General features: G+C 43.9%; 3 protein-coding genes across 5 annotated transcripts; 1 reads left to right on the top strand and 2 right to left on the bottom strand.

Annotated features, from left to right (window-relative positions):
* Positions 1-7,479: 7,479 nt before the first annotated feature.
* Positions 7,480-21,708, top strand: gpr26 (G protein-coupled receptor 26). Its single transcript, XM_066693268.1, has 3 exons — positions 7,480-8,150; positions 11,194-11,307; positions 15,030-21,708. The coding sequence occupies exons 1-3, from the start codon at positions 7,480-7,482 to the stop codon at positions 15,256-15,258; spliced, it is 1,014 nt and encodes a 337-aa protein (XP_066549365.1). The 3' UTR covers positions 15,259-21,708.
* A 2,948-nt stretch (positions 21,709-24,656) lies between these two features.
* On the bottom strand, positions 24,657-71,396 carry LOC136715871 (inactive carboxypeptidase-like protein X2). The gene is made up of 14 exons (XM_066693267.1): positions 70,764-71,396; positions 66,882-66,986; positions 57,672-57,781; positions 53,059-53,198; positions 47,078-47,162; positions 44,117-44,267; positions 39,664-39,752; positions 37,219-37,342; positions 36,792-36,988; positions 35,646-35,825; positions 33,795-34,092; positions 33,082-33,221; positions 31,457-31,556; positions 24,657-26,949 (listed from the first exon to the last, which is right to left on the bottom strand). Exons 1-14 carry the CDS (start codon positions 71,068-71,070, stop codon positions 26,696-26,698), a joined length of 2,280 nt encoding a protein of 759 aa, XP_066549364.1. The 5' UTR covers positions 71,071-71,396; the 3' UTR covers positions 24,657-26,695.
* A 24,450-nt stretch (positions 71,397-95,846) lies between these two features.
* On the bottom strand, positions 95,847-141,854 carry LOC136715864 (carbohydrate sulfotransferase 15). Of its 3 annotated transcripts, none has more exons than XM_066693252.1 (11): positions 141,147-141,854; positions 139,293-139,398; positions 115,320-115,391; positions 112,089-112,154; positions 110,335-110,947; positions 108,998-109,337; positions 105,448-105,591; positions 101,132-101,288; positions 100,463-100,619; positions 98,622-98,769; positions 95,847-97,944 (listed from the first exon to the last, which is right to left on the bottom strand). In XM_066693252.1, exons 5-11 carry the CDS (start codon positions 110,884-110,886, stop codon positions 97,742-97,744), a joined length of 1,701 nt encoding a protein of 566 aa, XP_066549349.1. In that variant the 5' UTR covers positions 110,887-110,947; positions 112,089-112,154; positions 115,320-115,391; positions 139,293-139,398; positions 141,147-141,854; the 3' UTR covers positions 95,847-97,741. The 3 variants fall into 3 exon arrangements, with proteins under 3 accessions (XP_066549349.1, XP_066549350.1, XP_066549351.1); XM_066693253.1 differs by having other exon boundaries at positions 110,335-111,001; XM_066693254.1 differs by having other exon boundaries at positions 115,320-115,435.
* Positions 141,855-144,179: the final 2,325 nt, after the last annotated feature.

Genomic DNA, 144,179 nt, shown 5'->3' on the forward strand with positions numbered 1-144,179 from the left:
TACCTTGTGCTTGAGCAGAATCTCGGATTAATAAATTACCTGGTGACCGAAACACTCGTTCATAAAGACACCATACTCATGACACCGACTCGCTGAGGGAGAGAAAGCGGTGCGGTCCACCTACACACTGGCAAAGTAATAACACTGCCTCTGCCCTGGTCACATCCATCTTCCCTGCCTAGCGAGGGGCAGCAATTACGGAGTGTGATTTTTTGCTGCAAGTTATAGCAACTCTTACTTTGGCAGTCACATGTATGCAACAGCTTCCACGAACCGGCCTAATGCATGCCTCCCGCTGGGGCCGGCCCTGGAAAATTGCAGATAGCGGCTAATTCCGTGCTACTGGCTGCCGAGAAAATGAAACGCTGTGAATAATAAGAAATTAGCCCACCCCGGCTCAATCATTTAAAAGGTTGTGTTCGTTTAACCGTAAGGGATGTCCATCACGTTGGGAACGGACTGTGGGTGGAAGCAGCGTGTGATTCTCCGGCGAAGGTGAAAATAAAGTGCCGCTGCTCCAGAGGTTGCTGGGAAAGGTTTTGACAGACAGGTTTGTGTTCTCTTTATACCAGTGTGTTATTTCCAGTAGATAAAGCACCTCTGCCTGGTGAGCATTTAGTCTGAAAACTGAGTCCATAGGTTGTGTATTCGTATTGACTGGCCTATGTTACGGTGCTCAGTGTTTACACAAACCTGTCACCATGACATTACTGCTGTAGACATTACTGCCCCGTGCCAGGGGGACTGAACTGGTGGCGTCGAGTGATGTAGTGTCAGCAGGTTTCTCTCACTGTGAGCTGCGTACCTCAAGTGTCAGGTAACTCATCCAAGGACAACCAACTGAGACCCTGCAAGACGACACTGCAAAACCTTTGGGGCAAATCAGGAAGCGGAAACTTCTCACCTGCCAGATTACAACTACAGTGAAAGATTGCCTTCTTATCAAACACTGACTGAGACACGAGGGAATAGCACGTTCAGAAACTACATTTCAATCACAAGAGAAAAATGAAACGTAGAGAGGGCAACGTAGTCTGGGAAATACAACGCATGCAGATTTACTCTTCTCTTCTCTACCAGCACCACGTGTAAAGGAACAAAGCAGCTGAAGATCCCGGCGTTTGTTACTATAGCTACCCTCAAAAATGACAAAACTTTGAAGTGCAAATTGGAAGAAGCAAGAAGAAAGGAGAGCCTCCCACACAAGGCACCAGCGCAATGCGCGCACGGCCACCGACAGTTCATTAAATGCCGGGACATTAGGCAGGCTGCATCACGCTCCGAAGGCCACCGAAGGATTTAGAAAGAAGGAAAAAAAAGGCAAACTGAAATGCAGGCTCTTAAAATCGTTGCCAATTAAAACCATAACCACAAAGGAATGAAATTCACGTTGGAATTCTGACAGGAAATCCATCTAGAGATACGTTCCCAGCGGCATTAACAAGCAAATGCACAAAGAACTCAGCCTTGACTGTCCAAGGGAAGACGGACAAATAAAATGGCGTCCATTTTAGAAGGAATGTCTTCAACTGCCCTATATAAAAACACAGCTGCATTATTCTGTAAGTCTTCTACCCACGTTTCACATCAAAGACTTTCAAAGAACCATGTCACATTCGAAAGAATACGCTGCTTTAAATGACGGATGTATATCTGACAGCTCTTCACTCCGATTCCTCGGGCCAGCCAGATCTCAAAGGCATCTCAGAGTAGACAGCCCCTGTTGTCTGTCAGGCAAAGACAGGCCTGGTTTTGTCCTCGAGTGTGACAGGGGTTTGAAATGTGTCTTGAAACAAAGAATATAGACAATTGCGGCACAGAGGTTCTCAGCTACTGGGACTTATAACTCCCTCCTTCGGACATTATTGCTAGAATCAGCTTCTACCTAACATAACTGAACCAATTACCAACCAATTTGGTAAGTAATTAAAGAGCTGGTTGTGCACAAATCCAGCAAAGGTTACGGACTGTAGGGAAACCAGACATTCGACACTACACCCAGAATTATAAGTCACAGGTGGCCAGTAGCCACATGAATATATTATAGTGTATGTCTTTGGTACAAGCAACTCCTTAATTAGATTAATACATTAAATACCAGTTATTCAGCAACCAGACTTATTCCAGGTCTGAAGAGAATGTCCTATTGGCAGCACTGTTGAGTACAGGTTAGGGCGCTATATTCATACCCGGAAGGTTGTGGGTTCAAATCTCAGGTGGGGCAGTGCTGTTGTACCCTTGAGTAAGGTACTTCACTTCACCAATAAAATACCTAGCTATATAAATGGATACAAATGTAATTCTGCTAAATGACAAGTAATGTACTGAGGAACTGAACCTTTTCACCCTGGAACTACGTGGGGACTTGATCCAAGTCTTCAAAATCATGAAAGGCATCGACCACATCAAACCAGAGGAGCTTTTCCAGATCAGCAGGGACACACGCACCCGGGACACAAAGGGAAATTGGGCTTCAAGGCATTCAAGACAGAAAACAGGAGACACTTCTTCACACAGAGAGGCGTCACAATCTGAACAAACTCCCCAGCGATGTGGCTGAAGAGACAATTTGGGATCATTCAAAAACAGACTGGATAGGATCCTTGATCACTTAGTTATTAATGGACACCAAATGAGCACGATGGGGCGAATGGCCTCCTCTCGTCTGGACACTGTCTTATGTTCTTATATTCAAATGGATAAAATAAGCTACATGTGCCACAGATATGCAGAAGACTGATCAGTGGAAGTGGGTGTGGACTGACCCCTCCAACGGCACAATTATTTCTCCTCCACAAACAAATCTGTACTAGTTAACACACGAGCCCCCCCCTCCCCAGACCTGACCAAAGCGTTTCCAGCCAGTGCAAGTTTCGCGGAAATCTGTTTTCCACGGAAAGCCCCCCCAGATTGCTTCCCCGCCGCCCCCCTGCAAGGTGTTGCTCATCAGCTGCCAGAAAATCGTAGTGGCATCTGAGGGAAGTATTTCAGTGGCAGCGTGAGCAGATAACAGGCTGAGCGATGACTCACGCACAAATTCTTTGCTAAGTCTGCTTAACAATGCCTTTCAGAGGAACCACCAGGAAATATTGGGAGAGTGAATCTCCCAAACCGACAAGTCTCAGAGGGATTAAAGGTGTTTTTATGGAAGACTGGTTTATTGATCAAGGTGGCCTTAATGACTTTCCAGGCTTCAGTAAAGTCCTCCGTACAATAAGCACTGGATCAAAAGCAGCCAGAATACTTGCCCCCTCCCCCCAAAAAAAAGATCCTCCATCTTCAATTCAAAGCAGTCAGATAACCAATTGTTCCAACTCGATACATTCCCTGAGAGTTTCTTGTCACTCACAACAAAGCCAGGATTAATGAAAGCATGAAGACATCAGAAAGCTTTCCTCTAATTATTAATTAGCCCGTCCATTTGCATTCTTCACATCGCTATCAATAATATTGGCAGCATCTTGACAAGAATAGCAATAACAGGCAATTGAGTTTTCCATTTGCTAAAGAGTGTCAGAAGGCTTTTTGTTTGCAAAATACAAAGATAAAGAAAAACAACCGAATGCAATGATAACAGAGAGGAGATTCTGCTGGAGTTGGTGGCATTTAATACTCATTTGCTTCTTCCAGTGCATTACAGCACAGCTTGAGTAGCCTTAGGTCTATATTATCTTGTCACACATGCTGCAGTCAGTGTGTGCGTGTGTGTGTCTGCATGTGTGTGTCTATGTGACAAAATGTATGTGTCTATGTGTTTCAAAGACGGGTGGACACAACAAGAAGAAAGAGAAAGTTAAGCAACAGAGCAGAAAGGAGCAGGGTTTACCCACGAGCACGATGCCAATATTTCCCATTGCAATGAGCTGTGGGGGGAAGCTTCTGTGGTGGACAAGAGCCTGTCTCTTTGGGAGAGATTGTGTGGTTTAAAAGGTCTTTAACCTCCATCTCTCACAGAGGAAATCCATTATAATCACTTAACTATAATATAGTACTCTGCGGTCATGGACGCAGGGGAGACTCGTTGCAAGAGGGTTCACAAGAGCGAAACCTATCCTGCAGTTTGCATCTCTTGTGGATCCTCGTTGATAGAAAGAGGATTGCGATTTTATGTGCAACCCACTTCTATACAATCTGGAAAAGCACCCTCCTTGCATTCGCTCACACAGACTCCCATAAAGCCCTCGAGGGTTGGGGAAGAGCTGCCCTGTGGGGGCAAACCACGGCGCTTCTGTCAGAGCCATCTGTCCTGCCTTTCGGCTCGCGCTGCCTCATCACTGCGGGACACCATGGGCCTTCAGCGCCACAACAATGGGGCAGAGAGAAAGACTCATGGCAAACCGTGAGGCAGTAACCGCAAGTGAAAAGGTTACCGAAAGACCCAGTTGTGACGTAATAGTTATTCGGTGCACATTAAAAGAAAATCAGTTGTGTTCACTTGTCTTGTGTTGGATGAGCTTGATGACGTCATACATGTCAGGGCCAAAGCTGGAAACACAAAACACATCTCATTGCATGTGTGTGTAATTTCATGCTTGGCTAAATTGAAGTGAAGGGGGGGGGAAAAGCAATATAGTTCTAAAACAAAACCTAAATAGATGAAAAAACGAAACCTGATCAGGCATACAACAAGGGAAAGATGTTATCGATCATGTACATGTTTGATTTGATGAAGCATGCGTTACGACCTGTGCACTGTCTTGCATGATCTCCAGTGCAGTCTTTCTAAACAGGTCCCAGCCAAAGGAATAAGCTTGACTTGTGAGCCGTGGGCACAGAAACAAAGTATAATCCTTCAAAGGCAACACAACCCATGCATCCTGCCAGCTCCTGCACCTGTGCCTCCGAGTCCTGACTTCATAAAACACTTTCTTCTCTGTGCCGCAGCCTCCTCAATCCGGATGAAAGTAACCTCCCTAACCCAGCTCAACAGTTATTTATATTTGTATGCATCTGCCCGGATTACTAACCCTTAAGACAGTCGAAGCAAATGAATAACACTCTCTCAGCCTCAGTCCGCACACCGTCATGCTTGTGTGTTGCCAACAACAACGGTTTCTTCCTCCCACACACAGACGCCCACATTGAATTCCTCCTGCCAGATCCTCACGTGCTCCTGGATCAATTCCCATGCTTTCAGGACACGTTGGCTAATAGAGCTGTCCTGCCACACATCTGCACAGCGGAAGCACTATGCGGGACGAGCCTCAGGACTTTCTGTGGCTTCGACTTGATGAAGCAAACTAACAGGCAGAGACAACCTGAGCATCGATAACTGAAGAGACATGCCTCGCGAAGAAAGGCGGTTTCAAGCATAAAAGCTAGCTTATCTATCTATCTGGGTCATTGCTGGGTGGACAGGAAGTCAAATTCCAGTCCTTGAGAGCTGCAGGGGATTTTGGTTTTCACTCCACCTCAGGTCTCACTTACTTAATCGAAGTAACCTATGTTTTGTATTAGCAGCCAAAATCCCTGTGCATTTTAACTCTTAATTGGTTGTTAACCTTTCAAATCTGCAGGAAAACCATCCCTGGAGGCTGAGAAATGTCACACCCCTGTACTATAGTTAGCCATTTAAATGAGTCATCATAGGATTGCAGTTGTTACCTATAACACTTATTGATCATGCCACTCAGTCCTGTGAAAGTCTGGCACATAACTTAAATACCCCCAAAAATCTTAAAAGCCTGTCCCCAATCCACAAATTACTGCACAGTATTACAACTAATAGGAATAAGAATTAATAATGATGTATCAGAACACAATTGGTGCACTCTAACTTGAATTGCTTGAATTGCTTTCATGATGTCAGAAGGGGTTTGTTCTGCAATCTCGTGTCTTGTGGCTGTAAATGCGGGGACAGTTCATCTGTATGGACTTTCTGTGCACACTTATTAAAGACAGGAGATTGGTCTGTACATGCACAAACTCGTCCTTCATTTGCAAGACTGACTTAAAGAGACCACTAGAGTGAAAACATGTCTCAATGACAATACAATAGCTAATTTACATGTCTGTATTATTATTAATCCTATGTAATAAATAAAAATAATAGTGAAGTTTTTTACTCCTATGGAGAAGCATGAGTCACAATTCATTGTTCAATGAACCTTGCAGTCCTGCGGATTGAACAATGACTGCCCGGGCCTTATCCGCTTATTCTGCTCTCTAACTTCTCCTGACAAAGACTGACTATTCTTTGCTCTCTAAAACTGAAATGCGGTTTTAAATGAGGTCAGGCCGTGAAGAATCCTATTCAAATGCCAGGGAATCATGCAGATCGTTTTACGAAGGTGCCAACTGCAACAATAGTGAAATCTATCAAATAAACTTCAATTAACGGGCGATATAAAGCAAAGACATGGGTATTAGTCATATCTGCACATCATGTGCATAATACAATATTGACTTGCCAACCTCTCTTGGGCAGTTGACACATTTGTGTTGAATATTAAAAGAGAAAAATAAAATAAGCTGCTCTTGATGTAATCATGTCTTGCTGTTTATTATATTTCTTTGGCTGGTGCAGTGGCAACCAATTCACAGACATCGACACGATACTGCAGTCCTGCCCGCTTGAGTTCATATCGGAAATCTGCGGCTCTGCCTCCCATAATGCCAACAGTAACTAATTGGCCATTAATAAACCAGAGGAGCGTCGACTGTAGAATTAAAACGTGTCAGTAAAAGAGTAAACACGCTGGGAGCTTATTTGCTTTTATATATCTGGTAGTAGTAGCATATGATACATATTCATATATTACATCTAATGCAAAACGCAGTTTCACAGGAATGAATCTTCGTTTCAAAGAAAAGCATGACAAGTATAAGGGGGTGGTTTGCGATTTCTTTACCCAGCATTCTTCCAGATAACAAGAAGTGTCTCTTTGAAGCGCACACCGCACAGTGCAGAGAGGGGGACGGCTGGCGAGGTGCACAAACTCCCCGTTTGACCGAGAAAGCGATTTCTGTGCTGCTGAGGGGGAGAGCGATCTGCAGACATGCGGTCTTATTGCAACGCTGCGCCCAGCTCCTCAAGAGTGAGTACTGGGGAGATCTAGAGGATTTTAGTTCTCGTATGGGTGCGATGGCTTTTAAAGGGGGACCGGTGAGGAGGCAGTGAGAGGAGAGGTGTATAAGATTAAAAGCAAGGGGGAATAGAAAACTTGACCAGTGCACTTTGTAGGTCTCGGGATGGGGCGCTAGTGTGCGGTACTGGCGCATCTCTGGAGACAGTGGTTCAGCCCTGCTGGTTAAAGCCTTGATGGACATCCCCGCCGCTTTGCGCACACGGCTGCCTGCGCTGACGTGGGAAGCCGCAACTCGCCGGCTCTCCTCGGGAAGCAGCGGGGTTACAGGGGCACCCGGTGGCATCGTCGTGTAGCTCAACACCATGCCAGTCTGGAGCTGCGGCTGGCGGCTGGATACAAGCACCGGGAGCCCGGACATCTGAGGGCAGGGCTGGGGGGGTGGGGGCGCGCCATGGACACGGCGGACGTGTCCGTGTCCTTCCTGGTGGCGCTCATCATGGTCGTGGCGCTGCTGTCCAACGTGCTGGTGCTGATCTGCTTCCTCTACAGCCCGGAGATCCGCAAACAGGTGCCGGGGCTGTTCATCCTGAACCTGACCTTCTGCAACCTGCTGATGACCGTGTCCAACATGCCCCTGACTCTGGTGGGGCTCATCAACAAGGGGCACCCCGGCGGCGAGGGCTTCTGTCACATCGTGGGGTTTTTGGACACCTTCCTGACGACCAACGCCATGCTGAGCATGGCAGCTCTGAGCATCGACAGGTGGATTGCCGTGGTTTTCCCCCTGAGCTACCATTCAAAGATGCGCCACCGGGACGCCGCGCTGGTGCTGGGCTACACGTGGGTGCACTCGCTGTCCTTCTCCACGGTGGCGGCGTGTCTCTCCTGGGTGGGCTACCATCACCTGTACGCCTCCTGTTCTCTGTGCAACGCCAGGGCCAGCGGGAGCCGGACCCAGTTCGTGATCTTTACCGTGCTTTTCCACTCCCTCACCTTCCTGTTGTCCTTGGTAGTGCTGTGCGTTACCTACCTGAAAGTGCTCAGAGTGGCGCGGTCCCACTGCAGGAGGATAGACATCATTACCATGCAGACCTTGGTGCTACTTGTGGACATTCACCCAAGGTAAGAGCCCTCGAGTGGGACCCGTGCAATCGCAACGTGTACATGGCTGTCATCAGAAAACGTGCAGTAAAGCTTACAGGGTATGGGTGTACAGTATGCAACACAGCGCGCTTTTGTTTCAAATAACAATGATCTGCATAAAAGATAAGCCATAAAGACTTATATTTTAGATCATGGCAGTGGCCTCCATAAGACCTTTCAAAGTGTTGCATATATGTACAATGTATGTATACATTACTTGAATACTACGAGGATAATACTGATTTAAATTCATATATGTAAATATCGATTAGTTAAGTTAAAATTAATAGATCTAATTAAAAAATGTGCCTTTATTCGTGAGCTGGAATAATTTGATTGCAATTAATTGTACAATTAAATGCGTTTTCTTAAGTGGTAAGGTTTCCTCACAGGACAAGAAGCATTTAAAACAATGTTCTTGCATCCTCTTTCCTATTGGGAGCAGCTCTGCGTGGAATCAATTGTACATGTCTCTATTATCAATAGTACATCTTTAATTTCATATCTTTAATGCAGTATTAATTATATGGTTGTTGCCGGAAATTGCATAGTTGTGCTGCGGGTCCCAGTGGTTTGGGAAACTGGAGTGGAAATCTAACGAGCTTGACTTTCAACAACAGTGCGTAAAAACGCAGTAATGTCAAGAGCCACGCAAACATTTAGGGTAATTTAGACATAGAACCCGTTAAATTCGTTTTCTTTCTTTTTTTTTTTTTTGGTCAAGTGAAATGTTAATACATTTACCAATGCATTTATTTAATACCGACAGCACTTGCTATTGAAGTATTGCCCCTGCAATGTATGTTTCTTCCGTTTCCAGACGGTGCACACATACAAGACACGACAGTGCCAGTTCAGAGGGGTTTGCACATTGCAGAATGCATGCACAACAAGAGCTTGTGTAAATCACTCAGTAATAAATCGTAACTCAACGAATGGTAGATGTGGATTTCGTTTTAAACATCTCCACACTGTCGATCAGTAGCCTGTACGTTAGGTCTTGCACAATGCACGTCATTCTCGTGTGAATCGCAGTTTTAAGTGATTATTTCCGCGGCGGTCGCTCGGGTGCACGTGCGTGTAATTAACGGAGTTAATTAATTAACGCGCTGCACTTTCAGGGCTAATTGTTCATCCGTGCGGGTCATTAGCCCTGAAAGTGCAGCGCGGAGACGCATGATGGGGCTCTTCTTTGGTTTTCCTTCAGTTCTCCAAGTCCCGTAACTTGATTTCACAATACACGCATGTAAAAAAACAACATCGAAAAAACATTGCATTTATTGTATTGGTTTGTTTATTCACTAATTAAATACGACTGAATATAAGCCTCGCAGTGTTTTCACTGTAACCTAATATTTGCAATACGCTTTGCCGTAGTTACATTTCATATGGATGAAACAGTGATTAAGTCTTCCACAACGCCGATGTCAGAGAATTAAACGCCAACACGACTTGACTTCACTGTACTGCCAGCTCCGACTGACACAGTTATTAAGGACACCGGAGTGTGAGCAGTGATCACGGATTTGCTCCAGTGTGCGCCAGGCAATCTCTCTAGCCTTACCTTTGTACTGTGTAGTACTGTAGCATGAACAATGTGTCAAATATCATGAAATAGACCGTTAACTTGCAATTATGTAAGTGTTATATTCTTTTTTTTTCCATTTGAAAAGGCACACACACAGGCTGTCATTTCAGCCACGTATTCAGTGTTGTACTATTGTACTCCTACAGCAAAACAAGAACAACATTAAATAAGAAGAAACACATCAAGTGAAAATGTGAAATAAGGGTTCTCAGGAAGTCACTGAGAAGAGGCATCAATAATGTTAATTCAATTAAATTGTAGCCTGTTTGTTTTGCCTGAAATTCTAGCTTTCATTTCAGAAAACACATCTGAATTTTGACTTCATGTGTGTTCACTGCACATTTAACTCTAGCTCTCCCCAGACAAACCCCATGGCAGGACGCAGCACAGGTCACAACACAAGGGTGCAGTGGATATTTAATGTGATTCATATGCAAGCTGTATACAGAGCTGTAGAGAGCAAATCATTCCAGGGCAACACTTGGGCTGGAAAAAACTACACAGGCAGTGATGCTCATACAGGAGAAACAAAAACACTACTTTCAATGCAAACCAGTTTAAAAAATACATACGAATAAAAAGGTGGATTTGAGGATTTTTGTCCTGTCCCTTAGGCTTTAATCCAGCTGTTAATACAAGATCAAGGATGCAGAACATGATCTGCAGTAGATGACAAATTATATTAAAGGATTCTTCTGCGAGCATCTGGGATTCACATGCAGCGGGACTCACACTGCACACTATCTACTCTCAAAAACTGAGTTTATCCATCTGAGGCACATTCTGAGTAGTGCATTCATATGTCCCTGCCTCTATACACACACGCACTCTTACACACACCTACACATACACACCTACAGCTGGGCAATCCCATGTGTGTTGAGCAGGACACCCACAAGGGATTTCCAACAGAATCACAGTAGCACCCCTGACTACTTTACATCTTTACATACTTTACTGAACATCTAACTTTACACACTAGGCAAGCAGCAATAATGGATTGTCTTGTCACCGAACATCGAGACAATTTGGCAGTGTCGTGTGGGACAGTCAAAAGACATCTTCTCACCGATATCAAAAACACCAACCACAATAACTGATAAGAGCTTCCCAACTGAGCTCAGAATCACACATTCCCAAGACTAATTAAACAGCTTTTAAACGATCGCTCATTGAACACCGAGATGCTTGCCAAATACAGAACAGGCAGCCCCACTTTCTCATGGGACAGTCTGTGTCTAGGTCCAAGTTTACATTAATATCTTCTATTGAGCCGGAGGAAAGTAAATAATAAAGATTGGGGTTTAATGTGTGTGAAGACCCCCCACCCTCCTGTGTGCTTTCATCAACCTGATGCCAATTAGTGCATTTCACAGAAACCTGGCCTTGTGTTTCCCCGTGTCTTGCTCTGATCGCTCCCTCTCTCCCTCGCAGTGTTCGACAGCGTTGCCTTGAGGAGCAGAAGAAACGGAGACAGAGAGCCACCAAAAAGATCAGCACCTTCATCGGCACGTTTGTGCTCTGCTTCGCACCGTATGTCATAACGAGGTGAGTCACGGAGAACAAGGTGCTGCTCGTTGACTCACCGCACAGATTGAAACGTAGTCTTTTATACCTGCGCCAGAAGCAGGTTGGCATCTATTATTCATATCAATAGCAAATTATTCAGAATTATGCTCTAATTTCAGGTTCAATCTTTTACATTGTATATTAAAGAATCATTTGTAGATGGGGAAGGGAATTACATATTTTAAAAGAATCTGCCATTTGAAGACTAGGTTAATCAATAGAACAGGAGAATATCAGCCCAGCGCTGGGGGTTTATCACTGGCTCCATATCTGTGCCAGGCTACGGGTTATTCTCACACCCCTCTGAAGGTTTAAATATTCACATCATATAGTAGATAAGCAAATTATATTGACATGATAAGATTACTCAGGTTTATAAGGGGAGACCATGAGGGAAATCTAGCACATAGCGATGAGATCAGACTGGCAGATCCATCCACTCGTTCGTTCGACTGAGGGCTGAGCCACTATAGCGCTGTGAATCGCTCTGTGGATTGTGAATCGAAGCCAGATGCCAGATATGTCTCTCTATCTGAAGAGCACGGATGTTCGGTTGTTTTTAGAGGAGTTGTGTTAATGAATGATTTGTAACACTGCACAGCTAGCCCTGGCGCTGAAGCGGGGGGGGGTTGCCTAGTTCAAATTACAGCCGCCCCGCTTAAGTGCTCGAAATAATATTAAATTCTGTGAAAATGCCCCTGCTTAGGATGCGTATAAGGTTGGACTGCAGAAAGAGAAAACATTTTCTGCACAGACATCATTAAAACACAAAGAGAAGGGGGTCAGTAAATGAGCACAACTCCACGTCTGTGCAGTCTTGAGTTGCGTCCCCTTGTGATTTTATATTATTAGACTGGGCCAAATTGCCCAAAGACATGTAGCTACTATACCGTCTCCCGGGCTTCACATTCCCAGCGAGGGAGACGGCGTGCCGTTGTGTGACATTGATGGAATCTCTTTAGTAAGTGCTGATGGTACTGGGTTGTGTGAGTGTGTGTATTTGGCAAGATGATAGTATACTATCATATACAGAGAGAGATTAATGTCTCAGACTGAATAAAAACATTACAGCACATTTGATACCAAAGACAGAAGGTCAGCACAGACATGAGTCCGTGTTTTATCCATGAAAGGAAATGCCAAGGCCCGGGCGATGCTGACTAAGGTTAACCTTAGTGGGAGTGGGAGGCTGAGGGCGAGAGGACTGATTCAGAAGGAAGACCTTTGCTCTGAAAAATATCACCACCAACAGCCAAGCGGAAAATTAAACTGATGTGTCACACTGGAACCGAGGGTCAGATCGCACAGCCTGCTTAAATCTTCCCCAAATGGATTCCCATTGATTTAAAACTACCGTGCAATTTAAAATAGGCTCATGCATATTTCAATGTAGTCATGAGGAGACTAGGCTTGTAGTGAGAGGATGAGAGGTGGGAACCAACAGGGAGAACAATATTTGCATTTGGTTTAGTCGGCCTTTAACGATGACACAAAAAGTCATTCCAGAGAAAGTCCAGATATGGTCTCCTCTGTTTAAATTATTTTAAAAACATGAGAAAGGTTTTCACACCATGAGTAGAGAGCAGCCTTATCTGGTAGAGCTGGAAAAGTTAAATAAAGATCGCATCCGAACATCAGCGCTCCCGTTCCACTTAACACAGAACCCGTCTCTCCTGGGAGGCCGGCGGATTTGCAGCTGCAACACAGTAGGAAGTGTTTTGAGCACAAACCAAGCTTGAGAGCTCACGACCTTTCACCAGCTGTCCACTCTCGTCCCGTTCTGTACCAAAAATGTATCATTTGAACGCTTCAGTTCATACATCCGACAGGACTTTCTCAAAGCACTTTCCACAGAATTGATTTATAATAGGTCACAGTAAAAATTACACAGAGATATAATGAAAGTTTTAAGAAAATAAAAAAGTACATGGAGATAAATCTCAGGCTTCAGATCTAGAGGTTGATCTTTTCATCATTTTGTTCCAGGATAGAAAAGATTGTTCTTTTCACCAGCCCTGTCTGTCACAAACCTGCCAGCTGGCTTGGTTCTTGTCTGAAGGACTCAGACTTCTTCCAAAGCAGCGTTTGTCCTTCTAGTGTGGAGAGCAAACCCAGCACAGCATCTTAAAAGGGGCCACATTCAGAAATCAAACATTTCTCGAATTCACTCCTTCAGGCAGAACTGAGAAGTATTCATTGTGATGCAGGCATGCAATTTCAACACTATACAACACACAGACACACAATGAGATGTTCACTCGTCTTTAAGGCATTGTGGTAGAACACTGAATTATAATTGTATTGTTGAATTGAAGTGTAAATGTGATGGAATTTTTAATGTTGAAACAGAGCAGTATTTTATGTGTCATATTAACGGGGATTTAAGTGACAGCGGTGCGAATGAAAAGCTGAGCGATGAGTGAGGTTTCCGTCAGTCATACAGGGTTTTGCAGACGCGGCATTTTACACTCCTTTTGTAGCTGAGAGGAAGGTAGGATTACATATAAATAGGGCAGCATTTCGAGGGAAATCTACAAGTAGAAATGCAAAATTTTAAAACACATTCATGAATGTTTTCAGGACACTACCCATTATGATAACCGAGCAGAGTTTTACGCCGTGTCTCTCGTTCAGGGCAGCACAGCCAGGCACTCGTGAAACACAGACAAGACCCGCTAGACTATGCAGACACAGCCAGGCACTCCCCACAGCACCAGACAGACAGGAGCGCCCCAGAAACACACAGCAGTCAATAAGGCTTAGTCACAGTGTTCAGGGACATGATCAATACACCTACCTGCTGTCAGCAGCAACATCGCTGTTACAAACACAAGACTCCCTCGGTCAACAGAAGGAGGACAGAACTTAATTTTAAGACACCCATTAGGACATTTAATGTGGACATAAACAGAAGCCCAGCTCTTAGCATGTCCCAATTAATTCAGGACTTCCCAGTCTGCTGAAGACTGTGGAAAGCTCTGATCTCGACAGCCAGGCAGATTCGAACAGTTTAAAACATTCAGAAACTTTTCATCTTCAGCAACGTGTATAATTCCTATCCTGCTAAGATTTTAAACATTTAAAAACAGCAGGGGCTGATAAAACACATGCCTAGCAGCAGGCCCGACAACAACATATTTCGGCTAGACAGCCATCATTGGCTTACTGATGAACAAAGAACTTAAATAGGGTAATAAAGACATAATAATGAATAATAACTTGTTGTGAAGGGCGTTATATAAAATACAACTGGAGGCATTGGTTGATTAATTGATTGATTGATTGATTTCAAATGTGAGCTGGATTTGAGACCAGCCATCTTTAATATCGAATAAGAACACAATTAATTGGATTAGATTAACAGCTGCTGATTTTCCCTGGGGTGTTTTTCATATTACTGACCGAAAAATGCATCAATCAACTGAGTTTATATAACAATAAAAACATAAACTAAAAAGAAATCTGCAAAAAGAATGTCCAGGGCAATTGAGTCACTATTTAATGAGCATCGAATAGAGATGTGCTTCAAAGCAAAAGCAAAAGCAAAACAAAAAGTTACTTCAGTGCGGTTTTACATTAGACAGCAGTTTTTATTATTGTCTTGTTGTTCTCGGTGTGTTGTGATGACTTGGGCAGGTCCTCGGAGGCCCGTGCTCTGTAAACGCTGTCTGATTGCTCTCTCTGTCTGTGTGTCTTGACAGGCTAGTGGAGCTGTTCCCTGCAGTGCCTATCAATCCTCACTGGGGAGTTGTATCCAAGTGCTTGGCTTACAGTAAAGCGGCCTGCGATCCCTTCGTGTACTCTCTGCTCCGACACCAGTACAGGAAGACGTGCAGTGATATCATCAACCGGGTCCTGAAGAGGAGCTCTCTGAACTCTGAACTGAGGGCAGAGAATGGGAGAAACAACATCATACAAACGGCGGAGTGAAAGCTTCACGGGGGGAACGACGGAGCAGTCCGCACCGTATGGCTCAAGAATACCAAAAAGCTACGAGACCTCATGAGCACGCTGGAGCAAGCTGGAGCAAACTGGAGCAAACTGGAGCAAACTGCAGCAAACCGGAGCAAACTGGAGGCAACTGGTGCAAATTGGAGCAAGCTGGAGCAAACTGGAGCAAGTTGCAGCAGACTGGAGCAAACTGGTGCAAACTGGAGCATGCTGGAGCAAACTGGTGCAAACTGGAGCATGCTGGAGCAAACTAGATCTTTCCTTCTGCATATTACCAAGGGAGATTTACTAATTCAACAAGGTGCAGCAGAACTGGGTGGAAGCAACCAGGTGATCCCCACCCCACCACCACCTTTTTTTGTGTTAATGTTTCTGGTTTTTGTCCAGTTCAGCTCCACTGCATTTATTGCAAAGATGTAACAGCACCTGTAAACTAAACCATAACTCAAAAAACATACACAAATATATATTTATTATTTAAAATCTATATAAACAAACCATGGAAGGTGAACCCTAGAGTAGATGCGGGTGGTGACAGAGGTCGAACAGGGGCTACCCTCCACACATTCCCCTCACCATCTCTCGGTGCCATCAGGCCTCATCCTGCCCAACTCAGCCAGCAGACAGGGGGTTCGGGTGGTCTCAGGACTGGGAGGACAGGCTGATGTGGCAGTGTGGGCGGATTCACATGAGTGACTTACTGTCACGAAAAAAAACACTGAAACAAAACACAAATCACACCCTTATCACCCATCGATCACTTTCCATTGCAAAACCGAGTGCATAGCTACTGTTCATTCTGGTCGTGATCTGTGTATTTATTTATTGAAATGAAATAAGATTTCAAGAGGGTCTGGTAGAAGAGATTGTTTTACATCCTTTCACGTTGTTTCCTATGGAAATTTGCATTTATCCGTGTGTAGAAGTTAATGCTGTACAAACGAAGGACAGCTCCGTCATCGAGACAGATTCGAGATGTGTTGGTTGACCCCGTTGGCCACAGACTGATTGACATTAAAACGCTGCTTCCATTTCACGATTGCTGGCAAAGCTGAGCGAACTTTCCCGACTTCCTTCGTTTACGATTTCACAAGGTGACAGATATTTACACACAGTAGCAGCTTAGTGGTTTTCTGTGCTTTCAGGAGCCAATTAACAGAGCAGCCCACCAGTTCAGTGAGTCTTAGTGCAGAAATAATAATGGGGAGAAACAAGAAACTCTCCGGCAATTGTGCTGTGGCTGCTGAAGCCCTTCATGTTGTCTGATCGAGTGTATCGTAATTGACAGAGCTCGCCTCGGCCTGTTTCCCAATCTGAGGAGCACTGAGCCCGTGCGTTTGAGTGCCTTTCTTCCTGAGACATGCCCTACATTATGGAAACATGCACCCACCCAGCTGACAATCAACAAATGCTTCGCTCATGTGCATGCGTGTGTTTAGCCTCTCTCGATACATGGGGTTGTTCTTGTAACGTCACACCATATTCTGTCGACCTCGAGGAAGACAACTAAACCACAACAGCTCTGCAGAAGAACGTACCAACTGTAGTTTGTAGTCATGCCGTTGAGTCCAAAGTCAATGAGGTCCCCTGCCTGGCAGATCCCTCCGGTGGACGGTTTCTGAGCCGTACATGTTCCCAGTTCTAACGTGTGAAGTGTACATGTAAATAATTTATTTTTCTATAGAAATGTTACAAATAATACAAATATAGACATATATATTACACAGAAAAGTAGTCTGTGAAAACCAGCACATACTGCATTAGTCTAGTGCCCAGACGAAGCCGTTAATGGTCGTTTCTACTTCGGAGAGGATTGTGCCGTCTCTCCGTGTGCGTTGGTCCCTCGGCAGGGCGTTAGGAACCCATGTCTTTTGTTTTTGTGGTGATTTCTGTATCAGAAGAGCGACATGAATCAGCCAAGAGTGGAGATGCTTGGTTTGCCTTCACACCTGCCCGTGGACAGAGTCTCTGCATCAGAAGTCTCTGATCTGGCCCTACAGGCTGCAGATTACAGATAAAGCTTCGATCACCTGCCCCCGAATCTCCTCCCGTCGTTTCGTCTGACACGTCTCAGTCTGTGTTGTGTGTTTTTCAACATGTTGCTCTGTTGTCGTTTTCAATTTTGCAAAGATGCATCCCTACATACTGACCTACAGCTTGAGAAACAGTGGGCTGTCAGCTACAGAGACTGTTTACGAAGGAACTCGAACGCATTAAGTGGATATGCAGGGAAGTGTTTCTGGAGTAGTGTTTAACGAGATCCACTTTAGAGCCGTTGCTGCAGTCAGTTGCTTCGGTCAATATATTTCAGCTGTTGATTTCTGTGAAGCCCAGTAGAAAGACTGGGCTTCTCACACAGCTGACCCTTCTTCGGTGTGACAGATAGGACCTGTGGCAGCCCTGAGCCCTAATTTAGCTAACAGGAAATACCCGACCTGACAAATACAATCTAACCATACTCACAACAATATTAATTATATAATTTAAAAGAAATAGATTAAATATACCCTTTTCCTTCACTATGAATTCCATCTGGTTTGGGTTCTGTCGTTTTCCAAAAGTAAAGCTAATTCTGAAGCTGTTCTTCTCTCTCGCATTTATCCGAGTTCGACCGGCGGCTTTCACAACTCCGCCAATCAGCCCAGACACAAAACTGTCACTCGCGGTGTCACTGTTTTCTTCCAAGGCTTTGTCGTGTCTTATTAAAATCATGACACACACACACACACTTCCTGCTCAGAGCCCCTAAGCCATTGCTTAATTCTGCTGATGCCTGGCCTACAAAGAGTAATTCTGGCCAGGCAGGTCAGCCAGGAGTTTGCCATGCTTGATTTACAGCGCTGAAATAAAGAATTGCCCTGATTCGCATATAACATTCATATGGCTTTCCCAGAGATTTTTTTATCTATATTTTTTCCACATTAGCACAACATTAGGCGGCCAAATCTGAGCTCTGCCTGGGGCTGGGGACTACGCGCTTGGCTCACCATTAGAGACACTGTATTAAAAAGGTATTTTCAGTAGTCAGTGATTTGTATGGGGTGAATGTAACATTTGTCCAATCTGATGGTCTTGTACGTGCTCTTTAACCTCATTAGACTGAACTAAAACAGCTAAATGCTTCTCCTGAATTCTACTCCACTTATTCTTGTCACTTATTTCACAGCCAGCAGGTGAGAATGATATGAAAATAACCTCCCTTTTGATGCTAATGCTACACAATGAACTGCCGGGACCTGCGTTTCCCCTGCCTTTACACATTTCATCTTGAATTGAGAATGCATCCAGCAACCCAATTATTGTCATGAGATCATTCTAATCTCACTGCGCTTTAAACTACAGCAAAACAAACGAGAACAAGCACGGTGTTATTTGAAACAAGATCAGCGATAGCTTACCAAAAAAAAATCCTAGAATGATGTACAGTGGCTTCTTACAGACGGGCTTTGTTCGTGTTGTAGTCTGACCCATAAATAACTCGAAACGCCTCGCTTACCCAGAGTAATATAAAACTGAAAGTTATGAAGAGAAATAACTGCGCATTAACTTCCTGTCAGAAGCGATTGTGTCGTACATTAAACATCTTTGTGGCTCAAACTCAACTGGATTCACTGGATTACTTGATATTTTCTTTATAGTCAAGAGTAGGCATCAAAGAGGTCACACTTTAGAATAATATGGTGTGATTCCTTATAAATTTATACATGAACAGCACAGCATTAACACATCACAAGAACCCTATCCCCGGTTAAACGTGATTAACATGAGAAATCAGTGCATATTCATGTGTTACTCCTGTGGCATTCATATATAATTTCCTGAGCAATCACCTCAACTTATTTTAAAGTGTGGCCAAGAAGAGGTTGTCTTTAAATGCAAGTTATAAGACTGGAAGTCATTTTGCAGATGTTCAGTTGCATGTAACTTGCATTATTCTCTTCCCACGTAAAAGATTGATACTTCAAAGTGGGATGTCTGAGTATTAATCATGAAAAGCTCTTCTTTTTAATGAGACACAGAAAACAGGACATTTGCAATGCTCTCTTGTACGTTAATGATGTTGAGACAGCATTTGTATTCAGCAAAAGAACAGTTATTTCATTCATATAATACTTACTGTCAGAACGCACAATCTAAATCACAGTCCTGCACATTTGGCTTGTCACAATGGTAAATGATTCCTATTTCTTCGAAATGACACACAATTCCTCGAGATCCCCACAGATTAGCGAGAGACCAGCATTATTTTTTTAACTGCCTAAATGATCGTGACTGACGCTATTAAAATATTTAAGCAGGCACGGATTTGGGTGTGTGTGTTTTATGAAGTGGTGAAGTTGTATTCAGTCACAAAGACAGCAACATCTTTAATATGGTATAAGTGTGTGATTTGTTCATTACCACTGATGACTGACTGAAGCTTTATCTAATACATTGTCTTTGTTTCTGTAAAGGCAGGTACTGTTCGGACTGCTTATGGACTTCACTGCAAAATCATCTTTCCTGCTCTCACCCATATTGTTGTCCCTGACTCTCTGAGAGGGAATTTGCCTTGAAAGCTCATATATCATGTTTTATTTTAGATGTCTAAGTCATTATGATACTGTAAAATCAACATTAATTATTACAATAACCAAAAACAAACAAATAAACAAACACATAATATGGTTAATGAACTAACAATAGTAGGAAATGAAAGCCTTTGTTACCTGGATTGTACTGTATACTTAGCTGTATGTGAACTTGTTTTTTATTTTATTTTTATTCTACGGTGTTTCCATACAGCAGAGATGTTCTGAATTGTGTTTTAGGAAAAGACTCTCTATAATAGTGCCAATTGAACCAGTGAACGCATCGATATGTAGTTAGGTTGGTGAAATAGATTTCTATTGTGTAAAAGCTGAAATAATATATAAGGTTAGTCCGATTAATCCTTTGTTGAGAAGAAAAACATCTTTATATATGCAGGAATGTATTTTTTTTTAAAGAAAATAATAATATATGCGTGTGATTTCTATGTGATTTTAATGAACAACATTGTGAATAGTCTAAAAGAAATGCGTGGTTTAGAATCTTGTCCAGATTAAATCAAAACCTTCTAATTAATGGCAAAATAACCAGGAGCGTTGTTGTTTGGACAGAGATTTCTCACTTCTACCCCTGAAGTGCTTAGCTTTGTAAATTTGTTATTTTGTGGGTGGGTCACAAAACAAGTATGGACTGTATAAAGTATTAGACTGATTTCATACGCCATCGCCGCTAAATTACGTATAACAAGAATGACTGGTTAAAACCAACATGATTTAGGAAAACATGGATCTTTCCCATTTAAGGTGTGGGAAATGTTATCTCAGTGCCACAACAAATACTTTTCTCAAAAACTGAAATATATATTTTAATAGCAAATCAAAAAAGTTAAGAACCTAAAATAACTCAACCAAAACTACGCAAATGTTGTGCCAAATCATTTTAATAAATTCTCTCTGTGAAAATAATTGCTCTCTTCCTTTTGGAGTAGATATGATGGTACGGTAAAAGGAAAAAAAAGTGTTGTTCTCTTGTATTGTTCATGACTAAGTTGCCAAATAAAATTAAATAAATAATACAAAAATACATAAATAAACATCAGAAACACATCCAGTTGAAATACAATCTGATATCCTACTCTTTTTCACTCAGTTAAACGCAGGGTCATTGGTAATGATTTGACACCATCTCAGGTGTGTGATTAAGTACACATCTTATGGCCTGAAATTCGTGTAGGTGTGTTTGTTGTTTCATATACATTGCCCTGTTTCTCCACTTGTGAGGGTAGTGCCTGTCCTGTAGAAACTGCACATGGTGTCCACCCAGGCCTTCAGTAACTAATACCTCAGACATAACAACACATTTTCTCCTCGTTGGCACAGAAAATAAGTGGCCCTCTCTCTCTCCTGCACGAGAGAAGCGTCCCGACCAAAAACAGTAGTGAAGATCACACCAATTCTTCACACCAAAAGCTCACGGCGCTTACGGCTGCGATGCACTTATTCAGAGATGAGATGTTAATGTATGTGCCTAAAGCATCTTCAAAACCCATTCAGTCCCAAGTGTTGGCAGCATGACATCATCCACAGCACATCTCTGACGGTATACATTATATGTACCACAGGTTGGCACCAAAACTGAAGGCATATTTCACCACTTTACAATTCTTATATATCTTTACAAGCTTTGGGGTTTGGGTAGCAAACAAATCAGACGTTTAAGATGATTCTGCTCAGATGTCTTAATATAAAAGCGTGATCTTGAAAGTGTCCCGGAGTCGAAAGGATCCTCTGGTCTTGAAAGTGCTTCAGTTTCTCTGAATAACTTCTCATTCAGTGATGTTTACAGTGTATTTTTATTTATTTATTTACTTATTTTTCTGTGAGTGTGAAGCCATATAAAATGTTGTTCTATATTTTTGTTATGATAGATTACGTGTTTAATTTTGCAAAATATATTTGTGATTTTATTAAAATAAATGATTTAATGTTTCAAGGAAAATTACTGTCTTTGTTCGTTTGTTCTTTGACAAATAATCTGTATGATAATCTCAATTATAATTCTAATCAAATATTTTTGCAGTTATTAACTATCAACCCCAAAACTGACACAATGAGCAACAAAATCTACTACAGAAACAGATCCAAAAAGTTATTTAATGTAGAATGTGCTAAAGACAAAACATTCAAACCCTTTGCTGATGTTAATGCATCAATTAGTTAGATTTGTATTCATGCCTAAACCTTTAACAGTTCTCTTGCACAAATAAAGACTCAAGAGGAAAGATCTTTGGCGCTTGTAGACTATTTCCCAGAGCTCCTCAGCTGAGCGCTGACAAAGCTTCCTCCCTATTGAATCGGCACCGTCTGCTTCCCAGTCAGACGTGTTGTTGGAGCCTTTCGGGTTGCCAATGTTCCCTGGGCTAAGTGACAGACAGGCCTATATATCACTGCAGCCATTAGTACTCCTGCAAGTCCAGAGAGCGCTGATTACAAAGACAGATGTCGAAATGTTCTGAGCATCGGCACGAAAGCAAAATTTGTGTTGAAAGCACAAGAACTAGAAAAGTAAGAGAAGGACGCACAAGTGCACGGGAGATTGTGAACGCAACACAAAATGTTTCTCTGGCACCCTCACACAATGCCTGCTGAGGATGTTCATTGCTGCCCGCCCGCGCCACACTGTTCCTGGTAATGACGCGCGAAGGCCGTAGCCGAGGACTGCTGGCTCGGAAATGGCAGTTATTCAGAACACAGAGCCTGAAAAACTCCCGAATGGCTTCATATGAGATCATGCGGGAGCTAATTACTGTCGGAGGGCAGTTGTGGCACAGGGAGCGTCTTCTCCTGCTGAGCTCAGCCACGCAATCTGTGAACAGTGCAGTGAATGAAGTGATGAGACTCACCTCCTTTCACCCGAAAAAGAGAACATAAAATGCTGATAGTTTTCACGTTGCCAACATCCTGTTCTGTAGAGGTTTGGGAAGCGCTGTTGTGTTACACAAGCCGTGCGGACACGTGTCTCGCATTCTTGTTCATGACATGCAGGACGTACAACTTCAGCTCAAACTTGTGTGAAGAACAATACAGTATTTTAGAAGGAATAAATCAATGCTTTGTGATTAATTTGTACCCCAAATAAATGTCAATAAATCTCTCTCTCTGCTCATATATCCATCTATCTATGAATCTGGGAATCACAGCAGTGTGGAAGCATAAGGAATGGTTTGCCAAGCTGCTGACCAGATAAATAAATTATGCCGCTCTCTTGTGCAACATGCAGCCAGACACGCGTTCACTTCAAAGGCTGGCTCAGAGCAAACCTTTGAGCCATGATTGCGCCCATATGGCGGCTCTGTCAACCCCCACACACCTGCAGGGCGTTACAGGCCGAGGCGTGAACGTGGCGGCCTGCGCTGGAACGTGCTGAAGACGAGGCGATCGGCCCCAGATGGTTAGAAGAGCGATACTCTCCTCTTCATTCGATGTACTGAAGTCTCACAGGAGACGGCAGTTTGAAGGGAAACGGCTGTGATTCAGGGCTGTCTGGTCTGCAGTTGAACTTCAAAGTGATATAGCGGGCGATTCCACAACGGCCACTCGATCCAGGCAAGAGCGGCAAAACTCTGCAAGGCTCTTCAGATCAGATCGGCCATCACTCTGAAGACTATAGTTTTGTAGGTCATAGAGTAGGACACCACAGACCAAAGCACTTGCAGAGTAAAGCCCGAGGTCCGGACACTCGGCACACGACGCAGGACATCAGTGAAGGAAGAGTCAAGGGAAACAAGGAACATTTTCCGTCTCAATCTGAAAGAATCGGGGGAGTGAGGGTGAAAAAAACAGGTGGCTATTAATCCAGATGCCTTGAGTGGAGCCCAAGCTGATTGTCTTCGTAGGAAACTCATCGGAGGAGTCCGCTCCAACGTCCAGCGTCTCTGCAACCAGAGAGACAGACACCGTTATATCTGTTCATTTAACTCTGAGTAAGGGCATTTGACAGAGAGCTGTCTTGGGGATTGACCTAGATCCATTATTATTATTATTATTATTATTATTAATATTATATTATTTCACGTGGGCAACAGAACAAACTGTGCTGTAATGTGTAGCGCGCACACACACACACACAAGAGAAAAAACACTTCAAGGGAAATAAAACTGTGAGACAAGAGATAATTAGACCGGGTTCCTTAATTTAACACATAATCCACCCCCAGTTTTATCTCGCACAGCTCTGACATGAGCGTGGTTTGCTCCCGATAACCCAGGGACGGCTACAATGAGGAAGCGGCTCTGATTAGACGTTTCCCTCTAATTGCGGGGTTTTCCGGACCGCGGAGTGCAGAGGCGGCCTCCTCACCGGGCCGGTGGGCAGGCAGGCGTGACAGGAGAGGGCAGACGGGGTAGCAATTAGGGGCTCTTGTTCGAGGCAGTGCTGAATGCCTGGCACAGAGCAAAATAAAGAAAAAACGGTCAATGGACTCAAACAGGACAGCGCTGCGGGTGGATCTCTGTTAAAGTGATTTCAGGTTCTGTTCCTCGGGGACCAGGGGCTCATTCTGTGTAAATGGAGATAAGTTCCACAGACTTCTGCAGTGTATATAATCTGACAGGCGCTTTTATCTGTAAATCTGTCTATTTAAAGGGTAGAAGATTAATATATTAACATAACTAAGTCCTGTCCTGCCCGTTTATGCAGGACTGAGACAATATCTGAGAGGGAAACGATACAGGTGTTGATTCTAAGGGGAAAGCATGATTATATTGGAAAACTTCCAATTAGTGTCCCTGCATATAAATGACCTATAGCGTCACAATCCCCCAAACACAAGCAGTTTACAGCAGAGGTGCTCTGATGCTTTTCTTTAATTAAAGTGCAAGACAACTGGATAGGATATAATTTACTGTAAAAAAAAAAAGACATAGCAGTTTGCGGTTTAAACACTGAATAAATATGACATGCATGCATGCACATACAGTGTCCGTTCATTTCACAAAATCAATAACAGCCGTGTGTCATCCTGAACATAAATACAGTTCTCTTCAGAGTACATATAGGAAACATGGTTAATTATGCAATTAAGAAACAGTGAAACAATCTCATTGATAGGACAGGAAACTGACCAGATATTGTATTTCTGCAATGAATTTCCAATTAAGCCTCCACAAATTTAACACAAACACAAACCAAATCAAACTTACTCAATTTGGAAGATTATTACAGAGAAAGGATCCTAAATGTTTGGAATACCGTAGACAATGGCATGACAGAATAATCTGCATGAGAATGGAATGTGTATCTGTATGTGGTGTGGTCTTTTTATTTCACAGGGAGTAATTATCTCAGTAAAATGATTCACTATATGCTGCTTATCTTTACGGTAAAGCACTGAATGCATTTTCTTCGTCAGCTGAAAAAGATATTTCCACACACGTTAGTTACATGGCTAATATAAATACTGGCTCTTGAACAGGCTGTCTGATTGCCTCACCTTTTTGCCTCATGCAGTTTCTCTGACTAGTAACGTGACTATGCAGATACTCTGTGTAAAACCTCGACAAATGCTGCAAATCAGACAAAGTCCTTTCATTCAGACGCCGAACAATAACACTCTGCACTTCTCATACAACCACCAGAAAGCAGACAGAGTGGACAGAGACCGTGCACTATACTTAATTTTAGGGAATAGAGATGTGGTTGTCTCATTCAGTCGATATATTGATCATCACCTTAGGAACTCGTTAAGACCTTACAAACAGTTTTAAAAATGAACTAGATAATGCAATGGGATATTTTTGGGAAGTGCTGATCGACTTCGACCAGGTCATATTGGAATATGAAATGTGCAGGCAGCTTCAAATTGATTTTATATTGGATACATAGATTGATTGATTGGTTGGTTGGTTGATTTTATACATTTTATTTTGATTTCTGTATTTTTGTCTTTATATCTGTAGCAGTTTAACTCTTGTAATGAAAGTCATGCTGAGGAAGATGTGATTTGATTTAATCTGCTCTCACTTAATCACTTCAAGTGGAAGATACTTAGGGTCCTACAGCACCAATTCAGTCCTGTATAAACTGTTTAAACCCTCAACAGATCTGGAATAAAGCCCTTTGCAAAGCCATCAAATCATCAACAGCTTATTGCCCGTTAACTTCAATCACACAAACGATTAATCTGTAGCCGACTGAACAGAAGACTAGATTTAAAAGAATACACATTAGCAAATTACACGTTTCAAACCCAACACTTGATTTGCCTTTTTCGAACGGAGGGCCGGTGTATGTTTTGAACTGAAGTTTTGAACTGACAGTTGGGTACTTTGCCATCCTATCAATCATCATCATCATAATCAAATCAGGACACAATCACACTTCTACATTCTGACACTTGTTCCCCTTCCAAGACAAAGGAAAGGAATACTTTGAGCTGATGCTTAATAGTTGAGCACTGAGATTCACTGAACGCCCGACAATGACAGCAGAAAAAAATGGAAATTGTTGTTAAAGTAGTTGTTTTGTTTCAACATACTGTTTTAAGGAGCAGATTAAGAAATAAAAACATAATCCATGGACCAGAATTGAAGCCGTTTTCAGGATTCGATGTTTAACAGTGACGTCACACTGAGGATCTCTCTGGTGGCTGTCAACTCTCAACAGGAAAGAACGAGTTTTTATTATCTTAAACCATTAGATTAAACCACAACCTCTACCAAGCGCCATAAACAATCCCCAAAGCAGATTTCTTCTCAAACTGAACATGGCACACAGGCTGAAGTCCTGACGTGAATCGGGCCCTTATTTATTTACTGCGGTATTCGTTTGTGCATGGATCTATTCATCTCAGTCTTTCGTTGTCAATAACTCATTTCAGAGTCTGTCCCTATGTGTGCCGGCGTCTCTGGCGGCTCCTCTGCCGCAGCTGCCGGACGGGCAGGTTGATGGGCTGCTTGCCGAACTTCTCCATGATCTCCTTGATGCGCGACAGGTTGGTGCGACTGATGATGAAGTCGCAACGCGTGGCGCCCATGTCGTAGCCCACCTCGCACACCTTGCTGGCTGGCGTGTAGCCCTCTGCCCGGGCGATCACCTTGTACTCCCCCGGGTTCAGCAGCCGCCAGTAGTCCCCGTCCGACGCTGGGGGGACAGAGAGGGACAGGAGACTGAGAATCACCCTGGATGAAGGTGGCAGCTCAATGAAGGAGCAGAAGGAGAAGGAAACGCCACCAAAGCCTGGAGAGAATGGACGTGCTCCTCACAGTTTCAGACCCTGTCCATTTCCCTTTCATATACCTTTGTCCTTCAGGTCCCCACCACAGAAATGTGTCAAACAGGCCTTACTCTTGATAAAAAGCTGGCCACTACTTCACAGACAAGCACTGCCAATACCTGTAATTGGGCCCCAGCTGAACTGAGGCTAAAGAAAGTAAAATAAGATGATTAAACTGAGCCCTTTTCGCTGTCGTATCTGCAGGCAAGGTTTGAGGAAAAGAGTTCTTCTAAACTCTGGTAGACGTCTACAAGATATGCCTTTAAACCATCCTAAATACTCCTGTTTGTCTCAAGGTCTTCTTCATTTACATTCACATAAACTTGAATGTATAGATCTATACAGTGAGGGAAAAAAGTATTTGATCCTCTGCTGATTTTGTACGTTTTCCCACTGACAAAGAAATGTCTATAATTTTAATGGTAGGTGTATTTTAACAGTGAGAGACAGAATAACAGCAAAAAAATCCAGAAAAACGCATTTCAAAAAAGTTATAAATTGATTTGCATGTTAATGAGGGAAATAAGTATTTGATCCCCTATCAATCAGCAAGATTTCTGGCTCCCAGGTGTCTTTTATACAGTTAACGAGCTGAGATTAGGAGCACTCTCTTAAAGGGAGTGCTCCTAATCTCAGCTCGTTACCTGTATAAAAGACACCTGTCCACAGAAGCAATCAATCAATCAGATTCCAAACTCTCCACCATGGCCAAGACCAAAGAGCTGTCCAAGGATGTCAGGGACAAGACTGTAGACCTACACAAGGCTGGAATGGGCTACAAGACCATCGCCAAGCAGCTTGGTGAGAAGGTGACAACAGTTGGTGCGATTATTCGCAAATGGAAGAAACACAAAATAACTGTCAGTCTCCCTCGGTCTGGGGCTCCATGCAAGATCTCACCTCGTGGAGTTCCAATGATCATGAGAACGGTGAGGAATCAGCCCAGAACTACACGGGAGGATCTTGTTAATGATCTCAAGGCAGCTGGGACCATAGTCACCAAGAAAACAATTGGTAACACACTACGCCGTGAAGGACTGAAATCGAGTTGCCAAACGTCAGCCTCGAAACCTTAATGACTTGGAGAGGATCTGCAAAGAGGAGTGGGACAAAATCCCTCCTGAGATGTGTGCAAACCTGGGGGCCAACTACAAGAAACGTCTGACCTCTGTGATTGCCAACAAGGGTTTTGCCACCAAGTACTAAGTCGAAGGGGTCAAATACTTATTTCCCTCATTGACATGCAAATCAATGTATAACTTTTTTGAAATGCGTTTTTCTGGATTGTTTTGTTGTTATTCTGTCTCTCACTGTTAAAATACACCTACCATTAAAATGATAGACTGATCATTTCTTTGTCAGTGGGCAAACGTACAAAATCAGCAGGGGATCAAATACTTTTTTCCCTCACTGTACATAATTTGTTTACAAAACCTGTGTTTTTAGTTACATATGATCCACAAATCTGCAGATATAACATGGGATCAGTTTCAGTTCAAATATCTTGAGGCTTTAAACTACTTAGGTCTCATCATCTCACACAAACGCCATGACAATCATTATTAAATAATACAGGTTTACTCCAAATGCCATCGATGTATTGAAAGTCAACAAGCGAACACATAAACAGCTGGTTTAAAGTGAATAAAAACATCTTGGGATGAAAAAAATAAAGAAAAGGGAAGAGTAAAGAGGAAAGAAGAGAGAAATGAGAAATGAGAAAAGTGATCCAGAACTGTGTCTTTTCAATAAGATAAATGTACTTTATATATATAGAGAGAGGGGAGTTTTAAAAATAACACAGAACAGTGCCACGCTGAGATGTACCTGCCTCAGTCAGTGTAAGAAAAGCGCAGTGTGGGCAGAGATTGGAGGATAAAACCTGCGGATAACCGTCCTCCAAGCCGCGGTGACGCCAGGCGTAGGTTGGCTCCGAGTTCAGAGTCCCATCTGGGAACCTGCGATCGCTTATTTTAGTCATCGATGGATTGTATTTATTCATGCCTCTTGTCAGTTTGATGACGGTTAAAACAAAGTCATAGGGTAAAGCCTCCCAGAAGACAGGAGGGAAACCCAGCAATAGGAGAGAGGATTGATTTATCTCTCCGTGGCACAGCATTTATTTCAGAGATCAAAGGAAGTATAGATTCACAAACAGGGCAGAGAGCAGTTTGCTTTTCAATATCCCTTCTTGTCCCGTTTGGCTTGTCAATCTCTGCCATTCGCTCGTTGGATCTATCTAGTGATGAGAGCATTTATAGTGTTATGTTTAGGCATCTGAAGGCTAGCTTGAAACTATCGGCATGAATCAGAGTCACAGGAGGCTGACTGAATGGGTTCTTCCTCTATAGTCACACTTAAAACCGAATCACAGATGTATATTTAATAGTAGTAGGAGTTCAGGAGCGTTTATGCAGATTATTTGCACTGAGCTGTACACAGAAATGAGAGTTTGGTTCCTCTATACTCTGACAACATCTCCTCTCTTCAGCACCAGCATTTCATATCACGGCACGTCATTCTCAGGTGGCTAATTGAATGTGGGGCTTAAACATAATTAGAGTGGTTTTCAATTAGAGATAAAACCACAGCGGACGGAGGCACCGAAAAAACAAAGAGAGAGAAGAAAGAAAAGCAATTCACTGCTATATTGATAAATAAAATTGACTCTGGTGAACAAACCTCCTGACACATTTCAAATGGAGACAATTAAGCGGCACGGAACGCGCTTTTGTTTAGTGGCCGTTTAATCTCGTTATTTACGCTGCTGACGCCAAAGGTCAAACTCATTAAAATAAGCCCACTCCATCGGCCCCGGGGTTCAATTAAAAAAAAACAAGTGCGGGATCCGTCTCTGAACCGGCTTTATGAGTCACTGTTCAGGAGGAAATCCAATCAAGTTCGCGAAATTGCAAAAAGATACAGCTGCGCGACACGGACGTCCTCCATTTGCAAATGTAATTGAAGCCTTCGACAGCGATCGCAGGCCATTTACTCGGGGCGGCTGAGCGCTCATTGTTTCACACCGGGAGAGCGTCGCCTCGCCCTGAGACACGTGTGTGACTCATCCGCTGGGGATTAAGATTAAATGACACTTCACCGTTTTCTAGGCCCGAAGCAGGACAGGTTATTACTGCAAATATACAGTTTTCTTGTGAGATCCGACCCTCTGCGCTTATCTGTGACTTGCCAGGGGGAAATAAATGAGAAGCACCTGCATCAGACCTATTGGCAGAGGGTTTATCTCTGGCAGCACGTCGGGAATGTTTTGGGCATGTCGGAGTGTGAGTCTTATAAACGGGTGTGTGTTGACTAAATGCGTCCTGGAGAGACGGGGTGAGGGAGCGAAGCAGAGAGGGAAGTATGAGGACCAGCTGATGGGCTGGACGATTCATACTGTCCAGGTCAACAAGAAGGATGTGCTGCACAGTGGAGCTCTTTTTTGTCTAGGTTTACAGCTTGTCTGGTGCTAGTTACAGCACGGCACATTCCCCTGGGCTACAGCACGTATTTTAAATGGATTTCGAACAGTAACGGCACATCCAGGAGCAGTTAAACAGGGACATGTGGTTTGACGAGCTGAAGGGCAGCTCTTCCAGTAATCAAGGTAACAGCGACTCCAAAACCACACTGCAGAAGAATTAACACCCTCTCCTGTCTCTCGGGTTTGTTATCCTCAGTATTTTCTTCAGGTAAGGGAGCCAATGAACTGATTGACAAACCAGTCAGAGTCTGCAGCCCTTAAAGTCTCATTCTGTACACTTAACCCACAGCCTCCAGTGAGAGCTGGTTCATTTCTACAGGATGAGAGGCTATCTGCACTCCCTGAAATCCACAGGAAGCGGGCTCAGAGGGATAAACAAGGGATCAAACAGATTATCTTGGAGAAGAAGATGTAGGTAGGTACATGGTAGGGCTGGCTTTTGCAGCCCCTTCAAAGCACTGTACCTGCCCCAGTACAAACCCAGCTGTGTAAAAGTGTCATTGTATGTAATAACAATGGGACATATTGTAACAGTTGCCCTGGATAAGGGTGTCTGTGAAGAAATATATAATAGTGATACAAATAATGTAGCAGGTTGTCCTTCACCTGTGAACAGCTGTTTGCAAAACTGTCTACTTCAGCAATTCTTCTAAATTACTGCCATTAAAATATCCTTAATGTATTCCCTTTGTAGAAAAGTTATTTATTGATCAAGGACACATTTTCTGGTTTCATTTGAAAAGAGAATCACAGTTTCTTAGGTTTAAAAAGTAGACGCTATACTAACAGCTGATTTCAATATCCACTGTCAGAATTGCTAAGTATCTCCAGCACGGCCACACAGAAGGCAAAAGCACGTTCGCAACGAGGGCTGCGGTCTCTGGCCTGACCTGTCTGGATGTCGTGGTTGATTCCCTCCACCGATATGAGGGCGTTGGCGATGCCTCTGCCTTGCATGTCTCGCACCACGCCCTTGATCCCTCGGTGGACCTGCAGAATAAAGACGTCGGTCAACAGCAGGGAGGAGACGCGCCGGATCAGACCAGTCATCTGTGAGGCCGATGAAGGAGGGGTGAAGTCATGTCAAGCAGGACTGTGCTGGTACACTGCCGACCGATCAATACTTTCATTCTCCTCCGGTCAAATCAATACAATTTAACGCCTCAAATGATCACCTGCTGGCCGTTAAAGCCTCAGCTTGATGAGTGTAACTGGTGATTTCTCCTCATTCCTGTTGCGCATGTTTGTTTGTTTTTTATTATTAGAAGCACTTGTCATATAGCTCCTTAGTAAATCTTTAGCACCTTAATTAACATGTACTGATATAAAATTAGGTTTAATCTATGCATATGTATATATACAAATATAATTTCCACATTGTAATCACAATCTGTAGTCTATAACAACCAGCCCCTAGATTTGAGTCTCCCCGGGTGAGCTCGAGTGACAGCAGTTCTCTCTCTCTGTCAGCTGCGATGACACGATCGATCCTCTGATTCGGTCGTAGAGATTATTTGCCGCATCGGCAGCACTGGCGTCGATAATCGTGCGTTCTAGAATGAGGCAGAATGGTGTGATCACAGATAAACGCTGTGGAGGAACAAAGCCACAAAGCAGTGCAGAGCTGAGATGGAAGTGTGTTATTTCTTTTATAGTTTATTTCTTTTTAGCTGCTCGCCTGAACTGAACCCAATTCCCCAGAGTCCGGGGCGGTGGCAACATCTTCCATGAGACGGCTGTCAGGCTTTCGAGTCTCAGAAAGAGCCTCTGATCGAGAGAGCTGGTCACACGCGATTCTGATTAACCATTTCTATGGATCTTTAATAATGCATTTCGAGTGCCAGCAGCCAATACATTTGTTAAACAGCACAATTTGGAAACGTGCCTTTCATCGTTGTATTCGTCGGGATTGTCAGGGACACAGTCGGAGTCACCTGGCCTTTTTGAAGACTTCCGCTTCTCTCTGGGCCGTTTCCGTCTCCCCAATTAAGACACCCCCCCCATCTCCTGGAGAGGCTGCTCTTTGCCTATAACACATTCTGTGCTCCATTTCTGCCTTGAATCTCTAATTGTTCCTGACTGTTTGTGCATTTGTTGTTCAGATAAGATATACATTCGTCTGTTTAGGGCCAGTGAAGCCAGTTTCTCTCTCCTCATTCTTCACTGTGAAACAAAGTCCAATGAGCCTCGAGGCCGAAAACTCAAGTTATGCATGAATTCAAGAAAGGTGGACGTGGGGTGACTGGTGTCTGTGGCTACATTAACTGAAGAGGAAAAATAAATAAATTAATCAATATCAACATAATGTCTCTATTACTGGTTTGTTAGCTTTCTTACGGAGTACAGCAATAGTCTCCTTCACAGAGGACAACAACAGAGAGTGAATTCAGTTTTTCCTTTCGGACTATAATATGCTCTTGGCCTGTATGTTTTCAGACTCCGTGTATGTATTTATTGTGCATTTGAGCAGATTTCTGCCCCTGCCGCCCGAGGATCGGCCCATTTCGGTGTCTACCTGCTCCATGAACACGAGCAGAGACTCGCGGTTGTTCTCCCACTCCTCCGGCAGCTCACTCTCGTGGGGGAACTTGTCGCAGCCCACGTACATCGACAGCTCGAAGCAGTTGCTGTGCAGGTAGCTGAAATCGTTCATACCTGTGAAAACAGAAGTGTCGGTCCATTGGCCAGGTTTCCAACATTAAATACACAAGCGCAGGAGGCCTCTTCTGAGAGAAGAAGAACTGGAAGTAACACATGAGAAGGATGTGGGAGTCTATGTGGACTCCTCACTTTCTCCATCCAAACAATGTGGGGAAGCAATAAAAAAGGCAAACAGAGTGTTAGGGTATATTGTCAAAAGTGTAGAATTGAGAACAAGGGCAGTGATGTTCAGACTGTACAATGCACTAGTTAGAGCTCATCTGGATACTGTGGACAGTTCTGGGCTCCACACTTCAAGAAAGATATCGCTGCTCTAGAGGCAGTTCAGAGGAGAGCAACCAGACTTATTCCAGGTCTGAAGGGAATGTCCTACTGAGAGACTGAGGACCTGAACCTTTTCACCCTGGAACAGAGGAGACTACGTGGGGACTTGATCCAAGTCTTCAAAATCATGAAAGGCATCGACCAGAAGAACTATGCAAGATATTCATGGGTTTTGACCACAATACGTGATCACAATAACAATAAAAACAAACAACAACAACAGCGCAGAGAGGGGGCACTCACTCCCGGCAGCCGTGTGCCAGGACGCCCCGTTAATGGTGCCGTCCTCCTTGGCGAAGTCCTGTGTGTGGCAGACGCGCCGGCTGGCGTCAGTCATCAGGCGGTGCGTGGAGGCGTAGGAGAAGGCCAGCCAGCGGAAGACGTGGTCGTCCGGCGTGGGCGTCTGCTCCTGCATCTTCCACTGCGAGCGTGTCATGTCGTAGGGGAAGGTCACCACCAGCTCCCCGCCCTGCAGGTTCCCGCCCAGCACAAAGGGGATCTTCTCCATCCAGGAGATCACTGCGCGGGTCTCCATCGCCACCTGCAGGGCGGGAGAGAGGGTACAGGCTCAGTCAGACTTCACAACAGCTGACATGGACATGGCTAAGCCCTGACATCTACACAGAAACCATGCTGAAATCTCCTCAGGTTTTGTAAGGGTAGTTGGCACAGTGGAATCAGACACAAATGGAAAACTTGTTTCAGAGGGGAAACTGTGACATTGCCTATTGCTGAAAAGACTCTCCCGAGAGGAATGGCGTAACTGTATGAATTAAATGTAATCTACAGTAACTAATGGTCACTTGCATGTGTTTCCAGACTGAAGAGTCGGTGGAGATAACAATTAAAAAAGCTCCTTCCTGTAGATAGACAACACAATAGCAGAAGATGCTGCGCTGAAGTCGGTGTGACGGCCCCATGTTTTTTAACAAGACGCCTCTCCAGAAGGACATTAATCAACTCTCAGCCCTGGCATCTGAGGTGACAGGACCCAGCCACCGAGAAGCGTGCCACTGGAAAAACAGCAGAGCACATGAAAGTGTGCCTGATCTCACCCGGCTGCCTCAGAGACAACCCAGGCACTGATTAAAAACAAAACAAGGAAGGATATGAAAAGACCACGACGGCTTTGATTAGAGGAAACAAAACCCAGAACAGCAGCCTGCGACGCTTTGAGCCTGATTCACGAAAACTGGGTTAAAAAAATCAAACGTTACAGAGAAGAAAACAAGCACTGAAGCTACAGATAAAATAACTCCTTGATACTACTTTTGATTTCCTAGCTCCCTGTGTTTGTTGCCAGAAATGTGACTTGACGTTGCACTTTACCCGAGGCCGCAATGTTAAAAAGCTTTTAATGCTTCAATAAAGGCCCTTGTTATTGTAGTAACCAATATTGAAGACAATTAATATAATTTTCACGTCTTATTGAGCATATTTGGTGATCAAAACACTGCCAGGGGAAAATGACCCAATAAAGAGGGGAAAAATTTATTTAAATGCCTTTTTTTTTTCAGCTGCAGCTGTGTTGCTATTTTAGAAAGGGTTGAGTCACTACCTGCTCTCAGTAAAGCACACAGAAATACGCTCCAGAGAAAAGGGTTGTTTCTAACAGAACGATTTTAGGAAAATAGTAATCATTTGCACTATATATAGATAGAGCTGGAAACAAGTCCTCGAATCTATAATTAGTCTACAAGCAAGAACATGCAGTCTTGTTCTTCTGCAAGATCATTATTATTATGATTATGATTATGATTATTATTATTATTATTATTATTATTATTATTATTATAGAGTTTGGACAGTCACTATTTCCTCCCACAGCTCTTGCTGTAACATTGATTTTTACTCAGGGCTGCTCAGAAAAAAGTGTATTTCCTTTTAAAAGCACACTTATGAGAGCACGTCTGACTCTAATTGAGACACACCGCACAAGTGCCACTTGTTTAATCTCTCAGCTCTCGAGAGTGACTTTAACAGAGTAAATTAATGAGATAGTGCTTATCCATGAGAGGTTATGCCCTACAATCTCTTTTCTGACTCTACAACGAATTGGTGACCATTCAATTAGCGAATCCATCTCCGACTCACGGTGGCGTTGTCCGACAGGTACCACTCTGGGATGGGCACGTGGTGGTTGGGCACTTTCCTTGGGACCCACTTCCGGTTTTCCGCCTCCCACAGGATGGAGTTGAGGTCTGGGAAGTTGTGATGGATGTCCAGGCCGTCCAGACTCCACCGACCCACCGACCATCCCCCCAGCTCCGAGCCCTGAGGGAGAGCCCGTCACAGACACTCTTTATTATTATTGTACATCGTCCGCTCAAAGAGAAGTCATTCTGCAATTTTTCGTTGCAGTTATCAGGCAAGCCTTTCCCCACAAATCCCCATCTCTCTGGTCTTCAGTGTCAAGATGCTGGACACAAAGTCTTTTTAAAGAGTTATAAAAATGTAGAAGTAGAAGTTTTTCCACTCAATGTCTGCCTAATTAGCAGGTCCTCTGCGGGGGGCAGAGAGACCAGGGCGAGGTGCAATGCTGTACTGGAGATAATTAGCCAGGCCTGTTTCCACAAACACAAGACAGGATTCTGTGAAAGGTGTCCCAGCAGCCCCGTGCTGTAGTAAATGAAATTCCTGCTCGTTTATCTCAGCTGCTATAGAGCTGTGTTGTCAGCCCCCTGCTGTGGCAGATATTGTTCAATAATGTGCAGAATAGGGAGAGGAGAGCATCTTTCACTTCACACAGCCATTACCAATATTACTATATTAATATTCACTATTTTCTCTGTTACTGCACTGAGGAAACAAACATAATTAACAACAAATTCATATGCAGCATTTGCTTTATATATTATATATATATATATATATATATATATATATATATATATATATATATATATATATATATATATATATATAGAATGAGGCAAGGAAATGATAAACATCTTGATCTCATGAAAGCTACAGACAACTTCTGAAGACACACAAACTTCCTGTTCATAAATCTCTAGTAAGTCACAACAAAGTTCCTTTATTCACAAAAAATAATACCTTGTTTCCCATTGCAAGTATCTTATTAACAGTGTATTGAATGTCTTTCCCTCTCCATTGACACAGGGCATAATGCACAGCTGCCCGTTTCCCAGGAGTTTATTCTCCAACGATGTTTCAGGAGCAGAAATCTCTGCTCCTGAAACATCGTTGGAGAATAAACTCATGTCGGGTCAGACCCACCACTTCGAAGGCCTTCTCATAGCCGTCCGGGTTGACCGAGGGCAGCAGGTGAATGCGCGTCTCCTCCACCAGGCGTGTGACCCGCGGGTTGCCGGACAGGTACTCCTGGCACATGAACTGCATCAGCAGCAGCAGCAGCTCCCGGCCCAGGACTTCGTTTCCATGGGAGCCCGCCGTGTAGCGGAACTCCGGCTCGCCTGGGGACACGGACCGGACCCGTTACACGAGCACGGCTACAGGTACAGCTACACAACTCACAGCTACTGCAGCCACACACAGCACTCAACTACTGCAGCCATATACTGCAGAATATATGAGGATGTTTACAAGGTTTATGTCCTATTTGGCCCTGAAGTCTATCGACATGTGACACACAGCTGCGTAACACTCATTGTGACTCATTCCGGTTGTGACTGGTTTCTCTCACCCAGCTCGTGCTCCCCGGGGCGGTCCGAGATCTCGATGGCGTACAGCTTCAGCCCGTTGTGGCTTTTGCCGATGTTGTAAATTCTTGTGATGTTGGGACACATTTCGTTTACCACTTTCATCAGCTGTGGGGGGACAGGAACAAAAAGCAATCCACATCAGGTGGGACAGTTTATTTAGTGGTTAAATGATATTACATCATCAGCAGTGGATGATGGACCCAATAGGAGTTCATTAGATGTGTGGTTTTAAGGTATCACAGACACATCATTTAAAGATACCTTTTATGCTTCACATTGTCCTGATACAGAAGAACCTGTATGTATCCAAATCTGCCCATTCTACTGTCCTCTTCTGTAAGAAGTTTTAATAAGTTTACGTGTTTTGTCTTCAGTCTCTCTTTTGTGCTGTCTGCATTATGGTTTTAATGATGCGGATGTCTACTCTGATGATACAGGCTGTTAAAACAGTGGCGTTGGATGGTGTGTATACAGGGAGAACTGACCGATATCCAAAGTCAAGGGCTTTAAACAAAAACATACAGATATGGTCCAGATAAACATCGTCCCCAGTCTCGAATTCCAGACATGATACTCGATGGCCACTTCCTGTTTGTCGGAGGCCGGCGGAGTCATTCCAATGGAAATATGTTATCAATTACTGGGTGCAAGTAGCAGCCAGAATCAGAGTTTCCACAGTATCATTAATTATTTAATTTTCTTATTCATTTTGACCCTTGGGGTGACAGAAGCCCAGTCTCACAGTTTATGTCAACAGGAAGTATGAATACGATTTAAGAACAATGGGGAAATACAAGATTTTCATCCTTAATCATAACATATATATGGGATTTTAATTAATTCATTTTGGAATTTTAATTATATTCACTTTCACACAACACATCTGGTTTTGTTAATGAAACTCAGAATTCATAGTAAAACGTACAATCTATCGCTTCTAACTGGCCAGGAAAAATCACAAAAGTCTATTTTTCCCCAGAAGTGTGTGGTTAATACATGGTATGAAATATAAAAATAAAACAATAATATTTTTATAAAATATACATATATCCAAAGCCAAATCCTGTTCCTGAATGCCAAAGCCCGGATCTCCGACGCCACATGTGATAGATTATCGAAATCGCATTTGAGCCCGCGGTGAGAGTCTGTTCTGTGGGAGGATTGTCGAAGCAACAGCAACGCTACACAACCCAACGCAGGGACAGGAGGGCGACTGTTGTTGGTCTAACGCAGTTATATATTCTTTGGGCATCAGCCTGCGGTGGATAAATGGCCAACACTCTTGTTTTTTATTTGTTTTCATTTAGACTTTCCAAGTGCTGCCAAAAACAATGTCAGCCTCAAATTAAAACCGACAGAGACATTGGTAACGACCCAGGAAGGATCCAGAAGTCTCCTGGAAATTAAAACACAGAGCGGTTTGTTTAGGGAAAAGTCCAAAGCTACAAGTTATGCACATAAGCATTTTCAGGGAGGATAATTATTTTCAGATCGGGGTCCGTCTCTGTGGAGTTTGCGAGTGGGTAGGTGGTGCACGCTGTGAGTACAGAGATAGATATATATACATATGAAAAAGGGAAGATTCACTTATCCAAACAGAAGAGCATCGAGTGGCGTGGGCGCAAGTGTGAGAGGAACAGCGCCACAGACTGGGAAACGACAACAATAGGAAGGTAGAACACGTGTCGGGCTGTGGAGAGCAAGTGCAGCTTCTCAGGGAAGTGGGGGGCTACAGACACTTTAATAGGGACACAGACTGACTTCCCCTCAACCTGTGTAAGCAATCGCGACTCGTTTGGACATTTGGAGAACCTCCAAACAACATGGCCGCCTGGCGAGAGGTCTCTCTCTACTGAGATACAGAAGTGTCTGCTAAGAACTGTCCGTGGTGCTGAAGTGTCGACACCCACGATTCAAGGCCATGGCAGATTTTAGGATTCCACCAGTACAATAAAATAATAATAATAACGCAAACACACACACAAATACCTGGTGTGGCTAATTCCTCAAACTAGAAATTTGCAAGAAATGTGTACATACAGGTCTGCCAGGTCTGTCTGAGTGAGAAAATCTATTAATCATTTAACACCTTAAGTTTTTTTAGGTGCTCACTACTTCATCCTCTGTTATGAAATGGGGCCAGGTGCACCATTTATATTATTGACCTCACCGTCTTTCTGTTTTATTTAACTGTCCTTCAACAAAGCAGAAGACTGAAGAGGTTGTGCCAGTGGAGGTCCGAGACACAATGCAATAAGGCCTGAGAAGAGAACAGTTACACAACAGTGACAGCCCTCTCCCACACACTCTACCATGTCTTGGACAAATGCTTGTCTTACATCAACGCCCCCGTGTCGTTACTCTTTAAGGTCACGTGTGTCCGGGCGTGCTTCCGGCCAGGTGTGGCTCAGCAGCCACGCACATACCTGTCTCATCTCTTTGTAGCTGTGGTGTTTGAAGTCCAGGTTGTCTGTGGTCGTGATCTCATTCCTCCTGTGGTAGTAATTATTGGGGTCTACGGAAACATCAAATTGAAACAGGGTTTTGCTCAGTTGTTTTTCTCTTCAGATCTTGCAAAGAACAAAGACACGAAGTTTAAAAAGAAACACATGATAAAATAGTTCTATTTTCAGTTTTTAGATGTTTCCGACGGAGCGGTCATGTTGTGTTGATTGTATTTATACGGCAGATTCACTGCTTTCTTGGGGAAAATGGAGGTAACTAGACTGGAAGTTAAAGGGATTTTACAAAGCTGATGTGGAAGTTGTGGAAGTTGGTCCCATTCAGGCATAAGGACCTCCTGCAGCCCCCTTTCCACAACGAAGGGGTTACCAACAATTGATCTGGATTCAAAGAACAGAAGAAGACACACAAGTAAAGATTCCAGGTATTATGTGAAACAACGTTCCTGTGGCCTAAGGAGGAGACCTAACAATCGGAGTACACAAAAACTGGCAGGTTTGCTCATGCAAAAATAGCTTTAAGCACAAAATGTCCTTGTCATTCACTTCAAGAGGGCTTTGTGTTTATTTTGCTCCCTCTCCCTTTATTAAAGCTGACTAAACCTCACAGACGCCTCACACCGGCTTTGCACCAAGTGCGAACATGAAGCTCCAATTAATCATCCCACTCTGAATACGGCACTCAGGGTAATTGTGACAGAAATGTTAAATTGTGACATTTAGGTAAGACTAGAGAATTGCTGAAGGAAAAGTAATCTTCGTTCGAATTGCATCGGTACAAATCCAGTTCAATCAAGAGGTTGGCGTACATGAATTGGGTTGACCAACATGAATTTCAGTGTGTAACACCACATTTCTGCTTATCCTTACAAGTGAAGCAAATAAGTGGTTATTATTGAGGGTTAATAGTGATGTGAAATGCAACAGAAAGCTTCACATACATGTTCGCATTGAATTTTCCCTGAATAATCAATGAAAGCTTTAAAGAGCTCATATAACTATCAATAGACTATGGAAGAGCTTTATGTACTCCTCAGGATTCCCAGACGATTAAGCACGGCTCAATCATTTCCTGTTAATGTGCGTTGAACAAGTGCCTGTCATTTCAGAGGCTCCAACGACAACAAAACGGGCTGAAACAGCGACATTAATTGAGACCGATTCACAGATGCACACGGGAGCAAACTGCATCGCATTAACCATATAACCCTGGGAAGAACCAGCGGTCAGATTCACATCCTGTGCATTTGTTCATAGTTAAGAATCGTTTACATTGGACAAGCTTATCGATACATCCATTTTCTTCTTCCTCCCCTCGGGAACAGCTAAACGCAGATCAAAGTTGCATTCTCTACCCGGCACAATAGGAAGGATCACATGAGTAAAAACACCAGCCTGGGCCAAAGACATCTGAGAAAATCATTCAGACGATGAGCTTTGTGAACACCCTCCCCCGAAAACAATGACGCATAAAGTACAGTGCTATAATGTAAGCCAGACAATTGCTAGTACTGTACATAAGGGCAGTTGTTTTGCTATCTCTGCATGATGCTGTATGTGTAGGACTTCTTTGATAGTTTGATTACATAACATGGTTTGTTTGTTGTGATGCATTACCAAACAAAATGTTTAAAAGGAAACACAACAGCCAAACAAAACGCATTTCATATTCTTGTATAAATCTGTGGAACCCCCCCCCGCCCCGCCCCTTCAGACAGCTGTATTTAATTTCCCGGCCTTCAGAGGAAGAGACGATGGAAAGAAGCTATGTGATTTAAACAGCAGCACCCGGCGAGGTCTGTCCCGGCCGGAGAGGCCCTCGGAAAGCTATTACAGTGTAATTGTGATCTCTCAGAAGCCTGTCAGGACGGATTGGATGACTTATCACCCATCCTCTCCCAGAAGTGACTTGTTTGGATTCAAGGGTCTAAGAGTTTATCTACCTTGATGCCACTATAATAGCAGAGTCACACACCGAAAAACATTACAATAAATCACTCTCAGAAAATAATAACAGTTCTCGGGTTGAGAGGAGCTCAGGAGCAGAGCTTGGCTAATAATTTGCCGGGGCTCGGAAGACACCTTTGGCCAAAAATCCCCCTTTGGATTACATAATCACTCAAAGGCATAAAAAACTGCCCTCTGCGATTCTTCTCCACGTGCTGAAGAGGATGTGAACCTCTACAAGATACAGAATTAGTTCTCTAATGCGCCGTCAGACCATCAGCGCTACACAATGCAGAGCCCACTTCTGAAGTCCCTATCTGCTTCACACACACGCACCACAGTTGTCAAATATCCAAGCCTGTGATGTAAAGAGCAGTTTAAAACAGGCAGCATCCAGACATGCTTTTTCCTTGTACATGTTTTTTTTTTACTCTATAATTGGTTTATCCTCTCGGCACAGGTATTAGGCATGCGCTGTCTCCATCACCAACTGAATTACAAACTGAACAGAAGCCATCACCACTGCACAGCTAAACTGAGATTTAAAATCATCACCACAATGAAATAAAGGTCATGCTGTCATTACCCAGTCTTTCCAGCCCTTGCAATTTAACGTTGACTAATATTTCTGCTCATATTAGATGCAACATACACAATTTGTAGTTTGCTGTAGAAAGAGAAAATACCACCTATATTGAGGTTTTTACTGTGTTAACTGGTAAGATAAGCTAATAAATGGTGTGTATGTTCATTAAAAGGCAAAGGACTTAGGTCACATGGTTCAGCATCTGACCAATCAAATAAAGTGTTGAGATCATTGGGAGAAACAACATCTAAACACCATACTTATCACACTTTGAAAAAGGGACTTGCTTACTGAATCGATAACTAATGTCCCCAACCAATACAGACTGGTGATTTAGGGGTGGTCTATAAAACAAGGTGGATTGGGGCTCTCCGGGAGCAGCGCAGGGGGCTGCTATCCTACACCGAACACAGATGAAGGCGATCACTTAGTTGCCTGAATGTGTGAGGCGTCGTTTGATGTGGGGGTCCTCGTCTCTCTGGTAGCTCAAAATCCATCTGATTTATTTTATTTGTATGGGGCCAGTATCCTTCAAAGGACCAATGCCAAATGTGCGCTTGGATTTGGAGAGGTGAGACAGAAAACACGTTTCTCATTTGGCTCAGTCTAGTAAATGTGAGGACAGAGGAAAACTGATGTCAGCGTTCGTACTCAGGTGAGTTTTCACCTACTGCCTTTTAAAGAAAAAGAAAGCAGAACTGAGCTTTCAGTCAGTGGGAAGGTAGTCTCACACATCTTTAAAACCAAGACAGGCTTCTTTCACACCATGTGAAAGTCGATCACAGGCTGATTATTGTTGAATTAACAGACTCCTGTTTTATCACTGTTTTAATATTGCAGCCCTGGATGAGACAACAACACTTTGAAGAGGTTTCTATAAATCCTGTGTGTCAGTGTGATGCGGAGTCTCAGCTCCAGTGAGAGAAAAATAATACTAAAAACCAAACAAAACTGTAAAGCAACACCTTTGTAATGACACCAACACTCACCTGGATGCCTGACTCACATCAAAGGCGTTGTGTTGGTGTGCGAACAGTAAACCAGTTTAATGCAGTGCATGGAAGCGGTTTCAAAGGAGCTTTCAAACATGATTTCACACATTTGCATTTGAATTGGACCAGCAAATAATCATAGTTTCACAGGAAAAGCATGGAGTCTTCTTAGAATGTGCTCTGGAAGGACCATTTTAAATCGATCACAATCACACGGTCTCATATATCGTATATCACAAGCCACTGTGATGTTGGTAAGCATCCCAAACCTCATATAAAAGTGATGATTTGTTTAAATAAAACACAAGGAATAATCCTAAAACCAAACAAACAAACAACACAAGAACTAGTGTCAGATCGGGACTTCGTTTGTTTGCCTGTATTCTTGTGACACTTTCTGTACCTGACCAGGACAAGCAGTTGAAAACAATCAAACGTCACATTTCTGAATATATGAAATATATGAATGTGAATTTGTCACATCTTTCACCACAAGCAAAGAGCAATAACACACAAATATTTAAATTTACATTGATATATTGATCCATTTTGCTATTGATTTTTCTCCAATCCTTTCAGAGTATTTAGCAGCATGGAAAAGGGGAGGGCGTCACTCTGAGAGTGCATACAACAGCCTGGTGTAATTACTCACATTGAATTATTCTTTAATTTGTTGTCTCCACAGGGTAAAGTCTTTTTATCACATTATTAAACTGTGTGTGAATGAGAGATTACTCGCCGTATAATGGCATGTGGGGAGGTTGGGGGAGGTGGAGTGCAAATAATAGTAGCGATCCATCAACGCAAACGGGATTGACAGCGATCGGATCAGATGTGTAAGAGCGGCTGTCAGCTTTCCCCCATGTTGCGCTCGCCTCCTCTTTCCAGTTACCTGGCATCGGGCAGCCCAGGATCTCCACTCTCATGCAGATGCTGCCGTTCTCGTACCAGGAGCGTGGGTTCACGCGGATGTAGCGGGCAATCACGGCCATGGGAAACTCGTTGACCACGGGGATCTCCTTCTCATGGTTCCCAGGGAATATCTGAAGAGAGACAGAGCAGACAGATACTTAGAGACTGGGATTCATTCAGACACAGCCAGTCTATCCACCCGTCACCGCAGACCAACCTCAGCTGAAAGTCTCACTCCAAGGACCAGCCATGTTCAGTGATCAGAACAATACTTACATTCAACCTGACGTCTCTAATGGTTAAAGTCTTAATAAATTCTGATTAGGCCAATTATTAGTTCAATTAAGGAACTGAAATATCAAAAACTAGCAGGACATCGGCCCCCAGGTCTAGGATTGGGAACCACTGGTTTTCCGCTTATGAAAGAGTGACAGACGCAGAGATGTCTCTGTCCAGTCGTATCACCAGCATGTTGCCATTTTTCTCTAATGTTGCCTCATAGCTTTTGCTGTTAATAACCTGAGAGTCTGAGACGAGTTTGATAAAACACAGATGGTCAGGGAGAGAGAGGAGGTTTCCATTTTCAAAGAGGACCGACTTTTCAAAGAAATATCTCTGTAATCTGATCAGAGGCTTAGATTTTGACTTCAGGGCTCAAAGAAAAATAAATAAACTGAAATGACTGTGTTTTCCATAGCAAGTATTCCAACGAGATGACATGAATTACTGATTTATTAACCTGTAGCAGGGGAAGAGGAAGACGAGGAAAAGTACATTCTGTGCCAATCTGTCTCGTTACTACCCAGCGTGCCGAGCTAGACGTAGTAAATTAGTCACAAAGTGTTACTTGAAGAGTGGTGGTGTGAGAAAGTGCCACTGCTAACCTCATTAAAACAACCCCCCGGACAGGGAGAGATTTGGCAGTTGGCGGTGAAATAAACAAACAGACGAAGGACAGAGCTTTTTTTAATGACAAAATCCTCACCCCTGGAAATAGTTTAGCAGTAAATACTCGTATTTAAATATTAGGATCTTCCCTAGCCAGGCAATTCCCTACCCGGTGCTCAGGTATGATAGAATATCTGTGGCTATGCCGGTAATGCCAAGTAGTGTGGTCAACCCTCACCAACCCAGTACATTCAGGACCTGGTGAAATTCCCACTCTGCTCATGTGATCAGTTTCCTTGTCAGTAACATCACTACATTTCCTGAAACAATGAACTTATTACTCCTGCAAAGTACACTTAATAACTGCTTTATAACAAATCTAATAACAGTGTATTAGGACATTTATTAAGTGATTATAGAACAGAACAACTCGCCTCCTGATTAAAATTGTGTTAATCTTCTGTAGAGTTTAATGGCAGTCTGTTAATGCCCTATTGGTATATTCCAGGCTGTGAAGTAGTTATTAATGTGCAAAACTCATAGTCTACCACATCACTGACACACAACTTGGTAATATTCCATCTTAGCTATGGATAGGTAACAATCAAAGACCTGTCAATGTAAATGTCTGTGTGAAGGTTTGATTTGTTTAAGAAAAAAGTTGTGCAGCACAAGGCTAACTTCATACAAAAACACCACACTGCCCTAATTTCCACTCAGACCCCATGACTACAGCTCTGACAGTCAGGACCAGAAGCTGTTGTGCTGCCGCAGTGTGTAACTCGAATCCACAGTTTGCTCAGGGTCTGAAACAAGCCCGGCCACAACACAGCCACATCCTCAATCGATAGCTAAACAATTATCCTGCAGATCACTTAGCTTGCTAATGATCACTGTTAATGAACCTTGCTCTTAATTGGCATCTAACAAGATCTTAATCTGATAATCTTCTCTGAAGCTAACAAGGCAATTACGAGACCGCGGGGAATGTACATTCTCGATCCTAATTAGTCTGAAAATAAACGCAAATACAAATAAACCATGGCGACAACAAGCCCTTGACAAATGATTGAATTCCTCAGCTAAATATTTAGAGGAGAAATTTGCATACGGCTACATTGGGATGCAGTCACATGACCGGACTGCGTGATTAGGCTGTTTGAAGTAGAAAAAAAATCGCACAGCAGACAGAACTGTTCTTTTATTAATAAATTACTGTTTCTTACCCCTCCCCCATGCATGAAAACAAACAAATCAAGGACACAAATCAGCTGAAAGCTACCCTGCAGAGAAAAAACACAAATTAACAATAATAAAAGACTCCTGAAAGACAAAAGCAGACACAATAACAAAATTAAAACACCAACCCCACACACAAAACTTTCCCAGGGAGTTGTATCCACTGATTTGACACAAACATCTCCAGTGGTAGCTGCAGACGAACGCCCCAGTCACAACTTCACAAGTGTTACCCTCCCCCCCCCCATCTTCGCTACCCCCGCAAGTGTGATAAGGACCATCGGGGGCTCAGATGAATCACTGTTGATGTGCGACAGAGGCTCGGATTGCATCAGCACTTTGATTCACCAGCCTGTTTTGAAATCCAATCACGTTCCCGGGACGGCAGCTCTTTCGGTGCCAGAGGGCTCCTGGGAGAGTTTTTGTATCTGCACCCTCATAAGCAATGCAATGACGTTTACAACGTCATTGCATTGCTTATGAGGGTGCAGATACAAAAACCGCTGGCCCCCGTGAACGTGTTTCATTAGCTTATGCACGTGTTATGTAACGTCTGCTTTTTAATGAACAAGTCAAGAGACTTGGAAGACAAGAGACATACAGGGCAGCGGGAGACTCTTTCCATCTTAAAATGCACAGCTTTGCGTCCTCTGTGGATTAATTAAATGTGTGCAACCCCCCTTGTAAGAGTCAGCTGCAGAACGGAGGAGTCGTAGTCTCGGCACAGGCAAGGGGAGTCTCTTATAAACTGACATTAAACACCGGTAATTGGGAACCTTCAAAAGCCGGGGAACGCGCCGTTTCTCCTACTCACCATGTCGTGAGTCCCATTTCTGATCGTCACCCAGGTGTGGCTGTCGTTGCTCACCATCACCTTGTAGGACGTCACCCAGTCGCTCCTGGAACAGGGAAGGAAAGGCTCATTGTGATACAGGAACATTGCCAACCCAACCAACGTTACATTTTCCGCAGGGTACAGTTATTGCCATGACACCACAACAAGCTTTTTGTTGTGTTATATTACTGTTTTCTGAATTCTGTCACCAGCAGAGATTCCTAGAAAAGAACTGAATATAGCTGCCCGCAGAAAAGACCTAAAACAGGCTTTTCATTTGAGATGGAAAATATCAGCTCTCAAATAAAATGCAGGTGATCTCTCATGCTCGTTTTTGAATCAGGATAGCTGGGCATAGCGGTGGACCTCAGTCAGGGTCTGTCCAGGTTTTGTTTGCTTTTTACCCTTTAACTTTAGAAAGAGTTCAAAGTAATCTCTTCCTCTTCAGCAACGCACAGGGGATCTCACAGACACATTTATTTACAGTTCACATGAAAATGAAGGGATTAATTAAATCAACCGTTACTGTGTTATAAAACTGTGTGCCACAGCTGCTTTCTTCAAAAGATTTTACCCCAGGCATCAGTGCTGGGAAGTATCAGGCACCTGTTTTTGCTTTTGAACAGGCCAACGTCTCGGTGTGGGTTGGTGAAACAAGGTCTACTGGATCGACTGAAGCCAGGACTTCACTCAGGCCTTTCCCCTGAGAAGCAGGGCAACGATCGCGGCGCTGTGCCCACTGTGAAGGGACGGGGCATGCCGAGAGTTGATCCAGTGTGCTCGGTGCTCCGATCTGCATTCAAACAACGTGCGTTACCGTCACAGTCGACGGAACTCCATCAGAGATGAAAAGTGGCTTTGTGTAGCGAGGGATTCTTTGTGCGTGAGGTCTACCAGGAAATGCACAGCATTCTTCTTCTGGAGTGCCATTAGTGGGTATTGGTCATGGTGGCAATGAATGGGATGGGAATGGGAGATAATGGAAGTGCATTACATTTTCAGAATCCCGTGCGTTTTAAAAGAAGTTGCTGTCTCTCCTCTATAGCGGGGGGTGAGTCATACATTTCAGGCTCAATGAGAGTAATCTATTTACATGTCAATCGCGCCGAGTTCTCCGAAACGTTAGCGGCAGCAGCTGCAATAAGGAACGTGTTCTCATGGAAAGCAGGGTTTATTTACAACACTTTCACCTCAGCTGAACTGCCTGTACATTAAATTAAATTGGCAGGAACTCGCACTGCTGCACAGTAACAGGCTGAGCACCACCAGGAAAGCTTGCCCGGAGCAACAAAAGAAGTGCCAATATCTTTGAGATAATTGCTGAAAGATAACGCGTCTAAGATGCCACACAGATATATTTTTTTTCCCTCTCAGCTCTATTGTTGTTTGTTGTCGGGTGTGTGGAGGGGGATGTGATAATTTGCAAACATAAATCTCAGCATACAAAAAAATAATGTCTGTGAAGCTTTGAAAAGATCTTAATTCTTCCATAACTTTGAAGCAGGTGGCATATCTCCACTCAACCCCTCACAAGACACCAAACTGCAGGAAAACGTCAGATCCTTTCCTATCCCAGCACTGGCAAGCAGATTATATCTCCTGTCCTCGGTGCACAGAGCTCATCTTATAGCAATCTTTCTCCGCACAGATCTGGCGAGTCACAGATACCACCTATCTCCTGATCTGGAGTTACATTAAAACTAACAGATCCTTGTTTATGAAAGGGCAGCGCCACAGTCTTCACACTCTGGTCTCTGCAGAAACACAGCTGGGGCCTAAAGCTGGATATGGACGACGTCAGGCTGGTGCAGAACGGAGCATTTGTGAACCCGTGGCGAGTGAGCGATAGTTCGACTTTGGTTTTCTATTGAGGAAAACGTCACTGCAGGTACCGTAACACACCAGATGCATAATTTAAAGGGTAATTTGTTTCAGCGAGCAAGCAGGCGAAGAAAAGTACAGGCGCTAATCCCTGTGTTCCCGAAATGGTGCCAAGAGCTGCTTCTGTATCTAATAGGACCCCTGGGCCAATAGATCGAGCAGCTTTGATGACTGTATTAATATCATCGGCCCCAGTGACATCACAGTCCTCGTGTGTGGGATAACAGTATTTGCAGTATTATCCTGTGCAAATACTGTTATCCCACACACACGATACATAGATGGTCTCTGAAGAGATGAATATGAAAAAAGCAAAGGCATGATATAAAAGTCACGATAAGACACCAGAGGAACCTCAGTCTCCGTGTCAGTGTTTTGAGTGGCTGAAAATCATTGTGTGCCCCAGTTTTCTCTTATTTATTTATTTAACGGTTCTCTGGCAGTATAATTGTGCCACTCCGATCTTGGAGGGTGCAGCTGCGATGTTTTGGTCCCCGTTCTTGCCAGGATTTTTAATGTATTTCTTCAAAGTGAAATATAATTGGCATTCATCAGAACTCTGAAGGCTGCTGGTCGAGGCTGAAACAATAGCAATTATATTTTCACTGGCATCATACCATTTTTTCTCCTTCTCACTCTCTCACTCTCACTCTCTCTCTATATATATATATATAAATAAAGGCTTTACAATTATGATTGTTAAGATGCATCTCCGTCTCTGTGGGATTGGCTCTCGTGCTCCTCCGCCGTGTGAAAGCCTGCAGTCCAGACTCGCTGTGCTAATTGCTCTGCTCGGGATCTGTGGTCGGGCTCAGCTGAGCACCGCCGGGGTGCGAGTCGGGGGAGACGGGTGTCGGGGGCTGAGTCAGGACTGCTGTCACAGCTGAGCCCCCCGGCCCACTCTCTCCACCATCCCAGCGGACTGACTCATCACAGACCATGGGAAGGGGGCTTTACAGTCTCAGCAGACCAGCTTCAATCATCTAAACACCACGGAGTGCTGGATATTATAATAATAATTCATGAAAACAAATTAAAATAAATACTTAATCTATCTACCAGTAGCAGTAAAAAGCCTAGAATTCATGTAACAGACAAATGCACAAAACCTTGGAGATATTTCAGCACCTACAGAAAAAAACATATGTCATTCAATTTGTTTCCTTAAAAACACACACCGGGTTGTGCTGTGGGATTGAGGTGCCATTTCACCGAATCACATTTTTGGGTGCTGGTAAGGTATTGCATTGGGATCCGTTGGTCTTGTCTTCCTTCACTATATACAACCCTTTAAGCCCCCCCTAGTTTCCCTATCAGAGCTGCTTCTCACAGAGCCCCTTCAGCGGAGGAACATTTCCAGCCGACAGTCGAAGCAGTGGCACCAGAGATAATGTTGCTCGACTGTCCTGATTTAATTGGCGGCTGAAACGAATGCAGGCTGCTGATTGTATTTCAGCCCGTGTAGTTCAGCAAGCGCTGCTCACAGCCAGGGAAGCTGGAGATAAAACGGTTTACTGTACATTTAAAAGGCCTGAAAAGGTTTGAAGACATGAAATCAGACACCAGTGAGAGTCAATCGAGTCTGATAGATGACTGTTCGATCCCCAGTGTGTAACTGGGTTCTGATTTAATTTAAAGGCTTTTAGAATGAGGTTTGATCACTACCTTTGCATGCAACTCGCTGTTTTAGAATGCTTATTCATTATTACTTATAATATAATGATTGGCCGACCACTTTTGATCCTATGTGTGTGTGTGTCCTATTAGTTTAACCTGACTCATACTGTGAACTACTATATAGTAAAACTATTACATTAAATATATTAATTACTGTTGAAGATTGAACATCATGCACTATTGACACTATTATTTATCTTTTCAGAATGGTGCACAGGGGTTAAGCATGAAAAAGCATAGTATAAACCAATGATTTGACAATATTCCACATGAGTCTTTCACTGGTCATTTATTTATCTCTTTGCAGTACAAACGGAAATACCCAAGAGATGCGTTTGCGACTTTTTAAAACTGTGAAATAATCATAATAAAATCATGGCGTAGGCCGTGTAAATAATTCTCAGCACAAGACGGTGACTAATCACCCTGGGTGAAGTCAGGAGCTGCGAGATGAATGCCTGCAATGTTTCAGGCCATACGGTGTGAGTCTAGTGCCGGACACTGGTGCGCAATGTGAGTCACCATACGGCACGGCGGCTCGAGCTAACAGAGCAAAATATATTATACCTGCCATGGGGAAAACCAGCACAATAAAGCTGCACGGATAAGAACAATTAAACAACCAATTACATTCAAAAGAACATTCAGGAAGTCACTTTCGAGGGATTACTTGGCTTCATTGCCACTGTCAGGCGGTGCGAGGTGTCAGATCCATCAGAGCCCTTTAATTAATTCAATTTATTATCGAGTTAATGAAGTGGAGAGGTGGGTAAAAAGCATTCGAAGGACTGCACTGTTTTGGCGGGCCCTGGCAAAGGAGAGCGTGTTGAGAATGGATCTCGGGGGGGCTGTGGTAGGCATTTAGTTTTACATACATTATCTGTCCTAATAAAGTTGTGACTGTGCTGCCACTCTGTGCCAAGACTGTGAGGCTGTGGGTGTAACAGACACGTCCAGTTCTCTAGATTTAAACTAGATTGAAGAGATAACAAGACAAGGATTTTCGGGCTCCAGGTGGACCCGATAGAACTGAACACAGTGAAGCGCTGGATATTTATATCCTTAAGTTTTTCAGAAGCTTTTAAAAGCATTGCAATGGATTACACGATGACTAAAGCTCGGCCTTATCCGGACAATTGTAATCTAATAAGGCTAAAAACTTCAAGGGGATTATTCACCGTGCTTTCCATCCAGGTACATCCATCTCCAGCTATTAATAAAAGCTAAGTGCAACCATTATTTCTCCTAAGCAAAGGACACAAATCTCCGGCTAAATTTAACCAGGCATAGAGAATGAATGATGCCTACATTCCCTATCTGTCTTCTCCTCCTTCTTCCTTCTCCTTCTTTAATGTGATGACCTTTTAATATCAAAGCGCCGGCAGAATCTGGTGGAGTTAAATGCGATGCTCCTCGGCCTCCAGATCAATTAACCTTCTCCACGGTCCGATTGATCCAACGTCACTCGCAGCGGCTTTCATTAAGCCAGGATTAATAAACAGGTAGCAATAAATATTTATCCTAATGTAAAATGAAATATTCATTACCATCTGCTATCTGGTCCCACGCTGATGCATTACAGCACTTCTGTGGTGGTGGGGGGGGGGGGGGTTTGTATCTTAATACAGGAAGGGAAACGTAACTTATGAGAGTAGTTCACAGAGTGCATTTACAAGAAACTAAAACCAATAGGATGTCAGGCATCGTTTCCCTTCTCCCGAACTGTAGTAACAAACACCCAGACAACTATTTAACAATTTTGATACTATTATTTTGTCTAATAGAAACTATCATTTAGTTCCTGCTTCCTGATTGCAATTGTAACCAAATGGGACAATGCCAATCAAGCTTGCTCTGTCCGCTGGGTACGCTATATACACTGGTACCAGTAATGGAAAATTACAACAATCGCTGCTCTAGAGGAAGTTCAGGGGAGAGCAACCAGACTTATTCCAGGTCTGAAGGGAATGTCCTACTGAGAGACTGAGGACCTGAACCTTTTCACCCTGGAACAGAGGAGACTACGTGGGGACTTGATCCAAGTCTTCAAAATCATGAAAGGCATCGACCACATCAAACCAGAGGAGCTTTTCCAGATCAGCAGGGACACACGCACCCGGGACACAAATGGAAATTGGGCTTCAAGGCATTCGAGACAGAAAACAGGAGACACTTCTTCACACAGAGAGGCGTCACAATCTGAACAAACTCCCCAGCGATGTGGCTGAAGAGACAATTTGGGAACATTCAAAAACAGACTGGATAGGATCCTTGATCCTTGGACACCAAACGAGCACGATGGGGCGAATGGCCTCCTCTCGATTGGACACTGTCTTATGTACTTATATAAATATACATAATTGGCTCCGAGGTGATTAAATGGTTCAGATGGTTGTACTCACGACCACAGCGAGTTCCGGCCCTGCGTAATGACGCCAGTGAACTTCGTGAGTCTCCTGGCGTCCACCTCGAACCACTGCAGGGGGTCGTTCCTGCCAGCACACCATGCCCCGTCGTAGAAATCATCCTCGTAGATGCCGGCCTGGAATAGACAGGTGGATTTGATGCTTGTTGCGTATTTTGCCCCCTGTGGAGTCGGTGTGCGTTATTCCAATACATGTTCTCAACTTCAATAGGTGCTCGTGTACTAAGGTACCTGTAAAATGTGCTTTATGAACATATTGGTAATGCAAAGTATTAAAGATAAAGTCCGTCACATTTTGGGTCGCAGGTGCAACCTTGGTGAACTGAAATGAGTCACTTAAAGTCTTGAGGCCTTTGCACCGCAGATCCTCCTCACCTACACTTTGCTTCAAAGGAATAATAAAACACATCTCTCCTCTATGGTCTAGAACAGTTGGTGTTTATTTACAGCACTGTGTGACATCACAGCTGTGCAGAAACCCCAAGAGTTGGGACGAGTTAAAAATAAATTAAAGTCTTGAAAATCAAAGAGGGAAAAACAACAAGGGAAGCCAGGAGGGGGTGGCAGTGGATGGCAATAGTTTGAAAAGAAATTCAGAAACATATGGGTGCAAGCATCCAAAGCATATACAGCAACTTTACTCCTTTAAGAGTAAAAAAAGATAACACACGCGCACACACACACACACGCAGACACACAAACACACACACACACACACACACACACACACACACACACACACACACACACACACAGCCCTTTATACCTAATGGCTAGGCGTGGGAAATACCAACTTAGAGCAAACACAGTGAAGTATACTATAATTGCTACCTTTTAAGATGTCAAAAAAATCGAGAAAATATACAAATAAATATTGGGCAGTTGGGAGGAAGCACAGTTCATCACACAGTTTCCTAATCGTGTACATGCCCGGGTTTGAAGCCTTGTTTTGGCCGTCGGGCCCCAGCTATGCCATCGTAACGCAGGACAGAGACTCACAGGCTGTAAAACCACAGGGAGACGCACACACTCGCAACGCACGGTTAATGAGCCGTCGCGGTGTTTTGGAGTGTTTATTAAATCTCTGTGTTTGTTTAAATGGCAAACCTGGTGTAAATTAGAGCAGGTACCACAAAAGCCATTTTAAGTGACTTCAATGAACTGGAAACACTAGCAACTACAAGCAGGACCAATTTACTTCACAAATGGCTCCCAGAGAACCTAATGCCCATGAATATGAATGCTTTTAAAATTTGTTTCTGTAATTTTATTGATATCGAGCTTCTTTGATATCCAGAGAGATTATATTCCATAGACTGGCACCTACAATTAATGTATGCTGCCCTGCCTCGCCACATAAGACACAATTTACATTCGACGTATTAAATTCTGACGTCCGTCTCCCAGGGAATCCTTTATAAATTGTTTTTATGATAACGAGTGCGAGATGGAAACAAAGAAGGAGCAAAGATAGTAATCTGCAATTTACTGCTCTACAATACATCAAATCAGCCCCTTCCCCGAACGCACACACCGCTGTCACTGTTATTAAACTCCTTAATAGAATTCAGCCAAGAAAAGAGCATCTCGTCTGAGGAGTGCGGTGCAATTATCTCCCGTTTTAGCCACGGACTTGCTCCCATGCCTTTCGATCCCATCCCCCTGGCCCCGGTATGTAACGTACAGTAATTACTAGAATTAGCCTTTCAAACTATTATAGAATTAGAATAAGAATATCTCTCTCTCACATTTCCCTCCTGATGTTTCGTCCGTGTGCGCAGACTGGAGGAACGCAGCCGCAGCAGCGACACCTAGGCTAATTATAGAGCAGAGCGGCGTGCATCCGGTGAAGCAACACCTTCTCAGACGCACGGTCTGCACTTCAGTTAAAGCCTTGCTGGAGACAATCTGTGAAAACTAGAATCAAACAAGCGAAGAGAAGCTGAGCCTGGCCTTCAGCTTCGTCACAGCCTGGCCCTTCAGCTTCGTCAGGTCTTCAGCTTCGTCACAGCCTGGGTCTTCAGCTTCGTCACAGCCTGGCCTTCAGCTTCGTCACAGCCTGGCCTTCAGCTTCGTCAGAGCCTACTCAGTTCGTATGAGAAAGGGACAGATATTGACCTAATGCTTTAAGCAGAACTGTGCAACTCCATCAGCCCTGATTACAGAAATTCCGTTCCTCCTCCTCCCCTTCTTTTTTCTTCTGCTCCTCTGCCCCTTCTTCTGCTTCTTCTCCTCCTCTTCTTCATCTGCTTCTCACCCCCTTCTTCTTCTTTTTTTTTTTAGTTAAAAAAGACATATCTAATTCCCTGTTAATTCCTCAAAAAATGTATATTACTTTGGGGGGATAAATCTAAAAATTTAGATTTGTCACATTTGTGTGTGTGTGTGTGTGTGGAAATCATTAACTTAATCTGTTCCAGGACAATGCAATCTTTATGCCTAAAACAATCTGTAGACGACGTTTCATTTGATCCGTATTTGGCCGTCTCTTTTTCACAGGAAATAGTTACTTTTTTCAGATGCTAATCTGTTTTATTACCTTCCAGGGCAATTAGTTTTTCCTTTGCTTTTTCTTCTTCTCTGAATATACTGCAGGTCTGTACTTTAACACATCTGCATTATCCCTGTGTTTTCAGATGTTTAAATAAAAAAAGCTGTATTTGAAATGTCTCTAACTGAAAAACAATTGAAACAACCATCTTTTAAAGCCTATTGACTGGAATTCATCGCATTACATATATGAGAACGAATCCCTGTTGAATCTGCAATGTCTATCTGATAACCAAAGTGTTGCATACTGTTCACGTGGAGAAACTGCTTTACGGGTTATAAAAGCATGTCATCTGAGATGGTGTAACTTCATAAAAGGGATACATTTCATTCCTTAAGCGACCTCCTCCCAGAAGCATCCGTCTGTCTTCTGGAATTCAACTATTTCCTTCTCTTTTTATGTAATGTTTTATTGTGTCATTATCATTTGTTTGTTTTAGTTGTTCTGATATGCCAGGAAAATTAATCTGGAAACCATCAGGGAGCCCTGTGGCTAAAACATACGAACACAAAGCTGCTAAACGCTTCTTACAGCAGCTTGAATGGGGGCCACGTCAGCAGGGCTCTGGGTCCAGTGTGCAGCGGCAGTGAGGGTGGGGACCAGCTGGGACACTGGGAGTGTTGGACAGTTGCAATGCAGTAGTGCAGTCGAGGACATACGCAGGCAGAACTAATTTGGGCACTAAAGGGCACTTTGCGTAAACCAAATAAGATTTGTTTGCAACCACATATGGTCCTGAACTACAGAATGACATGATGTTGAGACCTGTGTCATACAAGAGCATGTTTGTTGCCTAAGTCCCTGTCCACTAAAGAAACACTTATGACTGTTATATTCTGGTACAGGTTTGCATGTTGTGCTCCCAGATCCTTGTTGGAAATCTGTCTTCACACTTGGTTTTAGCTGGCCTAGTTCACACACAACGCTGCTTGCCAACAGGAAATTTGCTTCATATCATAAACATGGCTCCCAAGCCAGAACCGTCTGATGGAGTTCTGTTGGACGTCCCTCTCGGATGCAGATGAGATGTCAACCATGTGGCTCCTTAAAATAAACCGTGCATGTAAATAAATATACAAATAAATCAAGTGACCGTTACTTGGAGAGCCGTCTACCATTCACGCGAGATCTACTGAGTCTGACTTGAAAAACAAGAGACTCGTTCCAACACATCTTGTTTGCTCTACGCACCATCACAAGGTTTCCATTAGTTTTGTTCCAGTTGGTTACAATCAGAAACTATTTATCACAGAACAGTTACAGCGCCTCGGCACACAATAGAAACTGCCACTGGTCTCTATGGCAACGCAGTCCCTGGCTTCCAGAAGTCTACTTTTCTTCCTGCCCCCACAGGCCCTTCTCCGGATTAGGAAAACAAACAGCCGAAGCTAATCCGAGACTTCTGTCCGACACCCAAGTGATAACTGTGTTTCCGTGTTGAGGACAAAACTAAAACATGAACAAAAGATATCGAGCTTCGTTCCAAAGATGACAGGTAAAAATCAGAGTGCCAAACGTCTGGATTGTTGGTCTTTGGTATTTATGTTTGATCCAGATTCCGCACGTCAACACAAGATAGTCGATTTATTGTGGAAGGATTAATCCAAGAACAGTTACTGGACATGTGAAGTGACAATTTGGGTGTGATCTGGGGACTGTGGCTGAACAATATCTCCTGATGGAGATGAAAGAAGTTGGGTTTTCCAATGGGCCTATAGGACTTTCAATTATTTTAAAAAATGGAATAAAAACACTCCAAACTCTGGAGAAAGAGAAACGGGGAAAAGGTTTTGAATGTTATTATATTAACCTAATGAATGTGGGCTCCTCGTTGTGAATGAACGGAGACAAACGTATGTTGTAGGCAACTTTAATTGAGACAACAAGGACAGGAAAAGGAATTTAGCTTGTGAATTTGTACAGGAAAGGAAAGTAAATTCTTCCTGACTCTCCTGTGGAAATGCTATAATCCGCCCGACTGCCCCAGCTACGAGTCTGTCTGACTGACTTGCACACGTGGGGCGGCTGGGTTTACAGACCTGTATGTTGAGACGTCCCCTGTGCGCGCCCAGGCCGTAGCGCTTGATCGTCGAGGCGTGAAGCTGGAAGTCATCGATCTTCAGGGTCTCCAGGCCCATGGGGGGGCATTCTGACAGAAAAAACAAACAAGACATTGAGTCTAAGTAGCCATCATTTTGTCTTATTGAAACTATCATTTCGTTCCTGCTTCCTGATTGGAAATGTAACAAAATGGGACAATGCCAATCAAGCTTGTTTTGTCAGCTGGGTACGCTATATACACTGGTACCAGTAATGGAAAATTACAACAATCACTGCTCTAGAGGAAGTTCAGAGGTGAGCAACCAGACTTATTCCAGGTCTGAAGGGAATGTCCTACTGAGAGACTGACGGACCTGAACCTTTTCACCCTGGAACAGAGGAGACTACGTGGGGACTTGATCCAAGTCTTCAAAATCATGAAAGGCATCGACCACATCAAACCAGAGGAGCTTTTCCAGATCTGCAGGGACACTCGCACCCGGGACACAAATGGAAATTGGGCTTCAAGGCATTCAAGACAGAAAACAGGAGACACTTCTTCACACAGAGAGGCGTCACAATCTGAACAAACTCCCCAGCGATGTGGCTGAAGAGACAATTTGGGAACATTCAGGAACAGACTGGATAGGATCCTTGATCACTTAGTTATTAATGGACACCAAACGAGCAGTTTTTAAATGAACGTGTCAGTAAATCTGAAGAATTCAATATTAAACACAGAAAAATCTCGAATCAGTGCAAACTGGGCTCTCCTTGTAAAAGCTCAATACAGATCCAGGTACTGGCTGATCTCAGGTACAGTATCATGACACCGAGCACAGTCTGCCCAGCAGTGCCTCCCCCCCTCACGCTGCAGTCTAATTAAATTTATAGTAGGATGGATTCCCACCGGGTAAAAGAGGAGTCGGGCGCCGGATTAAAGATGACAGACGACTTCTCTTTATATCCAGTGGTGCTCCATGATTTATCCCTCTGTCATGCTGTCTGTAGAATTAACATGGCACTCTATGAGGGAATCAAGACCTTAAAACCCCATATCTGCCACAAGGAGGCTTATTTCCTGGTATTACAGGTTGTGGATGAAACAGCATCACAGGTAATGAGGAAGCATCCTGTTTAGCATGCATAACATATATGATTACAGATATAGAGAGAGATGTGTGTGTTTGTGCATTTCTTTATGGAAGCAGATGAAGACTATTGAAGTTGTTCAATAAGGCCTTTTCTTATTAACCAGTTCACACCATACATCTCCTATATACGTACATCTTATATATACATACAGTACTGTGTCAGTTTTAGGCAGGTGTGAAAAAATGCTGTAAAGTAAGAATGCTTTCACAAATAGATGTTAATATATTATATTTGTCAATTAACTAAATGCAAAGTGAGTGAACAGAAGAAAAATCTACCTCAAATCCATATTTGGTGTGGCCACCGTTTGTCTTCAAAACAGCATCAATTCTTCTAGGTTCACTTGCACACAGTTTTTGAAGGAACTCGGCAGGTAGGTTGGCCCAAACATCTTGGAGAACTGACCACAGTTCTTCTGTGGATTTAGGCAGCCTCAGCTGCTTCTCTCTCTTCATGTAACCCCAGACAGACTCGATGATGTTGAGATCAGGGCTCTGTGGGGGCCATACCATCACTTCCAGGACTCCTTGTCCTTCTTTACGCTGAAGATAGTTCTTAATGACTGTCGCTGTATGTTTGGGGTCGTTGTCATGCTGGAGAATAAATTAGGAGCCAATCAGATGCCTCCCTGATGGTATTGCATGATGGATAAGTATCTGCCTGTACTTCTCAGCATTGAGGAGACCATTCATTCTGACCAAATCCCCAACTCCATTTGCAGAAATGCAGCCCCAAACTTGCAAGGAACCTCCACCATGCTTCACTGTTGCCTGCAGACACTCATTTGTGCGGCTTTCTTAAACTATCTTCAGCAGCCTCACCTTGTTAGCTGAGTTTGGCTGTTCCTCACCCAGTTTTATTCCTCCTACACAGCTGTCTCTGTGTCAGTTAATGATTGTGTTTCAACCTACATATTGAATTGATGATCATTAGCACATGTTTGTTATAATTGTTTAATCAGACACCTGACTAAATGCCTACAAAATCACTGACTGTGTGCAAGTGAACCTAGAAGAACTGATGCTGTTCTGAAGGCAAAGGGTGGTCACACCAGATATGGATTTGATGTAGATTTTTCTTCTGTTCACTCACTTTGCATTTAGCTAATTGATAAATATAATCTATTAACATGTCTATTTTTGAATGCATTCTTAATTTACAACATTTTTTCACAGCTGCCTAAAACTTTTGCACAGTACTGTACATACACATTCCCATGTAATCTATGGAGCCATAGAAAGGCAGGAACTCTGTATTAGTCTTGCACTTCTCCATGGGTGGTCCTGAGGTTTTAACGCCACCTGTGTCACAGTGCTTCCACCCTTCAGCATCCTGCCAGCGCAGGGTATTATGGGAGTGTGACTCCGCAGGGATCAGCATGGCAGACGAGGTGGCGCGTGATTGTTTAATAACCAGGCTGGCAGCGATTCGTTATCACCTGTCAGAGCCCCGTCTCCACGCGATACAGTATGTAAAACGAGAGGAAATTGAAAGCATACCCCGTATGAATCATTTCTGAGTAATTACTCATTACTTTCATAGCTATCATATGTTCTAGAAAATATGACTCTGCTGTCAAGGACAACTTGCCCATTGACAAATCCCCACAGTGGCACAGCATATGTAAATGAATAACACTGTCTGCGAAACACACAATGAATGCTCATATCACAGAGTGAGCTCTTGTCAGTATAGGTTTCCTGCAGCCCACTGTGTGTGGACTTTAGCTCCTCGTTTTCCTACACATGTTCATTAAAAAGGGATGTGAATTAGTTGCCTTAATAAACCTACTCAATTAACCCGTCTAATTGTTTTTTAAATTAACCAATAAATATCAAATTGAATACGAAGGGGGAAAAAAACAGTACAGAGGATAGAAACAGAGGAAGCTTCACAGAGACGTCTTTCACATTAGGATTGAGGCGCAAACAAAATGACAGCTCAGAGAAACCCACGGAAACACTAGAAAACTAGGTAAGTTAATGGATTCTCCAGAAAGAGAGACCGCAGAACTGATCAATGTTGTGCCACAGCATTACAGTTTCACAGCACTGGGCAGATTAATTATTCCCTTCAAAACGAGCACTGTTGCTTTCACTTATTCATTTTTAATGTTTTAATTGCACCCTGTACTTCACTCTGACACCATGCTGTTTCATAGGTGGGCTGGTCTGAGGGGTCAGGGGTTGTGGGAAGTGAAGAGATCAAAATAAATAATAGATAAAACAACATATTGAGTATTCATTGTGTGGTGTTTTGTTGGTTTTACCGAAAATGAGCAAATTGCTGCAAAGCCTGACGTTTAAATTTGTATGGGTTCAATTTAAGGGTCAATTTCTCTGAAGTCAAGCACGGAATTGTCAACACCAGGCATCAGACACCCAACTGGCCTCTCAGTCCTTTCCACCTGAGGCTTTTATCAAGGCTAGAATAATCGAAAATCGATCAATAACCATGCTGCGGCCACATGGCTTTACTGAGCCTGTGGAACTTCTGTCGGAAAACTGTGCTGTGTTCACTGGGCCTAATGGGGGTAATGATTAATTCCTGTTTTCCATCTCTTCTTAGAAAGGAAATCATGAGTAGAAAGGGAAAAAAACAACATAGGACTCAGGCAACCAGCACTCTTCTTTCAGCACCTTTCTGAATATATTTGGATGTGACATCTGGCTCTTCCACACGCGTTCTCAAGGTGCCCGACGTCATTCACAGTTTAGGATGTGTCTACGTATACAATTGGGAAAAATCAGCTACTGCAAACCGATTCACACACAAAATAGCTCTCCACAGGTTCTGTACAGGTGAGCTGGGAAATCATACTACGTCTTATTAACGGCAAACAAGAAAAGAGAAGGACAGCATTCAAAAATAAATCCCGATCGTCCCCCTGTTGTTTCCCTGATGGGAAGATCCTGACGTGACCAGGTTTAGGGATCAATTCTCCCAAACTGCAATGAGATCAGATGTGACAGAAGGTGTGTCAGCCCTTTCACAGCCATGCAATTCACAACCACGTACCTCACTGATATAATCTGTCCATTTCAGTGCTTGGAAATTAGGTAATTTGCATAGCTTTGCTTTAATTGCCTCCGAGAGAGAGACAATGAGCCAAGATGGGGACGATGTTTATCTTTTAATTCCTCTAACGGTACACCCAAGACTGCAATCCATAATTGCAAACAAATCTTTGCGTTACACCGTAGTTATAAATCTGCAGGTGTGAGCTGCGGGCGGCTTCCCTCACACGGCCGAGGTTAGAATGTGAATATAATGAGACCAGATTCATGGTCTAAGAAACATTTCCATAATAATGCGGGAGGAACTTGTTTTTATTCCTAATATTAGCATTGGATGCCATTATTGGCGATGCATTCACAACCAAAATGCAATTAGATTAAACAAAAAGAAGCTTGATTGACGTGAATTAAATCCAGCAACAGCGTGATCTGGAGGCCTGCAGTTCGGCTTTATTTTTTCTGTGTAACCTGATGAATAGCCTACAAGGCGCAGAAGTTGACACTGAGCAGTTTATTTAGTTTAATGGATCAGATGTGTAATGTTTAAAAATTGGTTGGGGATTATTCTAAACCGCTATTAAGAAAAGCTATATCCGTCCGTTCTTTATTGCTCCAAACAGGCGAGATGACAGGTTATTACCATGGTAATTCCTCACGGCCTTCTCCCATCAGAGGAAGCGTGATTAAAGATGCTGAACTCCAGCGCCGTATTTAGCCAAGGTTTGGTTTAATTGCGGAGCACGGTATACTGAGAATTGAAACACAATCCAGCCATTTGTTCATCTCAGATCACACTAAAAACACAGTGTGACTGCTGTGAAGGACAGGTTGACCGAAGCGAGGGGGTCTAGTGGTCCAATCGGAGACTTTTGAGCGGTTGTTAGCTGAAGTGGATTCTGGACTCTCCTTCCCCTGTTCACACCGGCAAACTGTCTCTGTGGTTTGAGCCCACTCTCGGCAAAACGCTCTCAGCTACCCCGTCCTCCCAAGTTTGGGATTGCTGTAGTTTGATACGCAGATGGATAGATAACTGCTAAGCCCTGCAGCTCGGTAAATAAAAGCGATGCGGGGTTTTGCCTGAACAAATCCAGCAGATGTTAGCGACGTGTTGCTGCAGAACCAGTCGTTTTAAAGCTGGATCTGTCTTTACCGCACTGTATAACATGTTCAATCAGCTCCTACTTGGACAGCATCACAACACACATCCTGACTTTGGTTTGAGATCTAGAGTCTATAATATTACAGAATTGCTGTTTAGTCTAAATAAGACAAAAATACTGACATTTAAAATTGTGAAACATGCAACTTATCACAGTTTTGGGGTTAGTCATCCGTTTGTGCTTTGGTTCAACTGACTCTTACACTGGATACAATCACTGGTTTAATTAACAAACCACAGTCGTATGTGGTCCACGGCGAACAGCTTTCTGACTGGATCGCGCCGCTGCAGGTTTTTGGTGCCAAACCACAAGTATGGGCCCAGACATCTAATTTCAGGATTTCAAAGCAGGTATTTCCTCAGAGCCATCTGTCCGTTTGTGCTGTGTGGTTCCCATTACTGCCGTCACATGGCCGGGGCTGTGCTCACATGCACCGCGGGGACGTGCTGCTTAGGGAGAGGGTGAAAGGGATTCCTTCCATAATCTCTTTAAAAGCAGGGCCTGACAGCGGGGTGTTACTCGTCCACAGTTTAAACAGACGGCTCATGAAAACTGAGAGGCAGTGAGAGGCGAGGAGGTGAGGATACGCTCGTGTGGTTTTGCAGCGGATAAAGCGGATCTGAATTTGCTTAGTCACCTTAGATACCAGAGCAAACAAAAAAAGTAATTAACTAAAATGGACCAGACTCTCACGGGCAACAATCATATCACAGACATCGATGGCAATGCAGGGAAAATGTATTTCTGTGCCAAGAAGAAGGCCTGACATCTCCCTGATGTTTCTCAGCCGTTCTGAAGTAGCTTTGCGCTTGTTAACCATCTGCAGAAGTCTGGACGAGTCACCCGGCTTCGTGTGGGAAATGTTGCAAGAACATCTGCCCGGCACTGTGCTTTGGAACCAGCATGGCTGAATAGCATAGTGTGTCTGTAATCCCTAGCTGTTAAAACATGTCTCTGAAGAACATCCAGCCCTGTAAATGTTCTTAATAATTCGGGGGTGGGGGGGATGATTTATTATTCTTGTGCATTACATCAAGATGCATGAATAGATGTACTGTAAATACTGCAGGGTGTTTGTATCTAGACAACAGTAACCTTCCGCTGTGTCGCTCACTGCTAGTAAACAAATCACCCGACGCAGACCTCAGGTATAACCACAATTCAACACTGCGCCAGTTTCTTCAGTCAGACAGCACGATTAGTCGGATTAGAAACAGTGTTTTAAATCTTGGGTGCTTCAGTGTTCGAATGCAGTTTTGTCACTCGTTGTTCTGTAGGATTGCGTGCCTTCGTTGTTTCAGGCTGTGAGCGCGGGGCCTTGTGTTTTTACAGAGAAGGGGTAACTGGAGCATAAATGTCAGGAAGGAGGTTTTATTTCGTGCCAGTGAGACACGTATTGACTGCACAGGGTTCATCGGAAACAAACAGCTAACCACAGCCATTGCTCACTTTCAGTGCCGCTGAGAAAGAGGGAAAAATACCAAAACATTTGCTCAGCTAAACATTAAACATCTGAAGGGTCTTCAGCAAAACAACGTGGACTCATGCTCACTTACAAATCGCCGAACATCTGCGCCCTTTATATACAATGAACAACAATAATACATTCAATCACATTTTGTATCTTCACAGTTCATTATTTTTTCATGTATCATTTCATTAAAATATATTAAACAAGGATAAATAAATGTTTAAAGGTTTTCATTTAACAAACCTCCCCTTTAATACAACATAAATTGTGTCTCCCTTGGATTCCCTTTAAACCTCGGATATAAATGTTGTTGATTATATGTGCTCACTCCCTAAAACATTACCTTTCATTGCACGGTTACACACAGTAAGGCTTGGATTCGGACTCTAAATGAATACTTTCAACAAAACCATATTCGTTCCAAGCAAGAAAATAACCTGTTTTATACTCTGGGTTATTTTCTCTGAAAGGAACAGGTAAGATCCCATTCTCTTACACCTTAAACAAATCACAACTGTAAGTATTATTCACAAACACTTAACATTGTTATATCCTTTCCAGTTCACTTGTTTAAATGAGCCTTCGAACTTTAAAGTGTTCAGTCAGTGAAATATTTCTATATCGAGTGAGGAAGGGGTGCGCGGGGCGATTTCACCTCCTTAAAAATTGCATTATTACCTTCACCCAATGTAACGTTTACAACTTGAGTTAATTGTATAAATGTTATTGTGTAAGCAAGTTGTTCTGGATAAAAGGTGCTTCACAAACAGTTACATAATTCCTGTGTTCACACTTCAAAAGCAATCACATGTGGAAAGGAGTAATCCCCAAAATACCAAGGCCTATCATTCATTATACACTTAAACTTGGGTCACAAACCCACGCATTACAAATGTAGCATCAATAAAATAAACCCCAACACGTTTATTGTAGATAAATAACTTGGGTTCATATGGCTTTATTTGTCCAGTTTTTACTATTTTTTATAATCTTGATCCATTTTAAAAGGGAGGAGAAAAAATAGTTATCAGAGAGAAAGAGAGAGAGAGAAATGTCAGTCGAATTGGGATCATTGTTGCTAGTGGGAATTTATATACTGATGTTTTGTGTTTTTTGTCTCTAAGGGCAAAAACATAAAGGTTACAGATGAGAAGTCTGAGAATCTGAAATTAACTCATCGGCAGCATCAGAGAGATGCTACTCTCTGTGAAACTGATATAATTTCACCGGACGCAGTTTATTAATCTGTTTGAAATGGTCGTTTTCACCCCGGAGCTGCTCCAGGTCCTAATGACAGGTCTCTCTCCGCCTGTAGCTGAAGCCGAGACACCCAATGGCCCGTGTCAAAGCGGTGATTTCTCCCCCACAATGCTATGTGGACTATGAGTCGGAGGTATTCAGTAACCTCGTGGTTTGACATAAGAACATAAAAACATCAGTGGAAATGAGACGGGGGAAATAAAAACTGGCACAATAAAAACACAATTCCCAGTCTGAATGAGAGGAGTCTTGGAATAACTCTGCAGCCTTCGAAGTCTCTCTATTTGGTGTTTTGGCCTCCAGCCCGAAGAGCGAGATCTCTTTCACCTCACTTCAAAACAAAGCTTCTCAATTATTTCTAGTACGATACTGTCGATACTGTCTCGCACCGCAAACCACACGCCACAGAGCCTGCAGGATCTCCACAAGAACAACACGCTAATTGTGTCCTTCGTCCTGCTGGTGAATACTCTTCACGGCGCTCACACACCGGCAGACACTGGGAATGCGTCATCTCTCACTGGGGAGACGCCTGCCTGCACGGCACACAGATCCAGTGCTTCTTCGGACAGAGAGGGGGCTCCCCCAGTCCTACCGAACAGAGCCGGCCACCCCAACTTTGTACAGTCTGCATGGCAACAGAAGGATACGCTGATGCTTTTGGGAATTAGATTTTGTGGAGACGGGTCTGAGGAATGTCTTTAAAAACAACAACAACCATAAGAATTACTTAATTGACCCCTTAATTGAACTAATGCTTTCCTAAATCAGAGCTTTTTAATTTTAAACAGTAGGTTTAAGTATAGGATTGTATAAAGAACTTATTAAAGAACTGACTCTTTTATTAAACAATTAAAACATTTAAATCTAAGCAGATTGTTACTTCAATTAAGGTTCAAGTCAGTAATTGAGAGCTCATTTGGAACAAAAACCAGCAGGGCAAGAGGTTTGGGAACCCCAGGCTTAATATAGGCATCTAAGCAACCACAAACTCTTCTCAATGTGTCCTCTGATTAATTAGGATTAGGATAAAGAGAATTAAAATCTCCAAACCAAATTAGAAGAATGTACTGATGGGAGTGAGATGGTCTCCAATGCGGGCTGATGGTCCTACACAACGCACACAGCGGCTTCCTCCTCACTTACCCTCTCTCACAGGCACAAAGTGGCTCTCTCCTTCCTGGCTGCCGTTCGGAGTCTTCCAGTTTCCCTTTTTGTTGTTTTTCTCAGCTTTTTTATTCCCATTTTTGGCTGGAAAAGTTTAAAAAAGAAGAAGAAAGATTAACAAAACATGTGCGTGTGCTTGTTAGACTGATCATGTGGTGATACGCATGCGACTGAACGCTGGCGTTTGGTGACAGTGTAGTTTATGTGAGAGACAAGGATGGTCAAATCCAATCTTCTCATGCAGGATACAGAATCGCAGTCAGAACCTGGCAGAACCGCTCGATTCTGTGCAGAATAAAGCAGAACCACGGTTTTAAAGATTGTAGATGTTCTTCTTTTACCAATTACATTGTATCCCCTCAGGGTTCGACAGGAGCAAACAGAAAATCAGTCACGAATGGCACCGTCGTCCTCGGCAGCAACAGAGATCAAAAGCTCGCTCAAATGTTTAGATGGGGTTTTTACATCTGGAGAAGGAAAGTGTGCTTTTGAAAATCATTACTTTGTAATGGTTAACAATTTGTCTTGTTGCTCCAAACGACTATTTTAAACCCCCTTACATAAAAAATAATTAAACCCATCGCATTGCCCTTTTGAAGTGACAGCGAGGAGAAGACAATTACAGCTCGGATAATAACGCTGTATCCTGCACACCAACGTTGCTCCAGTTTGTGGTTTGAATGCATCTGGACACAGTGGAATAAAGAACAAAAACCCATCCCCCTTTGAGCTTTCTCTTTAAAATTCAGCACTAGATAGAGATAGTGGAAGATGTATGAACGTCTATAAATTCATTTGGTTTGTTTATCTTACTCAGAAATCTTACCATGAGGGAAACATCTAGGAACCTGTAAAGGAAGTTCAATCACTTTTCACAGACCTCAGCGCTGAACGCCTGGCAGACTCACAATGGCCCTGTCATCGCTGGCATTTGGGTTTTATAACTTTTAACAGACTTCCCCCGTCTGAGAATCCCCATCGGGCCGCCGACGCGGGGGGCACATCTCCGACACTGTAGACGGCGCTGGCAGCACCTGAGATAACCTTTGAGCATTCGGAAATGTAAATAGAGCCCCGAAAGAAACGTTTTCACACAATAGTATTTTCTGATTATTTTCAGGTCATAGATTGTGCTACACGTGTTCTCCAGCTCATGGGTTATGTTACAAGTTTCATGTTATGGGGATGTAGGTCTCTCCAGGGCACTGCGATGTCACCTCACTGGGGTTGAAACCAGTGGGTCTGCCAGGTATTAGAGGTATAACTGAATTAATACATATATGTTTTAAAATAACATGTCACCGCCTGCCACAGATTGCACCTTCAGCTGTGAGACACTGGAGACGTAACGCGCTGCAGCTGTGAGTCTGAAATGTGAGCAAAGCCGACACACAGGTTTCGATTTAACATTTTATAAGCAAGTCGAAACTCGACCGGATCCATCGGAGACAATCGCCCCCGGGTCCTGCTGTCTTTTCGGTTCGGTTGGCTGGCTTGGCGCACCCGTGTCTTCTCGGATAAATCCGCCCAGCGGCCTGATTGACCCTCAAATTGACAGGACACTTCACACGAGCACTCAGAGGACACCGCGTGCCCTGTCAATTTGGGGTGAGATGTCTCCTGGGTTTTTATCTGCCCCTCTTTCCTCAGCATCACTAAACTCAACTATCTGTCAATATCCAGATTAGTTTCTAATTGGAAATCTCTTGAACATGTTTTTTGATGTTGTGTTTTGTTTTTTTGGGGGGTGGATTATTCCTGGCTTTAAACTGTTCACTGTTTGAAAGACACACAAGATCTCCAGGACCTCAACCTATCAGCCATCCAGAAGCCCAACATGCCCATCCAGACTGTGAGAGGGAAGGTGGTCTCATTATCAAGACGTTCAGACCAGGACGTGTCCGGCACCGCAGTAGTTCCCGGGTGAGATCCAAGTGGTTCAATCTGAACACTGGCAGTCCCTTCACTGCTACTACACATCTTCCATAAAGGACTGGGGTGTCCAACCCAGATTATGAACAAAATAAAGCTGCTCATTCCTGTCGCATGTAAGGCAGACAGCAGCCCGAGTCACAAGTAACTCAGGCTTCAGCAGGAAGCAATACGACTGCTTTTCAGCTCCTGTCTTTCCCTGTGGTCCACAGTGAGCATGGAGAGGCTGATTTGTCTGCAAATCTCACATCACAGTTGACAGATTCTAGGGCCTTCTGCACACCAGCAGCATGGGGATGTGTTCCTGACCTCCACAGTGGAGTTTTTAGAGAGCTGGAATTGTTACCCCTCTTATAAAGACCACCACCTGGCTTCTGACAGGCATTAAGGATAACCTCAGATCCCTGTAAAACTAGCAGCAGCACAGAAAACACGTCTCTGTCTCGCCCTCCGGTGGAAATCCAGCTCCCACAGGCGTCTTGTATCCCCACATGGGGCCGAGCACTGGCTTTTCTCTGTGCATGTCATTTTTTGGATTACATAATCATCATTAACCTCTAACTTTCATTTATAAATACATATACATAAATCAAAATGATTACTGTCAAAGCCATGTGTGTATAATTTGGATTGGATGAACATGCAGGCAGATCAGATCAAAGATGGACAAAGGAAGCTATTGAATGGATCCCCAGAGAGGAAAAAGACCTGGAAGACAACCACATGAAAGGTGGGAAGATGCACTAATTAACTTTACAGGCATTAAGGGAAGCTATAGATAGAAGCAAGTGGAGACCTCTTGGGCAGGCCTTTTTATTATTATTCATGTATCACAAACAGTTTCACACATGGATGTTGTGCATAATTATTTTTTTAAATAGCCACAGTCTTCATTCCCCTTCACACAAAAACCCTCTATAAAGCCAACAGATTTGGGTGCCGATTCCTCCAAGATCTGCAGGATTTTAACATATATCCCAAATCTAACAATTGATTTCTAAACACATCCCGCACGGTGAGTGAAACAGTCCTTACAGCGTCTACACAGAGATCCCTGTAATCTCCAGAAGACCCTCCTGGACCCTCTTATTACTGGATACCAGATCACTGAGCGCCGGCTTCACATTGCATTGCTGTAACACTGAGCTAAATATTAGCATCCTGTGCAGAGAGTATCAATTTTACACGAGCCATTAAATCAGTCTTGTTTGATCTACCACAGAGCGGTGCACCTTTAATTATGTAATGATGATGTGGCAATGATTTCCTTCCACGTGGGTCTCACTGTGAGGAATGATACTCCAGACAGCTGCACAAGAGTCAATTTCCTGCACAACACCTGCGATAATCAGCGCTGTGGCACAGAGTCCTAAAAGTGAGACTTATAGCAGGGGCTCTGGAGCCTGTGAGCCAACAGCACAGAGAGGTGTTGATATCAATTCAGATCGCATTTTGAACTCCCTGAGGGAGGGTGGGGGTCCATATGATTTTTCCACTGTTCTTCCCAGCCTTGAAAGAATGAACAGATCAGGGGTTTGATCGTGACTTCAGTGCAAAGGCACCGGTCGTCCACTGCCTGGGAAACACGCCGTCTGGTGGCCACACAGCACACAAGAGCCAACAAGGGTCGTCCCGACAAATAAAATTGACAACTGATTACAAATGGTTGTGTGTAGAGAAGGCTGGACCACCCTAATCAATGTAAACCCCCATGTTGTCTATATGTGCACACCATGCAGTAATTCAGCACATGCACAAATACAGAACTAATGATTCCAGCAGTTTTGAGTATTAACTTTGTAAATCATGTATTATTCAAATGTTACAACTGAACAGTTAGTCTTTGTCATTTATTTCTTTAGTGTCTTTCATTTTTAATACATAGATTAACAGCCACAGTAAAAGCATGAGCACAGAGTGAAGCGCTACCTGTCTTTGCCTCCGCGGCGCCCTTCTCCGCGTGCCTCTCCTTCTCCTTCTTCCCCTTCTGCTCTTTCTTACCGGTCACGGGGCCACGACCGCCCCCCACCGGCGGCTCGGCTTCCTCTGGCCCCTCTGTGTAGGACAGCGGCTCCTCGAGTCCCGGGATGGAGTAGTAATGCTCCCTGTTGAGAATTTCCTGCAGGTAGTAATCCTCATCTTCCGCCGGGGTCCCGTGGGTGCAATCCAGGAGTAGCCCGAGCAGGGAGAGAGCGAGCAACGCTGAACAATATCCTCTCTTCACCAAAGGGAACATAATCGCCGGGATCCGGTTACTCCAGTGGTGGCTACAGGCGGGCTGGGGTCAGACGGCTCGGGCGGCTGGGCTTGATAGGTCCCTGCCGAGTCTCTGTCAGTCCCATCAGCTCCCGGGCTCCAGGACGACAGTTTACAAACTTTTCTGCAAGCTCCGAGTCAGTGGTGTCTGCTCTAGAGCCAGGGGGTCCATGTGAATTCTTTCTAGGGAAAAAAAAATAGAGAGAGAGAGAGAGAGAGAGGGAGAGAGAGGGAGAGAGAGGGAGAGAGAGAGAGACAGACAGAGAGCGAGTGTGAGGGATTTTCTGCTTTGGATGTTGGCAGGTGGTTCAGGCACTCAAGTTCTCGCAAAAAGCTCAGAGGAGTCTCTCTCTCTCTCTCTCTCTCTCTCTCTCTCTCTCTCTCCTCTCTCTCTCTCTCTCTCTCTCCCCCCTCTCTTTTGGCAATATCCAGAGGCTGGACACAATTGCTATAAACACAAGGTAATCAAAACCACATCTGGGCAGAGTGCGTACACTGCTACTTTGTTTTCCAGGGAAGAAAGGACAGTTTGGCAAGATGTTCATCTGCACCCCTTCCCCCAAAAACCTCAAACCCAGGGCAGTTGTAATCAGAGGAAAGTTTTTGTTCTATTTATCGTAGGGGAAGCGCCGGAATGAGAGAGTTCCCAACATAACCCCCACACTCATCTCACTGCGAGAAATTTTGTAGATGCGTTTGGATAGCTGCGTTTGCTCCGGCACGCTTTACACCGAGCTTGCGTTACATTTACACTGGTGGAGTACAACACCGAAAGCAATAACTGAGCTGCTGAGAGAGTCTAATTCATGACTATTTTGAAGAAAGGAAACTGATCTTGATGTTGTTTACATTGTCTCTGTGGCAGTCCTGTCGTTTCATTCACTTTTTACTGACCTTCCGCCTCACCAGTGGCTCGGACAGCCATGTAAACTGGCTGCCGTCGCTGTGCGAAACCTTTACTCCGTGGCGTCCGGACAGCTCTGAGGAGTCGGGCATGTTTGAACAGAGAAGGAGGGCCGTCCTCGCCGTACTGTCAGGACCCATCACATCACTGGGGACTCTTGCTCCCAGCCATAGAGCGGCCCCAGACTTCACCGCAGATGAGATCAGAGATTCCCAAATGAAAACCCGTGTCACGCCTTAACCCCTTCCTCTCAACTGACACAAGCATCACCAGCATGAGAGCGGTCATGGCTGATCCATTGTGAGTGCTTCACAACTCTGTAATGTAGTTAAATAAACAACATTGTGAAGCACACCCTGAGATGTGTTCCTACTCGCCTGCATCATTTAAAAAACAAACCAAACAAAAGAGACATCTTACAGACTCAAAGTCCATTGTAATGAAGAGGACTTGGAATAAATCTATGATTCAAGATTCTCTGTGAATGTTGACAAATGTGCCGTGACCTGCGATTCATCAGTGCATGCTTTGATTTATATTTTATACACATGACTTGAAAGTACAATAAAAACTGAAGATATCCTACCAGCCACAGACTTTCCTCTGAGTAATACCAAAGGGACATCCCCGAACCCTCGCCCTGACTCAGAGAGGGAACCTAGGCTTGCTGAGTGTTGACTGCAGGCGAGGAGATGCAGGGGGAATGGCCACGAGTCAATATCCAGAAACTATGACATTTCAACACACTACAACAGAAGAACCACAAACAAACAGAATAGTACATCAGCCCTTCCTGAGTGTGTTTGGGATTCTGATTTACTGCTTCAATCCCCTCCACATCGACACACACACGCAAACTTGTACACAATGTGGATAAAATGTCAGCTATAAATTGGTCTCCCACCAACGCGCTGCGAGGCATCAGCCGAGGACGGTAGCGCTGGCAGGGAGCAGACGCGGTGGTGGGAGTGGGCGGACTGGGAGGTGGGAGGACAGCTGCTGCTTACTGGAGCGCCGCCACGAGCCGCACAGTATCCCCTGCCTTGGGACTCGCTCGGCTCATCAGTATTCCCGTTTAGATTGGTAATAGGCTTCAGAGCAAACTTCACTGACAATGAATACAGTCCCAAGATTTTATTGTTTTTGCTTTTTTAAGAGACAAATAGATTTGCAAGAGCGGATCTCAGTGCAAGATAAACACAGGAACTGGAAAACAGGAATGAATGAATAGGCAGATGAGATCTCAAAGTGTTTATTTTACTTTTAAGGCAAATTAAAAGCCGTCCTCATTTCAGAGCATAATTAAACGTACTTATCATTGCAGAGATGTTGTCATTCTCTTCTACAGACTCCACCTTCAGCTCACATTTCCCCCTTTGCCCCCGGACCGCAGTCTCCTGGTATTTGCCTCGTTTAATACTTCCCTTCTAGAGATGGCTCGCTGACAACAGAGCGACTTCATAACAAGTCAACAACCAAACTCACAACAGATGTCCGCAGATCTCACAACTGAGCTCTTCAGCTCCACTGAGACACAGACTGAACTCGGCCTGAGCAGGACCTCGAGATCTTGAGCCTCAGCAGGTGCCTCAAGCCTCTAGGCAGCTACCACCTGATATAGGAGAGGGACAAAGCAGCCCTAAGGAGATCACAGCACAGTTTCTTATGAGGGAAATTACACAAAGCTTTCAAGTACTATAACTCAGTACTGCCTGCAGATTGTAGAACGTTGTGTTCTGGAATGATACAGCAACATTCTAAAGGCCTGCTTCAGTAAAAAGCAAGGTATCTCTCTGGAAACCTGTGCGTCAATGAGATCCATCCCAGGGAGCAGGCCACGTGTGTTAACTATTTCTCGGCTTCTCCGTCCGCATCTGACAGTCTACACAATCATAATCAACACCGCCTAACTTCATAACAATTGAGGCTCATTACTTAGAGTGACAGGCGGGAGTGTAAACTGTCGGGGCCCTCCATCAGCTGCTGTGACTGCTTTACAGATGAGCCGAGAGACAGCGCGCTTTGCTGAAGTGGGGCGGGAGTGCCGGTGTGCCAAAGGAGGCGGCAGGATTGAGACAAAGCAGAGAAAGCTCTACACTTCGCCACGGTTTGTCAGAAAATATATTGGCAGCATTCCACCGTTCCTCCGCACCGGTCATGTTCGTGCTAATTAAACGTACCCTGCGCCGAGCAAAGGGGATAGCAAGGGAGTCAGTCGCCTGGAGGGAAAGTTAATCAAACCACATTACTCAGAAACTGCACAAACGCGGATGTCAGAGAAACACAGATTACACTTTTAATAACAGACTTTTCTTGGGCAAACTCCACTGGGCCCTTCCAGGTCTTGGTAGACTACCACCTTGCAGACAAAGTAACAATATAATTATAAAATAAAACCAACTAAACTATTCAAGTAGCTGAAAATGAAGCATTTTGTTTTCCTCAGACACTTGTTGCTTCTTCAGTGGATTGCAGAGGTGTGGAGGTCAAAATCAGACTCACCAGGCAATCTCTCGTGTTTGATTCGGGTTAAACCGCTGCCCAAAAAGCTCGCCCAGCTGTTAAATGCACTTCAGACAAAAGATTTGATCAGAATCCCAATTACGAGAGGAGCACGGCTCTCTCATGGCCTCTGAGGTTTCTTGTTTAAAAGATCTGTGTTCTCCCTGTAAGTACAGCTGTGCCTTGAAGATTATAAAGGGCTTTGCATCTGCTTTGGCATCCATAATGCCTGGTGAAAGGCGTGCGCAGGAGACCACGACAACAAAGCTGAACGTCTACACCAACAATTATCATCATCAGCAGGATGACAAAGCCAGGTTCAAACAAGCAAGAGTTTTAGTCATTTCATTATTTTAAAATATATTTGAAAACTCTTGCAATTCTAGATTAAGCAGTTGCTTTGTGGTATAAAATATATGTTGATTAAGATCAACAACAACAATCACAAAAATCTGTAAGATGAATAATGCCTATTCAATCATCTCAAGTTTATAAAGCATCAACATAGAACTGATGTGAACTGTATTAAATGGTATTTTGATGAGATTAGATTAGAATTTAATTAGGCACTATCTGAAGCATATCGTTTAAAATTAAACAATCTAACCATACGTTTTAGAAAAATAAGGAGTTGTGTTCAACAGAGCAAAGAGATACTTGTTTAATTAGGAGTATGGAGCAAAAATATACAATTAGCAGTGTTGAAACTGTGAAATATAAATTAAATAATTTGGTTAATTTTGCATCCAGGTGAAAAAAGCTGGGATATAAATCAGCTAGAGTTCCTAAATTCATAGACTCTTATTTTGAAGCTGAATACCTGAGTAGGTTAATGTACATTTCAAATATTTAGGGTAATATTTAGGGTAATACCCTAAATAAAAATGTAGGGTATTTTTTAAATCACATTAAATTCCCATTCATATTTATCATCAGTATATTGTATACATTGTAAACAGGACATAAGACACAAAAAGGCACACATACTGAAAATTATTAGTTTTGTTTACTGAATCCTTGCTTTGTTTGCCATACAAATATATAGGCTAGGCACCTGTATTGATATGCATACCTCAGTGAGAGCTTTGTTGATTCAATTTAGCAGGTGCCCTGGTAATAAATATACAGCTGTGTGCAATTACAACATTGTTATTGGTCATTTAATTCCAATCTGTTTGTCCAGCGTCAAAGCAGAAAACCCACAAAGGAAATCTTTTTTCGAATTGTTTGACATCATGCAGTCATGCATTGGGCAGGATGTTAATGTGTCTTAAGGAAGAACTATATTACAATTGTATTGGGTTTAAATTCCATTGTACAAACATAACCCCGATATATATGATTTACATTTTTATTGCTGACACCCAAACAATGCATTTAATTATGAAACATGTGGACATTAATTTGGACATCTGCTTGGAATGGGACAACAGGGAGCAGAGAGAGGACAGTCAGGGTTGCCCTGGATAAGGCATCTGCCAGGAAGTAAATCACAGTCATAATAATGTAAGGGTTCGGGACTTTAGCCCTTTCACAAATGCCAGAAATCCCTCTGTGTGCACGAGGCATCGTCCCAATGGGTGCGACACTGACAGACACGCAGAAATATCAACAACCGCTTCTGTGTTCAAGAGGGAAAATAAAAGTATATTTGGGAAATGACACACGGATAATCATTTAAATGGGGGATGGGCAACTCCTGTCCTGCAGGGCTGGATTTCTGCAGGCTGTCAGAGAAACTCTCTATCAGCAGTTGGTTAATACCTGGAAATGACAGCTGATTTGACAGGTAATTAAGATGGGGGTGGAACGCATACCGGAGGACACAGTGGCCGATATACACATCAAGCAGAGTGGACTACCCTGCGTACTGTGGGACAGACAGACGGACAGACGAGGGGCAGAATGGAAGAACATGTATTTCAGTTCCTGCCTGCAGTTAGAGAAATACAGTCCAAGATATTCATAAACGTGTATTTTGGCAAAGATGTGACGGCAAGCAATTTGGCAGCTGCCACAGTAAGCTGGGATTGATTTTCATCAGCATAAATTATAACAGAAATGAACAAAGGTGGTGCCCGTCCAAAGTGGCTCTCACCCCTTCTTCTGTCAGGGCCGAACCGTGAGCGATCGGTGTTCACTCGTACAACAGGGCGAGGGTCCGGGCTGGGGGTTGGGGTTTCAGGGCAGAGCTGGGGTTCGTACGGAGTGAGGAGTCGTCTGCCAGCAAGGCACCGTCTGAAAAGGACTCCTGGAAATATCAGAAATGGAGGGATCTCCACGAGGAGGCGCGAGCTTGAACTATAACAGACAGGCCTACAGCGAACCGTGTGTACCGTGTACTGCGTGTTCTTTCAGCTGCTTTCAAGGGCAGACGTTAGCAATCATAAGAACTATGTTGATTATCGCCACGTGACGGTTTAAGTGCATAAAGCATAGCGTGGAATCCGTATAGCAATTCTATATGACAATAAAGTGAAGGCTACGGTCGGCATCATCTGTATCACATTAGGGGTGATTTATTCACTCTGAAAAGGGAAATATGTAAGCCGGGCACATGTTTTATTAGTAATGCAGACAAGTATGGCAGGCATCTGAACTTCTCCTGGTCCTCGGGTCTACCACACCGATGCAAGCCCCTCTCCGGGGAGGAAAGAGTCAAGCACTAAAGTCATCGTTATTCTTTTAATTATTTCTCTCTTGTTGTGAGGGGTGAGAAGCGGAGGTAGGTAACTAATTATGAAGGCCTGCTCTAAATGGACAGCTTATGTAACAAACTAACAGAATAATAAGAACAGGTCAGTTGGTTTGGTAACTGGGCAGGCAACAGAAATAACAGATCGAATGCAAACAGAATGAAGGGATTTGCTGGACGCCGTGGATTCGCATAATTAGTTGGCATGAAGTTGCCAGATCGTTATCTCACGCTGAACACACGTTTATTCTTAACGAGAGCTAGGACTGACTCATTGTTCTTAGGGCAACTGCATTTCAGTCTTGGCCGCACTTCCTGTGTTGAACTAGAGAAAGCATCGTGGAGGCGGTGGAGACGGTGAGAAGTACTGCGGTATTCCTGTAACCTCCTCTTCTCTACTGAAGACATAGGTAATGACAGTCAAGAGGGATTTTGGATCAATACCTTATCAAGTGTCAATCTCTCCTGTCTTTATGAAGCACGACAAGTTCTCAAATCACTGTAAAGCATGACAAAAGCTGATTTCCTGGAGACACCACCCTATAAACAGTTATATCCTGCTCTGCGGTGAAGATGTCGAGTTCTGCAATAAATGGATCGCTTTGTTTTAGGTCTCTGGCACGTTAACAAGCACGAGTAATGCTCCGATGGCAGTTGATTCTCTCTCATCGACACAGCTGTGTGCGTCCACATGCGCCCAGCATGCCGCCAGAAACACGAAGACAAATAACAGCTGATTGTATAACGGACATCTCTAGGTCGGCCACTTAATTACGGCAAGGGGCAGAAAAAATATGAAAGGAAGTCACCTTTTCTGTTGGGAGTGAATGCATTGAACGCTTTCCTTTATTAAGATCTGTTTTAGTGGCCATGGAAACCAGTGAAGGCACAGTTTCCTGGTTTCCCTCCAATGCCTGCCAGTCAAAGGATCTTTCATTCGACGCCAGCCCAGATTGGCAAGACGGGCTTTTGGAAAACAGGATGAGTAATGGGCAGCACTGTCAGCCAGCGACGTACAAACGGTGTAACGCCAGTACATTCGGAACGACTGCGCAAGTGTCATTTTTCTTGTTCGAGGCTGCCATAGAAATGTATTTGTACATGCAGGAAGATGCTGGTGTAAATCACAGCATGGTGCCACGTTTCTAAATCACAGCGCTGACAGGGCACTGTAATTCAAAAGCCTTTTCTTTCACATCGCTTGGACCTGAGTTAAGTTCCTGTGAAGCCATTGTGTTGAGCCGAGCCTCGAGTTAACCGGGAGCTGGGCGGACGCTGTGTTTATCACCGGCCTGGTTGGCAGACATCCAGGCCCAATTTCTGTAATGCCTAAAAATAATCCTTACAAACAGGCAGTGTGAAGAAAACTAATTTGTTGCTGCTCTCTGAGGAATAATCAATAAAAGTTCCAGGCTGAAACAATGCTGTAAATGAATTAATCACCGAAAGCCTGACGGAAAACCTTAAAAGAAAATGTATAATGCATTATAGGATGTCTTATCAATGCCAAAAGTATTTTATTTGTTATTTTTGGGGATTCAAAATGAGCCTCTTAATCTGGTTATTGAGAACAGCTTTTTATCACTCTCGTCTGGGAGAAGAATAATGTTTCAATAAAGGCTTCAGCTGGAATTTCATTACATAATTCACTGGTGGATTTCAGATTACTGGAGACTGAAGGTCAGGAGGAAAGGAGGAATTCGGAGGAAATGCCACAAGTGCGCTTAAATCCCAGGAAAAAAGGCAGCGGCTGCATTAACCAGTACAGTGGAGAAAGGTCCAGCCGGGAGTGGGAACGAAACGAGGAAGAAAATAAAAAAGCAGAGCGAAAGCAGAGTAAAGACTGCATTCAACTCCTCCATAAGAGTAACACTAACTACTGCACTTCTGATTTAATTAGTTTTCTAAATCATTTATTTTTACCCAAAGGTAATATATAGAGGGTTTTACATACAAAGAAACACTTTAATAAAGCATTCATAATTTAACGCAGGGTCTAGGGCACAAACCCCCACACAGAGAGAGGAGCGCCAATCAGGTTGTGATGCTTCTCACACGCTCTTGCCATTTCCATTTACTTCTGTTTCTAACAACAACAAAAACACGAATCCAACTAATGCTGCCATAACTTCAATTGCAATCTCCATGTTTTTTTGTGACAATTAGGAAGTGATCCTAATGTTACTGCTCGTAAAATACTGTTACATCACGGCACGGTAAGAACGCGCACAGTGATCTTAACAAGCAACGCCTTAACTGCATCCATCAGAGAACACAGATGTTCTGAATGAATCCAGTGAATTTATACAGGCATTACATTTTAAGAAAGCAACAGCAACAAGAGCAATGATAATAACTGTAACAACAACACTAAATCAATTTTAATGACAAACGACACCTCCTCGCTCTCTCTCTCTCTCTCTCTCGTGGGCAGGAATCCCATTAGGAGGATCCCTCTCTGAGGTTCCTCGGTCTCCAGCTACCTGTATTTGTCATTAAATCACAATATTTATGACTTACAGTGAGGCTGGAGCTCTTCCAAGGGGAGCAGACAGTGCGTGACCTGAGAGGAGAACTCCTCGTGGTAATAACTCGCTCAGGGTCTGTCACTACTGGGCTGCGTGACTGGGGTAACTACAGCATCGTCTATCTGGGACAAACGTGTGTGTGTGCTTTCATTCCTTAACTTTCCATATGCCCTCCCATTCCATTACTTTATCCATGAAACAGTTATATTGTGAATAGATTCATTGTGGCATTAATAAGGACAAGATTGTATGTGGCGTACATGTTGTTTTGTTTTGTTCTGATGATCCATCTTTCCCGCATTTCAAAACTCTTCTATACATAGTTTTGTTTTTGTTGTTGTCATTGGAGCATGTGTTGTGATCCATATGTACTGTCCACAACCAAAATATAATTGGATCCGAGGACTTCTCAGATGTGTAAACATGAGGCGAGACAGTTTACTTTCTCTGAAGTAGGGAAACTAACACAAAAGCCAGACAGGCGGATAACAATGGTGTTTACCAAGAAAAACATCAATACTCTGCAGTTTTTCCCTTTATGGTCATAGACCATGGAGTTGTAAATGAAGTGTGCTGCCCGCAGTGGACACCCCCTCTTTGAAGTCGTGCCTCTCCTTGAAATTGTCAAATTAGCCGTGACAGGCTTCAATCACCAAAATAGCCTCAGATGAAAACAATTCAGAACTATGGCACCAGCTGATTGCTTTCACTTGGCCGTTCTCTGCAAGACCTTCAAACGGGCTTCACAGCTTCAACCAACATTCGCCGAGGGGACTGCAGACAAGTCAAATCAGGAGTTTCAAATCTGGGAGTCTCCTGAATCAGACTGAAACAAATTGTCTGCCCTCATCCTTAACTGTCAGCCACTGTGCAAAGACATCCCCTATCTTCTGAGGCCAGTAAAATAAATATTTCAAGAAGAAAAGTGAGTTAAAATCCTCTGGGGTTTGATTATATATAAATAAATAAGTGTAATTAAGAAAAAAATACAATAAAACATTGATTGCCAGTCGAATTCAACTGACACGAGAGAAGGGGGAACGGGAGACAGGAATATGTGCAGCCTCTGATTTGTCCCACATGTGTGGAAATGGAAAAACAGAGCGTGTTCCAGTTGGTTCGCCGCAGCTCAGTGGACCCGGTGCCTGTCACTCAGACCACATCAGCCCGCCTCCTGCCAATCACTGCAGCCCGACTCTCCACACAGGAGGGGAGCCCAGACGCATCTCTTTCGAAACTAGAGTCAGCTAGGTCTTGTAGTTTCAAAGGTTTGACACATCCAATCTCACACTTAGCTTCAATGTCTTTCGTTCCTTTTTTTAGCTCAGGTTTTAATGATTGATACAGTTAAATCACAATGAAATAGGATGTATAACTGTCCTGAGAGACGGCTGTGACCCGCCTGGCCTTGTAGTGACCCGTCGGGCTCCAAAGCACCAGAGATGCTTCTGACCGTCTTCACATTCTGCATCCTTGCCGTGCAACAATGGCCAATGTTTTCCTCCGGGAAACCAAGGAACTTCGTTTTACAAGATACATTTTATGTTTCTCTAATTTGGCACTTGAATCACAGTGCAACACAGAAACTGTGATTCAGCAGCTACTAAAAGCTATTCAAATTTAAAAGAATGCCAAAAACACATATATAATGCAATAATGTTTTACTAAGCCAATTCCCCGAGTTCATATGCAGAAGAATATTTAAATAAGAGTATTGTCTACCTTGTTTTGGCAGCGAAGCTCTCAGAAATGTAATGCTTTTAACATCAAATAAATTTAAATCAAAGTTGAATTCAAGACATGTTCGTTGATGTGTGACCTCTTTAAATAAAAGGAAATGAAAGATCTGACGTTGTTTCTAATTCTGTAAGTGCAGATGCAATCTGTTGGTTATTAAGTTGGTAGAAATCTAGACATCAAGCGAATACAGATACTTTATAATGAAGCACAAAGGTCTGCTACTGTATTATACACAAATACTCGCAATACACACCTACATACTGACACTTACAAACATCTGCAATTGTGTGGGAGGTGGACGGTCCAGACGAAGTTTTCAGATAAATCACAGCTGTCTTCTGCTGGTGAAGAGGAACCCCCACCGATAAGGTCAAAGATCTTCCATTTATCAGAGTGACTTTTCCTGGAAATCTCTCGCCGTAACTCCAGGATCCCAGCTGTGATCTCTTTTTTATTGTTCTTTTAACAGAAACAGTTTAATCTGAGGCTCAACAAATTGTCTCCAGCTTGGTTTTGGGGAGCTTAACGAACTCTACTTCAATACACAATAAACATCATCGTCATATGTTGCATGAATATATTGGATTTACAAATCACTAAAGAGACTCTCACCCCTTGAAACCAGACTGAACTCAGCAGAATATATGAACTAATGATCCGGGGGGGGGGAATTGGGACGGTTTGCCGTTGATCTGATACAGGTGTTTCTACAGACAGAAGCAGAAATGCATTTATCTGATCCTACTCCCACCAACAGCTGTGTGGAAGTTCAATTCCAAGAGGTAAAACTAGGTTTTAAGTAGAAATACAGGCTAAATCCCAGAAATCAATTCCTTATTCATAAACAAATATCAATAATAGTAATAATACCTGTAATGTTTATTTTTACATGCTAGAGTTATCTTCTAGGCAGCAAGGAAGTACTTCAGGGTCAAAATAAGCCTTGCATACTGTTGATAATGGTTGTGCTCAATTAAGAGTGCGATGTAAAGTCCCCCAAAACAAATCTCTCCCCTTTTCATTTCTCCTCCTTGAATTCCTCTCCTCCCTGATTCTATTCACACACCCCTGGTTGCACAACCAGACCATGCACTGTGGGGTTGTGTGTCTAGGTCTCCATCTGAGAGCAGATATGTGACGTTTTTAAATCTCACCAGAAACATTTTCGTGTTAGAACATGCTATGCTTTTAATTGATATGGAAACACTTCTCTCAATGTCGCCTCCAGTCGTAAGTTATTGCTGTGCTTTCGTTACACAGCACTTTGTGACTAATGAAAGGCATAATTATGTAATAAACCGTGACAATAACTTATCACCTTGTCCTCACGCATTATCAAATGTAACGATTTATTTAAATAAAGGAGCCATCCAAGCAAAACCTGGCAACTTCTATCCACCATATGTAGAGCCTAATCAGTCCCAATTAAGCCCCTAACCACTCAGTCTCATTTCATATCCATCTCACGGATCGTGCAACAACACGCACGCAACACGTGTCGCACCAATAGTCCTGACCTGTTGGGGCTGTTCATTAAATTGTTGAAAAACACTCAAAATTAAGCACAGAATAATCCTGTTGATTAGAGCATCATTAACGTTAACCACTGTTTGTGTAATACAATGGCACACAATCTTCTGGCGAACCACTCTGCACACCATGACAGGAACAGAGCCGAGAGGAATGCAGACTCGGATTTAGTTAAAAACAATGAGACAATTACAGATTAAAAAAGCGTTCAGGTTGCTGCAGGTACAGGTGGTGTCCTTTTACCTGCGGGCTGTGGATGTATCTGGCCCGCGGAGACACTGCAGAGTCTACACAACAGCACTGACACATAGAAGAGTCCAGATGTGTCCAAGTTCCCAGAGGGTAGCAGGGAGGGCAGCTGTAGGCCAGGACAGCACTGGAGGCTCACAATACGGACACAACATTAGTTTTGTTTCCATCTTAAGAGAAGTAGAAAAAAAAGCCCTGTACTTCCCCAGTGAATATCCTAGATGATGTGAAATGGCACTGAGAGACAGGCTGGGGGCGTGAGGGATGCCTGCTGGTTATTTCTGGTTTGCAGGTATTTGAGCAAACGCCCATACTTTCCCAAAGATATATGTTTGTTTGTTTCTTTGGTCGTTCATTGTATTAATAAAAAATAGGGCTGGTTTCACAGATCCAAATTAGCTTCTTTACAAGTACAAGTATGCATAAAATAAACATGCATTCACACATATCTGGCCGTTGTTTTTTATTTAGCAGAAGACTCAACATTCAAACTCATTCTTCATCAGTGGATGTGCTTGTCTGTCTGTTCCCTGGAATCACACATTTATCCTCCCAGCACAGTTACTACTCCCATTGCTCCTCTCTGAGATTGAATACAAAGTAGCAGATTTAGCACTGACCTCCGTGCTTATTCCAGTTAACTCTGCACCGCACAGTGCGTAGGTTTGAAAAGTTTCACACTCAAACAGAAATGAAGACGCAAGACTGGAAGCATGGGTATAAAATTGATATGCAAGCCAGTGCCTGCTCTTTAAATAAAACGAGAACGCCAGGTGATAATGTCAGGCCACAACAATGGTAATAAGCCGCCTGGTGAGACATTGCAAGAATACCAAATGGGAAAAAGCTCCATAAACCCACGCAGGCATGCGTCTTCCATAGTAACAGCAGTCTCAGGTTATTGCCCGGCTGTGCTTTGATCTGGTCAGGATGCCTCTTTTTGTTTTGCGCAGCTGTTTTCGTTTATTCATCAAGAACAGAAAGCCCGGGACCTGGAGGCGCGTTTCTGCGTTTAAAGGCACTGCTGATGTAGGATGATCGCAGATGGTGTTGGCAGGGTTAGTGTGAACCTAGTCAAGATGGCTGGGTTCAAGGGCGGTCCGGTTTATTGTGTGTGAATGCTCTGCTCATACTGCTATCACCCTGTTGCGATTTTCTTTCATGGCATTAATCTAAGTTTGGAAAACAAGGGAAATTTAGTCTTAAACCGGCATCTAAGACTATAATACTCAAACTGGGGAAAGTGTCCCTCAAATAGATAATTAATTAGCATTTAATTTGACAGCTCCAGAGGTCTGGGCTCTGAGAGAAATACTTTGCGTTCTCCCCTTCAAACTGCACCTCTGAAGCACGTGGCTGACTGGAATCGACAAGTGAAAAAATAATCATCTGAAAGAGTGCCAAGAAACTGCCCTGCTGAGATAGCATAACTGGCCCCGACTCTTGTGAGTAAAAGCTTAAACGCACATAGACTAAGTAACGGACACAATAATGCTGCCGTATCCATCGACCGTGTCATGCACATCTGTGTAAAAATCAAACCGCTTCTGACACGAACTGGAGAGAGAGCCGGTCTTGTGAGACGCGCTGGCCAGCTGCAGTGCACAGAGAGATCCAGCACCGCGCCTCCGATGATGGCCATCGGTATTGCACATGTAATTCTTGGACTTTGTGGGGCAGCAGTCATCCCTCACGCCCCCAGCCTGTCTCTCAGTCACTTTTCACAGTGATCTGGGATATTAATTGGGGAAGCAACACATTACCATGAACTCCCTGGTGTTTACTGTTCCCGGTGTGTGGAGAATTAAACACATTTGTTATTTTACCTTCCGTTTCATCCTGAAATCGATTCTCTCTTCTCTTTCTGACTCCGTCAAACTTGCAAGGTTTCTGCAATGACTAAAACAAAAGCCTGTGCTTTATTTTCACATCTTATACTGACTGTTTATTTGTTTGAGATGAGCAGTCAGCCTGCATCTGTAAACAGCCACTGAGAAAGACAGGGTGCTTTGGATTTTTTCTCACTTTCTTCTTTGAATAATGGCAAGATTCTCTCCTCAGCCAATTATTGTCCTTTAGCCAGAGTACCGGCAGATCTCTGTTATTCCTCAGTGCAGTCCAACCCTGTACAGCTCACCATAAACAGACCAGCAGTTTGTGAATGCTTGACTGGAGAGGTCGACAAGTTGTGGTGCTGTGAAACCACACGGGCCCTGTTACACAAATGTATTCGATAACATAATCGTCCATTACAAGAATAAATAAAAACATAAGTAGCTTTGTAATAGAAGGCAAATTCCTGTGTCTGTCCAATTGAAATGTTTATATACAGATAATTTCCTTTTCATACTGTTATTCTACACTTTGCTGACAATGCCATAAATAACAACATGGGACATTGCATGTACAAACAATTAGTGTAGTCTGATTTTTTTTCATTTTCTTTGACACATAGTATCGTGCCCAGCAATACACACATTTCAGAGAATCGTTTTAATAAAATGTGGCCAGCTGTGGATGTTTAGTTCTCTTGCTTGTTCATCTTTGACACGTGTTTGCCAGTGATTAATACAGGCAGATGAGTAATACAAATCAGATCGAATAAACGAAACACACGCCCAGTATCAGAAGACTGTGATTTGCAGGCCTTTTATGTATTGTGACACTTTTTGCAAAACAACTTCTTATTCCGATAGTCTGCTGTACCGGTGACAACACAGTCTGGACCGTTTCCTGGGCAGTGAATAAAACGTTGATTTATTTTTGCGATAAGCTGACAGGGATCTAGATTTGTGTCTGAGAATCTACTACAGTTGGATGAGGATTATAAAATGTGGTTTGTCTCATACAGGGATGTGAAACGGGACCTGCTTAGCACGAGACAGAATCCAACAAAATGACAGAAAAGAACGCAGAGAGTGTATTTTGCAAACTTATTGGCTGGTGGATTTGGAGCGGTTTAATAATGTTCTGTACCTCGGATCAGAAACAAAGGCGAGGTGTGATTATTTTTTATTATTATTATTGTTTCTGCAATAACCTTCCAAAAGAACGGCTTGGATTCGAATCTCTGGCCCCCAGATGTTATAAATTAGAGAAGCAATGACTCTTATGTAATTTGAAAGACATCGCAGTGACAACCTTTTCCAACCTCTGTATTTCTTCAGCAAATGTCAGAAGTTTGGCACGGCACATCCACAAAGCATCGAGGGCCTCTATTCCAGAGACACAAATAACACCCCTGGAATGCAAAATAAACTGGCAGTGCATTTTAAAGAGTTCTAACAGAGAGTTAAAGTAATTATAAGTGATTAATGATTCGATTTTTAAGAGGAAAAAAGAAAAGACCAATAGGAAAATATTCCTCATGCATTTGGTTGCAGAGGTTCATCCAATTCTGTACATTTTAAATACAGAATACCATCCTTTTCCCCTGACTGCTCGTGCAGGATTAGATGAGAGGACCGTGTCTTTAATCACCAGTGGATCTTCTCCCACAGGAGTGAGACCGGCAGTGAACTGTTGACTGTGGAGTTCGCTTCGGTTCCCTCAGTGGACGGCTGAAAATTGATTCATCTTGCATGGGTTTTGTGTGTGTTTTTAGTAAACGTGCTGTTCAATTATGATCAATGTGAACACCATAAGGTTTAATTAAGTTTTGGAATTACTTTCAGAGGTTCTATATTCCAGGAATAGGAATTTAATAATATGTGCATACATTTTAAATCAAAAAAGGTATTAAGAGTATTTAAGTATGTGTATCCCATTTAACTAGAGATAATATATATATATATATATATATATATATATATATATATATATATATATATACACTCACCTAAAGGATTATTAGGAACACCATACTAATACTGTGTTTGACCCCCTTTCGCCTTCAGAACTGCCTTAATTCTACGTGGCATTGATTCAACAAGGTGCTGAAAGCATTCTTTAGAAATGTTGACCCATATTGATAGGATAGCATCTTGCAGTTGATGGAGATTTGTGGGATGCACATCCAGGGCACGAAGCTCCCGTTCCACCACATCCCAAAGATGCTCTATTGGGTAGAGATCTGGTGACTGTGGGGGCCAGTTTAGTACAGTGAACTCATTGTCATGTTCAAGAAACCAATTTGAAATGATTGGACCTTTGTGACATGGTGCATTATCCTGCTGGAAGTAGCCATCAGAGGATGGGTACATGGTGGTCATAAAGGGATGGACATGGTCAGAAACAATGCTCAGGTAGGCCGTGGCATTTAAACGATGCCCAATTGGCACTAAGGGGCCTAAAGTGTGCCAAGAAAACATCCCCCACACCATTACACCACCACCACCAGCCTGCACAGTGGTAACAAGGCATGATGGATCCATGTTCTCATTCTGTTTACGCCAAATTCTGACTCTACCATCTGAATGTCTCAACAGAAATCGAGACTCATCAGACCAGGCAACATTTTTCCAGTCTTCAACTGTCCAATTTTGGTGAGCTTGTGCAAATTGTAGCCTCTTTTTCCTATTTGTAGTGGAGATGAGTGGTACCCGGTGGGGTCTTCTGCTGTTGTAGCCCATCCGCCTCAAGGTTGTACGTGTTGTGGCTTCACAAATGCTTTGCTGCATACCTCGGTTGTAACGAGTGGTTATTTCAGTCAAAGTTGCTCTTCTATCAGCTTGAATCAGTCGGCCCATTCTCCTCTGACCTCTAGCATCAACAAGGCATTTTCGCCCACAGGACTGCCGCATACTGGATGTTTTCCCTTTTCACACCATTCTTTGTAAACCCTAGAAATGGTTGTGCGTGAAAATCCCAGTAACTGAGCAGATTGTGAAATACTCAGACCGGCCCGTCTGGCACCAACAACCATGCCACGCCCAACATTGCTTAAATCACCTTTCTTTCCCATTCAGACATTCAGTTTGGAGTTCAGGAGATTGTCTTGACCAGGACCACACCCCTAAATGCATTGAAGCAACTGCCATGTGATTGGTTGGTTAGATAATTGCATTAATGAGAAATTGAACAGGTGTTCCTAATAATCCTTTAGGTAAGTGTGTATATATATATATATATATATATATATATATACACACACATAAACATACATACATACATATATGTGTGTGTGTGTGTGTGTGTGTGTGTGTATGTATGTATGTATGTATTAGTAACTAGTTATCTCTGATTGTCATAGACCTGCCTTCTTTATACACAAGTTCAGGTTCTTGCGCAAAGGCTGGTCAGTGGCCTCTTCAGTGTCCAGGAATTTCCATTGTTATATTTATAAATATAAGTAGATATAAATATCACTTGAATAGTCAGAGATTAAAAAGTTAAAAGAAAGAGGAGAGACACCGGGATACATCCTGCAGAGCGACCGCACGCTCTGTCCGTGTGTTTTGGCTGCCCTCTGCTGTGAGAGAGTCGCACTGCTCACTGTCAGTCTATCCAGAAAGAGAGAGAGACCAAGAGAAACACTGAAAGAGAGAGAAAGAGAGGGGGACAGAGAAAATGCTACACTGAGTGTTTCTCGTTGCATTTTCCATCTCCTCCAGGTTATAGAATCTAGACCAAGCTTCCCAACCATAAACAACTCCTTCAGCTGAGACCAAAACAGTGATTAAAAGTTTTTGTACAATCCCAAATGACATTCATCTGTGAGGGGAGTTCTGCAAGTCCATTTATAGCAAAGTTCACACATTTATAGCAATGAAGCGAATCAAACAAATATTGAATTATGACAATTTTACTATGATTATCATGATTTACTATGATTTTGAATGATTAAAACCAGAAGCTATATTAATTCTTCATTAACCCCTTTTTGGCAGGAGAGACACTGTGAAAAGTCTCCTCCTGACTGCAGCTCCCTGCCATTTCTTCTTTCACCTGCCCGTGAATGTGCTTTATTGTTATACGCTTGCGATTGCCTTAAAGTTTTGAGAAGTGTGCTCACCTGCTCTTCAGAGTTCGGTTCTAATTTTTTGCTATCCTCTTCGGAGTATTATCCAATTTTTGCATCTTCGAAGCTCGGACTACGGTCTTTTTATTATTATTGCTTCTCTTCAGAGGTAAGTGTGCAGTGGGAGTCTCGATCGGAGTCAGCCTCGGTCCCTCCACTGAGATCTGCTGCATGATTTTATCTCCTGTACCATTTATTCTTCTCTTACAGATTTGAGTGGCATAAGGAGAGGAAAGAGGAAGGAGATTACTCCACTGGAACAGCCTCCCCGCTAATCGGCCGACCACCCCGCTCTATTCCTCCGGATTCTCTCAACCTCTGTCGTCCGACTTTAAACCGCTTTACAGGCCGAGAACGGCACTCAACACAACAACTCTGTTGACCTCGACCACCACATCGACTTCGACCAACCTTGTCGATCCCTCAACCCCTCTGTCGATATCGACCAACCCCATCCATCCCTCGACCTTTCTGTCGACATCGATCGTGGAATTCCACCCCTCATCCATCCTGTGTCGACCTCGACCGACCTTGTAGACTGCTCGACTACATCCGTCGACCTTCGTGCTCCATCGACCTCTTGACGAAGTCATCGCATCGACCTGCTCTTGACCTCTAGACACCCATGGCAACCTCTTGGACCTCGACATCGACAACCTCGACATAAACATCAAGGAGGACAGTATCATAGCGGAGGAAACCGGCGAAATACACCTGCCACAAGAGCTGTCGATTTACTTAGAGGGTCTGGATGTAGACGACTTGGAGACGGATCTTGTAATCGAGATGAAGCCGAAGGGAGAAGGGGGCTGTGTGCACTGCACGGCATTTACAGAGGCTACGCGCCGTAAGAGGGCCAGGAACCCCCCGATGGCCAGCCACCGCAGCGGAAGCTCTGCCCGCCGCTCTTCTGTGGGCTCAACTCCGCGCGGACCCCCTGCAAGTGTCTCTCGGCAAAGACAAAACAGGCGACACTCGTCTTCCTCTCGAGCTTCACTGGCGAGGGTGCAGTCTATCTCCCCCTCTCCGCCTCCTCGCAGGCGCTCTCCTGGGAGGAGAGCATGCTCCCCCAGACGAAGGTCCCTGATAGTGAGATCTTCCAGACTCTCCACTCCGCGTACTCCTCCACGCCGCAGGAAACAGCAAGCAGAAGGGATTGCAACACTGCTTAAGTGGGTTGGGGAGATAACACACAGGCTGGACTCCCAGCAGCAGATGCTAAACTCTGTGGTGGTGCGACTTCCGCCAGGAAGAGGATGCTCACCATCTCCGTCAGCTACCACCACCGCTACCACCGCCACCAGAAGAAGCGCTGTCCCATGTGGTGTCGTGCTCGGACATATCGGATCCTCAATCTTTCACAGATTAGACCGAGGCAGCGAGCTCAGTGTCGGAGCACTTTCAAGGGCCGAGCATGGAGTTTAAGGTGATGAGACATGGAGCTATGGCAGTGGATGTTCCCTGGTGCCACCAGGAAGAAGTACTGAAAAATCGACTCGTGAAGGAGAAGACTGCTAAACCTGCGCAGATCCTTCCCCTCCTTGATGATTACGTGGGCATTGTGCAATCCACGTGGAACCAGCCAGCATCTGCTCTTGCAACTTGCAATGCAACGGCAGGGACTGGGCAAAGAAGGGACTGGGATCTTTCCCACCGATAGGGGATTCAATGTCCAGGCTGGTACAGGTGAATGCAACATTAGGCAAATAACCGCTTTGCCCTAATAAACAATGCAGGACCACGGAAGAAAGCGTTTTCTGTGGAGACTTCAGCACACAGGCCATCTTAATCCTGTACTTGGGTCACCTGAGGGAGCGCCAGATGGCGGATGTGGAGGAAATGGAGCTGGTCAATGCTTACATGACTGACTTGCTGCGAGAAAGGGTGAAGGCCATGGGGAGATCCCTCGCAGCTATGGTAGCAGCCAGACGCCATCTGTGGCTGATGCAGGTGAAGCTCCAGGACAAGGAGAAGTCCGTCCTCCTCGATGCTCCCATCACCCTGGGTTAGACGTTCGGAGAGAATGGTCGAATGGTCGACTAAGACAAAGGAGACAGTGTCCAAATATGCTGATCTCCAACAGGCTAGATGGCAGCCACAGCAGCGCCTATGGGGCTCCCAACAACCCAACAGTCCGTGGCCGAGGCAGGGGAGGCCTCAACCCAGGCAACAACAGTCCAGTGGCTCGCAGCCTGAGCAGTTCCGCAGAAGCCAGCCGCAGGCGACAGGGAAGAACAGGCTCTCCGGCTGGAAGCCTAAGGGCAAGGCAGACACCCAGCAGCCCCCTGCGAAGCCACAGCATCGTCCCTAAAGGGACGCAGCTGCCATTGCCAACCCCACCCCCCCACCAACAGACCGACCGGACTCGACCAATGGCAAGCCTGCACCCAGGACTCCTGGGTGCGAACGACGATGACCCACGGATACACCGTCCAATTCCGCTCTGGCCCCCGCTTCAAGGGGTTGCTGACCACTACTGTTGGATGTCCCGAAAGAGCTCAAGCTCTATCTCAGGAGATCACTATGATGTGGGAGAAATGAGCAATACGACTAGTGGCCGACGAAGACTCTCGAGCAGGCTTTTACTCAAGGAACTTCCTAGTGCCAAAGAAGGACAGAGGCTTCAGGCCCATTCTCAATCTGAGGGGCCTCAACATGTTTCTGAAGAAAAGACTGTTCCGCATGTTGACTGTGCAGTGTATCCTCCAGTCCGTCCGGCCGGGCAACTCGTTCACGTCAATAGCCCTCTTGGACGCTTACTTGTACGTCCCCATCCTCCCAGCGCACAGGAAATACCTGCACTTCGCCTTCCAGGGCCAGGCGTACGAGTTCAGTGTGCTGCCGTACGGCCTTTCACTGGCTCCCCGCACATTCTCGAAGTGCATGGACGAAGCCTTGGCCCCCCTCAGGACAAAGGGGATAACGATCCTGAACTACCCGGATGACTGGCTGGTGTGCACAGACTCCAGACTCCAGGCTTCAGGCGGAGGAACACACAGTGGAGGTTATACATCATGTGACTGCACCGGGTCTTGCAGTTCACATAGAGAAAAGCTCCCTCGATCCCGCACAGATGGTGGGCTTCTTGGGGATGAAGCTGGACTCTCAGAAAATGCTTGCCTACCTGTCCAGAGACAGAATCGAGTCGTTGGAGAAATGCCTGGCATCATTCAAAAGGGCATCAACTCTCCAGCTGGTCAAATTTCAAAAACTGTTGATGGCCGTCGCCTCAAATATTCTTAACTTGGGCCTGCTGCACATGCGCCCATTGCAACGCTGTGTAAACGCCCACACACTGCACCCAGCGAGACACAAACACCACCCACTGACAGTGACCGCGGCGTGCTGGCAGGCACTGTCCTGGTGGAGAAATTGGAAAAAATCTGTGCCTTGGCTTCCACCTCGGGATGTCCACTCAGACGGGAAGTCATCACCACAGACGCCTTAGGAATAGGGTGGGGCGTTGTCTGGAATGGGATGGGAGTTCAAGGAGTGTGGAGCGACCTCTGATCAGCCGCACACATCAACGTACAGGAGCTGCAAGCGGTGCAACTGGCGCTGCACCATTTTCGCCATGGTCTGGCAGACGTCAGATGGCCTACATCGACCATCAGGGATCTCTGCTCCATACGAGCAATACACCTGCCGGGCGTGTCGAATACAGAGGCGGACATTCTCTCCAGGGGAGGTCCGGACAGCTCGGAGTGGAGACTGAATCCTCAGGTGGTGGAGCAGATCTGGAAGAGGCTTGGGACAAGCTCGGGTCGACCTCTTTGCTACACAGGCGATGACCCTCTGTCCTCTGTGGTTCTCCCTTGAGACGGGAGGTGGCACCCTGGGCGTGGATGCCTTTGCTCACCCATGGCCACAGGAACTACTGTATGCCTTCCCCCCACTGCCACTTCTTCCACTAGAGAGGATTCGCCAGGAAGGAGCTCAAGTTCTCCTGATCGCCACCCTGTGGCTGAGACAATTGTGGTTTGCAACACTGGCACAGATGATCAGCGCAGAACCATGCAGCTTCCGCTTCAACGGGACTTGCTGAGCCAAGTAGAGGGACTGTTATGGCATCCCAACCCAGCACAGCTGCAGTTGTGGGTTTGGCCCCTGAAAGGCACCGCCTGATGCCTCTGGGGCTGCCTGTTAATGTCGTGGAAATGTTATGTCTCTATTGACCAGGAGAGTTCGCCCCTGCACCGGGGGTGTGGACAGAAAGCCCCCAGGCACACAGGCAGCGCTGTCATCTCAGAAGTGTCCATTTACATTAACAATATATATATTTAAAAGTATTTGGCAAGAGATATCCTCGATTTGAAAAATAAAATTAAAATACTCTCAGCCTGCTAATGTTTCACTGCAATCCAGTTTTAATGCAGGTTAGATGTGACACTCAGGGGTTTGTTAGTTGAGGTCACTAGTTAGACCAGTTAGTTAGACACTAGTTAGAGCACATCTGGATACTGTGGACAGTTCTGGGCTCCACACTTCAAGAAAGATATCGCTGCTCTAGAGGCAGTTCAGAGGAGAGCAAACAGACTTATTCCAGGTCTGAAGGGAATGTCCTACTGAGAGACTGAGGACCTGAACCTTTTCACCCTGGAACAGAGGAGACTACGTGGGGACTTGATCCAAGTCTTCAAAATCATGAAAGGCATCGACCACATCAAACCAGAGTAGCTTTTCCAGATCAGCAGGGACACACGTACCCGGGGACACAAATGGAAATTGGGCTTCAAGGCATTCAAGACAGAAAACAGGAGACACTTCACACAGAGAGGCGTCACAATCTGAACAAACTCCCCAGCGATGTGGCTGAAGAGACAATTTAGGAGCTTTCAAAAACAGACTGGATAGGATCCTTGATCACTTAGTTATTAATGGACACCAAACGAGCACGATGGGGCGAATGGGCTCCTCTCCATTGGACACTTTCTTCTTATGTTCTTAGATGAGGACTACCACCCAGTCACTCCTCACCACCCAGAGCAGAGGCATGTTTTGTTGTTTGTCTGTATGTTTGTTTATTTCTCCACATAAGAGGGGGGTGTCAGGGAGTCCATCTGCATGCTGTGTCGGTTGTGTGTGAAATGAATTCGTGCAGCACACACCTTATCTTCTGTAGAAAAACACCACGGCTTCCAGTGTGAATAAATCACGCCAGTCCATTACAGACCCTGTTCCCAGTAGGTCTTTAATTATTTAATCTTGCGCAGTAGCGTTGAATAATTAAGGCTGCAGCTGCAGTGTCTCGGTGTGAGCGATGGACAGCCTGTCAGCCTCTGTGTGGGGCATCATCCCTGAGAGGCACGGAGGAGAGTCCTTCAGCCCAGACCTCCTCCCTCCAGGACTCCCGCCTGAGTCTCTTCCTCAGCGTGTGCTGACGTCCAGCACCGACACCAGACTGACCAGAGCGGCACCAGACTGACCAGACTGACCAGAGCGGCACCAGACTGACCAGACTCACCAGACTGACCAGAGCGGCACCAGACTGACCAGACCTGGTCCGGGTCCCTGAGTCTGTCTCGTATGATGCGGTTATTGAATATGGATGGATTTATTTATTTTTATAATCATGTTCAGTGCCGATAGTAAATTGTGAATAACTGAAGGAAAAACTAACTGTAAGGCCGAACTGTAACTCCGATGCTTTCTGAGGCTCCCCTGGCAAGAACTTGAGTGACGAGAAGTGAACAAACTCATACAATATGTCTATGTCATGGGGGAAGAATTAAACTAAAAACAACTATCAGAGCAGAGATCCACAGACCAGTGATCTGTTCCACAGGGCTCATCTTCACCAGCTCAGGAGGTCCTGTGCAGAGATGTGACACTTCATCCTTGTGTTAATGCCCGTGGCTGCCACTTACTCGGTTTCTAACGCGACCCTGTTCGAAAAACTTGTAGAGGCCTAGTTCACAAGAAGAACGTTGCAATGTTGTTGTCTTTGTTTTTGTACAGCTATTAAATGACTGATGATACTTGTGTTACACCCTGACCCAGGGCATGAAAACAGCAATGCACACATCCACTCAGAGGGAACATAAAATGCTAACAGCCCGGGAGATATTACTGCTTGAAAACATGCTTGTATAACCACACTGTTTAACTTTACATGAATAATGAATTGGTTGATAATTTGTGGTTAATGTATCTTTATACACCCAATGTACTTGCAGAGCGACTTCTGTGATTCCTTCACCACACAGGAAACCGTAAAACAAACACCAGGCCAAACTATGAGGGAATATAAATTGTGTTTTACCATTTTCCTCCAGCAGACGGCGATATTGCAATACAAATGTTAAATCTCAAAACTCCGGAGTAAACGTATAAACCATCACTTTGGCTTACTTTGAAACGATGAATCAGTAGTAACTTGCATTTCAAGAATCTGAAGATAGTTTATCTGCATGTAGCAGTATTTCCTGCACAATATATTAGTGAATATATAGGCCTAATGCTTCATGGTAGTATGCAGGTTAGGATCAGTGATAGTGTGTAGGTTAGCCTAAGTGTAGAAGTAGTACATTAGTGGTAGTGTAGTCGTGTATAAGTAGTATAGGAGCATGTAGGTTAGTGTGCTTGATACCGTGTAAGTTAGTGTTAGCATTTATGTTGTACGTCAGTGGATATAGCTCCCAAGACTTAGTTTTACACCATAACCCCTTTAATATGCAAATACGAGCCCACAAGGGTAAAGACAGACAGAATATGGTGCAGGACAGCCAAACATTGTCATAAGCGACCAAAACAATGACATGGGGAACCAAGGTGTCACGTGGAAGTTTAAAAAAGTGCCCCACAATGCATCAGTATCATTGCATAGTTAATTGTTGCAAGTTTCGTCAAAATACTTCTGTCTGTTCCCCTATAAAGTGACATTCCACCGAATCAATTGTCCTGGAACAAACTGTGTTGTAGTACAATATGCTGCACTGTGCTGTTACACTGTGCTGTACTGCAGTATCCTGAATTGTACCGAGGGCGATATAATCACAACTACAACCCTGATCGTATTGCTAAACCCAAACCCAAGGCCACCATTTCTCAAGGAGAGTGTTATTATTGTCTGTGTGTGGGTCTGTGTGCTGTCTTGGATAAGTAGCTGGTTATGAATACATTTCTTAGGTTGAGTTCTAGGGGGGAAAGAAGCAGCCTAGAATCACTGAGGTTTTGTGTGTCCCCTCAAACAAAAGCGCCTGGGCAGTCGTCCGTGTGCTGCTCAGTTTGTGAGCTCTGTACCTGTATCCATTTAATATTTTTATGTTATTGCTCTTGAAACAATGATAGGTTCCTTACAGTAGGTCAGTAGTAGAATCTGCAGACTGTGGGTTATATTGCTACCTAAAGTATATCAGTGATCAGCATTGCGATACAAAGTGCATCCCACAGGTGTTCACATCTACACCATCACGTGACATCGGTGGCATTATTCATTAGTGTGGCTCAAGCTGACAAGTTCTTACAGATTGCTTGTTGTCTGAAACCTTATGCGTTAATTGTATGTTATTTGTTTTCTGTTTGAGCAATATAGAACATTTTCAGATATATGTTAGTTTGAAATGTACATATCTTTTGCACTTTAAATGTCTTCTGTGTAAAAACTTTTCTTTTGCGATAACATTACAATTATTTATGAGGGGTGCATCATAACATAGGCATTTCCTCGTAGGTATAGCCCTGCAAAACACAACCCCTTTAAGTTACAGGTGATGGCCGTTTTGTGACATTTAAACTCAGTTTAAAACGCAATAAGGTTTGATGCTATTGGGCACGAAAACTCCAGCAACCTGTGTTGAATGATGAAAAAAATACTCCACACTCAGTCTAAGGCAAACGTTGTGGGAGGAGTTTGATTGTCCGAAGAGAATAACAACAGCAAAAGCAATAACGATAACGATCCTGCAAAAAGAACAGTCCACATGACACATGCATGTGTGGATCTTAATCCCAGAGTCTGACACCACGCTTGTGCACACGGTCGTTGATGTGAAAGGATGTGGATGTGTTTGTGTTCGCTATAGGAAAGAATGCGCAGTGAAAATAAAACAAACACTGGAGGGATATAAACAGCCTTGGCCATTATTTAGTGGAAGTCTTTGTAAATCCCTGTTGTGTGTGTTACCTGGGGGTGTTTGTGTAACTTTGCAGTGAACCGATTCTCACACGCATTGCAGTCCGGGCAGCTTCAGGGAAGTTGGTTCTGCATCTAAACTAATCGGTGAACCGTGAAGTCATTGGACAAGAATATAGTCAGAAATCAAGTGTTTTTTATGTAGCACATTATATTTAACGTCCTTCCAAGAAAAAAAAAACACGAGCTCGTATAAAAAAACAACAAAAAAACAAACAAGAATCTCTCTCGATTTCGACACTTGAAACAAGATCCCAAAAGTCCACGGCTAAAATGTATTGTGCTGTTTCTGTTTTTGATCACTCAGTATTCTTCCTGTATAACTTAAAATAATTTAAATAAGAATGTAAAGAGTCCCTGTACCATTTTCTGCAGTGTATAAAAAGAAACGAATGGATTTGTATTTGTCGTTACATGATATTCGCGAGGTTCTCCCAGAGGAAGGAGTCATTCTTCAGGACTTTGGCCAGTTTTTCGTTGAAGGGAGAGTAAAAGTCTTTGAGTATCTCCCTGGTGATGGGTAGCATAGGGCCCAGGTTTTTATCTGCCGGTCTCCTGGTGTTGGAAGCCGGGCTTTTGGTGATTTCGGCCTCCTTTTGCTCCGTCAGGGGTCCTAACATTGGGAATAACAACAGAAAGGGATGTTTCAAAGCAGGACAAAGCAGGACACAGCAACAGACACCCGTAAACTAAACTCGTTATTATCAATAGACAGAGAAATCCGCCAGAACCCGACCAGCTGCAAAACTGACTCCCCTTGCCTCTTTCTTTAAAGCTGGCTCTGAAAATACATTTTCAAAAGTACGGATTTATAACATCCAGGGAATCTATGTGGCGCGGTTTTGCAACAGCCGTGATAATCCTCCCGACAAATTTGGCAGGCACCACGGAGCCGAGATATAGTGGCGTATATGAAATTTCACACCTTTTCGATATGAAACGGCGTCCCTTTGAAGCTGCTGGTGATCGCAAATTCAGACGGGAGAGTCTTAACCGCGATTGAGCCAAAGCGGGAGCACATCCAGGCCCGGTTATAACACCGCTAAGCCTTCAACAGTACCTGCCGCGTTTCAATCCAGCAGAGGTTCAGAGAGAAACTGGTGCAATCCAGGTCCCCACAATGTCCAAAACAACAATTGTGGGGAGAACATTTAGGAATAGTCCAGAATAGTGCAATATTTTTTCATATTTACTCAATATGTACATAAACACACATTAAAACAATCACATATATGCTTTGTTTACACAGAGAAGGAGAAAGAGTCGCTGCGTTCCGGCTCATTTACGTACCCAGGCTGAGGAAGTCAAAGACCTTGTGCATGGTGTATTTACGATTGGAGGCGTGGTCTTCAAGACGAAGCACTAACATCTGGTCCCTCTGAAACACGGTGAGCCAGTCCAGGATATAGACGATGTACAATCCCACCTGGAGTCTGACCTGCCAACGGGAAAAACAGGGACTCAACACTGTGGTTTGGAAAACGCCAGTGACTGTTATAACACAATTATAACGTGTGTGTGTGTGTAGAAAGAGAGGGAGAGAGAGGAAGAAAAATAAGTCAAAAGAAAAACTATCAAATATTTGCGTCTCTATGTAAAATCAGACTCCATGAGCATCTGAGCAGAGATACGGTGGCACTGATACAGCAAACTGATTTAGAGATTTGTCCCAGGAATGCATCACTTTCCCACAAGGCTTGAATCACAAATCGCAGGCCAAGAATTGCAGAAGGTCCTTCAGTCACAGCTGGTGAACTGAGAAGAGATTTGCGAAAATCCTGCCGCTCGTCTCCGTGTCAGAGGACAGTGACGGTGGCACACGCAGCCCCGGGTTATAACAGCGTTTGCAAATCCTGCTCTGTCTGTATGCACTCTCACTTCTCACAGCTGGACAACTGCAAGCCCGAGTCTGGCCTGAAACTAGACCCAGACAGTGTCAGACGTCACTGCCTCTATGTACCGCATACGCAGGTCCAAATTTACTATAGCAATTAAGCAGCATGCCGCAGGGACGGAGAGAAAGAACCCAGACGAGTAAAGAAAAGGGCCTCCGAGGTCAGGCTTCCTCTAATGTTGACCGTGGCGGCGGCTTGTGCATTTTTCCCGGTGGCTGAAGGCGTCTGTGAGAGCCGTGTGACCTGAATTAGAGCCAACACGGCCACTACAACAGTTTCACAGCGTTTACGACTTGTTTGCATTGACATGCAGATCCACGTTCTCAAGCATCTTGTATATTTTAAACTGATATTACTTTAAGCAGTGCGTATCAGAAAACAAATTCAATTAAAATTAAAATGAGTGTAGACCTCAGCACAACACGAAAGGGGGGTGCTTACATTTGCACAGAATCCACAGCAAAAATAATACTGTGTTTCGCTTTCGGATTAGTTTTTTTGACAGCTGCTCAAGATAGAGGCCATCAATTGCCTGAATGCCTGAATCTGCGATCTTTGGGCTCTGGTGTTAGGGTAATCAATGGAATGTTTTCTCTGAAAGGTAATTAAGCAAATTAATGTGGTTCCTGCCTTTTATTATCAGGATTATATTATAATTTTGTTCCCCTTAAATGACCTTTTTTATCCCACGCAGTCTTACCCTACCGTGTGTTGAATCCTCCCACTCCCACTTAGGAATGTAACCTTTAAGAGCCCCCTGCGGGACTGCGATGCCCCCCGTAATCTGCCAGGACTCTGACAGAGCTCCCTCCCTCCCGTCTTCTCTCGTCCCCGTTCCCTTTTTGGCGCCACGGAGGTCTGACTCAATGCCAAGACCCCTTGCTGGTGCAACATCTATCTTCTCTCGCTGAGGCGAACGGCAGAAAACAGGGCTGCCTGTTTTTACAAGCAAGCGTTCATTTAGCCCGCCATCTGTGCTCCGCCAGAGACGGCTCCTCACCCCCCTGTCCCGGGCACCGCATTGCTCTACAACGGTTGGTGTGTTTAATGTGCTGCCAGTGATGTGTTTGACGGAGTGGTGACCACGGGACCTGCTGCACTCAGATGAGAACGGAGAATAGCTTCCAAACCTGGCACTGGCTAAATAGCTTCTGCTTTTTCTTTTCACTTTGTTATGTATGTATCTTTGCAGCGGACAGTGGCGACTAAGTGTGGGGCTGACGGTCGCACACTCACAGGCATGGCGTTGTTCAGGGTGGTGTTGTACACACAGGAGCGCATCGAGAACTCCAGCAGGCACCCCTCGAACAGCTGCAGGGACTCCGACACTTTCTCGTGGAAATCCTCCGCAGACTTGTTGGCAATGCCGAAGTACAGATAGTCGGAGTACAGCCTGCGGACCACAAACAACAGACACGCCGGGGATTACCTCAGAGGCTCGATTATACACAGAACAACTTCAACGGGATTACATTTGATTGCTCTTTGTTTTCCCTCACTAACGGTTATGAATCCGGTCTTCTGTAATGTAACATCAGAGTCCGTCATTGTTTACCAGGCTTTCAAAGCGTGTAGTAGACAGGAATGAATCGCTGCTTTATGAAGTTTGTGATTTGCATGCGGTTATTTCACAGTTTATTATTTATTTCGTCTTCATGTTGTGCTTTTCCTATTTAGCATTAGCATTTCCATTTGGAAAAACATGGGGAAGAACACAGTGTGCAGCTTAAGAGGGTTATAACCAAATGCAATCAATTCAAGTCCTGCACTGGAACCGGCAAATACTTATGAGGTTAAACTCAGGCTGGACTGAATGGCTTTTGGTGGGAAAACCCTCTGCCTTAAGCACATGAGCGGTTGTGATCAAACCCCGCAAACTTTTGTAAGACGGGCCCGATCTCTCACCTCTCCACCGGGTCCCTCAGCATGACAATGAACTTGGCGTCCGGCTGGACCGCGTGCACAAAATCCTGGGTGAGGAAGGGTGGCTCCCCGTTGGTGTCGTTGTCGTAGAAATACACCCAGGCGTTGTTGTCCCACATCGTAGACGCACTCGCCTCCCCTGCAAAAAACACCAGGGCAACTTTTACTCCACGTGAGAAGCATACTGGTTTATACCACACCGTCCTTCTCAGGTTTGGTTCAGAGTGATTCTAGTTTTCATTCCACCTGAGCTCTTAAAGGCTTTATTGATTGTACTGTTCAATTAACTCATCTCCCTTGCCTAGTTCTACAGCATTTAAGGAAAATGACAAGCCCATGTCCTCACACGCCCTCTCTCCGGCGCCGGCCTCTCCTCCTGGAGTCGAACCAATCGGCGGATTTCACCAGAAACATTTCAAAATCATGTTCAATCCAGAGGTTTGAAACGAGCCCGATGTAATGAAAGCAGCAGAAGGGCTTTGAAAACGCAAACAGGGGAAATGCAGGGAACCTTTTTATACTTTTAAATGAGAGCCTCTTCTTGTCGAGTAAGCAGGGAATTATGCGTGGCGTCCCTGAATGGGAAATGAGCTCCGGATACAATTAAACAATACTTTATGCCAGCGGCTCTGAAAACAGCCACCAATTCATCCTGATCGGAGTTGGCCGGGACTGCCATTGTCACCATTACTCATCGTGCGGCTGCTCTATTGTAATACAATACACCGGCTACACACTCAATCACAACCTGGTTGTGTGGTGCGGACAACACAATACAGCGTCGTCCGTGATTCCCGACAACCGTTCAGTTTTAATTTCTGCATTGTATTGCCAAATATGTTAAGAAAAACAAAACAAACCGACCAATAATCGCCAATATTTTTGCGGTAAGGCGGTTCTGGCCAGAAACCATCACTGTTCACCGTTATGGGCTCACTGGGACACACAGAGATAGCACTAATTGAAATCCCTGTTGTTCCATATTAGGAAATGTTGTTCTAAGATTAACAGAAGGTAATTTAATTTATTGAGCATGTCCCGGGGGGGTTTGCTGGTGCCGAGAAGACCAATTAAATGTCCTTACAGTAGAAACCTGCTTCCAGTCTTATTCTGCTCACGGCATGGCTCTCTCTTTCCGGGTCTCTCAGATTCTGCGGCAGCTACAGAAGATCGATCATAAATATTTAGGAGGGCTCTGGCACGCTCTCTAATCAGATGGATTATTTATTTAAAAGGGAAACAAACCAGTGAGCAAGTAATCCGTGCTCAGAGCATGACAAATACATCCTGACATTTCCCTAAACAGTGAGCGTCTGACGCCCCGGCAGCCTCCGATCAAGTGAGTGCCGTCAGGGAGGCGGGCGGAGGGGAGGCCGGAGCCAAGATGGAGGCCATGGGACAGAGGCAGGGTTACTTCACTGCCTGGTTTCTGCTTCAAAAGAAAAAACATGGGGTCTCACATCCCTCCATGTTGCTGAGAATCACTGGGGCGGCAGCTCTGATTAAATGAATCAAAGAATGCACATTAAATCCAGCTGCCAGCCTATAATTGTATCGGGCTGTAGCATCTCATTAGGATCAGCTGTTGTTCCTCGGCCCTAGTCGACCAGCACAAATCCTATCATAAGATGTGTAGTAACAGAGGGAATTTACACATGACAACTCTTGGGGTTAAAAAGCTGTTTTTGAAAACAATTAAGTATATACCACTCTTCTACATTAGTTTATATAAATATATGCTTTGACAAATTAAGATAATCCTGACTGCCATGGTACAAAAACAACAACACACATCTTAATCTCTGTATTCTGTGTTTTGCTTGAGTGCCTAGAAAACAGCAAATTGTTGTTGAAAGAGGCCTACCTTGACTTGCAAAGACAAGCAAGACAAATGTAGAAGTTATTTAAATGTGTTTGTTTTCAGGCGTCGCATTATCATAATCTCTGGTTATCATACACATGTGTGTGAGGGGGCTTTCACTGCGGGGATGCAACAGCAGAAGAAAAAATCGCCAAACAATAAAACCAGCAATGTTAAAATCAGAGGCATTAGTTATCACACAAAAGCACACAAAGGATGTTGCAATTTTATGCAGAATCCTTAGAAGTCTGGCCTTGTGAAAACATATTTGTAGAACAATTACAGCCTTGACTTACAGTCGGATACATGATTCTGCGATGTGACGGGAGTGTGAAACATCTGGTTGGATTTCAATTACGACCATAATAGCTTTGTAAGAGATTGTAAACACGAGACTGGAGGACAATTCTTAGAGCTGTTTTCCTTACTGCTGCTGCTCACCTGTAGCTTTAACTATTTGTCTCTATGTCCTGCATTTTAAATTCCTTTTTGAAGTATGATTATTATGATTATGATTATTGTTTCAAATTGTGCTCCTCAATAAAAGTGCAGGTACACCGCCCACTCTGCAGGCAATGCATGAGACGGCTCTGCCACTGGAGGACGGAGGATCGTGTCTCTCTCCTGTGTGCGCTTCTGTCACCGCAGTCATTTGCCCTTTTTAACGGTTTCTTCAAAACTGCTTCTGATAAGATGTCTGATATGTTCGCTCCCAGGGAAGGTACATTAGCATTGCATAGGCCCCCGTGTCATTCAGCGAACGCATGTCTTTCCTCGTCCGCTATTTATCACAGCGGCGTTCAGATTCTCTCTGGAAAGCGATCTGAGCAACATGACAACGTTGACTCTCACGGAAAACAAGACGAAGAAAACGACAAGAGGACCCCCCCGATGCAATCCATCTTATGCATGCGCCGGATTCAAAGCATGTTCCTGCGACCCTCGACTGCCAGCTCCTTCTCTGACGGGCGCTGATCCTGCCTTGACTGGGCCTCCCTCCCACCTAAGGTAGCAATTAAACTAGAGAGATCCAGCGCTCACTGATAAAACACACGGCCTCTTGGCTCTGCCTGTCTGCGCCGGCGTATACGGGGAATAGGTTGCTTCTGAGCATTCAAAAATTAATTACTTTCAGAATCATTGCTGAGGGCGGCATTGCTTGAATGCTGGAACAGGCAGGGTACTGCGTTATTTTCTAAGTGAAACAAGCTCACTGAGAAATATATATCGGAGGAATCTCCCCTCGGCGAATCCAAAAGACTATGCTATATAAACGAAGGCCAGCTCCCCACACTAATAGGACACAGGAGCATCCATTCAGACTCTGGACAGCTGGTAATCTGTCATCTGCAGGGACACAGGATGGACACTATCTCATTCAGACAGTGTTTTTATAAAGCTGCGAAAGGTAGAATTGTGTAAAACCACTGCGCTGTAGGGAAAAGGCAGGGTTTCTATTAGGTGTGAGGCTCCTACCTCGCCCGCATCTGCAGTCCCACGGCACCGCGGTGTCACAGCTATAGTGCCGTCTCTCTGTAATGCATGAATCCTGCGGTTGTTTCCTTTCCCCCCCTCCCCCAAGGGAAAGCAATTTATTTTTAGGTCACCTTCGGTGGGAAGCGGCTGAAGTACATCTCTACCTGTCCTGAGCACTGACCTTCATAGTCTCAACAAAAGGAAAGCCAGAGAAACCTCACGGCTAAATAAAGAGCGCAGAACTTTTTCATTTCTTGGCGTTTTATCTTTTTTTATGATTAGATTAATGAAGCGCGGCGCTGCTGTCCCGGCGCACTGCGGGTTGCTGAACACCTTCCATGCACATCCTCCAAACACCAGCATTCATTTCATTGCTTCAAGGAAAGAAAAGACACCCTGGTGCTGGATTCTCGTGGATCGATAGTCTGTTAAGGAGTATTTAGTCCTGTATCATATACCCTCCTGAGCAATGGCGCTGTGGTGGCTTTGAAGGTAAACTATGACAACGTTTAATCAGGAACTAAAAATGCAAAAGCAGAAGGACAAGGATCTTGACCTGAAACAGGGTCACAGAGCCTCTTCAGTCCACGGCATGCAGCGGATTCAGCCGTATCGATCCCTGCCAAGGCTGTTTAATAATGTATGAGCTGCTTCTCAGTGAGGAAGTAGATTGAAACGGCCAAAGGTGGAGATGTTGGGATCTTAAAGTTAGTTAGTGACCAGTGAACCGCTGAAACAGCCCTTTTTCACAGGTTAACAGCATGACTTTCACAACGGCTTATGTTTCTAAAACCTCCTGCAGGTCTCCTTGTCAAAAGCCAATAAAGGTATTGCGTAGCCACAAAAACATAAACAGACAGATCCGGTTACACGGTTCAGCTGTCTCCCTCACCCCGCTTGCAGCATCAGGGATCTGCAGGGCTGAGTGAAAACTGATCGACCAAGAAGTGCTGTGTATTACCAATGATGATGTTGCGCTTGTGCTGGCTCCTGGAGGAGTTCCCCAGCAAGTGGTCTTGGATCTGGAAGGCCGCCAGGTCGAAGAGATCCAGGTAATCCTCAACTGGGTATCGGTCGTGAAATCCCTCGCTCAGCCGAATGATACCTGCGAAGACAAGATGGACACCGAGGACTCAACTTGGGGGGCTCAGTGTGGGAGACCCCTGCTGAGAACAGGGAAGGGGTGCAATTCAGCTCGTTGGCTCATGACACTAAAGATCTGATTTCCCAGGTGTAGGAATGTTACCTCGGTCTATCATGCCCCAACAGAAATTCATGTGCTCTTGGAGTAAAAGCAAACTTGCTGCGTATTCAGTTCACTTTAAGACTAATTACCTTATGTCGTTGCCACAGAAATAATGACTTTTCTAGATCATTGCCGCTACCTGCGGGGGGAACCGAGTCCGTCATCCCATCATCCTTTATGAGTGACCCCTACAGTAACACATTCCTGTCCAATCAGCACGCAGAACTTCAAATACTTATTACAGTGGGTCCCTTAAAAATGCTAGAAAGCCAAAATTCCAAATGCATGCTCGCTCATCCATCAGATTTTAAAGAGCACATGGTTCTGGGATTTAAGATTAAGGACCTCTGTATTAGAAGAAGCAAGCTATTAATCATAAAATACGTTATATGTCTTTACTGAGCACAGAAAACAGAATTCCCAGTCATAGCAATTAAAACAAAACAAAACACACACTTTGACATGTTTTCCTAGTGTTGCAGTATTTTAGTCTTCCTTAGTGCTGAAGAATGAGATCAAATTTTACAATCGTATTATATCAGTGTAATGGGTCAACAGTTGCTTAATATCACGAGGGGTTATTTAGCAGAGCAAATACAAAGTGGGTATATAGGAGTGAGAAACACGATCTTGTGAGTGAAAACCTGGCAAAAACATAGTTCTTGCATCTGAAATAATGAAAATAATAATACATTTTAATCATTTAAATGTTTCCTTTGTAGTGTTTGTGTTGGGGGAGTATGATTTGTTAGTGCTGGAAAGCACAAGGAGAGAAGCTTCCAAGTTAATCTTTCACAATGATCAAAAACGGATTAATGAGTATTTAACAAAAGAAAGAAGAAAATGCATCCATTTGAGTTTCTGTAAGTCTCAGGAGAAATGTGATATAAGACTGGTAATTGCATGTGCACACTGTATTGATAGTGTCCTTCAGAAGAGAGATGAAAGATGCTCTATCAATGAGTTAAGGGAGAAGAATAAGCCCTTCACTATAACTCATATCCATGGAGGAAAAGACTCCCTGTGCCTTTGCATTGCCTGCTCAGATAACCCAAGATTGTGATTTTAAAAACTGAGCATTTGGATTCTGATAAAAGTGTTCTGGTTCTCTTTTGTGCAATGTTCCAGACACACCTTCAATCTTATTCTTTTTCATTTTATAGCGATGATGCCAGGGGCGAACAAAGATTTCTCTCAAACGTATACTTTAAATGGTATTCAAATTACACCGACTTCAACACCGCGATCAAAGGGGGTTAGGAGGTTCAAATGATTCCCCTGGATCCTTTCGTACTGTGTGTTACAATAACATTAGTGAGGAAGTATGCACCGGCTGCTCAGCTGACTCTCAAAGCACACACTCGCTCTCTCTTGTGACAGGCAGAGTGTGTGTGCCTTTGCGAAGTGTGTGTATGCTCTTGCAGTGTGCGGCCACAGTCAAATGGGGAACATATCTGTGAACTCTGAAACCCAGGAAGCATGAATAGTCACAAAAATAACAGGAAAACGGGAATAGCAGCTACATACCAGCAGCCTTCCAAAGGTCAGACTCCAAAACTTTCCAAAAACAAGCCAGAAACTTCAAGCCGCGTTTGAACGCAGCAGTCATGAACATTATCCCATTAATTAAAAAGCTAATTGTGCCTACGTCTGAGCCAGGCTACGCATTCCGACTTTCATGGCCTCCCACACACTCCTCACACAGGAATTGACTCCAAAACTGATACTGCTGGCATCTCTGTGTTCAAAGCCGCTACATCATTTAATAATTAAAAAAGAGAGAAAGAAGGAGACACAGAGAGAGAGGAAATCTTTAGATATGGAGAGGAGGTATCAATTCCCAAAATAAAGCATCTTCCACACAGACTAAATGCTCTCCGGTGCTTTGCACCGAAGCTGTTCTATAAGCCCAGATAGCGCCTGAAACCCACATCCCACATACATTCAGAGCTGCAGGCATGAGGGGGAGTCTGAACTGGGTCAGCCAACACAGTGGCAGCCACCAATGCAGTCTTGTCGCAGCTGGATCCATTTACAGCTCCTACGCAGCCTAGGAGTGGCGTACAAAGCAAGACGTCAACAGAAAATCTGTGCTGTGGTTAATAGGCAGCCATATTGTAGGAAACCATGCTACTCCTATCTGTGATCCACCACAAGACTACAAGCATGGGGGTAGTTTGCTTCCCTGCTGCCCTGCGCATTAGGAACAGAGACACTTCTTCACACAGAGAGGCGTCACAATCTGAACAAACTCCCCAGCGATGTGGCTGAAGAGACAATTTGGGAACATTCAAAAACAGACTGGATAGGATCCTTGATCACTTAGTTATTAATGGACACCAAACGAGCATGATGGGGCGAATAGCCTCCCTTGATTGGACACTTTCTTATGTTCTCCTTAATGTCGGTCTCCGCTCTGTTGAATGAACGCTGGGTGGCAGGCGGTACGTGGCTCCAGACTTGCAGAAGAGTGTAGGTGACTAGTCTACTGCAGTGAAAAGAGGACTACTTGATTTATAATATAGATTTTCAACCATTTTGTAGCAGAAATAAAAATGACATCAACAATAACAATGATAATAATATATAACTGTCTACATTGTTTTAGGTTAATAATATAAAAAGGAGTACGGTTCATTTTAAACAATAATCCGTGCCACGATTTTGCATAATGGCTTAATTACAAGGTTTTAAAAATAGATTTACTGGAGGCTTCTCTCTTTTATTAATCCGCATTGTTTAGTGTGTGCTCTGCTGAACTGGTTTCATCGCCCTGGGAAAACAACCCTGGATATAATGAGTCTTGTTATGATTGACACGCAGCTCCGAACTGATATGAGAGAGTATGATTAATGTGGCTCTAAATCTCCCGTCCGGTGCTCAATTTTTATTTTATTTTCATGAAGTGTGTTTAATTGAAAAACGTGTTTCATCACTGACTTGCAAACCTGTGAGAAGGGTCCGAGGAAAACCTACCAGGAGTCACAATGTGACACTCGGGAAACTGTGGCAACACTGTTCTAAATATTCACGTTTTAACTGTTGACTGGGTTAAGTACAGACGTGTGCAGTAAAAATGCTGATTTGTCTAAAGAGCGTTCTTCACAAGATTAATAAAGAAGACCAGCATTTACAGGAGAACTGAGGGATCTGTTTCCCAATTCTCCAAACTCAAAGACACCCACATTTTCAACAATATTATCATTATTAATGTATTTATTTATTAATGTTGCTTTTTAAAGAAGCTAAAAAGACTTTCACCTACCAAACCTCTTCCTTGTCCACCAGTGCGGTTCCTTGAAGGTAGTAAACCTCACATCGGGGTGTAACCGGAGTCTGTCGTACAGGTCCGTGGTCCCACACTTCGGCTGGCCCACGATGTAGAAGTAGGGCAGACAGCGGATGCGATAGTTCTTGTTTACATGGTGATTCAAGTGTTCCCGGAACGCATTTCTCAGGAAATCGAACACTGTCCGCAAACGCTTGGAGTAAAGTGCGTACAGGTTTGCCCCATATGGGTCAGCAGTAATGTTCCCCGAGTACTCCTCATACCAGCATGGGTTTTTAACATTGGGAAGGAATTTCGGGGGGATTACGGAAAACATCTGCGGAGAAAAGGACAGGATTTGAATAAAGGTTGAAAAACTATATTTAAACTTAAATTTTACCTAAATTAAACGACCTATATATATAATAATTGAAACTAGTGTGATAAACATCTTGCATCTGAAAATTGTACTTTCACTTCTGTTACACAATGTGTTTGAATCTGGTTCAAGTCGCGACCACATTGTGGTTTTCAGTTCTTTACGGTGCTAAGCTGTGCCAGGGCCTTTTTTTATGAAGACGCTGCTGTCAGCCCTTTGTGAGACGTGTTCAGAACAGAGAGAGGAAACTGACACCGTTATTTGGTACATAGCAATAGCGCGTACGGCATGACTTTTTCTTGGGGGGGACGAAATCTCAAAGTTAATTGAACATCAAGCAATCTCACTGAAACGCACAGGACAGAAAGTGCAGCAGAAATCGCTCAAGTGATGTAAAATACACGCCAAACCCAATGTTGCTTTTGTTTCTGAGGGGGAAGTCGTGTTAAAAGCAGTTGCACAAGTTCAAGGCACTGTTTAGTTAGCAACCACTGAAGACTCTTACGCCTGCCTTTCGTGACCTTTTACAGCATTCAGATGCGCGGCACCATGGGATGTTACTCATCTACTGAACCAGCTAATTTTACACTAAACAGCAGACTAAGCTCGAGTAAGAGAGCAGGAGAGCTTTTTAGCCCTTGCTCTCCTCTCCAAGGTTTTGTGAAGCAATTTTGTGTTGATCATTAAAATAGACACATCTCTGCGATTTGATGCACACACAGAGTCAGTTGCACAGATAGTCAAAGATGAAGTCGGTTCCTATTTACTTTGGGAAGCTAAGTGAAAGAAAATGCATGTGAATTCAGTCATGAATCATCGACTATTTACCTACAGGCTGTCAGAAATGTATGGGATTGAAGCAGGTTTCAGCGGCAGAACATTTTGATCATGTTTTAAGTTCTTGCATCTTCATGCTGTTCTCCTAGAGATGAATATACACGATGGGGTTACTCACATGTGGCTCGTTTCTCTTCAGGTCTTTCAAGTCCGGCAGTTCCCTGGTGGTGAATTCTACCTTCGACGTTATCGTTTTTAAGACCAGTTTAATATTTGCATAATCCCTGGCGGATGACAGGTTGAACAGGAAGGAGCCGGGGTTGTTTCCGAGGTTGCTGAAGTGGTAGGGGGACGGGGTCAGCAGGAGTCCCTTCTTGTCTGCAGTCAGGATGTAGGAGGCCATGATCAGAAACATCACGGTCACCCCGAAGAATATGCTGTACAGTTTGACTTTCCTGAAACACACCAGCGTGCTCCAGCGACAGTAGTTGTCCCGCCTGAGTTCCAGGACGGCGAATAAATTCATCTGGCTGTCCTTGTCCACCTGAAGCAGGAACGGCCTCTTCCTGTATACCTCGGGGTTGGAGCTGTGCAACGTGTAGTTATAGTCCATCTGCGTCATCGTGGGGCAGAGGAGTGGGTCAGCGGCGCTCTCTCGAACCCAGGGGCGTCCCGTGAGCGACACAGCGGGCTGGAGAGGGAGCTGGGCAGGCCGGGCTGCGTCATCCATTCAGCGGCTTCTGCGGAATGGGTGTGGCGATCGCAGACCCGTCTGACCCGCTTCGCTTGTCCTGCAGAGAAACCAACGCAATCAGCAATTGGTGGTTGAGAAGAAAACCGGTCACCTGAAGGTGTGAAGAAATCGGAGGTTTGCAGATGAGGATTAATGAATTAGGTACATAAAATAATAATAACCCTGCAGACTAAAGTTCAGGTTTATGCAGCATGGCCTGCCAGACATGAGGGGCCACAAGTGGTTTAAGGGCCCGTCACATTTGACATCACTCTTCTGGGTTCACAAGTCTGCTGGGTCTCAGGTGTGGGCCGGGTGTGAGTGATTGTTGACCATCTTAAAATTTTGTTATGGAAAAATCCCTGGTGCCGAAGCTGTAGTCAGAAGTAATTTAGCCAATGTTTCTAATTGCTAGAACTAATTAAATAGAGCAAGATAAGGCGCAATGTTGAACTAAAAATAACAGGGCCCGTCTATCAAAGCCCAAGTTAATGCACCAGTATCACGCTGCCATATTTCCAGGACTCCACGAATTCATGTTTCCCAGCGATCTTTGAAGTATTTCAAACGGATGCTTATTACCAGAAAAAAGTTCTCCCCTCAAAACCAGCGTGAGCCGAGCACCGATTCATGTAACTACAGACCAGCTCTAACCAGCGCTAGTTCATCTGAATTGTACATGAGAAACAGGTCGATATATATAGAGATATATAAATAAATAAAAGGCTTGCGCTTAAAATATGCAAAATGACATGGAAATCAGCACCTAAGTATGGATACAAGCGAGAGGAGACCCGGCACAGCTCGTTTGTTAGGTTTCTAAGATTGTATAGAAGCAAAAAAAAAATGGTTATGCATGCATTAAAACCCATTTGCATGTAGCTATTAATACTATGCTAAGGTAGTCCATGTTGTTAAGCATTACATCCTATCAGGTTTTCTGTGTCCTGCGGCTATACACACTAAGTGCCACCCGTTCTCAATTGTGATTGTATAACACCCCTGGGGAGGAAAGTGTTGAGGATTATGCTAACTAGTAGAAGTATGTAAAAAAAACTTCACAATACAAGATACATAACAATATGAAACACCAAACATCTTGTAATCAAATAAAGTGTAATTTCTGGTTTATTTTAAAGATCTGTGTGAGGAAACCGAAGTTGTGTGTTGTGATTGTAAAGGGAGTGTTCAGGCCGTACCTCATAGCCTCAGTCTTCGCGTTGTGGAGCTCTTAGACGCTCTCTGCGCTCTGGGCTGAACCTCATCTGTAGATAAATCGAAGACACCGGATTATAAAGCTGCACCAAAACTGGAGTCTATCTCAAAATCTTCACCGTCTCCGAAGCCAGTCGACTTTCACCCACACAGCCCCGAGGTTAAAGCGCCGTTAATGCTCTGCCAATGATTCATATGGTAAAAATGAAACCAGGAGGTGCGTTTTTTTATTTTTTATGGTTGACTGTCATGTATTTTCAAACTGCTGTCTTGCACTTTTTCCACTGCTGACACCTACAGAAATGCAAAGCAGTCTGTACACGGCACACACATAATCGCACATTTAAACCCATTGCTGTCAATGTATTTCTGGAACATAATTAACTAACAAGAAAACATGTTTTTTTTATCATTTCTGTGTTCGTAAAAGAAGATATCGCTGCTCTAGAGGCAGTTCAGAGGAGAGCAACCAGACTTATTCCAGGTCTGAAGGGAAAGTCCTACTGAGAGACTGAGGAACTGAACCTTTTCACCTGGAACAGAGGAGACTACGTGGGGACTTGATCCAAGTCTTCAAAATCATGAAAGGCATCGACCACATCAAACCAGAGGAGCTTTTCCAGATCAGCAGGGACACACGCACCCGGGGACACAAATGGAAATTGGGCTTCAAGGCATTCAAGACAGAAAACAGGAGACACTTCTTCACACAGAGAGGCGTCACAATCTGAACAAACTCCCCAGCGATGTGGCTGAAGAGACAATTTGGGAACATTCACAAACAGACTGGATAGGATCCTTGATCACTTAGTTATTAATGGACACCAAACGAGCACGATGGGGCGAATGGCCTCCTCTCGATTGGACACTTTCTTATGTTCTTATGTTCTTAAAAGTTACGCTTTGATATTTACAAGCACACATAATGAGGCAAAACAGTTACAACACTGCAAAAACACAACAGCCACCTTTACCCAGAAATCAACACTAATCATAGTGGTGTAATTGTTCATATTGCCTGATAGGAAATGCCATTTACCTTTAATATATATTATAAAATGCTTGATTATTAAAAAAGTATTAAATATTCCAGACAGGTTGCTTCTGTCGAGCCGAGTAGTCGACACTGACATTATTACACTGTAGAAATGTGATGTTTTGCAATTAGCAATGTGTACAAATTAAGTTTGTATATACACAAAGGCACAACAAGACACTTATAAAACTGCTGTATCTTTAGATGTGTCTTTTACATTTTATTTCTGATTCCTCACCTGTAGATGAACGGGGGAGTGACGTCTATGCACAACATTATTAAAATAATTAATTTTACTCAGTTCTGAGAAATTCTCAGCGCTCTCGTTTCTCCTCTGAACTTTGTTTTCACGAAGTTTCATCGCCAGTGGGGTGCTGTGGGGTTAAACTAATTTTTTGCGGTATTGACTCCCTTTCACTCTATATTTTTAATCCCCGATTAGCTTCCGAGTCCTGCACTGCTTCCTCGCCGCTCTGTGACCAAGGCACAATATGGCAGGCGTGATAAGGACTGCACTTTCCAGGCTGCTCGGTACCTTTCTCCCACTTCCCCCTCCCTGGGAGACAGAGAGCCTTCATCCCCGCGCAGAGAAAGGCCGCGCGCCGGGGGTGAGTGCATTACTCTCTCAGAGGGCAGCCGTCCGCGCTCGCCTCACACACGGATCTCGGAGCAGCGCTGATAAACAGGAATGCTGATCGGCGGGGGGGGGAGTACAAAGGGAAAAAGAGGCATCTCCCCAAGAGATAAGCAAAGCTTTTCCGTGACTCTTCTTTGCGCTCCACCGTCCCACCCGGCCAGACTGGAGAAGACGGCACAATGACACTTACTGTACTGTGGTGTCATTAATATTTATACCACTGTACCCCGTGGCGCCAGACTCGATCTGACATCGCTCGTTTCTGAGGCATCCGTACCAGATTTTAAGACTCGACTCTGGCCTCCTTGGTCACGATACGGGGTAAGATCGGAAAGTCTGAACTTCTGTTGCTCTTTTGTTCCTTTTACTATAATTAATTTATTCAGTGAGCTGATGTCATAAGTGCCAGAAAGTGTAACCTTCTGCCCTGAAAAGCAAATGTCCTAAATGTCACAGTCGAGGCGGTGAAAAGAGCTGGTTGCCAATTCTTTGTTTTCTTATTGCAACTCGAGAGAAAATAAAAATAATCCACTGCAGTCGAGTCTGCCTTCTGAGGGCCAACATTTCAACAACTTTCCCTCTCAGTTAAACTGCACAATGGCCGGTTGCTTAGATGACAGACTGATCGTGCTCAGAATGGCACACGGCAGTTTGGTTTTTTGATATTGCTGCCTCGTGTGGCGTGCACTTATCACACCGAGAGGAGAACAACAGATAACACGGCTTCCCTGACGTCCCCATGTAATGCAATTTACCACCTGCCGAGCCTTGGAAAGCTGGAATATCAGACGGATGTCTTCATTTAGGAAGAACAGCGGTAGGAGTCCCTAGCACTGGGGGGTAACACTCAGAATCTACACTAATTTTTCTGCTCTCAGAACTAAAAACTTATCAGTCTGCCGGAGCTCCCCAGCTTGTGCCAAAGCTTTAACTGTAAATTGTTTTGCTATCAGTACACTATACATTCCAGCTATGCAAACACCGCAAATGATTATAGCGATTTTGGACTGTGCAGACCATGGGGAGAGCACAATGCTTCTAAGATATCCTTTAAAAACACACAAATTATTTCTGGATCACTGCAGTTACAAATTCCAGACACGGCCCAAACTAAATGCTCTCGAAAGCAGCTTTTACTTGATCATAATTTCCTCTTTCTTTGGTTTCCATTTAATTTAATTGAATCTTATTAAAATTAAACAGATGATCTTACCCTGTATCTCCAAGCAAATGTGAGAATTCACTTTCTCTCATTTAGACGCAGTTTATTAGTGGACAGGGTAATCTGCTGTTAAATGACCTAATTACTATAAAATCCGCACTGGGGTCTTGTTAAAGAAAAAAATATATATGACTTAACAGACAGGCAGTAAACGTGCTATTACTCTTGATACACTGCAGTTAAACAGGCAAACAACCAGACCAGTTTCCGCTGCTGTATTCCTTCATTGTAGAGCAAAGTAGAGAGTTGCACTTCTCCTGCTCAGGTGAGAAAAGCCCGGTTGGACGATCCTTCACCAGTCTGACCGCAGGGCTCCGTACCTTACATAGCTGCTGATGATCCAGGCACCTGCATCTCCCCCACTGCGTCCTCGCTGATCACGGCTGGCCAGTCTGCGGGAACACAAGGACACGCATCATCCCTGAGGCAAACCCACCTGCAGTCATTTCAGAGACCGGGGACAGAGGGAGATACGTAACCTTGAGTAAGTGCTTCACACACATCATACATGCATGTAGGACATACAGTACACAGATATAGATGGATAGAGAGATATGGATAGAGATATAGAGATATACAGAAATAGAGAGATACAGAGAAAGAGAGAGATGTGGATAGATAGATATAAAGATATAGAGAAAGAGAGATATAGGTAATTGACCCAATTTAATATTACAGTAAATAGATATTAAATTGAAAATCTATTAACATTCATACTTGATCATTAAAGTTCAATAGAATGTTAGATATGGAGATATCTACGTTTTCCCTGATTGTGTCTTGTAACTTGGCTTATGGGTATGAAATCTCCACTTCAGATGGCTGAGCGTTTTTGTATCTTGCGTTTTTGTCATGCTGACAATGGTTTTGGTATAGAGAGAAATTACATTGACATTCTATTCATATTTATTTAGCAATTAGTTGAATGTTAATAGACTATTAATCGAATATCTATTTAATATTAAATTGGACCACGTAATCAAGATATATAGATAGAGAGAGAGATACACTTTTATGCAGGAGCAGAACTCCGCACTGTCGATCACTCGGCAGCTGTTTGTGCTGAGCTGCCCTTCCCCTCAGTTTTTCAGAGGACCCTTATTAGCGGCTCAATCAATGTGTTGCTCAAACAATCACCGGACGCAGCGCAGAGAGACAGGGTTCATGCAATTCAATTTGGCTCCGCCGAAAGGAGCCCTGCACTGGGAATGTTAATGCGCTCTTTTCATTTGAATATAGAGGAAAAGACAGCTGATTATCACAAAACGCAGCGGCTGTAAGACACAGTGTGTGTGACTTAATATGAAAACAAATATGGATGTGGCATAACTTAGCAACTGCTTTTCTTAAGCACACATGTCTGCACATTAAACAATACCTGTGGGATAAAAAGTGTGGGGGGGAGAGAGAGATGCTGTATCGGTTTGTGTTTGATGCTCTGTCTTGGCCTTAATGATTTATTATAACCCCCCTCCTCAGTCCTTCAGCCCTGTCATTGCACATCAAAGTGAGGCCCTGGCAGCTGTAGCGCTCTGTGCTTCAGCAGCTGTCTGCTCCACAAAAAGCTGTCGATCCTTCTCTGAGATCTATTAACGCCTGGACCGACCAAAAGGTGGGTTAGCTGTCCTCCTCACAGACAGGACGTACAAACCAGCTCAGCGTGCGTCTCCTACATTTTCACTTCTCCCAATAAAAAAAACGACAACACACAAACACCACAGCTGCATCTGAACAAAAAGACAGATTTAATATAGCCCATGCATTACAAAGTCAGTTTTTGGTGGGAAAGTAGACACAATTCTCTTCCTCATGTCCATCTCCGCTCCGTCACCTTGTTGCTCAGTTCTGTTCACTTTTCAGTGAGGGTGTAAACAGGTAAATGCACACAGTACTACTATTAGGAAAGACTAATGCCACCAGACTAAAGAAATAAACCTTCAAGAGCCGGGAAATAACCAGATGTTGGAGTTATGGAGTGGGAGAGCGGTCCTCAACACAGTGTGGTTGTTTTCCACTCTAATAAAGCAATGGAAAACAGTTGGGGGTCTGTGGTAACTGCTCTTTAATGCAAATCAAAAGACCTGACCACAGGAATCGCACTGTGCCCCCCAGTTACGGCTCAGCGCCGCCCTGGGGGTGTTACCTCAGACTGACGCCCATCGGCTGATCGCAGGGCAGTGCAAACAAACCGCCCCGTCTCGCACCGGGGAAATGGTGGGGGGGTTATGCAAGGGTTCCTGACAGACGGCCTGCAGATCTGTGTGTTGAAGGAACAGCGGTCAGTCTGTCAGCCAGCCGTGCGCCGTGACCCAGTCCCTCGCCGCTCGATCGGACACGCCGCGATTCTGTGTTTGTGTGTTTTGCTCAGTCCCCAAAGAACTCAGGTTGATGAGGTCGGTGGGGTTGTTTTGGCAGCGCAATCACTCCTATTCATCGATGTGTTTATTTATGTTACTGCCTCTGAACGCGGCCCGTCTGTGAGGAGCGCAACACATTTGTTAGACAAGTCTTCACAGGTTCTTGGAAACAGGGCGTGTAACCATCAATATAATCATTCATGCTGTTCACTTAACCCCCTTCCCGTGACAGGAAGTGAAGGGACTTGTCCATGAGCAAAGGACAGGGACTGTGGTCCAGATACCAGACCTTACTTGTCTCGGCACTGCAAAGTTGTGTGACGGTTTTGTGCGGTCTCGCTTCAAGGTCCTGGTTACTTTGGTGCTGAAACAAATCTCTTTTACACAACATGCCTTTTTGTAATTAAATTGTTGGATCAAGCCACCGCTGAAGCAAATTGTTCTTTGATTGTGGCGTTTTCTGCCAGTAATTCTGCCTCTAGAGGAAAGTAATGTCATGAATGAAAAAGCAGAGAGAGAGAGAGAGAGAGAGAGAGAGAGAGAGCGCTACCTGCCCGCCTCTCGCTGCTGTATTTTTCCATCATTTCACTGTTCGAGTATCTTGACCAAGCTCCCTTCACACACTGCAGGACTCTTACCTGACTCAGCCGTGTCTTTATCGAAGCTAAAAAGGTATTATGGAAATAAAAGATTCGATTTGGGTTTACTAAGGAGGATTTTTGCGCCACTGCAAACAGTGCTGCAAACGACGACAATTGCAGTCTGGTGTTCTTAGAAATGTTTACCAGAGCATCCTGAACCGAACTGTATAATCGCATGCAAATGAGCTCAAATAAATGCACGGCTATAAATATTAAAAATAATTCTGCCACAAGTACATTTATACATAATGTACATCCCTAACTCAAATCAATACTAATCTCAGATGAATATACACCTATTTATCCACTAATTTATTCCCACTCTGGACTTGTGGCTCCTACTGCAGAAGTCAATCTCAGATCCTCAGGGAATCCATAAGCATCAGCCCCCGACGCTGAGCACTGTCTGTAATAGACAATGATTCTGACTGATTTCCCAGGCATTGCATTTGTAATTCATAGCCAGAGGCCACAACCATATCCTGTCCATTAAAATCATAAGAAGAGCTTGAAGGCGGATCTGAAGATTGTGGACAACTGAACCCTCAGTAACTAAGGTACTGCAGAAGAAATGAATGACATTTCCATTGAATTAATTCAGTATGGTAACTGATTAATAGCTGTACCGCCCCTGGCTAGTTAGCCTACACAACCAGGCAAAAACCAGCAACACACATCATGCTTTTTACCTCACACTAGTGAGTGAGTGAATGAAGATACTTGATAAACTCGGTATTATTCACGGCCAAGTTTAATTCTACCAGCAGGTCTGTTGACCTTTCATCGAGAAAGATGAAATGATGTGGTTCAAAGTGGTTTAGATAAATTCCTCACCAAAAATAACTAAATACCATTTGCTGAAATAAAAACAATGCCTGCGTGGAGGAATGCTGTCCAAACGGTACAATTCTGTTTCATGAAACAACCTCTAATGAAGTCATAAGGCAGAGCTGCAAAAAGAAGACTCACGATAGCTTATTTTTTATTGATGCTGTTGGAGGCTTTTTCTGTGCAGCCATACAGTCTAAATTAAATCTGTTACTCCGAGGCGTTGTTTTTAGATTCCCGTTTTTTTCAAAACAATACAGAGAACGAGCCGAGCTGCTATTGTGTTCGCGTCCCATCTTTGGGGTTCTTTCTTTGTGTGTTGGAGACACCACTAGGTGTTTCATATCTAGTCCGCCGCTCGAGAGGAAATAAAACAAAATGAATCTCGCACACTCTCTTGCCACGTGCGCTCCGAAAATAACCTCTCAAACAGGCCACCCACACTGTGCGTCGATCCAATTAGCCGAGAACAGGGATGCCGTTGCTTCGTTAGAGCAACGGAAGGCATTTGCTGGCACATTACAGAGCCAACACGGACACAAACATGTCCTCTCAAGTGTCAGACAGGTTCGCCCGTGTGGAGCGATACGCCGAAGGTGCCGACGTTGTCCCCCTGTGCACACATGCCCAGGCCTGGCTTCCCACTTATTTAAATTCAGCCCGAGTACCAAGTGTCAGTCCCGCTTCTCCGGCACGCAGAGCTCGGCACCCCAGGCGAGGGAACTGGCTGTTAATGTGCGTATATGCAGCGTTTAATTGTTGATTGCAATTAATTTAAAATCTGTATTTCAAAGGCACTGATTTGCATTTCCCCCATTAATGATGTATGAAGACAAAACTTGCTTGCTTTCATGCGAGCCAGGCTGCGGAGAGCCGCTTCTCCCACACACCCCTGCGCCCCGCCGTGGGAGACAGATGGCCATCCCAGGTGGGAAGACGGTACCTTTTCAAAGGCCCGATCCCAGACAAAACATGTCATCAAAGGTTGGGTTTTGTTGTCTTTATATAAGAGCTTTGATCCGTCCCCGTATTCCGAGGATAATGCGAATCCTTTCAAGGCAGGACACAACACGATCGCGCTGGCGGGCAAGATGGCACAGTCATCGCAACAGAAGGAAAGTACAACTCAAATTATTAGCTACAAGTAAACTCTTTGAAAATCACTGCACTCTGATCACACTTGGAGGCGCGTACGGAGGCAGCGCTTTATAATAAGGGCTCGCTGAGAGCAGTGAGGATTTAATAATAACGACAATCAACTTTACATTGTATCACTTTTTTCAAAATGTTAATTAAGCAAGAAAAAAAACACTGAGCAAGAGAATGATTGAGTGTTAATGATGTCGTTGGTGTTGAAAAGCAGAAAGGAAAGTCATTTTCTGGCATAAAATAAAAAGGTTCAAACTGTAATGCATTGTTGGTCATATTGTATAATTTATTTAAAGGCTGCAGTGCCTCTGTGAAACAATCATTTCACTTTATTTTACTGCTTTATCTCCTTTTAAAGGTACATAAATCAAACGTCCAAACCCAAGTTTATTATTATTATTATTAGCACTTTAGTTTAGAAGAGAGATATCGTTCAAAGTTGTGTGTTTACGTAACTGAGTCCTGCCTTTTGGAAACAGTTTTGCAAAGTGTTTACATACTCAGCACATAAACCGCTGTACAACACGGTCACAACTTAAATATTTAAAACGCACTATTTACGGATCAGTTAATTTCCATCTGGTTGGAGCGACATCACTTCAAACCAGACAGGTTTAACCGCAGGTGAATGTAGAAAGCACTGCCTCTTAGAGCACGGATAGAAAGAAAAAAACGACTGCATCCTCTGGAAATGAGGAGGAAATATAATTTCGGTACTTTACATGTTGACAGACCCAAAAAGCCAATAAAAACTGTTCTGACGAGGGGTAAACCTGTGCCTGAGTCAGGCTCGGCTCCCGTGGCTGCGCTGCCCTTAACTTACACAGAGGAGAGCCGAAGGGAGGCGAGGATGTTCTTATTTTGCTTGTTGGGTTTTTCTTGTTGTTGCTTGTTTGGTTTTCTATTTTTAATTTTTTTTGCTTTTGAAGTAGAAATCCCATTACTCAGAGCCCTGACAGCATCCGTATGAAAGCTGAATTTAAACTAAAGAGAACCTCAGGGCGGTGAGATTGTCAGATGCAATGAGACTCACAATCTATAACTTCCTTAAATGAACCTCCATAGAGGGACATTAAATAAACCAATATCACCTCAACCGCTCTCCATTGGTGAAGGAAACCTAAACAAAACTAAAACTGACCAAGGGACTGTTCTGTATTCATACCCTTGCGTTTTAACACAGGGGTGTCCAGTCTCTGAAACTGGATAGACTAAATCCAGTAGGTTTGACATGTTACCCTTTAAATCATCAATTTAAGAAATCAACTAAGAAATATTTCACTTTGGACAATCATGCAGGAAACAAAACTAAACTAAAATAACCCTCAACTGAATGAGTGATTCCCTTAATGACTAACCAATCGATTACAAACAGGTTCCCACTCTTTAAAATTCTCTGATTTGGGGGCTGACTTTTCTAAAAACCTTCAATAACACCTGTCAACTAACTGGACGCTTAACAATCTATAATTTGTTTCCCACCTCACCCACACAAACAGGACCACAGTGATTAGTCCAAATGATTGAGTTCTTCAGTAGAAAATGTGATGGAAACTGTGGTCGAATAATAACAATTTAACAACAGCTTCTGTTCTTTATTTAGAAGAGTGAATCAGAGAGACGCACCTCCTCCCAAATGGACTGAAAATGAAGTGGGGCAAGGCCGTTGTTCTGGTTCCGACACCCACACCTGTGTTCACTGATGCCCTGTTTCCACTGGCCACTTTTAGGTACCGGTACCCAAACTAGTTTCAGGAGGCACAGATTCAATCATCGCATCCCAAACTGATCTAGGGGACATACCGTCACGTCCCTTTTTGTAACCAGACACAACTTCACTGCATTGTGAAATTGTAGCTACAATACTGGTGACGATGAAATTAGAGCAGTTATTAATGTATGATCGGAAAGCGCCACACAGGATCAATTGCCTGAAGCAGTGAGACATTTAAAAGATCACGAAAATCTGCGTCAGCCTGCAATACAGTGCCATGTGGAGTAGAGTCAGTTACAGAGTCTGGTTGGGGGCCGAGGGGAGGATCACGTTCAGGAGAATGACAAACAAACACAGCCTATAAACACTATGAACAACACTCTGCAGATCTGGCAGCCTCCGCTCTGCTGAATTAACAACATCTGAAGTCAAGACGGCCAAGAAGAGTGAAAACGAAAAGCCCTGTAATATACAAACCTGTACATTACGGACACGTGGCCTGCGACCAGAGAAGATTAATGTATTCCTAGCGGAGATGTTTTTTCTCTCACGTTCTGTTTAGTTTAAAGTCAGGTTCCCAGTGTTTGAAGTTCGCTCCAATAATCCTCTGCCACGCCTCCGCTTGAGCCAAAACCCAGAGGCCCCATCGCTAACCGATCCTCGTGTCAGAGCGCCCTGACTGGCAGTTTGGCCGCCGTCAAAAATAAAATGAAATTAAAACCTTCTGACTAACTTTGTTTTGTTTTTCTGTGTGGGAAGCAATTTATTTAGAACCAAGTCATTTCAAACTGGTCATTTTCCCATGTTTGTTTTCTTTCATCTTCTCTGAAATCATGCTGTCATTTTTTTTGGCAATATAGACACATTTTCAGCACACGGACAATGGATGGCTCTCCGGCTCCTCTTGCTTTGGTATTGTTAGACCGACAGAAAGGGAGGGACGGTCACCCACAGCCCACTGAAGGAGTGCTGGACACACAAGGGTTGATGACCCGGCAATTAAGCGTTCAGCGCAGCACAATGCAGTGCAATGCCAGCGACACACAATAAATCTTGTTTACGGAGCCAGTCCAAATGCAGCCGACTCACTGCACCACAGCCACACATCTGGAGATGGAGAAGGCAGAGAGCCGGAGGCGTTCGGGAAATGTACAAACACATCTGTCGATACCCTGTCCGACACGTGTACTCACGGAAATAATTTTACACTGTGAATCGTACCCCTGTAAATTTCAGAAACAGAAAGGCAGTCAATCACTGCTTATGTAGAGGAATTATGGTTTAAAAACTGCTTAATAGGTCTTGGGGACTATTACCACTATTTGATTAGTCTGGTTGTAGCAGGAAAGCTCTTATAATTTCACTGATAAAGACTGACTGTCCCGTACAACCCCCCTCTACTGCTGTGTGTAATTTGCAGCTTTCTGTACGTTGCTGTTCTTGAACTGTAAAGTAAAGACAATTATTGATTGCTGATAACAATATCTGCATTGTGAGTCTTTAACAGAGAAGCCATTCTTAAGCGGGGGGCAACAACAGCTCAGCCACGGCCTTCCCCCGTCCCACCCTCTCACCATTCACGCCGCAGATCTGAATAGAAAGCGCAGGCCTGTACGATCGCAAGCTACAGTGTCAGAGCCGAGCCGAGCACAGTGTGTCTCCACATGTACAGCTGGCTAAACCGCGAGGCAGGCAGCCATAAGAGCGCGTCTCTGTTCAGAATTAACAGTCCATTATTCTATCAGCACCTTGCAGGCCAAGAAAATTAGCGCACAGGAACATTTTTGGATGGCAACGAGGGGCCATGTGACAGAGGGGCAGTTTATTTTGGTCGCTCGCGCAAAATAAGCCCTTGTCTCGTTTCCCGATCAGGCCGAGGGACCGATTGCCCTTCAAGGACGGGAACTGCACAAACAAGGTGGTGCCCAGCGGTCCGTGACGGCCAAGAAAGCATGTGAACTCACAGGACTGATTATATGACAATCGGCTGCCCCACTTCCTGTCTGATATAAATAAAACAGCGGCGGGCAGGAACAAGTGGACAAAGCAGACTCTCCAGCGTCGGATAACATATCGGGCATTAGACGGATGATCCTTGTACTACAAAGTTGATCTCTGTAATATGCCCAGAGATCTACCAAACAAGGAGCTAATATTCAAAGGACAACCAAGAGAGATTTTTTTTATGTAGTATAAGTTTTATGCCTTCAGTTTGAACTCAGACAAACATGTTTTCCTCTCATCAGAGTTTCTATAATGCTGTGAAAAAGGATGAAAGCTTGTTCAGGGGAAGGGTGATATTAAAAGTAGTTAAAGCCACGGATCTTCATTGATTGCTCCACGGTAAGCAAAAGGGACAGCATAGCAGAAGCAATTTCACCGAGGCATGCTCCGCTGCGCCAAGTAAAGACAAATGGATGAAAAGGTTAAAGTTATAACAGGGGCGACACATTAGTCTTGTTCTCGTTTGAAATTCCGCGTGACACCGCTCTTGAGTTTATATTTGCAAGACAAGTAAACAGGCGCAGTTAAGCATTGCCAGGAGAGCACATCTTCCTTAAACACTCAAGAGGGCCGAACACATGAGCATCATCAGATATTACAGGCACAGTAAATATGATATTATCACTCAACAGTTTATGTTAGGAAGAAGAATACTGGCAAAGCGTCATGATAATTCCTTTCGGACAGATGGCCATGATTTAAATATTCTTGGCTCCAGAAAGTCAATTTAAAGCTCTGGGAAAGACTGATTCTGACATTCAGCCGTAGCAGAAATAACACTCGGATTGGGAATTTAGACCCCTTCTGTGGACAGCAACCAAAGGGAGACCTTTCACCTCCCGACTGCAAAATGAATGCAGGAGCGTCTGTTTTATGTATTTTGGATTTAATGATATATTCTCTTTAGTTGTTGTTGTATATATTGTAATTTTATAGTATGTTTTCTGATACTTAAACAGGTCTTATAAGTTTCTAAACCCCATTCGAAGAAAGAAGCATAATTGCCTGCAGGTCAGGTGATCTCAGGCCTTCGTAGCGTCTGCCGTGTCAGTTGAAAGAACTCGTCAGCTGACCTCGGTGGGCTTTACACACACTGGGGCGTTATTCTGTCTTTACAACACACTAATGTTCCTCAGATTGTGTTGAAATCACTTAAAGGGTGTTGCAGCTCCCCACTTTGCACGCCTTACACAGAAACCAAAAATAAATAAATAATGAAAACACAACTCCAGTTTCTCTCTATTCTGTGGACTTCCTCAACTCCCGCAGCTTCATTTTTAATTTTCTGTGCATTTCCTTCGGCGCTCGTCCTGACATTTAATGTTGTCAGCGTCGCAGAACACAGCTTCCACGGATGATTTATGTATTAAATTTAAACACTTCCTGGAAGGTTTTTGTGAGGGACTGGGCAATGAGGACAGCCTGCAGGAGCACAGACGTCCAATTAAAAGGAGATACGAGAAGGTGCTATTTATAGAGGTCTCCCAGGGAAAAAAAACAACAATGTCAAGCGAGGACTCCACCTCCTGTCAACGTTAATCTCAAGGAACGATCAGCAGACTGCCCGGCTCTCGTCCAACAATCAAATTATAACTTTATTAGTTAGTTCTGGTATTAGCAGAGTTGATTTAAATCTTAATTTAACTAGTGAAATGCCCTGATATATAGTCCCCCTCCCTCCCGTCCTCCCTTCTGTAAACTTTAAACTGAAAAGAGCAAATTTACACAACTGCACGGATTGAAAAGACAATTCCCCGGGCGTCTCCCTTTAATTGGATAAGAGGAAAAGATTTGTGAAATGAGAACTAAGTGTCCTTCTGCAGGGAATACCATCTAGGAAAGAGAGAGCGTAAAAGCATCCCATCACAGATGAATAAGGAAAAGGCCTGTTCGGCTCACCGAGAGAACTTTAGTCCACGAAAGACACTGCCGTTGAACTGTCAAAATGGAAATTAAAATTAAAAAGAACACAATCATTAAATTTGCTGTGGCAAGTGTCCCATTTACCAATCACCCATCCTAGCCTCTGTCAATATTACACTGCTTGTTTTGGATGGTGCCAATAGCCATGCTTTGCTCTTCCCTGTTCTGTGGGGTAATTTTCTGTTTCCGTCAGTCATGTTTAAGACTCAGGGATGCCTGTGACATCACCACACCACACAGACTGGCACGACACAAACCGGCCATTAAAACCACCCAACGCCTGGCTGCACCAATAGGGAAGCCCAGAATTCATTTCCCATGATCAGCAGCCACATCTGAGCTCCTGTGATCGGAGATTGTTTGGGTTGTGGGGTCTGGGAGGCTTAAGCGTCTGCATACCTTTCAATCCCCCTACGTGCAACACAACCCGATGGTCTGCGATCCTCATCAGAGCAACTGCTCGGCTTCCCCTCGGTCTCACAGCTGCAGCTGAGGCTATGCTATGTATCTGCCACAAGATAAATCACGGTAGGGAAACTGATAGTGGATCTGTTCATCATTCTAGAGATCCTGTGCATTTCTCAATGATTCTGGCTGTTCTTGGCTCCACGGTCAGCGCAGACCCGAAACCCACTAGGGATCCCCGGTACTCTCGGCAAAACAGGAAGAGACACCTTCTCTGGCAGGACAAATCGCTCCACAAACATTGAGAGGAACAAGTGGCTACAGGCAACACCAGACAAGGAGTCACAGATGCACAGGATCTCCTGAGAGATAACTAAGACGGGTTGTCACTTTTGATAGGGTCTCTCCTGCTCCATATCTCCTTTCACGGATATGAGTTCAGTATTGCATCCAGCTAACAAGGAGTTCAGATTAGCTTTATTTCTTTTGTTGTCAGCTCTTTGAGAACTTCCACCAAATTAAACAAAGTATAAAACATTTCCCAGCCTTGGCCTCAACCTCACAGCCTCAATTGATTGGTTTTGACTCAAAGCTTCGTCGTAAAAACATACATCTATATTATGAGACAGCCCGTGGTGTGGTTCTTAATGGGGAGACTAAGTGACCTTTCTCCTGCGTGATCAGGGCATTGTAGCACAAGGGGATTGTGGGAGGGCAAAGAAGAAAAGCAAACAGATAAAACATTCATCTGAGAGTGTTGGATGGCTTGATTTGTCCTGGTCCTTGTTAGAATTAAGAGACAGATGGATATTAGACTATGCCAGAATATGTTTTGGCAATACATTGGGTGCTGTCTGACAAGGGGCTCAGATGCACTTTCCAGTACAGTAAGCATCTGAAGCACACATCTAGGTCCATGACCGAAAGATGAAGGGACCACAAAATCAGTCGATTGGTCATTACATTCCCCAGACCTCAAGCCAAAGGAAAACTTGCTGGTGCTGAAAATATCCATCTAACAGTGGCCAACCATACAGCTCTGTGTTTATGTTTTTATTAGTATGAACACATACACCCACATTTGTGAACTGAATCCAACTTTTAGATACACTTCATAAATTATAGGAATACATGCTGAACCATTAACAAACTTCCAGTTAACTAAATTAATGTAGATTTGAGTTGTGAAGGAAAGGTAATATCGAGGGAAAAGGGCCCATTTTTCATTGGGACGAAATGATGACAGTGCAGTATTCATCCCTCCGGGCTGCGGCGCATTGTTGCCAACGCGGGACAGATGCTCCTAATGTAAGATTTTATTCCTGTCCGTTGTGTTGATGGATGTAAATGTGCAGAATCATGTTAGAACTGCACTCCGAGGCGCTGAATTATGGAGACCTGATATTATTTGTGTGCTCGGTTTAATTGATTGCGAGGGAGTCTTTCTGCTTGATCACTTTGCAGACCATCAATCAGCACAAGCAATCGGCTGAGTGAGCCGGACCAGGGGAGCAGGACTCAGCTCACGCACAGCGCTGGTCTGGGGAACGTGTCTCTCTCTCAATAAGACCTTTACTCATTATATGCAAAAAGACAGACGTAAGCAAAGAGATAGACAGAAAGACAGATGGCACGTCTAAACGAATCCTTTTAGAAAGTTAGATAAACCAAGCAAACTCCTCAAAAACATGTATTACATGCAGGTAATTAAAATGTCCACTATAATTACACTATGGGAGGAATAGAACTAGATGAAGTAACGCATGAGAAAGACCTAGGAGTCTATGTGGACTCCTCACTTTCTCCATCCAAACAATGTGGGGAAGCAATAAAAAAGGCAAACACACTGCTAGGGTATATTGTCAAAAGTGTAGATTGAGAACAAGGGCAGTGATGTTCAGACTGTACAATGCACTAGTTACAGCTCATCTGGATACTGTGGACAGTTCTGGGCTCCACACTTCAAGAAAGATATCGCTGCTCTAGAGGCAGTTCAGAGGAGAGCAACCAGACTTATTCCAGGTCTGAAGGGAATGTCCTACTGAGAGACTGAGGAACTGAACCTTTTCACCCTGGAACAGAGGAGACTACGTGGGGACTTGATCCAAGTCTTCAAAATCATGAAAGGCATCGACCACATCAAACCAGAGGAGCTTTTCCAGATCAGCAGGGACACACAGACCCGGGACACAAATGGAAATTGGGCTTCAAGGCATTCAAGACAGAAAACAGGAGACACTTCTTCACACAGAGAGGCGTCACAATCTGAACAAACTCCCCAGCGATGTGGCTGAAGAGACAATGTGGGAACATTCAAAAACAGACTGGATAGGACCCTTGATCACTCAGTTATTAATGGACACCAAACGAGCACGATGGGGCGAACGGCCTCCTCTCGACTGCACACTGTCTTATGTTCTTAAAAATAAAAGTTTTTCCTGTTTTAAGTTCTGAGCTTATGTTCAGCGCTGACCTTAAATCATCACGTTATCTTGAAAAAGTCAAACAGGATAACGTTAAATGTTGATCTGTTGCTAATTAGTGCTTTTATGCTGCCAGGAAAATTAGCATAAAAATACTTATCAGAGTAATTAACATAGCAGTACATAGACACTGTCATGGTACTTAAACCTCTCTTTCTCTCTATATATATGAATGTTAAAAGCAAAGCCTAACCACACCGTCTGTTTCTGCAGGCGGACCTCATTCTCCTCGATATGACAGTTTAATGAATGTTCCAAAGTTATAGTTCACAATAGCTGTAAAACTGACGTCTGGGGAGAAACTAACTTTTATTTTTCCTGCAATTCTATTAGTATGATAAGCTTTTTGTTTCTCAGGAAGATTGAAAAACAAACTGGAAGAATTATTGCTCAGAACCCCTTGGCAGTCAGACGCTTAGTTCAGAAAATGTGCAGCCCAGACCTTGAGTGAATCCAACAGACACATCCCTCACGGTGTCGAGGGCAGAGCATTCTCTGCCGCAGACGTTCGCTCGCACACTTGCCTTGCAGGAGCAGGGGGCTCGGCAAACCACACAGGCGTTCAGGACAAGAGAACTCGCCCGTCATGCCTTCCCCTCCCGGACAGCAGCGATTCCCCAGAAAAGGTCAAGTCAGAAATACAGTCGGACGTCAACTCCGTACCGTTCGGCTGCCGATTCCCTGAAGACGAGCGCGGACATTTACAAGAGATGACTCAATTTCTTAGAGCAGCGCTGAAGCCAAAGTGAAGTGTGCTGTCTGACTGCCAACTTCCAGAGAGGAAGACGAAGAAGTAGGCAGAGGAGGAGGAGGAGGAGGAAGAGAAGTTGGAGGAAATGTTGTGAAATGTGAAAGCTTTTCCGATCGATATGGAGACTAATCTGAAACATTTCTGGGTCGGGAATGTCTCCAACAGTAGCTCAGTCTCGCACCAGGAGAAGGGGGCTGTTTGCAAGGTTAAGCAAACAGGCGCGGATGCAGTCAAAAGCTCCTGGCTGGCGCGCCTTATTTGAAGCATGAGCATTTGAACAGTGATGGGAAATAATTGTGCGTAACCCAGAGTCCCTGCGGAGAAAGCAGCCTGGCACAATGGAGGTGTTTTACATGAGACACAACATGGAAATGCACCGGCCAAGCAGCTGAGCTCCGGCTGCCTTTGTATCTCAGATGTTTTCATCTCAGGAGACACATGAAAAAGGAAACGAGGAACAGCTAGCAGAGGAAACCCAAGGCTCTCTCCTCAGCTGTTATCATGGATGTGTTGCCTACGATGCCCAGGCCACCACAGATTGTCTCATCTGAATCTCTGCTGAAGCTTAAACATGTCAGTGATTCATAACAGACACATTGCTGCGCCTGTTATATATCCTTAAACTCTGCATGATCTTTTCAATACGAGCAGTGAGGGCCTTTGCGAAACCAAAAAACGACGCCAAACATCTCGCTCTCCGCGCTTGTACCTGTTTACAGGAAACACCGCGTGACAAATCTCCCCACAGAAACTGATACCCATCTGTGAGGAAAGCCAGACTACAGGAAGTGGAATAGTTTGCTTTGCATCTAGCAACAACAAAAAACAAAGAGACAACAACCGAACAAGAGTTTCAGGTTACAGTTTGCAATTTTAGAATAATAATACGACCCTGAACCATGACTTTTCAAGCTGTCCTTATTTTACCCGTCTTTTCAATCATTTAAAATAAAATGTGCATTAATCCCCTGCAATGAAAGTCCAAATCACTGTGAAGACGTTAAAAACTACAGGTTTAAAACACCAGCGCAGAATAAATAGCTTAAACATAATCAAGTCTTCTTTTTTTACCTATTTCTTCTCCCCAGAGTTGCCAAATGGTAATTGCTTTTTGAATCGGCTCGGATGTATGAATGGGCTTTAGGCTTAATTATGAAACAAATCTGTTGAAAAGAGAAGCTATGACCCACAAGGTTGCACTTCATACATAATTCCCATTCTGGCTTCTTTTAATGCTATTCCAGTAATGTGTCTTAATTATCTTGCATGGGCTACAATTAAGTTTGATGATTTTCCATTCTGCCGCATTACAATGGGCTTAACACCGCAGAGCGCGGCTCCGTTTACTTAGACTAGCGCGATCCCCCTGAACAAGCGCCTTTTCAATTTCAGGGACATAATGTTAAGGACACTCTTCGCCGAGGAAATAAAAATAGGTTTTTACAGAAAGTGCGTCAATGTCATCTGTGTGAAAAGTCTCTTATTGTGAGAGAGAGGAAAAAAAAAGAGATTTTTCAATTTCAGGCTTCACTTGCAGTTGTGAATATAAATCTGCTTCCAAATACTGGGACGCAACCTCTCGGGTGACAGTAAGGTCTGAGCAATTTTGAGAGGCGCGAGAGGAATGGAAAAAGAACAAAGAGAGATGAGTTTACTGCTCAGGCTGGGGTGCGCGGATGAAGTGTTCGGGGTTGTTCTGAAACTTTCCGTTGCGTTTCCGTTGTTTGTTACGAGGAAAATCAAGGCCCGATCAATGTGTTTGGCACGATCGGTATCAGACGCTCTTGCTGGAAACCTGGTGCAATAATAATGCACTCGATGCACTTTTGTAATTACTGCATGGCCTCTCTCACTCTCTCAATCTGTCAATAATATCGTCTCACAGTTTCTTCTGTGTGCCGTGATGTTTTCAGCAATCAACTCCTTGTGCGTTTGACTGAGAAAAGGCACAAACAAACATATCGAAGGATGCCAACGAATGTCATTTCACAGCAACACAACTCGTATCTACAAGCACTTGGGATCACATTGTTAAAATAAGAAATCAATCACAACATGAAGGCAAGCAGAGCATTTTAATTGTGTATTTAATTACAGGTGGACTAAATCATAAATAAAAATCTATTATGCATGATTTTTCGCTAAGACGCAGCGATTCTGTGAGTAGGGAGTGTAAAATCAGTGTGGCGTGTCGAGCCCTTTCCCACATAAAAACTTCCCATAAAAGCCTGTTATCTGTTCCATCCGATTCCCCGAAACAAAGGTGAAAGAGAACATTTGGAACTTCATCCAAACCTCCCGACTGAAGGCTTTCTTTGAATGAAAAAAGGGTTCTCGAATGAAAGAGTTTCCTTTTCTTTCTCCCCTGCCTGTTTTACCTCCCCTCCCTCTCATGCACACATCTGCAAGTCATTTTTTAAGAGTAATTACACTTTTTCAAAGACGCAAAGCCACCGACCGAACCAGTTACTTGGCACCTGATGTTATCCTGTACCTGCTATTATGAAGGCAGATACGCCATGTGCCGGCCATGGTTTATATCGCCTGCAAACATTTGTGTGTGCGCACTCGCTGTGAGGGGACTTATCAGCCCGTTCAGAATTGAAACTTGTACCAACAACATACTTTGATTGCCTATATTCAGATGTGTGATGTACCCTTGAGATAGACAGAGCGAGAGAATGAATGTCTGAGGAGGAAGCTGGGACATGCCAAGATCGATATATATTAAGTGCATAAACGGCGTCATATTACTCAGCGATATTAACGGGATGCCACCAGTAATGTGTTTTATGTGCTGTGCTGAGGTTAGTTTTGGTGAAGGGGCGTGTCAACGGATGCACTGACGCTTCGTATCAAAGAGCTGAACACTGGGAGCGCAGGACAACGGTGCAAAGGGTACCAGAGTACGTGTGGGATGAACTCGCAGAGAGGCCGGCGTCTTCGCTGCTTGATATTGTAATGGTACAGTGTTCCTCCAGCCGTCGATCAAAAGGGTTGCAGTAATTATTAAGGCCAAGGCTCTGCCCACGCAATAATAAATACAATGTGAACAGCTGTCTGTTGGTACTTGGCTGGTTTCCCAAGACGTCTCAGTAATTTAGTGTAAATAAAATATACAGAAGCACTGTAAGACAAATCCAATCTGATGTTCTACAAAAGGCAATTCTGACTGTGAAAAGGTCCAAAACTCATTTCTTATAGATGAATCGAGCCCTTGATATTTCTTTGCATAATGTAAACGCCTACTTAAGGACGAATATTTCCATTTTTAATGTGTACATGAACTCAGAATAAATGTACCTGACTTTTAGAGTGAGTCGTGCCTGGATTTAATTATTTTATTAGTTCTTTCATTTTTGTATTATTATGTTTGCTTCCATTTGCCCAGCACACATCTTTAGATGAAACCAACTTGAACTTTTCTCTGAGATCTGCACTGTGGCATCATTCGGGCCTTTGAGTCTTGTGTCTGGGGCTTGTGAAAAACATTTGTAGCGCTCGTGGCCCCTGCCCTCTGCACCAACGGGCTGACGGCGGACCAGGCCGGTGCTGTAGGTGAGAGCATTGGTGGGCCGTGCTATCGGACATGTATTTTAGTGCTGGAAAACAGTTCTGTATCTCCAGATCCAAAACACAGCCCTTCAGCACGTCTCTGGTTGCTTTGCGGTTCTCCGTTTGGATACCACCAAGACCACAGAGAAAGAAAACACACACACGAAAAAAAGGTTATTTGTTGGATAATGATGTCCCAGCGATGTGTGTGTGCGCGTGTCAGTGTGGCTGGGAGCGGCGCTGGAAAGCAGGGTGGCCAGCTGACTCACTCTGACGCAACACTGAAAAAATGCATCTGGAGATTTTGTGCAAAGCGTTGAGGCAGAAGTCAGGCCGGCCCCCGGAGTGGTCCCCCTCGTAGTAAGGGCCAATGTACCACGAGAGATGGCTGGAATTGAGCAGCCGGTTCTGAGATAGGGGGAGTGACCCAGCGGTCAAAAGCATGTCTCATCATTCCTAGTAAATGCACGTACACAGATACATCATGGTCTGGTGGGCCGGCGGAGAGGAATGCACTTTAAAATCTTTCGCAAGCCTCCTACAGGTAAATCATCGTCCACCAATACAGACACGCCGGGAAACACGGCAGCTCCTCGCTCTGTTGCGTGTGTCTGTGAAAGCCATTGGCTGCCCAACGCCAACACCTCTACATCTACATCTCATCCTCATGACTCTTCTGTGGATGAAGGCATCTCCAGTCATACCACAGTAACAAGACGATAACCAGTACCATGCCATCACACTCCTAGAAGAGAACAGGACTTGCATTGAGGTTTAAATAAACACATGGCTTCTGTTATGTATTTCTGTTAATTAAATAACCCCCAAAATAAATTCAACTCCAATTACCACGTACCAAAAGCAAGTACAGCTGGTTGCGCGATGTTGTAATGTCAGTAGGAGATGGAGAGGAACATTCAAATCCAATCTCTACGCAGAGGGATCCTCGTTATCTGACGCTATTGAATCTCATGGGGCGCCCAGGTTACGGTGTCTCAAGGTGGATGTGTTTTAATAAACTGCAGACGGGTAATTAAAGCAGACCGCAGTTATGTACATCGCCTGTACCAAAGTGTGCCGTTCCACATTCTTTCCACTTTTAATTGCAAGTCGGCTATAAAATCGGCCGTATTTAGAAAGCTGGTGGGGGGGGGGACGGAAAAAAACTGTTTGGAAAAAGGAGAAAACAAGTCACCTTTCAGGATCTGTTTCATGTTAAACACTAACTACCTGTCCGGCCTCAATGCCCTACTGTGATGCCATCGACGGCGTAATGGTTTCCACGCCGGCGCTTCGCCAGGAGATAATCATTCGGCTTTTGTCTCTGTTTTAATTGCGGCTCGTTTTGTTTTTCTACTTCTGTTTTTTTTTCATATAAATCTCTTTTGTGGTAACAAGTGGGAACTACATCTTACTCACAGGGATAGAACAGATCCAATTACACACAAAAAGTAGACGGCTTTAAACCCCAGAGGATTCCTGCAGAAACGGGCCTTAAAAGAAACAAAAAAGTGCACACACACGTCTGTGCAACAGCACAACGTTTCACAGAGCATCGCGGTTCGCATTTTGCACTCAGCATTTGCCGGGACACGCAATGAGAACAGCGTCAGCAAAAACCACTTATCGACGTCTTCAAACATTTACCAAAATGTGCATTAACCCGCGGGAGGTTAATAGAGGGATTTCAGTTTGTTTGGATTGAAGGCTTCGTTTTCATTTCAATCCGTTTGATTGTTTGTGCGTTTGTTTCCCGTCCAAGACAGCGCTGAGCAACATGCGGCCCTGTCCGTCACAAGTCCATCTGCTCGTGGTTGTGCCCTGAACCGACAGTTTCCCTGCAGTCTGTGAAAGGATAAGGTCAGCCGAGCTGCTCCCGATAGGCTCGTAACACCTGCGACGTCCCAGTAAACAAAGCTAATTCCAGCAGGGCAGCCAGGTCGCCACAGATGGCGGCGTTTAGCCTGCAAGGTCCAGGGCACTCGGCACTAAAATTCAAGCATAATTATATCAATTAAGTGAGCATTAAGGAGAAAACTAAATATATAAATAATAAACTCTTAAATCCTTAATCGCATAGGAGCCAGATTTCAAATTCATTGGTGAAGCGTTTCTATCAGGACTGGACTGAAGTCAGAACATGGTTTATTTAAAAAACTATATATATATATATATATATATATTCCTGCTCAGCCTATTCACTATGGAATAATATACTTGGCAGGGCTGCCCGTACTGTATTCTAGAAAATTGCTTCTGAATAATTGCCTACAGCAGATTGTTTGCTGAAAGTAATTTTCTTATTTTAACCTGTATGTACATTACGAGAGGGAGGGAGAAGGAGGGAGACCGAGGGAGAGAGAAACAGAGAGAGAATATGGTTAATCCAAAACCATCGGGGGTCTGAAAGGCAGAACTTTAAATGGAGCAAACACTAAAAGTTGCATTGTCGTTGATTCATTTATTTGTACACGAAAGGGGGTCCTTACATTGTAAAGTGACTTTATGTTAAACTATTTACTTCCACTCTTTGTTCAGGATCTGGGTTCGATTTAATCAAACAAACCACAAAGTCTGGGGGAGGTTTCCAAATGTAAGAAAGCACAGACTTTGCTGATTCATCTGTCAGTCGTCTGGACAGTATGGTTATTTCCTGTTTCTGAAGACCACAGTCTGGGCAATAAGGTCCTGTGTCATCACACACAGTTTCAATGGACTTTTCTCTGTTGCTGTTCTTTAATTGAAGTGGAACAATCCTGTTATCACAGATGGCCTTGTTAATCTGAAGGGTCTTGCAAGAGAGGACCCTGCCGGGGCTCAGGAACTCCTTGTTAAAAGGTAGGAATGTTTGTTCGCTGTTTTTACTATCCAAACACAGCCAAGCCGTAAATTAATAAACAGAGAAAACGAAAAAAATAAAGATGCATAAAACCCTGAGGACAAACATCACAAACACGGTAGTTGAATGTGAGCACAGTGACAGGATTCCTCACTTCAGAGTTTTTTGTAAAGTGGCGGTGTTATCACCTTTTGTTCTCTCACAACCCACTGTGGCATCAACTCTTTATTTTTTAGCTCATCTCTTCCTGTTTCTTTCCCCTCAGGAACATGCAGCAACAAGCTCCCTTTCAAAGCTGGTTTACTCACAACAGCAAGTTAGCCAGATGCACAGAGGCGTCCCTGAATGATACCTATTATTTTATGTTGGAGCTAAAGCATTGCTACCCTTTGCTAAACCATATCCATAAAGTAACAGCAGCCTGCACAACATCCATATAGGCTTTTTAACAGACAAACGAACAGAGTATGGAAACTTCAATTCAGGAAATTCTGGCGAACGCCGTTTCAAACCGACAAAGAAAGTGGACTTGTGTCGGTGAGGGAACCAATCAGCTGTTACTCTGTGTTTACGGTGGTTCACTCTAGGTCTTTGTATCAGACATCCTCATGCACATCCGTCTCATTGGTCGATCAGTCATTCATTGGTCCAAGCAGGTGTGTATGAAGCCGGCAACTCCATTCGGTTCAGCAGCAGGGAGGGTTCGTGGAGGCCAGACAGTCGTATCATTTCAACTGCTGTGACTCTTCTCTTCTTGTTTTTTTTTTTTTAAACCATGCAAATCATGCTTAACTGCTACTCTTAGCATTCAGTTTCAGTTCATTTCAGCCGTGACGAGAGGACTGACACTTGGCACGCCGATGTTATTCTCATCAGAGGAACCAACCTAACTAAACCTAACCGAACCAAACAAAGCAAAAACAAAGCGAACTGAAACAAAGCAAAGCAAACCACACCACACCGAACTGAACCAAAACAAAACAGAACAAAGAAATGCAAAGTGAACTGAACCAAAGCAAACCACACCGAACCCAACCAAACTAAGCCAAACCTAACCAAATCAAACCACACCAAACACTATAAAAACGTAAGGTTCTTTAGCGGTTCTATTTAGAAACTTTGGGTTCTTCGGGAGTTTATTTCTATGAAAGGGTTTGTTTAAGAACGGCGAGGTCCGTCATGAACACAAGGGGTCATTTAGAACCTCTTTTCATCATGATCGCAGTTGATTTAAGATACATTTAAGGTTCTTTAAGGATCCCCGTTTGCAAGGAACCTTGGTAAAAGGTTCTAATAAGAGCCTGTAAGGGTTCCTCCACAGGTTCCTAATAGAACCTTTACTTCTTATAGTGAACCAAACTAAACTGATCCAAAGCAAACCAAAACTAACCACACCAAACCAAACCGAACTGAACCAAAGCAAAGAAAACCAAACCACATCAAAACAAAGCAAACTGAACCAAAACTAACCACACCAAACCAAAGCAAAAACAGAATTGGATTTAATCTCAACACCTACGAAGCTCTGAATAAGGCTGGTGGGTATTTTTTATACGTAAAAAATAAAAACCGTAACGTGTTACTACATTTCATCAGTGTCAATGAGGCGTGTGATTGAGCCAGCAGTGGAAGTATTTTAGTTCTTCTTTATTGACAGTTGCTGCTGCTGTTACTGAGACTTCACAGTTAAATAAATGGCAAGGGATCTCTCTGTGTCGAACCACAAAACAGACAGGAGACTGAGAGAGAGCTCACCGCAAGCACCGGTTATGTAACATCTCTAAAAAAAAAACAGAAAACAAATAAACAGAGCCAGCTATGTTCACCGCGCAGGTTTCAGCGCTCGGCAAGCCATTCAGTCAAGCCTGTTTTCCTCGTATGACTGTGAAATAGTGTCTTTTTTTCTTATTATCACCGTTCAATTTACACTAGCTATTGTCATCCCAATTCCATTACACGCGAGTCAAATAGATCCCCACACCCCACCAAACACAACACGTGTGTCATAAATACTGATGAGCAAACAAATAAAATGTTTTTAAAGAACGACCCAACAATTAAATCCTGCATCTCTCGGACTCTGAGGTTTCCAGGAAGAAGAGAAAACACAGAAACTCCTCAGTTCCTGACGCTTTACAACACAAACACGTCCAGCGCAGATAATAAGCAATCTATATCATCTCTGATATATAAATACTGTATGTGAGCTCAGCGGGAGATGCGACTGAGCGTCAGGACCTCGAAGCTCTGTTGTCCGCTGGCTGTGATTTTTTGATGGATAAAAGACATTTATTGAGTGACTGAGTGCTTGACTTGTCCTGGAAGAGAACTGCCTTTGAGGTTTATCACTATATTAGCAATGACTTTATAGGCTGTTGTTTATCATTAATTAATATTCAATAGCCTGCTACTATAGATTTAACCGTATTGTAAACGTCCAGCCATTAGTTCAGCTGCTCTCCACAACTAACCGAGCTCAATGCGTGACCTTCCGCTGGGAGTGGGCTCTTTGCTTCAGCGTTTGGGAAATAGCCCATAATAAGTGCAATTGTAAAGATGTTTTACAGGCCAAACCAACCTCTGTACATTCCTTTAGGGAGTAATTCTCCTTTCTATTCATACCCCAAAGCAAGCTCAGTTTCCAACACTCAAATTCATTTTTGTTTCTCTTCTCCTTCACGCATGCTGTTTTACTCATCCAGGGATGCAGGGATAAGGACAGTGAGCTGCTGTGCACTGCGAGGCGAACGGCCCCTTCACGGTCCTGCGGAGACTTGTTATGGGTTAAACTCAAACCAGCAAACGCTCACACCGAACAGCTATGGGAGTTTTTACTGATTAATCAGCATTGTCGTGGGGAACGAGGGGCACGGCCTCAGAGGATAGGAATTCTTCAGAGAACCACATTTTCTGGGTTTTCATGTTGGTGGCAGACGAATGCAAAATGTTTTTTAATCATTACTCATTTATACTTGGATTTCCAATCAGGATGCCATGACACTAACACAGAGGGAACTATACTTAACTCTCAGTCCATCTTTTTATTTTATCCTAGTTAACTGAACAACATCAAACTATCATTTCTGGCAGCGCTTCTCCAATATGGTGCCAGATCTGTACCAGAGGATGGAACCTCATTGAGTTCTATGCACCATGAAGTCAGAACCAGATGACAGGAGGACAACCAGAGATGATGTGCGGTTCTTGTTCCTGCACTGCGGTTGGCTGTTGGCAACTAAAGCGAACAGTCTGTCCATATCCTCAGGGTTAACATCATTGTCAGACACATCTCTGTGTTTTCTCTACTCACAGCTCAGCCCACACTAAGCCTCTTCCTGAAGGCAGAATAACCATTTTTATCTAATTAGCTGGAGTGGGATGAATGGTACTTTCAGAGCAGTGAAAGAAGGAGAGATCGGGTTTGGGCACCCCTGTGAGGGTTCTGTCACTTTCAATGGCAAAAACTTTGGCAAAAACCAAACAAGCCCTCAAAGAGACCACTGTACACACTGTGACCCACTTCCCATCGCGAGCCACCAGAGAAAGCATGATTATACGACCGGTCTTCTGCCAGCAAACAGCAGGTATGAACATGTCTGCCATTCAAATAATCATCATCATAATAAAAATAATATAATACTTACTAAAGATGTTTTTTCTTCCAAGTTTCACAAATCCTTTTTTCACACAGACGTCTTTTCATTGATACAGCTGTTAAAACAGGTGCTGCCCTGGAGTGGTTTCCCAATCCTAAATAAGCAAGAGAAAAATAAAAGGCATTGCAGATTATAAATAAAACTGTATACATACATAACAAAACAGACAGACAGACCAAACAGATAAATAGACAGACAGATAGACGAATTATATTTTTAATCAATCAATAAACAAACTGCGAAGTGATGCAGAAATGCCATTCTCTGGCACGATGGATACACAGCCATTTGTGACTCACAAAGGACGAGCTTCCAGCTGAGACTTGCCGTTTGGCAGAAGTTGAAAAAGCCACCCGTGGAGTCGCAGTCCCACCGCAGGATCGGTGTAGGAGCTGTAAAACAGCCCATCAGCTGAGCTTCAAACGCTTCCAGCCGCGTGGCTTGGGATGCAGGCTATAATTTCCCAACATTAAATCCTAGGCTTACAGTACGCACGCCATGCACGGCTACTTAATGTCCCTGTTCGACTGACCACGTATCGGCCCCCACGCAGCGTCTCTCTCCTGGGGGCCCCTTACCTTTTCTCAGTTGGGCCAAGTGCCAGACCAAGTCAAAACTCTGACCTACCTGCGAATGGTAAATGTCAAACCTGTACCCTATTGCATTTTAATTTCTAAGTAGAAGAAAATGGATTCTGACCACAATTTAAACCGCAATGGGGTGCAGGGTTGTGCGTTGCCATTCACAGGCAGGTCAAAGTGTTGATTTGGTCGGCTTGATAGCACTAGTTCTCAATCCTGGTCCTGGGACCCCCTGCCCTGGCGGTGTGTGTTCCAACCAGCTCCCAATTAGTTAATTGGACCCCCAATTGAACTAAATTGCTTCATTTTACTTTTTAAATTGTGTAGTTTATAAAAAGTTGGAGCTTTCAATTTCCATCTACAGTTTCATATTTAACATGAACTCTATACAACTGCTTAAAACCATTTAAGATATCAGATTAGGCCGGTATTAGTTAAATTATGGTTCATTTCAGTACCCTGTTAGTAGTGAAGTAATTGAGAGCTCAGCTGGAAGGAAACACAGCCGGACAGGACTGAGAGCCACTGGTCTACAGCCCCAGCTTGTGTTGAGTCTGACCTGACCACACAGACATAGCGGTATAACAATGCACTGTGGTGGAGTAGGGGGTGATAAAGACACGGTTTATATTCTACATTTTGGTGCGTTTCATTTGACCAGCTCCAGGTATCCGTTGGGCAACTATATACCCTGTCACTACTGTTTTATTCTTTACTAAAATAAAGTTTGTAAGAAGATGGGTAATCACCATACCAACACTAACCATCTTCTGTTATTGTTGTAGTTGTTATTTCAGTTGTATTATTATTAATTGTAGTACACGTCTGTAGCTGCAGGTTATAAAGAGCCAGTCCTGTCATTTCAAACTGACACAAGTTGCCGGGATCTGATGAGAGTTAGTTACACTGTTTCCTCCAGCCGGCTCTCAGACACAGGGGCTGTGGGACCCGGGCGGGGGTCGGCTCATTCAAACCCCCCTTACAATAAACCCCTTAAAGAATTGACCCACATGAATAAAATCTAGAAAACGGTACTATATATTCCATTAAATCAGGGTTGTGGGCTAATTAAAGTAAGAGCTGCACAGTAGCGATGTGTCTCTTCTCTTATAGCCCCATATACCGACTTCCTACAAAACCCTGCCTGTATAGGATACCAGACACCCTGCGATCACAAACTTGCTTTAGGAAGCGGCACTCAAAGTTCAGGCAGACCTACACAGCACAAATAACCCGTTTAACCCCCCGGTCCGATACACACCTCTACAGCGATGCCGGGGTCCCGGGAACAGGATCAGTGTCTTGCCGACCCCCTTATTGAGCAGATCTCTTCTGGCGTGAAGCGGCTCGTCCCCATTTCCACCCGCTAGGTCGGTCAGACCAGGACAGCCAGGAGAAGTTGTGTTGCTGTTGTGTTGCTGTTGTGTTGCTGTTGTGTTGCTGTTGTGTTGCTGTTTTTGTTGCTGTTGTGTTGCTGTTTTGTTGCTGTTTTTGTTGCTGTTTTTGTTGCTGTTTTGTTGCTGTTTTTGTTGCTGTTTTGTTGCTGTTTTGTTGCTGTTTTTGTTGCTGTTTTTGTTGCTGTTTTTGTTGCTGTTTTGTTGCTGTTTTTGTTGCTGTTTTGTTGCCAGTCCGTCGCTGCAGAACTTCAGTGTCTGTCGTACGGGAGTCCGGCGGACAGTGCGGCTCAGTGTCGTCTGTCTCCTACACAGTGGATATCGCCTGCCTCCCTCTCTCTCTCTCTCTCTCTCTCTCTCTCTCTCTCTCTCTCTGTGTGATTTTCCAAGCTGCAGTCGGAAAGAGAGAAGAGCAAGGCGGGGGGTGTTTCGGGTTGAGGTTAAGAGCACAGAAAACTCGGCGAGAAAGCGGACCCTTCAATCCCCGCAGTGACTCCCAGGACCTCCTCTTTCACAAGACACGCACTCCAGCCCCCACAGGAAAGGGTTAACGCGCCCAGGACGGCTGGGCACTGCGCGCAAAACACGGGCGCAATACAGTGACTGTGCGCATAATTTAATTTAAGTCTCTACAAATAATCAATTCGTGTCATCCACCTAAACCTCTGGCATGCAAAATTGATGAAACCTCCATATTTTAGAAGAAATACCCATTTTGAAAGAGTACTTTTAGTGCTATTTATAGTAGTGTTTTAAAAGTGTCTATTACAACCCTGCCTGGTTTATACTTGAGTTATTAGATGCCACAAATGATCAGAAATGATCCTGCAAAGTCGCACGCATTCATGAATCAGTCCACTTTAGTTCAGAGCCTGCATTGAATCCCCACCCGGCATCTCAGCCGCTCGGTGGGGGATGCTGCTTGATGCTTGATCAGCTGTAAGGAAATTAATAATTAAACTGTGGCTGTCTGCAAATCATTCTTCTAGAATAAGAGTTTCAGCTGTGTATGTGTGTGAACATTATCAACATTAAATCCACATTAATTAAATAGGAACTCATCATAATTCATGCGTGAAATGCATTTTGCATCAGTTATCATTTTTGACTTCCCTAATAATAAGACAAAGAAGAAAATCAGGTTTAACACAATAAACCATTATATTGGGTCTCGATATTGCACACTAAATATATTGATATTGTTTCTTGAATTGTATGTGTTGTTTTTCTGTTTATATTATTATTATTGATATTTATCAAAATGGTCAAGTAAATAAAGAAAAATAAAATACAGTATACCTTTGCTTAATCCATAGAAAGACTGAATGGTCCAGCAAGATAAAAGATTCACTGGTTTCTGCCTCTTTTCTGTGCTTTATTGGAATAACTCTGAAAGCGCTCAGGCGTGGGTTTGGGACAGACGCTGGCAGCTTTAGGCTGTTCCTGGTTGTGTCTGAGTCTGACACTGGCGCAGTCGGAGGATGTGCCCAGTGCCGGTTCAGAGTCAACGTGGGGCGACAGCTTCCAAACAGCTGTCAGGATCTGAGCTGCAGCCGTCCCACAAACTGAGCTGAGCTGCTTCACAACGGTGTGCTGCTCATTTATGCTCCCCCTCGGATAAAACTTCAGTGGAATTTGCTTTCTTTTAAAGCCAGGCGTTTGTACGTCACAGTGTTGAGATGCATTTCCCCAGAACGAAGCCAAGAGCAGCACGGCGAGAGAGTGTGGCTGTCAATACATCCCACTTCCTTCACCTCCCTTCCTTTTCATTTAATCCCTGACTTCCCATCCACCTCTTAAGTGAGGTCAGCGTTCTGATTTTAAAGCATTGTGAGCTCAGGGCTGAAGTCTTTGGGCTTGAGGTCAAAGCCTACCATAACACATCTGTAGCTTCCAGAGTGTTACACAGCTACCTAGCCTTTTCTCTCGTATGCAGAGTGGTTTTAGGCCTCGTTCAGGTCAGCTCTGAAGTTGCATTAAGGAGGACCTTCTATCTGTGCTTTGCTAAGATCAATCATTTTGGTGCAACATGCCAGGATGCTGTGGTTACCCCAGCGAATGGGAGGATTTCTCTGGGGGGTTAAACCCTGAGGGTGTGTAGTATTCATTTTATCTAAAATGACAGAATTGCATGCATAATAATATGTTTTTCTTAAACAAAACTGAAGTCTAAAATGGCTTTCAGAAATACACTTTAAGCATTCAAGCACAAAGGCAACATACTTAGTGTAGCAATGTTTAATTAATGCACTTTATTTATAGCAAATGCTGGGATTCCCATTGCATTCGACTACACACAGCGTCAGGGTGTTTTCCTTCCAAATTAACTTCCAAAAGAACAAAGACATCAAGCCGACCTATTTAATTCAGTATGTAGATTCTCTGGCATTGTTTTATTTTTTCCCTTGTTTCCCTGTGATTAATTTCTTACTTGAATCCCCTAAAGAACTGTATGGAAAAAAGTGCACTGGCAAAAATAATGTCTTATGAAAAGAAAGTTTGCAAGATGCACTTTTAAGTGAAGAATGACATGCATTTGATAAGCAGCTCTGTGTGATCTATGGATTGTATTGTTTTATTTATTATTTATTACTTCCTTCCATCCAAGAATAGCTGATTCTCCAGACATTTAACATGCAAGTTATGTGTCTGTCTTCGACTACTAATACTAAGCTTGATATTTGAGGTTTTGTCAAACATTTTACCTTAATGAGGTGCTCGTCTTGAAAACCAGTTGTCTGAGTGCTTGTGTCAACCGTGGGATCTCGGATCAATGGGCATCTTTGTAGCTGGTATTACAGCATTTGCAATGATGTACTAGGTGGTAGAACCTCCAACGTGCCTGTTTTAAAATAAATAAAAGATAAAAAGAAGGCTTCTGGACCAGGCAGACGTCAACA

Source organism: Amia ocellicauda, chromosome 20, assembly GCF_036373705.1.
Source record: "Amia ocellicauda isolate fAmiCal2 chromosome 20, fAmiCal2.hap1, whole genome shotgun sequence".
NCBI lineage: Eukaryota > Metazoa > Chordata > Actinopteri > Amiiformes > Amiidae > Amia > Amia ocellicauda.

What these genes read in the sequence shown, in the direction of transcription:
- gpr26 (XM_066693268.1), top strand. Translation starts at nt 7,480, where the DNA reads ATGGACACGGCGGACGTGTCCGTGTCCTTCCTGGTGGCGCTCATCATG. An exon ending in CTTGTGGACATTCACCCAAG is followed by an intron (nt 8,151 to 11,193) that starts GTAAGAGCCCTC and finishes TCTCCCTCGCAG; the next exon opens with TGTTCGACAGCGTTGCCTTG. An exon ending in GCACCGTATGTCATAACGAG is followed by an intron (nt 11,308 to 15,029) that starts GTGAGTCACGGA and finishes GTGTCTTGACAG; the next exon opens with GCTAGTGGAGCTGTTCCCTG.
- LOC136715871 (XM_066693267.1), bottom strand. Translation starts at nt 71,070, where the DNA reads ATGTTCCCTTTGGTGAAGAGAGGATATTGTTCAGCGTTGCTCGCTCTC. An exon ending in CTGGCACACGGCTGCCGGGA is followed by an intron (nt 33,222 to 33,794) that starts GTGAGTGCCCCC and finishes CTGTTTTCACAG; the next exon opens with GTATGAACGATTTCAGCTAC. An exon ending in CAACCACGACATCCAGACAG is followed by an intron (nt 26,950 to 31,456) that starts GTCAGGCCAGAG and finishes CTGTCCCCCCAG; the next exon opens with CGTCGGACGGGGACTACTGG.
- LOC136715864 (XM_066693252.1), bottom strand. Translation starts at nt 110,886, where the DNA reads ATGGATGACGCAGCCCGGCCTGCCCAGCTCCCTCTCCAGCCCGCTGTG. An exon ending in CAAGCGCAACATCATCATTG is followed by an intron (nt 101,289 to 105,447) that starts GTAATACACAGC and finishes TGTTTTTTGCAG; the next exon opens with GGGAGGCGAGTGCGTCTACG. An exon ending in CCCTGAACAACGCCATGCCT is followed by an intron (nt 98,770 to 100,462) that starts GTGAGTGTGCGA and finishes TCCCGTTGGCAG; the next exon opens with GTCAGACTCCAGGTGGGATT.